General features: G+C 48.4%; 4 protein-coding genes and 2 long non-coding RNA genes across 8 annotated transcripts; 3 read left to right on the top strand and 3 right to left on the bottom strand.

Moving 5' to 3' along the window:
• Nucleotides 1–37700: 37700 nt before the first annotated feature.
• TMEM72 (transmembrane protein 72) lies at nucleotides 37701–63446 on the top strand. Its single transcript, XM_033209490.1, has 5 exons — nucleotides 37701–38049; nucleotides 54346–54412; nucleotides 58428–58499; nucleotides 60068–60207; nucleotides 61080–63446. The coding sequence occupies exons 1-5, from the start codon at nucleotides 37746–37748 to the stop codon at nucleotides 61559–61561; spliced, it is 1065 nt and encodes a 354-aa protein (XP_033065381.1). The 5' UTR covers nucleotides 37701–37745; the 3' UTR covers nucleotides 61562–63446.
• On the bottom strand, nucleotides 49646–81286 carry LOC117082634. Of its 2 annotated transcripts, XR_004436715.1 has the most exons (4): nucleotides 81009–81286; nucleotides 76102–76153; nucleotides 71552–71712; nucleotides 49646–49777 (listed from the first exon to the last, which is right to left on the bottom strand). It is a non-coding gene; the product is annotated as an uncharacterized LOC117082634 (long non-coding RNA). The 2 variants fall into 2 exon arrangements; XR_004436714.1 differs by lacking the exon at nucleotides 49646–49777 and having other exon boundaries at nucleotides 68873–71712.
• A 2710-nt stretch (nucleotides 81287–83996) lies between these two features.
• RASSF4 (Ras association domain family member 4) lies at nucleotides 83997–119404 on the top strand. Of its 2 annotated transcripts, none has more exons than XM_033209491.1 (11): nucleotides 83997–84119; nucleotides 94693–94788; nucleotides 96296–96371; nucleotides 107200–107342; nucleotides 108705–108796; nucleotides 109488–109645; nucleotides 113952–114053; nucleotides 114341–114392; nucleotides 115616–115737; nucleotides 116579–116676; nucleotides 117946–119404. In XM_033209491.1, exons 2-11 carry the CDS (start codon nucleotides 94727–94729, stop codon nucleotides 118004–118006), a joined length of 966 nt encoding a protein of 321 aa, XP_033065382.1. In that variant the 5' UTR covers nucleotides 83997–84119; nucleotides 94693–94726; the 3' UTR covers nucleotides 118007–119404. The 2 variants fall into 2 exon arrangements, with proteins under 2 accessions (XP_033065382.1, XP_033065383.1); XM_033209492.1 differs by lacking the exon at nucleotides 83997–84119 and adding an exon at nucleotides 84142–84346.
• DEPP1 (DEPP1 autophagy regulator) lies at nucleotides 102105–103645 on the bottom strand. The gene is made up of 2 exons (XM_033209493.1): nucleotides 103356–103645; nucleotides 102105–102799 (listed from the first exon to the last, which is right to left on the bottom strand). Exon 2 carries the CDS (start codon nucleotides 102772–102774, stop codon nucleotides 102136–102138), a length of 639 nt encoding a protein of 212 aa, XP_033065384.1. The 5' UTR covers nucleotides 102775–102799; nucleotides 103356–103645; the 3' UTR covers nucleotides 102105–102135.
• Nucleotides 119405–124280: 4876 nt separating the features above from the next.
• LOC117082630 lies at nucleotides 124281–126033 on the bottom strand. The gene is made up of 2 exons (XR_004436713.1): nucleotides 125579–126033; nucleotides 124281–125465 (listed from the first exon to the last, which is right to left on the bottom strand). It is a non-coding gene; the product is annotated as an uncharacterized LOC117082630 (long non-coding RNA).
• ZNF22 (zinc finger protein 22) lies at nucleotides 125528–130343 on the top strand. The gene is made up of 2 exons (XM_033209489.1): nucleotides 125528–126038; nucleotides 128318–130343. The coding sequence occupies exon 2, from the start codon at nucleotides 128407–128409 to the stop codon at nucleotides 129079–129081; it is 675 nt and encodes a 224-aa protein (XP_033065380.1). The 5' UTR covers nucleotides 125528–126038; nucleotides 128318–128406; the 3' UTR covers nucleotides 129082–130343.
• The last annotated feature ends 11753 nt before the right edge of the window (nucleotides 130344–142096 follow it).

Below are 142096 nucleotides of genomic sequence, written 5' to 3'. Positions count from 1 at the left end.
TAAGATTATAATAAAAAGTTGTCTCAGAAGATTATAATAAAAAGTTGTCATCACATATCTTCAATCAATATTCCAAAGTAACAGAGACGTGTCACTCACAGAATTAGGAGCTGGGCCACCCAGGTTGGACAAGGTCACAGTTCTCAGTTTGTACAGCTGATCAGAGCCAGATCTCCTGATTTCTGATGCATCTCTCCCTCAGGCCTCGGTTTTCATGTCCATAAAATGGGATAGTTTGCTTGTGCTCCCTCCAGACCTGAGAATTCTTCTACCCATGGTTTACATATCTTGACTTAGTTTGATGCAAAACATTCAGACAGGTAGTACTGTCAGAGAGGAAATGGTCTTCCTGTAAGGCAGGACTGTGGGTGGGGGAATCTGTGCTGGAGGGCACTGGGTGGAAATTTCATAGGGATGATTCAGATTGCAGATTGGACACTTCATTTCTCTCACACTGTGAACTTCTACAAGACCCTGAATTACAGACCCCATTCCTGGGACAAAGCTTAAAGGAAAGAAACAAACTTTAAAGAAATATAGGAAGCTGCCTTTGTTACTGTAATGATTATGGATATCTGTTGTAAAAATAATACTCATTGAGCCCATACATCTTACTTGCAGAAATCCAAAGCTATGTTATTAAAGCTGTTTCAGGGTTTCAGAAGATAAATAAATCGAAGGTCTCTAAACCTTCAGCAAAACTGAAGGTTCCAACTTGGATTAATCTGGAACTGAATGTCACATTGAATCCTGCCAAGGCTTGGCAGGGCCCCAGGCAAGAATGGTTTACATTCCATCCAGAAAAGCGGCTTTGGGTCCTGGAGGAGCCAGTGGTTTGTTTCAATGCAGCCCTGACCGGGATAGCTGGATGGGAGGGTTCCCCTGGGTGGGCTTAGGTGGCACAAGTGAGATGAGGGTCACCTGGTTGGAGTCCCAAAGCACTGCTCAGCTCTCAGTCACTGTGACTGGTAGAAATGCCACCAGTTTGTGCAACGAAACAAATCTACATCTATTCCCCGTGAAGCTGTGATTCCTGGTGTAGTGTAGCACACACAACCCAAAGTCAGAGTTGAGACTCAGTTCCTGCTCTTGGAGTTAGTGGACACGGTCTTCAACTTGAAGCCAGAAGAACTGAGTTTAACACCAGGCTCTGCCCCCTCAAGAGCTCTGTGATTTGGGCAAGTCAAATAGCCCCTCGGACTCTTCAGTTCCTCATCAGTAAGTGAGGCTAAATTCCCATCCCTGTGGGGACTCCACAGGCGACCCCTCACCAAAATGTATTAAGGTGCAGCTTCCCTCACTGTTAATACCTACAGTTCATGCAGATCAAAGAAGACTTTAGACCCAACTTGAGTGGCTTTTACAGAGTATGTCACAAAGGCAACAATATGGCATAAAGTACTCAGCACCTTTCCCCACCTCACCGTCAGTGGAAGCCTGGTCCTTAATTGTTTGTGGTGTTCAAGGACACCAAGGAGGCTCACCCTGTGCTAAGGCGTCACTTCAGGGGACTAGGAGAGCTATAAGAAGAGGTAGGTGGGAAGTGGCCATGAAAGACGGCCTGTCAGAGCTTTGAGGGGAGGCCAGAAGAAGGACCGTGGCCCATGAAAGGGTGAGGAGAAGGCCATGCTGACAAGGACAGCGGTACACATGTGTAAGGATTTTTGGAAATCTCTTGCTGTGTGTTGCGCCCTCGATATTCCAGACCTCCAAAGACTTAATTAAAGTCTTATGTTATCTTAAAACACTTTTGGAGTAGAAATTATATTTCTCTTGATGCATCACAATGCTAAGACTAAAGCTTAAGGCTGAGGCTGACAGGCCTAGATAACTTCGGGTTGCATATACTTAGATTAAGAGTCAGTACATTTTAGGATGAAGCTTCAGGCATACATACATGCACAGTAATGATCATGAAAACAATCCCCAGCATCTCTACAGACTCCAGCATTTTTTAAATGCTTTCTCATGTTAATGCAAGTCCATTCTATGTGTTCAGCAAAGCATAGGCTTTGCTCCCCTGCAAAGCTGGACACTGAATGCAGAGGCTACTTTTCCTAAGCAGAGTAACCAAAAGAATTCCATGTCCAATTACAGCAGGATAAGGAAAGCTGTGAGGTATTTTATTAATTAGAAAATGCTGGATCCTCCTGTCTAGCTGAGGTAAGGATGACCTTTGACCTCAGAGCCTGCATATGGCAGTATTTATGCAGAGGCATAGTCCCATATACACAAATAAATATGGTTGTCTTTATACATATATGTGTACACACACACACAAACACACACACACACATCTCACTTAGCTAGACACAGCCCCACCTTGAGGGCAGAGAGTGGTCCTGTCTTTCCAGTTCAGCTCTTCCAGTGTCCAGGGGTGACCAGTAAGTGTTGGTGGTGGAGAGAATGGTGCTAAGGAGAATGGGCCCATCTGTGTTCCTAGACTGTTAGTGGGAAACAGAAGCCATCTGATGATGGGTCACCTATCTTTGTGACTGGGTGAATGAGTTGGAGTGGGGGGGGGCAGCTTTCAAGCTTTCATACAGCTCTAAAGACAAGGCTGGTCCACCTCTAGTCTGAGCTCCGTACCAGTCTCTTGCCAGCACCTTCCTCCCCACTCGCCAATGAATGAGGTTCTTCTCGTTACCTGAAGGCATTACTCTCCCTTCTCATACGCGTGTATTTCTGACGTGTCTATACATCAGTTTTGGGCCTCAATCCACCCATGTCAGCCCTTGTCTACGGGTCGCCCTTGTGTTTCTCACTGTGCCTGACAAGGGCACCCCAGCAGGGCTCATGGGTGTGAAGGCAACATGGTTACATGGGCAGGGGTGCGTGAGGGTCCAGGAAGGCGGATATGGAAGCCACAGGTAGTGGGCCAAGGCCTGACCTGCATAGGGGAACCAGAGCAAAAAGCGACCTTGTCCTCCTGGCCAGGACAGTGCCTAGAAGATGCCCACTGTGTGGCCAGTTCTGGTCACTCCCCTTACAGTAAGAGTACCATGAAACAAAAGGAAGAGAATCAACGGGCAGAACTAACCTCACACACTGGGCAGACCATGCATGAAATGTGATAAGTATAAAAACACAATGGCGTCTCAGGTCTACCAAGCCACGCCACTGCTACAGTACGGACCAGGAGAGCAACAACCTACCGGGTCTGGGGCCCCCTCGGCTTTCCAGGCCTGCTGAGGAGACTGATTCCTTTCTCTGCCCCTGTGTCCCCTACCCTGCTCCAGCAGCACAGTGTCCCAAAGCTCGGTACCTATCAGCTCAGTCCACAACAGTGCAGAGTCCCCTTCTCAGTGGAAAGACTTCTGCCCTAATCGCCCACTCCAGCAGGGCTGGCAGGTGTACGACTGTCAGCGGTTCTACCCCTGCCTTCGGTCTCCAGGGCTCCAGCACCCTGCACCGAGGAGGGACTGCAGGAGAAATGCTCCTCACCAGCTTCCTTGTATCCAGTCCAGATTCCTTTCTCCTTCAAGGACAGGTGGGAAGTTTGCATTTCCCAGGCTCCTTCCAAAAGTAAGGAAAAGCTAGCAATTCTCATTAATCAAAACGACAGTAAATCTGAGCAGACAGGACTTCACTTCTCTCACTGTGAGGTTCTACAAGTCCCTGAATTACAGCCCAAATTCTTGGGACGGAGTTTAAAAGGAAAAAGCAAACTTTAAAGAAATATAGAAAGACAGTTTTGTTACTATAACTATTATGGATATCTATTGTAAAAATAATACACACTGTGCTCATATATCTTACTTGCAGAAATCCAAAACTATGATCACCTAAGCCACATTGAGAGCTGAATTATCATTTGTAAGAGACCAAATTATTTTATCAAAGTAACAGGATAATTTTCAAATGTGTATTTACTTGTGGGGCTGGGTCAACAGCCAGAAAATATCTAAATGAGAACTCAGATTCATCTGAACTTGACATTTTCAGTTGATCTAATGGCTAATTTGTATTCAGTCCACTGACTCTTCAATGGCTTCTAATTAGGAGACAAGCAGAGAATTCTGAGTCCTGTGGTTTGTGATCCGGGTCTAGATGGTTATAGGCTATCCAGATGGAGTATTGGAAAGTGGGACAAATGAAGGCAGGCCTGGAAAGGAGATGAAAGGAAAGACAGTGGCGTAGAGTGAATATAGTTAATGACAATATATTGTATATTTCTTTCTTTCTTTTTTTTTTTTTCTTGAGATGGAGTCTCACTCTTTCTCCCAGGCTGGAGTGCAGTGGTGCAATCTCGGCTCACTGCAACCTCCGCCTCCCAGGCCAAAGCAATTCTCCTGCCTCAGCCTCCCCAGTAGCTGGGACCACAGGTGTGCGCCACAATGCACGGCTCATTTTTATTATTATTATCATTTTTTAGTAGAGATAGGGTTTCACCATGTTAGCCAGGCTGGTCTCGAACTCCTGACCTCAGGCAATCCGCCCGCCTTGGCCTCCCAAAGTGCTGGGATTATGGGCATGAATCAGTGCACCCGGCCTGTGTATTTCAAAATAGCTAAGAGAGGACTTTTAATGTTCGTATCACAGAGAAATGATAAATGCTCCAGGTGATGGACACCCCAATATTCTGACCTGAACATTACATGTTACATGCATGCAACAAAATTTCACGTGTACCTCATAGATACGTACAAATATGTATCAATTTTTTTATTTTAATTTTTTTTTAAAGAAGTGTGCTAGAAAGCAAAAATTAGGTACTGCACAGCAAGGTTTGAGTTAAGGGCAGTGCTGGAACACAGAACAAACCCTTGTGGCCATGTCTCTCAGCCAGGTCAAGGACCCATTCCTGCAGTCAACAGCTGGGAAGGCGTGGAACCTGGAAGGGGTAGCCTGGGGAGAGAAAAAGGCTGCTTAGAGGTAGAGGGGAGGCCTCCGTGCTCACCATCCAATGGCAGAGATAAGGCGTTGGAGCAGCCAGAGAGGAAAAGTCCCCGTGATGCAGCGGCGCTCTGTCAGTGCGCATGCGCACATGTCTGTGAAGCCCCGCGCTGGGGTTGAATCTGTCTCCCTCAGCCTGGCTGAGCTGCAGGAAGATCGGTATTCAGGCAGACAGCATATGCAGTTTGAAAGAAAGCAAAGTGCTTTGAAAGTGAAGGGGAGCGGAACATGCCACCCCAAAATCTGCCACTTTGGCATAAGGATTGAGTGGAACTATCGGCAATTGAGAAGAAGCAGATACAGGAGAAGCTCTCCGCCCTCCCCTATTTACCAAAAAGCAGGACACAAATTTGTCAAGGTGTGCCCCCGCCCCTCTCAACCGGGAAGGATGGAGTTAATCACCAGACACAACCCGAGCTCCTCCTCAACCTGGAGAGGGCACCATAGGAACCTGTACAGCACGTCCTGGTCCTGCTGAAGCCCTTCCCTTCCCTTAGCTCCCCATAGGGTGGCCTTCCCACTCTGCGCCTCCCCAGAAACTCAAGCCCTTCTCCTCTGTCTTGTCACTTCTCTAAACAAGCATTCTCTTGTGAGGTACTACGAAAACTCGAGCTCTGGCCGCCCCTTGGAGTTACTCACTGCGGACTTTCCCACGGGTGTGCGTGATGCACGTGGTAATAAACTCGTGTCTGTTTTTCTCTTGTTGATCTGCCTCTGTCAGTCTCTTTTAGAGCCCCAGCCAGAGAACCTAGAGGGGTAGAGGAAAAAGATTTTCTTCTCCCTACAGAATCAGACAGGCCTGCTCTCGAATCCCAGGCATGCTGGGCGCTCGCTGAGTGCTGCTGGTGGAGCCTCTTTCTACCTGTGTCCGACTGTCCTCATTGGCAAGGCGAAGGCATCAAACACCGCCTGGAACAAGCCGGCTCTCCACAGGCTCAGCTGTTTGCATCCTCTCTCATCCCTGTCACTCCCTCATCTCTGAGGGTGTCCCGGGGATGCTGCTGCCCTGTGGGCACCTGGGACGGTTCTGCCTCATTCCCCCCACTCCTCATGCCCAGGGTAACTCCAGGGGGAGTCCTTAGATAATCTTTTCCCCGTCCACACCCGAGCCCTCAAATTCCCCACACGAAGCTTCCAGGGCTGCTCTGTCCAGTTCAAGGGACTTCCTTAGGACCACCTCCCACCCAGAACCACCTCCCACCCTCCACTTCAGACCTTCTCATGCCTGCTGGGTTTCCTGAGGTCTAGTCACGACCTCAAATCTAAAGTCTCCCCTTTTCTCCATTCTATTCCCTTCTTTCTTTCCTCCCTCCCTCTCTTTTCCTTCCTTCCTTTTTTATCTTACCTCCCCCACCCCCACCTTCCCCCTCCCAGTTAAACACTTGCTCTGGAGATGACCTTCCTAGCTCTGATTGCATTTTACTCGCAAAGACCCTACCCATAGCCTGGTTCTCCTCTCAAATCCTTCACCCTGGATTCTGGGAGGTCATGCCCTGGGGCAGGCTCTGCCTCTTTACCTCTGGACACTGTCGTGCAGTTGGCAACTCTAGTGGACACCTGGTGTGACACAGCAAAGTTGGGCAGATGGGTTCGTCTTTTCCAGGGAGCCCCTTACTGCCTGTCAGCTCCAGGCCTGGCTCGCCAGCCCTCTGCAAATCCACCGGCAAACTCATACACTCTGGTGTACTCCTGTCGCTCACATTATCAGAATAGGTTCCTAAGACTGTGAGTGAGAGAAGGCAAGGCACCCAGGGCCACATGGAGCAGGGACACCACAGCAGGGGACCCGTCCAAGATAGTTTCAATGGTCATGGTAAGAAACGATCAGTGCCTGAGGAGTGGCAAGAGTGAAGAGAAGGGAGGGATGAGAGCTGGGAGGAAGGAGAAGCCACTGGAAGACAGGTGTGTGGATAAGCTCAGCAGCAGGCTCTGATCAGGGTGTTGTGTTAGAGGTGGGAGTCCAGCAAAGGGAAGAGCTGTTGATGGGGGAGATGGTGGGGTCGCTTTCAGGCAAGGAAGGACAGACATACCCGTGGGACACCTGGGTGAGGACATCAGGAGGTGGGGGACGGTGTCGTTCTGGAAATAAGCCCAACTGCACCCCAAGAACAGAAGATTTCCCAAGGGTGCTAAGGAGACCTTCCTGCTTTGTCTCCTGGTAGAGAGCAGGTGTCTAATGGGGAAATCAGGGATGAGGCTGGATAAGGAGTCACAGTGAGGTGGGCAGAAAGCCCAGAGCCACGATCTAAAGACCTGACTCCAGCCAGGCTCCCCACCTCCCCTGTGTCCTCAAAGCCAAGCGACAGATGCTCAAGCCTCATTCTGCCTGTCTGCAGAAGGTGGGAAGAGCCCCTCCCTCACACCTCCATCTGGGGGAATGAGGAGCTGGGAGGCTGAACAGACCACGGGTTCTGAAGGCAAGGCAGGCCTTAGGATAGAAGGGATAGCTTCAGAACAGGGTGGAGGCTCCAGGATGAAGAGGAGGAAGCTGAAGTTTCAAGACATGGATCATTGTCATATCATTGTACTCAGCATAGTTGCCTTGAGCAGCCAGACCAATCCATCCCGGAACCTGGGACAGGATTCTGTCTCTTCTTAATCACATGTGACAGCTTCACTGGACACTTGCTATAGCCTCTGAGTCCCTGTGGACCTGCTCCTTTCCTCTTCAGAAATTCAGACTTAAATCCCAGCTGAGGAAAGTCTTGTGAGAGACAGGTGTGCTCTGGGTCCTGGGATCCAGAAGGTCACAGGATGCGGCAAGGACCCACCAATGGGCTGGGGATGTTTCCTTCCAAGGCTGGCAGGCTAAGACATGCCCTATCTGGGTGACCACACAACTCCCAGGCCCAAGTGTGACCAGGAGAATCTGCAGAAGGCACAGAACATGCAACAAAACAGAGTATCACCTGCTCCTTCAGTCACTGGAAAATAGTGCCATCGGTGAAACCAAGACGAGCTGCCCACACTCCAGGTGCACAGAAGGTCAGATTGAACGCCATCATCCCAAAACAGCAGTGTTTGGTGTTTACCCCTTTTTAGAGCCCCAGCGAAGTCCAGAGGAAGTGGAAGTGCATGATTCAGGGCCACCCTTCACACCCCCCACAAGGGCAAAGGGGAAGTGGTCTTTGGTGACAAGGGACGAACATAAACCAGAGCTGCTGATAAACACTAGAACACTGGCACTGGAAAGGACCCCCGAATCCAGTGGTCGTCTGGACAGTAAGAGTATGCCCAGCCACCTGGATCCGATGGTGGACAGCACTTGCAGTCAGAGCCCCAGTTCACACTGCACATGCCCCTTCGCTTCACTTCTGACCTTAGAGAGCTCACTTCACAGACCCAGGCTCCACGCCCTTGACCCTCAGGGCTGTGACTGCCATCAAGCACTGAATGCTGCCGGCCCGTGGCCAATGCAGTTTTTTCTTTTCCTAAGGCATCACTGCTCTCTTCCTCTCCTCTCTTTCTAGAGGCAAGGTTTCTCCACAGCCTTCACCCAGCACAGTAACAAAGGCCCAAGGGAGTGGGTTCCCCCTCTCCTGCCTGTGGCCAGCCAACAACTTTACCTCTCCAGGCTCAGCTTTCCACCTGCCAGTGAGTGGTCAAACAGACAATGTGTGCAGCAGCTTCTTTCAAAAATCTGACTGACTGTCCCACACTGCACAGTTCTCTAGCAATAGATGCTCCCGTTTCCATGTGGTCTCAATGCCCAGGAATTCCCCAGCTGCTTTCCTGGGCAGGTGATCCTGAGCAGGTCAGTGTTCTGGCTGAGACACCTGGTGACAAAGTTAGCTTCAGACTCTAACCTGCAGCAGACTCCAAGCTCAACAACTCAGAATGAAAGAGGAAGTCCTAGACATTCTGGGAAAACATCATTTCTGGAAAAATTCAGACTAGCAAGTGGTCTAAATAACGATAATGGATATGCTTATTATGTACAAATAATGAGAGACCAGAATTGTGATAGGGTCCCTCTCTTCCTGTTAGCAGTATTTTCAAATGCACAAAACATCGTAAAACGCATAAAATGCCTCTAAGCAACACTCCGCTGCCATTTAGTCTCCCTCACTGATGCCATTTACATGTCCATTAAAGAGTTCTTACACAACTTCTCCACGCCACCTCTGCTCACACGGGCAGTTTATGCTTTCTGCCTGCCCTCCTGGGCTCTGTGACATAGTCAGGAATGCAGTCGTTGTAAGAGTCTGTGCTGAGAAGATTGGTAAATTGCGTCTGGCAAATCCATGGAGATGCCTGCTCACACCTTGATTCTGTTGTTTTCACTGGAGCATCGCACACGCCCCAGGCCTCAGAGAAGGTCTTTCTTGCCATTCTTCTGTCCCAATGCCAGCAGGTCCCGTTGTTCAAAGAGCAGCTCAGAAAACAACTCGTACAGAAAACAATGAGCAGTGGAAGGGGTGCTAAGAGTGAGCCCATATGGTTTTCCTAACACCATTACATCTTTCCAACACCAATTCTCTGACACCAGCTGCGTGTCCAACAATTCAATTCCATTCTAACACTGAACACCTAGAGTTACTCAGCCCCCACAGGGTGAGGCTCCATCCCACAAGACTGTCCTCATTCAGACCCAACTGCAAATGCAATCCCCAGGACACCCACACTTCTGCCTGGCTGACTACAAATTTGGGGGTACCCATGACTCCCCCTTAGGTTTAACAATGCACTTGAATGACTCACAGAACTCAGGAGGACACTCCTTATATAATTACAGTCGTATTCTAAAGACATAAATGAATGGAAGAGGGGCACCAGGCAGGCTGGATTGGGAGTCACTGCACGGAGCTCCCACACTCTCTCTGGGTGCACCTATGTGTCCCCCAGCCCTGAAGCTCCATTAGCCTCCTGCTTCCTAGATTTTACTGAAGGTTTGTTATGTAGGCATCATGATTAAATCATCAGCCTCGGGTGACTGCACTCCATCTCCAGATCCTCCTCTTTCCCGGAAGGTCAGCAGACAGGCTACAAGTTTCCACCCTCTAATCCTGTGACCAGTCCCTCTGGCAAACAGCTCCATCCTGAGGCTGTCTCGGGGCCTGCCAGGCGTTGCCTCCTTGGAATAAACTTGGAAATAGTCAAAGGGGCTCATTATGAAAACCAAAAAACACTCCTGTCTGGAAATTCCAAGAGTTTTAGGAGCTCTCTGCCAGAACTAGGGACAAAGACCAAATATATATTTTCTGTTTTGCCACACAGGCAGAGCTGGGTTCGCCTGGCTGACTCTGAAGGCATTGGCTCTCAGTGAGCATCAGGGTCCTGGTCTCTGTAAAATAAACATCCTGAGACATCCCAAATGCACCCAGCAGGAAGGCTGTGCACACCCAGGATGGCATGAAAGGCCATAGGGTGCCAAATAAGTGTGCACCCAAACAAGTGGTCAGACAGCCCACTGTCCAGGATGAGACACCCGCTCCTGCCCACCAGTGCTGCTGGGATCAGAGCCCGAGGGGGCTCCCCTGCCCTGCCGGTAGGAGTGCAGAATAGCGCCCCCACATCAGAGCACAGTTCCTAGTTTCTGTCAAGCTAAACATCCATCAGCCCTGTAACTCAGCAATCCCACTTGTGCATATTCACCCCTGAAGAAATACAAGCCTGTGTCTACAAAACAGAATTGTACCTGAATGTTTGTAGCAATTTTCTTCATAACAGTCAAAAAAAATCCTAGAAACAATGGGTGAATGGCTAAATGAATTATGGTCTAATAAAAGGGAATGAACTACTAATATGAAAACCTGAATGTGTGAATCTGATCCAGGAATCCCACTCCTGGGTTTATAGCAGCACAATTCACAAAAGCAAAATCGTGGAATCAACCCAAATGCCCATCAATCAACAAGTGGATAAAGAAACACAGCCATAAAAAGGAATGAATTAACAGCATTTGCAATTACTTGGATGAGATTAGATATTATTATTCTAAGTGAAGTAACTCAGGAATGAAAAACCAAACATCATACATTCTCACTGATATGTGGAAGCTAAGCTATGAGGATGCAAAGGCATAAGAATGATACAATGGACTTTGGGGACTTGGGGGGAAGAGTGGGAGGGGCTGAGGGATAAAAGACAACAGATATGGTGCAGTGTATACTGCTCAGGTGGTGGGTGCGCCAGGTTCTCATAAATCTCCACTAAAGAACTTACTCATGTAACCAAATACCATCTATACCCCAATAACTTATGGAAAAATAAAATTTAAAAAAAGAACTCAAATATTTGAAGATGAAAAAAATTAAGAAGCCAGACACAAAAAGGTACTTTTTTTTTTTTTTTTTTTTGAGACGGAGTCTCTCTCTGTCGCCCAGGCTGGAGTGCAGTAGCGCGATCTCTGCTCACTGCAAGCTCCACCACCTCCCAGGTTCACACCATTCTCCTGCCTCAGCCTCCCTAGAAGCTGGGACTACAGGCGCCCGCCACCACGCCCAGCTAATTTTTTTGTATTTTTGGTAGAGACGGGGTTTCACCGTGTTCGCCAGGATGGTCACGATCTCCTGACCTTGTGATCCGCCTGCCTCGGCCTCCCAAAGTGCTAGGATTACAGGCGTGAGCCACCGCGCCCGGCCAAAGGTGCATATTTTATGGTTGCATTTATACTAAATCTAGAATCATCAAAACTAATCCACAGAGACAGAAATAAAGCATGCTTGTTGGTGGCTGATTGGAAAGGGGTAGAAAGGAGCTTCTTGGAAGCTGACAATGTTTCATATTTTGTTTTGAGTATAAACAGTTGTAAATGATTATCAAAATTCTGCAAACTGAAGGCTTAAATCATGTGTGTTACTGTGTCAAAAGACAAAATTACAACAGATATAAAGATCTCAATTGGCTTTACTTATGATTCTAGAATCAGGCAATGCTTCATTCTATAAAATAGAATTAAAAGTGTTCCCATAATCTGGGCAGAGGAGGTTGGTTTTATAGACAGAGAAAGAGCTGAAAAAAACAGAAACAAAGAACAAAAAGCACATTGCTCATTTCAAGGTTACTTTCTTATAAGGTGGGACGTGGACAGAATAACAGAAAAATAACAGATTAATTAACACCAGGTTGCTTCAGGTTACTCTGTTTTATAAGGATTGAAGGCATGAACTTCATCATCATACCAACTGAACACTGAAAGCGAACCTGTGTGGGAAATGTGGATGTTATCTCATCTGATTTCTCAGCCCAGATAATGACTCAGTTTCAGTTTTCTGAGCATGGCTGACTCCATTTTGATTTTTAGTCTGGCCTGTTGGGGCATAATGCAGTTTAGTCCAAAACAATGGCCTCCTATAATTTTTGTTTGACAATTGTGTGCTATATGTACTTCGATTTTTTCAAAGCCCTCTCAGTGGGGATCATGGGTCTAGGAACCATATGGAGGTCTGTGACTCAGTGGGAAGGGGTGGCCCCGGCCTGTGAAGACCGAAGGGGGTCCATATTCCAATCCTACAGGCCCTGAACTCCAGAATTGAGTCAGATGTGGTGACTTGCTGAGGAAGAGTTTCGAAGCCCACACAGACACTGCTCTATCCTTGCCTCCCCCTGAATCCCCTGAAGGCATTCTTGGATCACTATCCAGTGCCTGCCTCCCTCTAGTCCTGAGCTCCTAAATCAGAAACTTCTGAGGCACAGGGAGTCAAGCCATTCATTTCACCTCTGTGTCCCTCAAGCCTGACAGGGGCAGGCTGATCAAAGGCGTTCTGTGAATGCAGAATTGTTCTAAATTGCTAAATACCAACATCAGCTATGGATGACTCAGAAAACCCAACCTTATATACCAAAGTATCCAGGTAGTCAACACACATTGACTATATTAGCCACATAATTATACCATTTCTACACCCCAGCGGTGCTGGAGAGGGAATGATTTCCTACACCACACAACAGAGAGAGACAGCAGATGCAGGCCACTCACTCAGGAGTTTTGTTGTGAGGGCAGCAGAGAAATACGGCAGGGACTACAGGGTGATATTTCTCAATCTCTCTCTCTCTCTCTCTCTCTCTCTCTCTCTCTCTCTCCGCCCTCCCCCTTCTCTCCTGCAGGAAATTCTAATCATGTATGCATTTTATGAAGCAATTGATTAGGGGGAAAAAATGCCACCTGAAATCCTCTCTAATCCACTAACTTCTACTTTCTCCAACTTTCTTTTGCAATGAAGTACAGGGAGACGAGGGTTAACAACTCCTGCTTCAGACCTGTTGGCCCCAAAATAGACCTGCATTCAGCTGGCCCTGACAAGTCCCTTAGGTAGGTCAGAGCTGAGGGTCTGCACGATTTCCAGCATCACTGTGGAAATGTCTTGCAATGGTTTGAGTATGTCCCCTCCAAAATTCATGTGTTGGAAACCTAATCCCCAGGGCAGCAGTGTTTGGAAGGTGGGACCTTTTGGGAGGTGTTTAGGTCGTGAGCACTGCACCGCTATGAAAGGGCTTGCGGCAGTCCGTTCTCTGTCCTGTTCTTCTGCCATGTGAGGATGAAGCATTCAAGGTGTCACCATTCAAGGTGTCACCTTGGAAGCAAAGAGACCAGACCCTCACCTGCCACTGCCTTGAGCTTCGCCTTCCCAGTCTCGAAGAGCTGTGAGAAATAAGTTTCTGTTCTTTATAAATTATGCAGTATAAGGTATTTTGTTATAACAGTAGGAACAAAGACATCCCCCTATCATGGGGTACATATATTGAACTTTGATTTTCCGAGTATACCACCCTAGGCATGTGAGTGAGACCCCAGCTGGGCAGCAGAAGCACCCACACCCCATGGCACGCCCCGTGGCAGCAGGAGCAAGATCAGCACTGGGGCCGCTCCACAGGAAACAGCTTCTGGCCCCAGCCATGGAGTCCTCCAGTCTCAGCCCATCAGGAAGGGAGAAGAAACTGCTCTGAGCTTGCAGGCCTAAGTAAGCGTCCTGTGAGTGCACTACATTTATTGCAGGAACACGGCCCTCAAGAGGAGAGAAGGGCCTTCCTGCAAAAGACAAAGGACTAAAGCCGTCATTCAAGTAGTAAATAGAAATGAGATTGATTTTATAAAACACATGGTTACAAACCAATTGATGCAAGTTCCTTTAACAAATATATATAGGGGCACCTACTGTAACTCAAGCATTGTGGTAGCCACCAGATAAAGGGGACTGAGTTGTATTAAACATGGCCTCCCAGGAATTCACAGAAGCAGGGGCGGAGGGAGTCAGGCAAACAAACAGCTGAAACTGCTCAGCCCTGTGCCTAGCATCTTGTGAGTATTCAGAAATATTAGCGGCACATGTAATCCCATCACTTTGGGAGGCTGAGGCAGGCAGATTACCCGAGGTCAGGAGTTTGAGACCATCCTGGCCAACATAGTGAAACCCCGTCTCTACAAAAATACAAAAAAAAAAAAAAAAAAAAAAATTAGCCAGGCGTGGTGGTGGGCACTTGTAGTCCCAGCTACTTGGGAGGCTGAGGCAGGAGAATGGCGTGAACCCGGGAGGCAGAGCTTGCAGTGAGCCAAGATCACACCACTGCACGCCAGCCTGGGCAACAGAGCAAGACTCCGTCTCAAAAGGAAAATACAAAAATTAGCCGGATTTGGTGGTGAGTGCCCGTAATCTCAGCTACTCAGAAGGCTGAGGCAGGAGAATTGCTTGAACCCAGGAGGCAGAGGTTGCAGTGAGCTGAGATCGTGCCACTGCACTGCACTCCAGCCTGGGGGACTGTCTCAAAAAAAAAAGAAAAGAAAAAGAAATATTAGTGGTTACAATGAGATAATGATGATGATTCCAATGAGATAAGGGCAACCATAGCAAATGGATGAGATTTTCTGGCAACATAGAAGATAAATGGCCACATCTATTGGGGTGGTCAGGGAAGGGCTCATAGGTGCTGGGATGCTCACGCTGGTAGGCAGACAAAGAGATAAGATACAGAGGGCCAGGAGAATGTCTGGGCAGATTGCAAAGGGCCTACCAGTTCTCCTGGGTAGTCAGAAGCCCTTCTGGAGGACTGAGGAATACAACAAGGACCCAGAATCCTGGCCCAAGGACCAAGTCAGTTCACATTAAAGCTTGTGCTGGCACCATTGCTATAAGCAATCTTCAAGAAAAGCTATGTTGTTGCTTTTGCCCAAGCAAGGGTCCCTTCCCATTTTATCATCACATATTTGAAGTGAATATCAGAGATGAAGATTAATTGCAAAGAAAAATTATTATGTAATGATCTATACAGTGTCCACCATAAGTCTTACCAATTCCTTGAACTTCTCCTAATGGAAAACCATGTAACAATTTCAAATGGCGTTTTACCCGAGTCCAGGGGCTTTTCCAATTCATCTGCACTGTTGTTCCTCAAATGAAAAGGGTGCACGAATTAGAGATGAAGTGTTGGGTGCGTGATGCTTTGTATTTCGATTCCATGGATAGCTGACTCCATGCTGGTGCCCAGGATGGCCTGTCCTCCAGGTTCTCAGGCTCTGGAGTGTGACTCTAGTACTCACTTCAGTGTGGATCCAAATCTGAGGATGGCTTTCCCAAGCGTGCACAAGCCCCTCCTTGGGAGAAAAAGAAGTGATCTCGATTCAGAGGGTGGATCCTTCTTGAGCTCCTTAGGCAGGTGTGAAGGTCGCTGGGACCTGTTCTGACTCCATAAACAAAAGCAGCAGTTCTCTGACAGCCTGACCTCATAAAAGGGTGGGCATGGTGGGAGACAGGCCTCTCCTTCCCTCTTCCTTCTCTTCCACTCATTAATCTTCCTGGCCTTTCCCAACTTCCTGCATTTCCAGAAGACAATACACCTGATGTGCAAGCTCAGAGCTTCTTTTGTTTGATTGGGCTTTGGTTTTGTTTCTAATACACTTTCCTCTGCAGGCAGAAGTCTAACTCCACTAATTCCTTCTAGGGAGCCATCAAGTGACATCCAACAGTGTTCATTCAGCATAGCAAGAGGGCTGCAGACACAGAGCCCAGGCCACAGGCGGTCTAGCCCGCCCCACCACACTGGTTACAGGACAGAGCTTCTGCCTTCCAGCTCTGTGAGAATGATGGTGCCAAGGAGATGGGTGGTCAGGCAAAGCACAGCCACATGGAGGGCATGGCCTGTGCACCCTGCAGAGGTCATGGCAGGGCCTAGCTCCAGCTGCTGCCACTATATCACAAACACACACAGGAGTAGACAGACTCTTGAAGTTGAAAGAACCTGAGAACTGCAAGACAGGACCACTTTACGGAGGACCTGAGATTCCGCTCAAGAAACTAGAGTAAGACAAGACCTACCATGCTGGACTTGATCACTGGAAACCAGAGAAGAGTCCACGTGCAAGTTAACTCGACTGGACTCCCAAACCCATGGCCCTTCGCTATACCCTCAGTCAAAACGGAGACAAGCTTGGTCACAGGCAGTTATGCACTGCAGCTGACTTGTGCTAGCTTGTGAGAGCTAATGGTTAAATTTTCAGCTATTTTTAGAGCTGGATGTTAAACAAAGCCATCATTAAGTTATTTTCAATTAAATACATTAGATAAAGTGTAATAAGTACCCCAAACTCATTACATCCTACTTATTTGACTACATTTTCTTTCCTCTTATCTCTGCTCTTGGTCATTTAGCGTCCATTGTACTGCACAGGGGAGATGATGTCTAACATTGTGATTCTAGGCATCTCTTCCCAGCCCTTCACTCAGTGATACCATGTGGATGACTTGAAATCAGCCACAGTGGGGGTATTTATACCACAGAAATTGGCAAATGCTACATATATGTAAGGGCTTTTTCCCCGGACAGTTTTTGTTAAATGTATACCAGCCAACACACTATTGTCCCAGAGCCTGGTGAGGGCTGCCTACATGACCCGCAGGAACTAGAAAGCTGTTGAAATCTTACACTGGGGAATAATATGGTTGTTCTGTGTTTTTTGAGCCACCCCCTGGCTGTCGTGTGGCAGAGAGTCAGTCAGCGGTCAATGGCACCGCATCAGAGGATAAATAGGCAGAACCTGGGGCCCCAGCAGCCACTAGGGTGGTAGCAAGGGAGGTGGAAAGGGCAGGGCTTCGGTTGAACTGGGAAGCACTAAAGGAAAACTAGCACCAAATGCTGGCCCGGAGATTTTAAGCCTGAGGTATTAGCAGATGCCAATGTTATCAGCCAAGTTAGAAGCCTCAGAAGGCTTAAACCAAGGACCAGGACTGAGAAGAGATGAGCTACTTTAGGCTCTTTTGAAGCAGAAGAAACTGATGGTGCCATGACCTTGAACACAGGGTGCAGGCTAAGAAGAGACTGGAGGACAGATGCTCACATGCTTAGCTAGCAAATCATGTCTGTGCCCAGTAGTTTTTACAATTTTACAAGCCTGTCACTCCCTGTCACTCTCAGAGCCTGACTTCATAAAAGGATGGGCGTGGTGGGAGACAGGCCTTTCCTTCCCTCTTCCTTCTCTTCCACTCTTTACCCTTCCTGGACTTTTCCACACCACACCCAAAAAGCAGGGGTGTAACTGGGTTCACTAGGGCAGCAATTGCAGGCTCAGCCAGGAGCCTCTGGATCTGTGGCCAGTACAGACCAGACAGGCAAACTGTGCCAGGGTGGGGAGAAGTGGAGTTGCAATGGTAACTCCAGGCACAGGCCCCCCTGGGAGGAGGATGTGGGAGGAGAAGGTTGCACAGGTGAGGGGTGAGCCTGGGGTCAGGCTCCACCTGCTCATAAAGTGTGCCTGGCCAGCCACTGGCTCTTGGCCACCCTGGGAGGGATGAGGTCAGCTTCCCACTCTGGCCCAAGACTGCGGAAGCACAATATGCCTGGGTCCAGAGGTCGGGAGACAGGAGAAGAGGCCACACCTTTGTGGGCACACCTGCCAGCACTGGGACAGGGTCTAAGTAGGATAGAGTGGGAGGCTGGGAGGAGTTCCAGCTGAGAAAATGGGGTGACCCCAAAGCAGAGGCCTGTTGTCCAAGTGCAGCTATTCAGAGATCATTTGCCCTGGTTTGGGGTAGGAAGGTGCTTCATGTGTATGGTGTTCCCGCTCACCCTCTAGGCAGCCTGAGGCATTGGAGAATACAGGGCCAGAGCAGGAGGACAGGGCAGTGTTCTGGGCCTGCTCCTTACTAGCTCCGGGGCCAGCCTCACATGAAGTGTGCCATTCACTTCTTCATTCAGTGCAAATATCTTCTATGTGCCAGGCCCTGAGAACACTGGGGTGAGCGGCCCCACAAGGTCCCTGCCCTGAGAGAATGCATACTCCCGTGTAGGGAGGCAGACAATGAACAGGAGTGTGAATGAGAACACACAGGTGTGTCCCTGTGACTTGTTTAGTCATCTATAAAATGGGACCAGCAATGCCACCAGCCCTACGCACGCAACAGGACTGTGGGACATCACAGATGGGACCTGCTGGAACTCAGGAGAAACGCCATGAACTCACCCACAGCTGCCTTTGCTCTCCTTTTTTTCTTATAATAAAATATACATAACATAAAATTTATAATTCTAACCATTTTTAAGTGGCACTGGGGACATCTACAATGTTGTGCAATCACACCGTCGTCTACCCCGGGAACTGTCTTATCTTCCCCAGCAGAAACTCTGTCCCCATTAAATGATAACTCCACATCCTCCCCTGCCACAGGTCCCAGCAGCCTCTATCTGACTTTCTGTCCCTAAGAATCTGCTTATTCTAGGTAGCTTCATATCAGTGTAAACACATCATACTACATTTGTCCTTTTGTGTATGACTTATTTCAGTGAGCTTCACTTAGAAGTGGGATTGCTGGATCCCATGGTGATTCCGTTTATTGTTTAACTTATTATTTTTAACTTTTATGGATACATCAGGGTTGTACATATTTATGTGGTACATGTACTATTTTGATATATGCATACAATGTGTAATGTTCAAATCTGGGTAACTGGGATATCCATTACCCTAAACATTTGTGTTGGGAATGTTACACATCTTCTCTGCTCGCTATTTTGAAATACAAAATAAATTATGGTTCACTAAAGTCACCCTACTGTGCTATGAAACTCTAGAACTTATTCCTTCCACCTATCTGTACTTTTTTAACCATTGACCGATCCCTCTTCATCTCTCCTCCCCGCTACCTTCCACAGTCTCTGGTGTCTATCATTCTTTACCTCCACGAGATCAATGTTTTTAGCTCCGACATATGAGCAAGAATGTACAATATTTGTGTTTCTGTGTCAGGATTATCTCGCTTATGTGTTTGCCTTCTGAATAACTGCTGCACTGTTTTCCACAATGGATATGCCATTTTCCATTTCCACCAGCAAAGTTCAGGGCTCCAGTTTCTCCCTGTCCTCACCCACTCTTGCCTTTCCCATTCTTCTGATAGCAGCCATCCTAATGCATGTGGACTGGCCTTTTTCTGTCTTCTATGTGTATTGTCAGATGGCATCCCACATGCATCCATCTCACACCTACATTGCTCTACAGTGTTCATTTATGGTATGCTATTTCTGGACTATGCACTGCTTCTGTACTGTACACCAGCCTGTGTACCGTATACTTTAAGGGCAATGTAAGGCATTGTCAAAGGTAATCTCAACGAATTTGTAACTGTCTCTATGTTTCTTTCCTTAGAAATAGAGGTGACAGGAGCTACCAGCCTGTCTGGAAAGCTTGACAATATGTCACTCTCAGACTAGGGATTCTGAGGGTCAGTCCCAGCACTGTCATACTGCCAATCTCCCCAGGCCCCAATCTGCCTCTCCTGTGCACCCCAGAAGAGGGGGCACAAACCAGTACCAGGGAGGACAGCAAGGCTCAGGGCAATGCACCCAGGCTTTGCTCTCATATTTATGGACCATTGTTCATTTTCAAAATAATTGGCACCAACGTGGATGGGTAAAGAACAAGAGAAAATAACCCAGGGCCCTGTAATCTGTCCCCGGCCAGACTCACCTGGTCCACATCCAATCCTCCACATGTATTAACCTCAAATAAAAAGTAACCTAAGCCCTAGAGCAGGACACAATCACAAATATAATTCATATCTCAAAATCCAAGCAAGTGCCAAACAGCGGCCAACATTATGAATATAAATTCCAGCTTGTTCATATGCTGACATTCTAAAGTCTGACAAGAGTGAGCAAGAAGGTGTTTTTCCTGGCTAACAAGTTGCAGGCCTTCAGATCTAGAACTTTTATAGAGGTACACTCTTGGGAGCCTCGACAAGAGCTAAGAGTTTGGGAGAGGATGTCCATGTCCTTGCTGATGGATCATTTCCCTTGCCCAGCAAGTTTTCACCTCATTTTACAATCTCAGGGTGTCCGAGCTGGAAGAATGTTTGTGATGCTCATTGTACAGATGTGATCACCAAGGCCCAGAGGGTTGATCCGAGGTGAGCAGGCCCCACACCTGTCACTCCCAGGCCTGCAAGATGTATTAAGGGCAGCACCTGCCATTTCTCAAATGGGAGAGTTTAATTTGAGGTCATTGACAAATCTGTTCAAAGAAACTGACGTTTGAGTCCAAGCTTACTTGGCAAAAATATATATATATGTGTGTGTGTGTGTGTGTGTGTGTGCACGCATGTGTGCGTGTGTGCTAGTGTGGGGGCTGAGACATGACACCCCTTCCATAGAAATATGAAATATATCATTGTGCTGTGGAGGACCCAGAAGGAGGGGAGTCAGGAGGGACTAGAAACTGGGAGGCATGAGAAACGGCCCTAGAAGATGGCACCACGGCCAGCTCCCAGGAGCACACAGCCTCACGCCTCAAGCACAGGCACCCCAAGCTCCTAGGACAAGAGAGAGGGAATGACTCCCAGGGAGGGCACACAGTCACCCTGAGTGGCTGTTCCACCTCCACTCCATGAGTCATGTGTTCCTGTCACTCCAGGTCCCGCTCAGTGTCCTGGGCACCTAGACCAAAAGAGGCCCTGAGAGGACGAAGAGCTGAGTCCCATGGGCTCAGGTAGCGCCAGGGCTGCCACTTTATGCAAGCTGTGCCTCATGAGGAGCAGGGTCAGAGGGGCAAAAGTCCCCCACATCTGATGGGCTTGGACTGGGATGCAGCAAGACTCCCCCAGGCCCCCACTCTCCCTTTGACAGGACAAGTGGGAGAGCAGCTGGCATGGGGGCAATAAATATTTTGAGCACAGGTGCCAGTTGCTTAGGCAAGGACAGAACTTAGGACACCCTCCTGAAGGAGGTGGGGTAGGACACAGCCCCTCAAGCTGGTGGTGAGGAGTCCCTGGCCTGAGTGCATTCCTTGCCCTGGAGAGAGATTATCCTGCCTGTTCTGAACAGCAAGAGAGGGCAGGCCCCAGGCAACAGGAAGGCCAGAGCAAACCTAGTGTGGACAGGATAGCAGTGGGGTAGAAACAGCCCCGCCCCACCACTTCACAGTGACAGCAGGCCTAGCACCCGCATGTTCCATCTTCATTTAGCAATGACCACAGGCCCAGCACTGTGCCCAGCACCCACATATTCCATCTTCATTTAGCAGTGACAACGGGCCTAGCGCCGTGCCTAGCACACACATTCCATCTTCATTTAGCAATGACCACAGGCCCACCGCTGTGCCCGGCACCCACATAGTCCGTCTTCATTTAGCATTGACTGCGGACCCAGCACCCGCACATTCCAACTTCCTTTAGAAGATACTGGCAGGCGCTGCTCCTGCTTTGCCTGCAGAGATGATCCTTTGCTTTCCGGGCTCTAGGGACTACAGAGAGAACAAGAATGAATGGGATGATGCTGTCTCATCTAGAGAGAGGACCCACTGTGTGTTCTGACATAGGAGTCCCCTCCCAGGGGAGCTGCAACTGGCATTCGTGTTTCAGGAACAACACCTCAAGTCACGAGGTGCCCAGGAGAAGGATGCACCTGCTGCCACAGGCTTTAGTTTGCTGAAAGCAGCCAAGGCTGAGAGGGAATTAGCAACACTAGGAAGGAGAGAGGCTGGGGATGGTTGGGGTTCCTTTCTATAAGTAGCAGCAGCTTGGTCTCCCTCCTTGCAGAGAACCCAGAGAGGATAAAGACTGCTCTGTAGGAGTAATAAATCTTCTAAAGCTAATGACTTAAAATGCAGCTACTTATTATCTCCCAATACTGCAGATTGGCAATTTGAGGCAGACTCAGCTACATGGTTCTTTTTGTGCCTCTGCTGCTGGGTGGGCAGGGGCTGACTGGTCTCGGGTGTGCCTTGCAGTTGGGCCACCTCCCACAGTCTCCTCCCCGCTCCTCCAGCCAGCTAGCCAGACTTGCTCCAGAGGCAACTGGGTGGGGTTCAGGGAGAGAGAGAATGCAGGGCATGGAGGCCTTGCAGCCAGATGCAGGTCCAGAGCCAGCCCCTCATCACTCCCACAGCATGCTATTGGCCAGAGCCAGACACAGTCCAGCCCAGATTCAGAGGGGAGAGAAGCTGCTGCAAAGTCACGTTATAAAGGGTGTGGACGTGGGAAGGAGAGGACTGTGGCCACTTGTGCACTCAGCTGCCATAGGCCTATAAAGTGACCCAGTCACCTGTCTTCAAGAAACCTCTGTATTTGCAAAGAGGATTTCAGAATTTCAGTGAGGAATGAATGCCAGAGAGCCTCTTCTGAATGTTTGGGCCTTTTTTTCTTTCTTTCTTTCTTTCTTTCTTTTTTTCTTTTTTTTTTTTTTTTCTGAGACATCGTCTTTCTCTGTTGCCCAGGCTGGAGTGCAGTGGTGCGATCATAGCTTTCTGCAGTCTCAAGCTCTTGGGCTCAAGTGATCTTCCTGCCTCAGCCTCCAAAGTAGCTAAGACCACAGGCACATGCCTCCATGCCCAGCTAATGTTTTAAAGCTTTTTGTAGAGATGGCGTCTCACTATGTTGCCCAGGCTGGTCTTGAACTCCTGAACTCAAGCAATCCTCCTGCCTCAGCCTCCCAAAGTACCGGGATTATACAGGTGTGAGCTACTATGCCCAGCCATGCTTGAACCATTTAAAACTCTTGATACTTGCTCAGCTGGACAGAGTACATTGTCTTCCACCAGATCAGTGATTGGAAACTAGAGCAGTTATCTGATTTGGAGAATGGGACAATTTTTATACTCCAGTGTTTATAAACTAAAATGCATACCTACTAAAAACAGATAACCTGACCTAGGCTAAGAGAAGCTGAGTGACTTGACCAAGGTCATGCAGCTGGTAAATAGCTGAAACTGACCAGCCCACCCACCCTGCCTTTTTTTTTTTTTGAGACGGAGTCTTGCTCTGTTGCCTAGGCTGGAGTGCAGTGGCGCGGTCTCGGCTCACTGCGACTTCTGCCTCCTGGGTTCACTCCATTCTCCTGCCTCAGCCTCCCGAGTAGCTGGGACTACAGGAGCCTGCCACCACACTTGGCTAATTTTTTGTATTTTTAGTAGAGACGGGGTTTCACCATGTTAGCCAGGATGGTCTCGATCTCCTGACCTTGTGATCCGCCCACCTCGGCCTCCCAAAGTGCTGGGAGTACAGGCAAGAGCCACCGCGCCCGACCCCACCCTGCTTTTAACAACCACATGACATGATACTATGGGTACCTGGATCTCAGGAAGAGTGGCCCACTGACATTGGAAGCCACAAAGAGAACCTCAGGGGCTGAGACCTGCAGAGGGGGTATCTTGTGAGAAGTACTGGCTGCCCATCAGGAAGAGCGGCGTTCAGGAGCAGAGCCTTCAGTTTCTGCACTGGGGAGCTGCTGCTGCTACCTCACCTTCCTTCCCCACCAGGGACCTGGAAGGCACATGTGGCCACTGTGTTGTCATACCTGTGTTAAAAACAAAAATTAATCGGGAGGCTATTGGGCTGAGGCCGCTGCAGTGCCCCCCGATTCCTACGTTAGGAATCCACAAGCCGACTCAACATAAACAGTCATATTCTAGGCCTATCAGAAACTGCTGACTAACCCCTAACTGGTGACTTTCTACTAGTTAAGCTTAACCAATCAGAAACCACCAACTACTCTCTAACTAGGGACTTTCCATTGGAATGATCTGAATGAAATTACTGCTTCACTGTAAACAATCATGTATTTCCTTTGCTTACTCCCACCTCTGCCTTGTAAAAGCCTTCCTCTTGCATGCCTTCCTTGGGGTCCCTAACTGCTTTCTATCTGGAACTGCCCAATTCATGAGTTGCTCATTAAAATCTCTTTGATATTTTAATATGTGCCTCAGTTTATCTTTGAACAACAGCAAGTGCTGAGGCGTGGTCCCTTCTTTATTCCTTTGTCTGGTTTTTCTCTGTGGGTTATACAGAACTGTAAGAGCAAAAAGACAAACTAGGAAAATCACTCTGTAAGCTATCAAAATATGTGTCTAGATCTTTGTTTTTAAAAATAATCTCTAAAGCCAACCCAGACCTACACAGGCCACCTCTGAGGTGACTCTCGGGTCTCATGTGTGGGGCTCAAGCCTTCCTTCTGCCACAGGTTTCCTTGAGGCTCACAAATAAGAGCCAGTTTGCAAACAACAAAGGATGCAAAGGAAGGCTTACTGAGCACTGTCATGCCTTGGAGTTTAAAAATGGCAATCCTACCCTAGAGATGGTGGGGCTGAGCCCAGGGACCATACACAGCCAGCGAGCGATAGCACCACAGCCCATGGTGCCACGGTTTCAACCCTGCTGTGCTTTAGTACAATCATCTGGGGACTTTTACCACCTGCAATGCTCAGGCCCCCTCCCCAGAGACTCTGGTTTATGGCATGGGGGCAGCCTGCTTTATTATTTTTTTAATGTTTCCCAGTTGATTTTAATGTGCAGCCAGGACTAAGGGCCACTTTTAGACAAGTAGTTTTCAACTCAACATGCCTGCATATTGTGTACACATGGAAATTACCTGGGGAGCCTTAAAAAAGGTACTAAGCCTGGGTCCCACCTCACTCATTCTGATGGAATTGGTTTGAGGTGTGACCTGGGCATCAGGACTTTTGAAAGCTCCCAGGTGATTCCTATGGGCAGTCAAGTGTGAGGCCCAATGTCTTAGGTGACACTTAGGTGAAGAATGAATCTGGGATTCTCAGAAAAGTTTTTGTTTGGTTTTTTGTTTGTTTGTTTTGAGACAGAGTCTCGCTCTGTTGCCCAGGCTGAAGTAGAGTGGCATAATCTCAGCTCACTATAACTTCCACCTCCTGGGTTCAAGCTCCTGCCTCAGCCTCCCCAGTAGCTGGGACTACAGGCACACACCACCACGCCCAGCTAATTTTTGTATTTTTAGTAGAGGCAGGGTTTCACCATGTTGGCCAGGCTGGTCTTGAACTCCTTACCTCAAGTGATCTGCCTGCCTTGGCCTTGCAAAGTGCTGGGACTACAGCGGTGAGCCACTGCACAAGTTGAAAGCCCCCTGCTCCGCCGTTCCCCTCGCCCGCCTGGGTGCTTGCTAACCCCAAGGAGTTCCATGCACATCATCCTCCAAGGTTAAGATCTCTGGCCATGGAGACAGCCCCACATGCAGAGAAGCCCTGCAGCTGGCACCACAAAGCTCAGGTCACCCAGGTCCTGCATGCAGCTGTCTTGAGGCTCCTCCCCTGCAGTCCTGCCTTCCTGCATCCCTGTCTGAGCCAGGAGCCAGGCAGGCTTCCCTGGAGACCCTGCCAAAGACTTTTCAGTTCCTGCTGGTCGATTTTCTGGGTCATGTTACCTTTTTAGGGCATTAGCAGCCTGGCTTCTGAGGAAATTGAGCTCCCAGTCCTCCGGGGGTGGCACAAAGTGGCTGGGAGGCACCAACGGTCTAAAAAGAACTACTTGGGCCAAGCACGATGCAGAGGGCCCTACCTGCAGTTTCCCTGATGGGCCCACCAGAACCAAAGCAAGAGAAGCAGGGTGGTTGTTCCGGAGCAAAGGATCTCATCAGAATCTCCTAGAGGGCTTGTGAAACCAAGACTGCTGGGCCCCACCCTAGAGTTTGTGATTCAGTGGGTCTGGGTGAGGCCATAATTTGTCTTTCTAACAGGTTCCTGGGAGTCTCCTCGGAGAACCGCAGGCCTGGGCTGCTGCTTTCTGCTTTCCCACAGTGTAGCTTTTTCTCTGGCATGAGCATTCTCTGCAAGGCTAACTAAAGCACTCTGACTTCTTGTGCTGAAGTTCCCCACCCCAGTCTTCAGCAGAGGCAGAGTGTGTGGAGGAAGGATGGAGAGTGGATGGGGCAGAATAGTGTCAAGGTCCTAATCCCTGGCACCTGTGAGTGTTGTGTTGCTGGAGAAAGGGAATTCAGGCTGCGGACAGAATTAAGGCTGCTAACCAGCTGACCTGAAGATATGGCAACTGACTAGCCTGGGTCATCCAGGTGGGCCCATTGTAATTACAACGGCGCTCCCTTCCCAGCTGGAAGAAAGAGAGGCGCAAAGAGGCAGAGACTCACAGGTGAGAGGGACTGGGTCACATTTGCTGGTTTGAAGACAGAGAAAGGAGGCCACTAACAAAGGAATGTGGGTCCCTCTAGAAGCTGGGAACAGCCCTACCCTGACAGACAGCAAGGAAACAGGGACCTCGGTCCTATAGGTACAAGGAACTGACTCTACCCACAGCCTGAATCAGCAAGGAAACATGAAAAGCAAAAAGGCAGAGGAAAAGTGAGAGCCTGGCTTTTAAAGTTGGGAACATACAGACAGGAGCTGACTCGGTAGGGTCAGAGCTGGGGGCATCAGCCCACATGGAAGGTCATGGGGGCATGCCCTCCACCCCAAACTCAGAATCACTCGCCAGCAGCTCAGAGAGGCAGCCTGGCCTCTCCCAAAACCTCCAGCAGCAGGGACCTCACCATGCTCCAGGTCGTTCAGGTCATCAGTTCCTGGCTCACACTGATGGAACTGCTGGAAACTTCTCAGCAGAGAAAGCTTTGAGTCTGCTACTGCAAGGCACATAATCACTAACGTGGGCCCATGTTTCCAGCAAGACTCAGACAAGTGCTTCAGTGGCTGTGGGCAGCAAGGGCTGGAATGATCCTGCGCTGATTTCATCCTCTTGGGTGCTGAGGCCTCCCATTTGTGACTTGGGGTGATTCCCAAAAACACCTCCTCTGAGAAGCCTCCCTGGGTCAGCTCAGCCTGCTTATTTCTCCCTCGTAGCACTCAATTCACGTAGCCTTTATTGCTGTGAACTGTACAGGGCCTCATTCTTTTCTGCAGTATCTGTAGTGAGACTTCCATGTATAAGCACTCTGAATATTTCTATTAGCACACAGATGATTTCAGTATTTAGGTTAAATAAATCATTTAGCAACATGCATGTTAACTTTTTATGGTAAGAAAATGTTTTTCTGTATATACATAAAAATATATCTAGAAGGATGTATTTTAGTATATTAAAATCTGGATGTGGAGGCAGTATTTTCTTAATGTTTATGCCTGTTCCTTTTCTTAAATACTTTTTTTATTTTTTTAAAGTAATACTGAGTTTAAAAAGTCAAGAAATAGTAAGTCTTAAAAAGACAAACAACAGTAATACAGAGCAGTCCCATTTCACCCTTTCCACCCCCAGTTCTCCCCAAAGACAAACATTGTCATTAACACTTCTAGGAAATTCTTCTCACCTTCACCTTCATATTTTTGGTACTATATTCATGTTGCAATTTTTAATTGATTAGCTGTAGGCATTAACTTTTGAATTTCCCTTCACTAACCCTCTTCCCATCTTCCTAAGACATAATCACTTTGAAGACCCCTTTTCTTCAGTTTTGGGAAATTTTCTTGCATTACATCTTTGAAGCTTTCCTCCCCCCATTCTGTTTCTGGAACTCTTATAGGTCAGCAGACTGGCCTTGAGAATAAATCCTATAATTTGTTTTATGGTTTCTCTTCTATTTCCCTTTGCCTTTTTGTTCTACTTGATTTTAGCTTCTAACCATTCTGTTGTTTTCTGGTTTTATTTTATTTGGTTTTTTTTTTTAATTTTTTGCCTGCCTTTAATTTTGAGATTCTTGTGGTCTGGTTACTTTCCATGGTATTCTGTCCTTGTTTTATAGATGTAACATCTTCTCATATATCACTGAGTATAGTAACTGTAGGGTATATGATTTTTTAAAGTTTTCTGTATGTGTCCTACATTGGCTGCACTGCCCTCTCTGGGTCCCCTTTTTCTGTTTGTCCTGGTTTCTGTGCTTCATGTTGAATCCTTTCCTCAAATGCCAGCTGACTTTGGGCTGTCCTCATACCTAGGACAATGCTCTGAAAAACTGATTGAAAGTATTACATGTGAGTGTTGAAGATTTCAAAGACTTGTTGGCTTCACCAGGGGGCCATAGAATTTTTGGTCCCCCAAATGTTAGTATCCCTGTATTCGTCCATTTTCACACTGCTGATAAAGACATACCCAAGACTGGGCAATTTACAAAAGAAAGAAGTTTACTGGACTTATAGTTCCACATGGCTGAGGAGGCCTCACAATCATGGCAGAAGGCAAGAGGGGCAAGTCACATCTTATGTGGATGGCAGCACAAGCAAAGAGAGAGCTTGTGCAGGGAAACTCCCATTTTGAAAACCACCAATTCTCATGAGACTCATTCACTATCATAAGAACAGCACAGGAAAGACCCACCCCCATAATTCCATCACCTCCCACCGGGTTCCTCTCACGATGTGTGGGAATTGTGGGAGTTACAATTCAAGATGCGATTTGGGTGGGGACACAGCCAAACCATATCCCTGCCTTTTCTGGGGTTACTGACACTCTTCAAGAAGAGTTCCCTAACTGCCTGGGATAGAGGTGCCCTGCTGCTGTTCTGGGGATGTGGACTGAAGAGCCACTGATTGGCACAAGTCTGGCTTCAATCCCTGTCTCCATTCTCTGTGTCACCCAGCCTGCCAAGGCCTGGCCCATCACCACTCAGTTCATCTGGAGAATAAACCTCTGGTCTGCATTGGATGAGGAAGCAGAAGGGCAAGGAGGAGGCAGGGAGGAAAGGAGGGATGGGGGTCCCCAGATTGGGTGGAGCGGGAGAAGGAGATTGGGGTCCGACTGCTCTAGAGGTAGACTTTCAGCTATCCCCTCATTTTCAGCCCCAAGCCCAATCTCTCCTTAATTCCTGGTGTCTCTGGGTGCAAAGCCCGTCAAGTGGGATCAGGTGAAGCACTCATTGCTCACAGGAACAGCCTACTGCAGGCAGAACCCTCCCGTGTTCTGCAAAATCAGTTACCCCCCCATCCTTAACCAGAATTCCTATCTGCTCTTATCTGTGTCCTCAGAATGAATGTTTTTAAAATTCTCACATTCTTTTTCAGTGGGGAAGAGCCAAATGCCGATCACTGAGCAACTATATGTGTCTGGAAGTCCCTGAGTTTTCAAAAATAAGCCTGTTTTTGGTTTTGTTTTTCAGTTATGCCAGGAAGTATATATATTTTTACTATGTGGATTGGCAATTGGTTGATGGCAGGTGAATGAACAGAGCCAAATAAATAAAACACAATTTTAACACTTAGGGAAGTTACAAATGACTTTTACTGACTAAATTCTCATTTTTCCTGATAGAACTTTAGCCATCTTTTGAGAATTATTTTAAACTGAAAAAATCAAATGTTCAGAGACATTATCGTAAAAAGCACTGACACAGATGGGAGGTTGTAACTTCCCTGCAAAGTCTACTCAGTCCTACACCCCTTGAAGAGCACAGCCCAGCCCTCACAGAGCCCTCAAAGAGCCCTCACAGAGGATCCTTTGTGCTTTCTCCTGGGCCAGGCCCTTGCCCCTAGAGGCTGTGATTAATGAGGAAACCCCTTCCTCACAGCAACAGCAGAGGGGGACCCTGTCCACAGACCCTCGGTGCCTTGGCCTGAAATATTGCTTCCTCTGCATGTTAGAATCTGTTCCTGGAGGCACTGGGGACTTAACCTCTTGAATGCTGTGTACTTAATCTCCTGGGTCTCTGGGGAGGACTGACGTCAGACACCAATTTACAGAAATCTGACTTCATCTAGAAAGCCAGGCCCGGGAAAGTTCAGACTCTTCCGTGGCCAGACATTGTAAATCTGCCTCGCGACATCTCATTCCAGGAGACAGAGCTACCCGGCAGGGCCAGGAGACATTGAAGGATGTCCAATGAGCTTGCGCAGCAAAGAGGCAATCCCTGGCCTGACCCCGGCTGGCACAGCAATCCCTCACTCTGTCAGTGCCCTCTTTCAAGGAGGCTTAGTTGAAATGGAGCTCATGGTGATAAAGACCTCAGCTTCAGTGACTCACGAGGATCTGAAGGGTTCAACTACCTCTTTGTGAACAGAAAAACCAGTGCTCAAATAGTGTGGCTGCACAAGCTCACACTGACCTTTAGCTCCAATCAGGATACACCTCCAGGTAATCTGGCTGGAAAACCACTGCACCATCCCCCTACCAGAAACCAGGTGGGAAATGACAGCTGCTAAGTCCCCCATATGAGCTGCAGGGGGAGCAGAGCCAGCTGTTCCACAGCCCCATTGTGGAGCAGGTATCTCACCCCACCCCACACAGACCAATGCCCAGTGGACTAGGCAGTTCTAATGCCCTGGAAGCTAAAGACTGACTTGCTGGGCAATGGTCAGGAGAATCATGCACAATCACAGGGCCTTTCTGCTTTGCTGGGGACACAGGCTCTGCACGTACTCTAGATACTGCCCACAGTGTGAGGCAGGAAACGGGGACTGCATCTAATTCAGAGAAGGAGGGAGAGGTGAGGGACAAAGGTGACCCTGAAAATGTATCCACAGCACCTTGTTCCACGGTTGGCTGTGTGGCTTTACCTGCTTCATGGATGTTGGCCAACTGATTCTACAGAAATGAATCTAAATAAAAGGGCCCCCTTGGATAAGTCTCCTTCATTCATTCCATCATCTACCAGCTCTGATTTTATGAATCTTCCCATCTGGTGGGAGATCCCAGCATTAATTTAGGAAATTCAGATACAAAGGGGCTAGGCACGGTGGCTCATGCCCGTAATCCCAGCACTTTGTGAGGTCAAGGAGGGAGGATCGTTTGAGCCCAGGAGTTCAAGACCAGTCTGGGCAACATGGCAAAACCCCATCTCTACTAAAAATTTTAAAAATGTCAGGTGTGGCAGCACACACCTGTAGTCCCAGCTACTTGGGAGGCTGAGGTGGGAGAATCGCTTGAACCCAGGAGGCAGGGGCTGAAGTTAGCCACTGCACTCCAGCCTGGGTGACAGAGAGAGACTCCATCTCAAAAACAGAAACAAAACAAAACAAAACAAACAAAGGGATGAGTGCTGGGGACTGGAGGGCAGGTAACTTACTCTGACTGTGGGGATCAACAACTGTCGCGGGGCAACTGATCTGGACTTCGAATAATGTGTGTGATGATGATAAGAAGAAGAGAATGTTGAGGGGGGAAAAGGAGAAAGAAGTAACAAAAGAATAAGGAGAACATGACAAAAGTAACAGGAAAGCATTTGTCTGTGTGGCCTGGGAGTCAGTCTGGAAGAGAAGGAGAAGGAGAAGGATGGATGCTGGAAGATAGAGAGGTGGTATGGGGGAAGCTTGCAGAAAGCCTGGGATATGAATGAAGGAATTCAGACTTTAGGCAATGGAAAATGTCTGGGAGTCTTAAGCAGGGATGTAATGTGTGAAGATCTGCTTTTCCAAAGTGAATTCCCGCAGTTGGAGGACAGATTGGAGAGGGATGATGCTGGAGGCTAGGAGGCTCATTAGGAGATTGGGGCAGCATCTGTACAAGAAATAAGAGGGATGGAAGCCTCAGATGAAAGATGGCAGATGTGGAGCAATGAGGATGAGGATTGGCAGAACGGAAGAGGAAGAGATTTTGTCAGAACTTATTTTGTTTCCAGATTTGGTGGCAAGGGTAATAATGAAACCAGTAGCCAAGATGTAAAGTCCAGGAAGTGGAAAGGAATTGAGGTGGAAAGACGGTTTGATTTGGAATACATTGAGTGTGACACAGAGGTGACCAATAGGTAGGTTGAAATGGAGCTCATGGCTGAGGAGAAATGCTGGTATTAAATCCCTACTAGGAACAGTCCTTGTGTTTATGGTGCTCAGGCCACAGAGCTTCTTAGCAATAACCAGGAAGAGAGCAGAGAATGGATGAGAGAGAGAGGGCTGCAAATGATGCCTTGGTGTATTGCTGAGTAACAGATTACTCTGACACCTGGCAACTTGAAATAACAAGCATCTATTATCTCACAGTTTCTGAGGGTACCTGGGAGCAGCTTAGCTGGGTGACTCTGGCTCAAGGCCTCTCATGAGGTTGTAGCCACGTGGTCAGCTGGGGCTGCTAACATCTGAAGGCTCAACTGGGGCTGAGGCATCAGCCTTTAAGCTCCCTAACATAGCAGCTGCTGGCAAGAGCCCTCAGTTCCTCATTGCATGGGCCTCTCTGCAGGGCTCCTCATGGAGGCAACTGGCTTCCCCCTAAGAGAGCAACCTATGAGTGAGAGAGTGACCAAGGTCATATCTTTTATAACTCAATATTGGGACTATGGCTACCACTTCTGCTGTGCTCAGTCCTATAGGCAAACCCAGGTATAATGTGGGAGGGGACCACATAAGGATGTGAATAACAGGAGGGTGGTTCATTGGAGGCTGCTAACCATAGATCACCAACCCAGGAAACAGCACAGAAAGAGGACTCTGTAAAGGATGCACAGAAAAAAGAAAGAATGCAAACCCCAGTGCATGTAGGATGACTACCAGAGAATAATATATAAGGGAGATTGTCCAGAAGGACAGGGTGGTTTCAAATGCTAAAAAGTCCAGGCAGTGGGAACTGAATGAGCATGGAAATTAGGCCACTGGACCTGGTGACCAGCTTCCAGGCTGGCATGGCCAGCCACAATGCTACAAAAGCAGGTAAAAGTCACCTCTTAGCAGATGGAGAAGTGGGTGGAAAATGAAGACATAATGGCAGGTCGTGGTAAAAGTAAACCACTTTCCAGAGTATTGGTGGTGATGTGAGGAGAGGCTGACAGTGATTTGCAGGGGAAAGCTGTTCTGTACACAAAAGCTTTGGCTGGTGGGAAGAGGAGGAGGGGAAAATTGGAAGACATGGGACAGAGACTTAATTGATGATCTAGAGTCCCAGAGGACATATGAGGACAGTGACTGGAAGCACAAGCTGAGAGAATTAACTCCCCTTCCTCTAGTGGAAGGAAAGGACAGGTGAGGGATGGTTGCAAGGGATGCGAGAGGTATGCAGGGTGTTCGTCTGAGGGTCTCTATTTTCTTCTGCTGACATTGAGTTGAGGGATGAGGTGGTGGAGGGGGTTCAGAAGAGATCAAAGGCTTAGGTTAGCTCTGGTGACTTGTCTCTAGGGACAGGCACTGGCGTTGAGTAATGCCCATGACCTTCCTGCTGTGTTGTGGAAAATTCCTCACCCCACAGCTGAAGAGTAGCACACACCCCTGTTTCATCCTCCCCCGGCTTCTCATGCTCCCCAGAGCCACCCAGGCATCTAGAATTTGTGTGCTGCTATCAATGGTGCATAATTTATGTCCATCCCCTATGGCTTGGAATGTCTACAAGGCATGTATTTATAGTAACAGAAGCTCCGGGCAAGGCTGGGGGACCTGTGGTCTTGACTGCTGGGGGAGTTTATTCACCTGGACCACCTGGAAGGAAGATGATGCGAGCCTTCCCCAAATCCACCATCAGCTCTGCAGATCTAGGAGCAGTGAGATCAGCACCTCTGCCTCTAGTCCTCCCACATCTTCTGCCCTGAGGCTGTGGAGACTCTCTTCTCACTAGGCAGCTCTATGCCTGAGGCACCTATGAAACTGAGTGTCAGCAGAGGGTCAAGCCTTGGACAAGTCCACTTAACCTCCCATGACTCTGCTCCCTCATCTGTAAAATGTAAAGAATAGGGTTATTCATATATCATTTAGCACAGTACCTGGAATGCATTTAATGTTAAGCAAACACAAGCTATTTTTCACAAGCCCTGGAGGCCAGACATTGACTGCCAAGGGACTCGATTATAGTTTTATTGAGTCAGTCTGTCCTTCTATTGCTCCCGCACACAGACACTCTGCTTAGTGTCCAGTGAAATGAAACAATATGGTGAATATGGGCTTTGGATGAGCCCATCCTTCCAAAGAAAAGCTACTCCCTTTAGCCCAATTTTCCATGGCCAGGGGTCCAGGCTGTGTCCCCAGTTTAGAGTGTTGGTTCAGTAGGTGGAATCCTATAACAAAACCTATGCAGGATTGGTCAGGGTGGCCAGTTTTCTTTGTTCTCTTATATTAGCTCCCATTTCCTGGCACCCTCTCTAGACACAGTACATCTGACCCAGTAAGACAACTTCTAGACCCATTTTATAGATGAGGAAAGACTGAGAGAGTAAGGAATGACTCAGGCCACACAGCTGCTAACTGCGAAGCTGGGCTTTGCTCCCCTCCTCTCCTCCCTCTTTCGGCCTCCTTCCCTTCATACATAGTTGCTCTGCCTGACCAAATACCCAAGGACCATGGACAAGAAAGAACTGGCAGCGAGGAAGCCCCAGCTGTGGTCTTTTGCATGCTGGGGTCCAGCAGAGATTGCCTTCCAGAAGTCCTTTTCAACTTCTCAGAGCTCTTCTCAGAGTTCTCAGGGTTCTTTCAGGAATTGCAGATGCCCAGAATCACAGACTCCTGGGTCTGAATGGTTGAGTCAGTGTGTAAGAACTGTCCAGGGCATCCTCCCCCACCCAGCACCAAAACAGGTTACAGGGCGTCACTACCTGCCACAGCAGCTCAGCCTAACACCAAGTGGCAGGTTGCGGAGCGTCTTCCCCTACGTTAAGCTAAAACTCCCCTACCCCAGCCTCCCCTCACTAGCCCAGATTTGGACTCCTTAGGATGCAATGGCAATTGTGCTTTCTTTGTATAATATCCACATCGCACCATTTTCCCCTGGCAGCCGGGCCCCCGTCCACTCTGCTTCATGAATGCTGTAACTTGAGACTCCCTTCTCATAGTACTTTTCCACACTTGGCAGGTTTCCACCCCTCTCACTGCCTTGGGGCTCTCTGTTCTTCCCTCTGTCCTTCCCCCTCCTCTGCCTCTCACAAGCCTGTTAGAAGCAGAGCTTCCCGGGCGTGTGCTGATTTCTCCAGGAAATGCCCCTTCTCTTTTTCCTCTGGGTCCATTAGCAACTGCTAGGTCAGACATGGATGTCTGGGGCTTCACCACCATCTCTTCCAAGTTCTATTTTAGGCTGTGGCCTTTTGTTCCCGGCAACCTCTTCTCTAACTCCGGAGAGGTCTAAGGAGCACACCCGCCCAGCCAGACCTCCCCCTTCTCCGGGGGCTCCACAGATGGGCTTAGATGGTAGTAAAGGAGTCAGAAGTTCCACAAGAGCCCTCTTTGTGGGTTCTTCAAGAGGGGCCTTCTCTGAGGTTCCTCCATATTTTGCTTTTTGCCACAGGCCCTACTTTCTTTCCACCATCACCCAACACCCGCCTCTTCCCTCCCTCTTATGGGGGCAGTCCCAGGATAACCCTCAACCTTGTTAGTTTCCAGTTCCCCTAACCTGAGCCCAGTGCACAGGAAAAAAGCCTCCTGCGGGAAAGGCTGTGGGGAGAGCACAGCTCAGACACAGTCCACCGTCAGCAAAATGCTCTTAGCTCTAACTGGAAGCCTACATCACCCATTTGACAATTAGGAACAGGTAAGCTTAGCAGCTCCAAAACATCCTCCGCTGCCCAGTGCTGCTGCTGTCTCATGGGCCAGGCCCTGAGCTGGTGATGGCCTTGGCTGAGCCCCGCCACAATAGGAGACAGCTGGCCACCCTGAGCAGGTGCATCCAAAGGGAGGGCGTGCAGCTAGTCCTCTCCCTCTTGTTAAAAGTGAGGGAGGCTTTCCCAGAAGCTCCTCAGCACACACCCTGTCTGGGCTATTTGACCAGAACTGGGTCACACCCTCTCATTCCTAAAGCAGTCTCTGGGAAGGGGAGACAGTGGACTAACCTGTGGACTGAACCAGGCCTGGAAGGAATTCATATCTTCTGAGTAGGTGGCCGTCAGATACAAAACAAAAATAAGTGACTGTTAGCCAGCAAGAAGCAAGTGAGCACTGTGGGATGGCCAGAGCTTCCCGACCCATGCAGATCAAGGGTTCCTAAAGGACAGGGAGCTGCCAGCACTGCTGAAGCCTGGCCCCCGCAGCTCCATCTGTGCAATTCAGTGCGTGCCACAGAGACCGGAACACCTGCATTTGGGGGAGTGGGTGTGCGTGGGTGTTTAAAAAGACTGAAGTTGATAGAGTCTGCTAATAGACAACAACAAACCCAGGAAATAAATATGTAAATCATACACTTATAAACTTGATCTTGAAGATCACATGAGCACAGAGATTCCTAAACTCATTCAAGGCGGAAAAATTTTTAAAAAAGGTAATCTTTATGGAATGCCAAGATTCTTGATCAAATTAATCAATCAAATTAAAATAATTTTAATAGCAAAAATATCTGTTCATTATATATGTTGAGGATGTATCATCCTCAACAAAGAAAAATGCAAGCCAGGTATGGTGTGCACCTGTAATCCCAGCTACTTGGGAGGCTGAGGTGGAAGGATTGCCTGAGCCTGGGAGGTTGAGGCCACAGTGATTGTGCGACTGCACTCCATCCTGGGCGACAGACAAGACCTTATCTCAAAAAAAAAAAAAAAAAAAAGAAAGAAAAGAGGAAAGGAAGGGGCAGGGACAGGGGCAGGGGGAGGGGCAGGGCAGGGTAGGGAAGGGAAAGGAAAGACCCAAACTAACTGTCCTTGAGTTTTCCATTATTATTGGCAGTCCCCAGCTTTCCATGGTTCGACTTAGGATGGTGTGAAAATGATGTACATTCAGTAGAAATTATACTTTAAATTTTGAATTTTGATGTTTTCCTGGGCTAGCGACATGCAGTACAATATATTCTTACATGAGATATTCCACACTTTATTACAACATAAACCTTGTGTTAGATGATTTTGCCCAACCATAAACTGAGTGTTCTGAGCACGCTGAAGTAGGCCAGGCTAAGCTCTGATGTTCAGTAGGTGGGGTGGATTAAGTGCATTTTTAACTTAAAACATTTTCAATGTCTGATGGGTTTTTTGGGACATAACCCCATCGTAAGTTGAGGAGTATGTGTATTGGGTTTGCTTGGAGTTGTTTTTCCTTATTTGGTTGTTTTGTTTTCTATCTTATATGAGCAAAGGGGTAAAAGATTTCAGAAAAACACCTGAGAGGTAAATCTTAATACCATTCAATCCAGCATATCCATTAGTAAATTAAGAATGAGCGAAAGCCCCCCACTGGCCAAGTGTAAAGGCTGGGCTCCCTGAAACAGCTATAGGGACACTCCAAGTACTTTGAAAAACACCAATTCAGCCAAAACCTCACATTTATTTTCTCCAAAAGTTACCAAGGCTCACAGATGCCTTTGGGTTTCCCCAAGGTCACCCAGTTAATTATTGACATAGCAACTCCCCTCGCAAAGCAAAGAACCAAAATGATTTCCCACATCCCATGTTGGGATGCATGTTAATGAGGAAGGGAGGCCTCTGCATGGGGGGGCCTGAGCTAAGTATGTCTAGTCAGAGTCCAAATCTGGGACACACTTGAAAAGCTTCCTAATCCACCTATATGCAGAAGAATGAAGCTTGGAACTCATTTCAAAAGTTGTTTCTACTGGTGATTTAAAGACACACTCCTCTCTCCCTCATGCACACAAGCACAGACCTGCAAGAGCACTGTCCCCTCCAGAGCCTGACACTCCAGACCCCCAGCAAGTGTGAAATCCAGGTGTGACTTTCTAGGCATGGCCTGGTAAGAAAGGGCCTGGCACTCCTTGGCTCCCTCCTCCCAGGCAGAAATGGTTAATTGCCAGCTCCAAGCTGCCTCCAGCCCAGCCCTAATCACCGATCTCAGAGGGCTGGGCTGCGCTGGGGCTGAGCGGCTCCAGCCCAGGCTGGGGTTGTGTGAGCAGCGGGAGCATTCTTCCAAGGTAATGATTAAGCTGAGTCCCCGGCAAGGGCACGAGCTGAGCCGGGAAGGTGAGCCCCATTCACACCTTGGCCAGGCTGCGGTGGCCAGGACTGGTTTGGGAAGGCAGGGCCTCGGTGTGCAGGGGCCCCAAGCCAGCAGCCACAGCCTCCTACCTGCACAAGGGTGTTCGGGAGCATCTCAGGCCCAGAGACTTTGCTGCCTGCCCTGCTGGGACTTTGTCCTCACCCCCGGCACCATGAAGCTCCAGGTGTTCTGGACTGGGCTGGAATACACCTGCCGGCTCCTGGGCATTACCACTGCTGCAGGTAAGACCCTGCCTCCTGGCTGCTGCTCCTTGCACACTGGCACGGCAGATAGGGCTGCCTGAGGGATGGGAGGTGCCGGGAGACAGCAGGCACATCTGGCCACTTCTGTGCTTCCATTTTTTTCCTAAGACCCCCAGAAACACTGCTCTGTAGAGCAGTAGCAGGTGCAGTGGGGTGAGCCTCAGGCCAGGGGCCAGAGGGCTGGGTGCTGGATCTTTGCTTGGCAACTCACCCTCCCTGTGACCTTGGGAAGCCTCAAGATCCTCATCTGCAAAATGATTCCAGGGGTCTACCCCACCTACTCAGAGAGTTGTCATGAGATGGAGGTGGAGACAGAAGGTGAAGGTAGAAAGGACTGGGCCTCGCTGTGCAGCTACAAAAGGTCAGCTGAGCTCCTCCTGCTTTACTCAAACCTACCTCATGGAGAGAGATGTCCCAGTCATGAGCAGCTCTGCCCAGTGGGGACAGCCTGAGCTAGGCTGGACATGGAGATCACAGGCTTCCCTTGGGCCCATGCTGGACCCTGTTAACAGAATACCCTGTAGGAACCCAGACCCCCGTCTGAGGTCTGGCTGCAGGAGTGAACTGTGGTCTTAGCAGCAGAGATGCTTCCCAGAGATGCTGAGCTCCCCTCCCTCACCCAGCAGAATCACAGGGCTGCTCAACTGGCCAGGAGGGCAGACTGTTAGAGCAGAGCCCACAGCCACCATCCTGAGCCCTGCCTGCTCACTTCCCCAGGGCAGGCCCGACCCTTAGCCCCATGCCCCCTACAGGGCCAGGATCTGTATTGGGGAAGTGAATGGGCAGCACTCTGAGCCCTTAACTCTGAGCCACATTGTCCCTTGGGGACAGAGAGGAGACACATCCCCTATCAAAGCTCTTCCCCACCACTGAGCCAAAGCTTACCCACGGATCTTGCCAAATGGGGAAGTTCTCCTAGGTCAGAATCACGCAGTGCTGGTTCCTGCCCCAGCCCAGTCACTTGCCTGACCTTGGGGAGCCCCTGCCCCCTCTGCAGCTGCACTTTCTGATCTGTATGACAGAGATGCTGGACCTGCTGGCCAGGTGTTCGGACAGATTAAGGATGCAGGAACTGAGCATGGCTAAGTGGAACTGAAGATGAAAACCTCTCAGCAGAAGCCCCCATGACACACTCCAGAGCTCAATGGGAAGCTGGGTCATTTCAGGAGCACTGGGCTGGGTTCAGCCATGAGCTGGTCAGTAGGCTCTTCCAGCATCTAGGCCATAAGTTAGATCACGAAGGGCTGCTGGATGGTTTAACCCCACCCCTCCTGCTACAGGATGGAGCACCTGAGCTCAAATGCGAGTGGTGACCTTGCCCAAGGTCATGCTGCATGTCAGAGAGACAGCCAGCCCGGAACCCTGGTCCTTCAACTTTCACAAAGGCCAGAGCTCTGGCCAAAACCTTCCCTGCCTTGCAGAGTAGGAAGCCCTGCCCAGCAGGCAGCAGGAGGAGGTTCAGAATTGCTCTGCTGAGGCTCTGAGTGGAGGCGCTGATGGAGGAGCCAGATCCAGCCACTTTCAGAATCACGTTGTCATCTACACAGAAGGGAATGATGGCCAAGATCCCCAACAAGCAAACAAGCCATCCTGGGGAAAGGAAGGCCACTCTAAATAGATTTCAATGTCTGTTGATCTGAGTCCATCCTGCTCCCTCTAGACTTTGGTTTCGAACTCTGTAAAATGCCAAGAATCCCACAGTTTTCCTAGCCACACTTCACCCAGAGCAGAGGCCCACCTCCTGTCGAGAGGCTGTTCTAAGATGTATGTACCTATCCTTCTAATGGATTAGCTAGAGACAGTTTAACAGTCTGATTTATCTCAGTCAATGGAAGAGTCTGCGGCCCTTGACACTCCCATGTGCACACGCGTGCACACACACACACCCACACAGACACACACATACACACACACACGTGCACGCGCACATAGTGCTCGTCTTAACCACAGCCTTTATCTCCCTACAAGGGACTGCCGTTATGCTGAGAATGGGCCTCCCTCTTGGTTTTGATAGGAGATTCAGACTAAAAATAGGCCATGAGTTCCCTTCTAATGGCCAGGCTTTCAAATGATCTTGCTTGGGCTTTCTAGAGTGCTGGGAGTGAATGGGAAACTAGAGAGAGGGGTTTGGTGTTCTTGGGCAAATCTCGAGTTTCTTCCAGCATCACTGAACTCCTGGTCTATTTCCAGTGCACAAGATTTACAAATTCCTTATTCTCCTAAGCCTCTTTTTTGTTGAAATCCTCTGTTGAGAAATCCAGGCTTCATTTACAAGGCCACTGCTGCTAGAGAGGAAATAAGACTGGAAATAGAGGGCCTCACTTTGCAGAAACCCTAGGGAGGTAGGGAGTGTAGATTTCTTAAAAGCTAGGAAGACATGTGACTCAAGGGTACTCAGAGTGTCACCTGCAGGGACCAGGCAGCTGCTAAGAGGCTACAACCTCTCATTAGCAGCCTCCTCCCTGGACCCCCTGCAGACAGGATCAGGGCTGTCAAAAGCACTGAGGGTACCTGGTGGGTGCTTCTGCCAGCATGTCAAGGCCCTATGACTGTGGATGAAGCCACAGCCTTCGGATGATGCCTCCTTAGGATTCCTTGAAGTCCCGCAGGCCATTCTTGCCCCACCTCAGTGTCCAGCCCCACATCATGAGGGGTCCTAGAGCACAGACGGATCATTGCCGCCACCAAATGGGGATAAACAGGCCTCGGGTAGTAGCACCTGGGTGGAAGTGTTTCTAAAATTAGAAAATTCCTTCCCTCTGAAAATTCCTTCCATGTGGTTTCCAGGACATCACAGACCACTCTCGCATTGTTTACACCGGGCTCATTTGCATCACCTCCCTGGCTCGGGATGCGGGGGTCGGGGCAGGCACACGTGGGTCCATGTGCATGCATGCACCAGTGTGATGTCTAAGTGCCTCAGTTGCTGAGACACAGCATCCACTGCTGCCCATGGAAGCAGACCCAGCTAGGAAATGGCACACAGGCTGTGAGCACTCCACATCCCCCTGTGCGGATGCCGGGGCCCCTGCCTGTCCATCCCTCAAAGCAAATTCTCCCTGTGTCCTCTGCAGACAGGGTAAAGGTGTCCTGAGTGCGAGACTCAGGCCCCAAAGTAGGCTTAGCCCTGTGACAAGTTCTCAGCACAGACCAAATGGCAGGAAAGGGGGCCTGGGAAATGGGTTTAACTGAGGCTGGAGCACAGTGGTCCAGGGCGCTCCTCCTCTGTGAGATGAGAAAGGACCAGTCCCACAGCATCGGTCCCGATTGCAGGCTAGGAAAGCAGGGTTGGCTTCCCTTAGAACTTCCACCATCCTCTTACCCTTTAACCTCAGGGGAATCGCAAATAACTCCCTCACCACTCCCCAGCCCCTGCCAAGGTGGCCAGGACGAGAATGGGAAGAGCCCCGTTTGGGCAGAGGGTGCACCTCTCAGGCTGTCCAGGCTGGGCATGGAGGGAAGGGGAGGCATGACCCTGGGCCCCGCCTCGTAGAGAAAGCCCTCCCCTCCAGGCTGTGTCCTCACACACAGATGCGCGTGGGCTTCCCCAAAACAGGCTTGCTCAGAAAATGTCTCTGCGCGCTTGAGCAAGGTCTCCCAGTTTCCCTCAGAGCAAAGAGGCTCCAGCTTGAGGCCCCACGGCTCCATCTCCAGGGCTGAATTTCACTCTTCCAGCCTCTGCCCAGAGCAGGGATTGCTGAGAATGAACATGATTATTTGAATATGTATTCACATAATACTCAAAGCCCAAGCTTTGCACTACATATTTTAAATGCAGTATCTCATTGCATCCTCCTGTCCTTAGAAACATCATCATGTTCATCCTCATACCCACTGTACAGGAAGGGAAACCGAGGCCTGATGGGGTGAAGAATCTTGCTCAGGGTCTCACACCAGGAAGTAAGAAGACAAAGTTCCACTTGATGATGGTCTACTCCTGAGACCCCACTCCTAATTGCTATTTCCTCCACCTAAATCAGGATTTAAAAGCATGTCTCATAGTATTTTGATGATCCCAAGATGCAGGATGAAAAACACACAGAGCAGAGCAAGAGAGGCCTGATCAGAACTGCCCGTCCTCTACCCTCATGCTCCTGCCCTTGGCCAGTTCTGATCAGGCAGGTGGGGTCACGGTGAGGACACACGTACACTGAAGCACATAGTCAAGGGTCACCAAACACTTCCTAAATCTCAAGACACGGATATTCATTGCACCTGTCCATTCTCTGTCTCAAGATGCTTTAACCAGCACCACCATGACCTTCTCTAGCCAAACCTGCTTCTGGACCCCATCTGGGGACAGAGAGATCTGCACACATTTCCAGAGGGAACTATCACAGTAGGGCTTGCCTTGATGGGTCCAGAGGTACAGGGTGACTGCATGCATTATGGTCATTGTCTCACTCCAGCCCCACAAATGCCTGTGAGGCTGGAGTGCTGGGCTCAGTCCCATTTTACAAATGAGGAAACTGAAGCTCAGAACACTGAGGTAGCCTGGCAGAGCTCACACGGCCAGGAGACAGAGATCCGGTGTTGGAACTCCACTCTGCCCAAACACAGGACTGTGCTATGGCAGCTCCAAAGCAAAGGGCATAGCAGAGCCAGCAGGGACATGAGGGGGATGGAGCCAGAGCCATCCTGAGCAAACTCTGCTTGTCAGGCTGACATGCTGTTTCTCACAAATTGAGTGCTTGGGAACACCCTGGGATCACTGAGGGGTTTTATTTTGTTCCAGGTTTTGACCCATTAACCTGTTTCTCTATATAATGGATGTGGCCCCATTTTCAACTGCTCCCATACTTTCCACACAGTTAGAGCATTGGCTTATTAAAATACATTAAGAGAAAAGAAGTGTTTAAAACCCAGCTGTTCTCATTATATTTTAAAGGATACAGCAAATGCATAGTTGACCTTAGCCCTGTTCAAAGCCTTCAGGAAAACAAATGCTTCTGAAGCGACCATCTTGGGCCCTCCATGCTAATTTCACCCCTCTTACATGTATATCCCCATGACCACCTCCTGCCGTTGAAGAAAGCGTCACGCACTCCAATGCCTTGCAGGTGATTTATCACCCAAGCAAGCCCATATTGCGTTTTCAGACCTTCCAAGTGAATATTGACTGTTTTCCTCTTCTGTTACAATTGGCTCCACGAGTAAATGGAATCTGCCTCCCTCTGTTTCCCCCACCTACCACCGACACGCAATAGGATTTGGTTCAAACATTTCTTTCTTCACAACTTTGTGCCTGTGCCTTGCTTCTAGCTTTATAACAAGAAATCTGAAACTTCAGTTAGGTTTCATTTACTCGGCAAACTGTTGCTGAGTCCTCAGTCATGCAGTGTAGACACATGGATTAGGATGGAAAGACCTCGCCCTGTGAGAGCACATAGGCCAGACAGAAAAACAAACTAGTAAATGCACATCCAAGCACAAAGCACCGCAGCATAGTGTTTGGGAGGTGGGTCTGTGTCTTGGGACAACCACTGTATCTCCCCTCTGGAGTTGTGAGGACTCAATGAAACAATGGCTAAAGTAGCAAGCTGCCTGGCACATAGATTCTCACTCAGCATAGGCTAATTTTAGAGGAACGTGCAGGGCATGGAACTGTGTAGCATGAGTTATCGGCTCCTTTTGTAGGATGCAAGAAGTAGGAAGGTCTGAGGAAAGGAGCAAAGCAGTATGTGACCCATGAGGCTGGAAAGAGGAAGGGGTTACACTGTAAAGGGCATTATACTGTGAAACATTTCTCATCACATTCTGAGCTTGGGTTGTGAAGATCAGCCCACAGGAACTTGGCTATTTCTACACTACATATAGTAAGCCAACCAGAGGAAAGATGGCAGCCCTGTTTTATTTTTCATGGGATGACAACTCTTTCAAGATTGTCCCGGGTTCTATTCCACCTTCTGAAGAGGGCTGTGAACAAAAAGAAATGTTGTCTGACATAAGTGGCTGACACTGTGGGGAAGGGGCTCAGGAAGCCCCCCAGGAGGCCAGGTAATGGTCAGATGAAGAAGCCTGGTGTGTGTGGAATGGACAGAGAACAAGGGGGACATAGGCAATGCTTTCTGGAAACCTGTCATGTGGATGAGTGAGCAGATGCATTCTCCCTAAACACTGAGAAGGAATAGGAAGTGAATACCTCGGTTCTCCCTGACATTGAGACCTAGAAGAAATTTATCCTGTGGGCCTGTATAAGTTTGTTTTCATGCTGCTGATAAAGACACACCCAAGACTGAGGAATTTTCAAAAGAAAAAGATTTAATTGGACTTAGAGTTCCGTGTGACTGGGGAAGCCTCACAATCATGGTGGAAGGCCAGGAGGAGCAAGTCACATCTTACATGGATGGCAGCAGGCAAAGAGAGAGAGCTTGTGCAGGGGAATTCCTCTTTTTAAAACCATCAACTCTCTTGAGACTTATTCACTATCATGAGAATAGCATGTGAAAAATTTGCCCCCATGATTTGATTACCTCCCACTGGTCCCTCCCACAACAGATGGGAATTCAAAATGAGATTTGGGTGGGAACACAGCCAAACCATATCAGAGTCCTTACAAGGCAGATGCTATTCTACTTGAGAGACTCTATCCTCAATACTGACAATGAACCACGTGGGTCTGCAGAGTCCTTCCTCATCACCAAAGAGTGGGGTATCAACCCAGATGGCCTCACAGGTGGATTCTACCAACACTTAAGGAATAAATAATATCTATTCCATACAAACTCTTCCAGAAATTTGAAAGGAGGGAATATTTCTCAGTTCATTCTATAAAATCAGTATTTATGTGAATACCAAAACTAGACAAAGATATTACAAGAAAATTATAGATTAATATTCTTCATCAACATAGATGCAAACATTCTAAGCAAAGTTTTAACAAATACAAATATATTGAAAGAATAATATATCATAACCAAGTGAAGTTCATCTCTGAAATGCAAGGTTGTTTTAATATTTGAAAAATCAATCAATGCAACTTACCATGTGATATGGACTAAATGTTTGTGTCCCCCCACCCCCAGCCAAATTCATATGTGGAAATCTTAACACTCAAGATGATTGTATTGGGAGGTGGGGCCTTCTCTGAATGGAAATAATGCCCTTGTAAAAGAGACCCAAGGGAGTTCCCTAGGCCCTTCTACCATACAATGTGCGGTAATAGTGAGAAGACAGTTTTCTACAAGAAAGGGGTCCCTCAGACACCAAATCTGCCAGCACCTTGATCTTGCACGTCCCAGCCTCCAAAACTGTAGGAAATAAATTTCTGTTATCTATAAGTCACCCAGTATATAGGATTTGGTTATAGCAGCCGAAATGGACTAAGACATCATATTTAAAAACTAAAAAAGAAAAGCCATATTATCATCTACATAAACACAAAGTTTTAAATAAAATACTTTTTTTATGATTAAAATAAAACTATCACCAGCAAACTAGTAGCAGAAGGAAACTCCTTCAATCTTAAAAGGTCATTACAGAAAACATACATCTACTTAAATGTAAAAGGCCAGGTGCTTCCTCCTAAGATTAGGAACAAGGCAAGTGTGTCCACTCTACCACATCCAACCAGCATTGTACTGGAGATTCTAGCCAGTGCCAGAAACAGAAACAAAATGCATACAGGTTGTCGAGGAAAAAGAAAAATTGTATTCACAGATGACATTATCATCTATAGAAAATCTAATAGAAGCTACCCCAAAAGCTACTTGAGCTAATGGAGGGAATAGCACATTGCAGCAGATAAGCTTAATATATAATAATCAACTGTATTTCCATACATTAGCAACAAACAATTAGAAAATGAGATCTTTAAAAATACAATTTATAATAGCATCAAAAATCTGAAATATTTAGGGATAAATGTGACAAAAGACATAAAACTAACTACACCAGAAACTAGAAAACATTGCTGAGAGATAATAAAGAAAATCTAAATGAATGGAGATTTATCTTGTTGATGGGTCAGAAGGCTCAATATCGTTAAGACATCAGTCCTCCCCCAAATTGCTGTACAGTTTCAATACGAGCTCAATCTGAGGTCTCTTCCAACTGAATGTCCAGAAATATCTACCATGAAATCCTTCTCTTTTCCCACACTGTCTCCGAACCCTGGCTCATGTATGTCAGCTGAACTGATCTCCACACGTAGGTAAACCTCCCCACCATGCTTACCGTTTACCACAACTTCTGAGCTAAGAAGCCTGTGGCTACTACTTACTGTCCCAGTGAATTCACAGCAACCGGCTCCAGCAACTCCATCTTGGAAATGGTACAAATCTAGCTTTTCATCTCTACCCTGGCGGTGACCACCTCTCCTGCCCATTGTCATCAGCCTGGTGCATCTTTCCCTGAGATGTCCTTGGAGATCCTGAGTCCAGCAGGAGATGAGAATGAAGGGAAGCAATAAGTATACATAGTGGGCTCTGAGGCTGCCCTCAGCAACGGTGAGTACAAAATTCTCACCCAATGCCCAGGGCAACCAGTGCCAAGGTCACTGCCTGATACAAAAACCCAGTTAGTGTGGCCTCTGATGACTGTGAAGCATCCCATGTTGCCACCAAGGGCATCACAATGAATGCAAGACATATGTCACAATTCAACCCATGGAGTCAGAACGGATAAGCAACAGTGGACCATGAGGTCTGCCCTATGACAAGAGCAGCAGCAGCCTGAGGCCAGGAGAATATCCCCTCAGTAGGCAGCTCCACAGATGGCCCCAGCCTCAGGAACATGCTGGCCTGAGCCCCGTGGGAACCCTAGCAGGGTTATGGAGGGCTAACACAAGAGATATGGAGATAGATGGGAGTTTGGGTCACTTATATCCCAACTGGGCTTTGAGAAGGGACCTCAAAGTAAATTAGTGAACAACAAACAACATTGGTGCACAGGGAAGAGCTTTTTGGATACACACAAAAAAACTACAAGTGTGTTAATGGAAGCAAAGGATGAGAATAAACCCTCTCTTTTCCCCGGAGAATACTGATGGGAACCGCCTGCCTCTTATAATAGCTTTCCTAGCCATCGTCTGCATTTGTGCAGCACTCTCATTTACTTAGACTGAGCAGTGGTGGACACCGTTTTGCATGTTTTTATTTTCCCCATTTTCCAGAAGAAGATGCAGACCAGAGAGTTAATCACTTTCCTGAGGATGCACGACTCGGCTTTTCTGATGCAGGCCCGGTATTCTTTCTGCTCCGGTGCAACCCCCTCCTAGCTTTCATCCACCCATGCTGAGACCAGAGCTCCAGGATGACAAGGATATTCACACAGTGGCTGCCCTGCCCAGGGTTGCACCACAGGTTCTTGGCCCAGGATCTCTGATCTCTGCCAAGCCTGAACTACAATAAACAGCTCAGGAAAGCAACACAGAAGCAAGCCCTGGCCCCTGAGAGAAGAAAATTCTTGTACCAAGGTTAGATCTGGCCCAGACAGGAGGGACAGAGACTGGAGGGAAGGAGCTAACCAAATGAGAGAGGCCAGGCTTGTCCATGAATGGCTCCATTAAGGTGCAATGCAAGGCACCTCCTGGGATCATGCAGGGAGTGAGACAGAGGTGTGGGGTGAGTTGCGCTGGAGTGGGCGTAAGGTACCTCTGTTGGGCTAGGGTGAGAGTATCTGGGGAGCCTGAGGTGGGATAACAGGGAGGGATGGAAGGAGTCAAATGTCACTAATGGCCCTGTCAAGCAGTGCTGTTCAGTGTTCCCGTGCCCCTCCATCTGGGCAGGAAAAACAGCACAGCCAGATTGAAGCAAGTCTCAGGGTGATTCTTTCTTGCAGAGAATTTGGTGTCATGAAGCTCTGATTCTGGGGGTAGCAGGGCCTTTGTGCCATTGTTTGTCTCCATTGATTAACTCCTGATCATTGATCTGCTAATCCAAAGATCAGATTTTCAGTCCCTGGTCCCAGATCCGGGCAATGCCCCAGGGGTATCTTTTCCAGTGAATTGCTAATTCAGGCCAACCACTTCCACATTGGACTAGCATCCTGTGAAGGCAGAGTTTCCAAGACACAAGCCTCACTGCCCTGTGAGAAGGATGGAAGGCCAGAGCGAGCACAGGCTAAATTCCACAAGGAGCTAGAAGCCCTCAGACCCTGGGCCACCCAAATCTTTGGATGCCAGGGCCAGGGAAGGATACCACTGTCAGGGCCAGGGAAGGATACCACTGTCAGGGCCAGGGAAGGATACCACTGTCAGGGCCAGGGAAGGATACCACTGTCAGGGCCAGGGAAGGATACCACTGTCAGGGCCAGGGAAGGATACCACTGCCAGGGCCAGGGAAGGATACCACTGTCAGGGCCAGGGAAGGGCCTACACTGCTCCTGAGGGAGGGAGTGCCGCCTTGGGCTTAGAGTGAGGGCCACATTGAATTACAATGAGGGCCTCCTTAATTTTACAGTAAGTACCCCCTTTATTTCAGAGGAGCACCTCCTTCATTTTAGAATACCTCCTTAATTTAATGACAAATACCGTCTTAGTTTTAGGGAGAACACCTCCTTAATGAACGAGCACCTCTGTAATTTTAGGAGGCGTGACTCCTTAATTTTAAGGCCTGGTGTCTTTCTGGGCCCACCCTGGTCCTAGTTCTCTGGGTGCCACAATTTCTTTGTGCTTCACAGAAAGCCCCACCTAAATCTGGAAACCTGGCAGAAACCTAAGGTGCAATTCCACAAAACAAGGAGTGGGCCACCCTCATCCATGGGTTGAAGTGAGGTCTTTGAGAGGGCGGGGGCCCACCTATGCAGCCTCTGGGAACAGACGCTCAGAAGACTGGAGAGGAGTTCCTTCTTACTTGTGCCAATCCCATCCTTCATTCAAGCCCACACTAAATTTCAGGCCACATTTCATGTTCACCTCCTGCCAATTCTGGAGACTAGTCCCCTGGAAAAAAAAAACTTTTGGGAAACTCCAGGCCCCGAGTGAAAACACTTTGGAGTCCTATATTTGTGCCATGTGGAACTGTGATACCTTCCAAAATATTTTGTTCCGAGTACAGTCCAGTCAGCACACCAGGCTAGGGGCTTCCACAGCCAGGCCCAATGTGGCTGTCTGGGGTGAGTGTTGGATACAGTTCACAAAATTCCTACAGCAAGGAATCTCACTTCTTGCTTTCTTCACTTTTTCTACTGGGAATGTTTGCAAAATGCAACTGTGGAAGGGACCTGCTTTGGATGATACAGTGTTCTCCTCCACAGATCCTCTATGAAGTCTTAAAATATAAAACCACCAATAGGATTCCATGACCCAGTGGAAGTCCCCAGACACCACCCCTATTCCTCGGAGTCTGAATCTCCAAGGCTATGGGGCAGGTGCTGCAGGACCCGGAAATGCTTACTCCTGAGGAGTCAGAATATAATGTTTACTCCTAAGAAGTCAGACCAGACACAGAGACTTCCATGCCAGAAGCCTCAGGTGACTAGATGACAGAATAAACTGCTTTTCCAGTTACCTGTGTGTGGCTGCGTAACAACCCACTCTAAAACGTAGTGACATAAGACTACAATCATTTGATTATGCTCAAAACATTGTGGTTTGGGAATTCTGGTAGAACGCGGTGGAGGCAGCTCACCTCTGCTCCATGATGACTGGGGCCACAGGTGGAGTCACAGATAGGGTGGCTGGCATGGCTCACGTGGCTGAGGCGGCTCATCTGGTGCTTTGGTTCTGATTGTTGTCTGGGTCCATCACTTCCAGTCTGTGTCACATCTGCTGGTGCCAGAATGTCAAAGATAACTTCTTCCATCATTTGTTCCACATCCCACAACCAGCTGGGGCTGTTGTGCCTCTCTCTCTCTCTCTTTCTGTCTCTCTCTTTCTCTCTCTTGCTTCCTTTCTCTATTTCTCTCTCTCGCTGTCATTTCTCCCTCTCTCTTTTTAGAAGTCTCTCTACAAGGCTGGCTTAGGCTTCCTCACAATGTCAGTCTCACTCCTCAGGGATTAGCAGGCGCGTCTTCACAGCAAAAAAAAGTTCTTAGCCAACTTTCCTGAGAGATGGCAGCCAGCACATCACTGAGAAAAGGGGGAGACTTTAGGGTTGGCAGTTCCCACTTGGGAGATGTGCAGATGAAACAAGACGTACGGAGAGGGCCTACTGTCTACCTGGCGTGTGGTGGCACCTGGGGGAGAGGCAACAGGGCTGACATGCCCAGGAAGCTTCCAATCCCAGACACCTCCTGGCCAGCCCACACCTCTGCCCCCCACTGCCCAGATAGAGCCCAAACATTGACATGCAAGGGCAGGGCATGCCTTCTGCTTTATGCCTGGGAAACCTCCTTCTCTGAGTCCCCAGACAGAACAGACCCTCCACTCTCCTGAGCCGCTATGCCAAGCACCCTGCTGTGCCACTGGACAAGAAAGCCACCTGCACCACACCATCAGGAGCCACAGCCAGAACAGTGCTTCAAGCCCAAGTCAACAAAGAAACTAGCAGATACCCTGTGCTGGGAGAGGAGGTGACCAGGAGCACCTGGAGCTTGTCTCTGTCCCTCAGCCACCACCAAATATCACTGAAGCCTCTCACCATCTGCACGGGGTCAGGGAGCTTTCTGAAATACCAGTCTAAACATGAGTCCCTTCTGCTCACGCTGTACAGCCCAATATTTAAGAACCCTGCCGTCGCCTTGATCCACATACACTGCCCATTGTCCCCGACTGTGTCCCTGCTTCTGCTGTTAGGGGCTCCCACCCCCTGCAATGCCTGGCCCCTCCATCTGCACAGGTCCATTCCTGCTGCTTTTCTAGTCCACTCTGCCTTCATCTTTATTCATCTTCCCTGATAGTCCCATGAGCGGCCCCTCCTGTCTGGCCCCAGAGCTCCTGGGTGAGTCCCTCGTCCAGCCTGGGTCACTGCCCTCGCTGAATGCACTTTTCTCAGTCCACATCACATCTCTCCTGCTGGACTAAGCCTACGCCAGACATGAGCCTGGTGCCTGGCCCAACCAGTAACCACAGAAGACCAAGTAGGCCTAGGAGAAGTGGCCAGGAGCCGCCCCCCAAGGAGGGTGGGCCTGTCGCTCCCAGCAGAGCCGCCTGAACATCAAGACCAGAGGCAAACAGAGTGGAGGACAGAGGAAGGACCCATGTTGTCTCAACCTGGCATGCTCTGGCATCCAGGAACATGAACCCCAAAAGTGGGAGGATTGAGCAGAAAGCAGTGACTAGGTATCAAAGGTCTTTACAGCCTCCCATGAGCGCCCCACTGATCCCCTTCCACCTTGCGTAAATTGAGGAGCCATACCCCTGGCTCCCCACACTCTCCTCCTCCCACCAACTGGCATCCCTCAGTCTTGACACGCAGAATCCAGCCGACTATGGTTGGGAGGGAGCTTGTGGGAGTGACCCCATGCTCCTTAGTACAAAGTAACTGACTGGACACTGGGAAAGCTGCCAGGGCCAAGTTGGGGGGAAGGAGTCGCCTCTTTGCATTGATCACCTGACATCTATCAAGCACTAAGCCGTGCATTTCAGACTCCAATCCAAGCAATTTTCTCCAATCCAAGCAATCACTCTGAGTTATAACTCATTCTGCTCCTTCCACAGATGAGAAAACACAGCTTGGATGAATTAAGTACTTATCATTTGTGTATATAATAACACACAGAACTGGAATTTCCATCCAGCTCTCATTTCTCTGTTGCCATTTTTTGATATTTTTTTAATGCAAACCAGCAGTGTTTCTACAGCGTTCCTCAAATGCCCCTCTGACCGCTGACCCTTTGTTTGTCTAAAGAGTACAAAACAAAAGCATCAAAATAGCTCTCCACATGCCAAATGGGTGCAGTTCAGGGAAGAAGCTGAGTTCCCAAGACCCTTTCCTGCCATCTGCTGGTCGTCTGCCACTAGCCCCTGCAAATTAGCCAACATGACATGCCACGTAAGTGGAGCACACGCCTGCCCTACCGAGTGCTCAACGCAGACGTCAGCCCTGAGTCGAACACCCTTTCCCAGGCCCAGGGCAGCAAGCACTTCTTCCCCAGCCAGTGATTCACTGAGTACCCGTGACATGCTTGGTATCAGTTAGCTCACTGCAGTCCTCATGACCACTGTGTGCAGGAGGTATGATGAGGAAACAGACTCAGAGAGTTTGGGTGACTGTGCTATGAACTGGAAAATGAGAGACCGAAACTCAGGATCTGACCTGGGCCTCCATCCGTAGTTGGTTGGTTGGTTTGACTTACATTCTGTGTGCCTCAGTTTCCTCTATGTAAAGTGGGGATAACAAGAGTATCTTCTCATAGGACTGCTGCAATGATTAAAAAAGCAAATGAATGCTGGGTGCTGAGAACAGGACATGGTGAAAACCATATAAGTGGCCATTTGCCTGCACGACACACGTATACTCTCATATTCACACATGCACATTCACATGCATACACTCACATACACTCACACACATTCACACACACACACACACATGCACATATATACTCACATACACTCACATTCACACATACATTCACACACATGCACTCACACACACATACACACACACACTCACACAGTCACATAAATACTCACATATACACATACACTTACACACTCACACACTCACACATACGTGCACTCAAAAGCCTACCCACACACATACACATGTGTCCACACACGCACAAGCACATGCTGGCAGGCAGTGGATAGCAGGAAACTGTGCACCACCTACAGCTGGCTGCCTCCATCTGGTCTCTAGGCCCTCACTTTCCAGCATGTATCCTTGAGTGAACTATAGAGGCCACTGAGCCTCACTGTCCTCCTCTGTAAAACGAAGAGAGTGAGACTCCTGTACCACGGGCCTGCTGGAAGGGCCGGGATGTGTATACCATGGTGTGGAAGCTCTGAAGTGCTCTGTAAGTTTGGACCCTTCAGTTAGGCTGACACTGCAGGGGTATGTGGCCCGCTAGCATCATCCATCCTTGCCCCAGGTGAGCCAACAGGGTAGCTGGAACCTGGAGAGGGTGGGAGACTCAGTGTCCGCCTCCTGTGAACCAAGGGGCTGGTGGCACGTTAGTGTGGGCAGTCGCCCATGAAGCACAGCGGAGCCCCAGAGCCCTCCATCCATCACTCAGAAAATATAACCGCCTCTTCTCGCCTGCCTAGATCTAAGTGTTCTGTCCCCTTTCCCCCACCCCATATCTCCACGATCACCCCTCCCACCCCCCACACCCGGAATCGAAGAGTGGAGTGCTGGTCGCTTCAGTGCAAGGCTCTTCCCTGCTCTCTGGGAGGGGCGTTTCAGCATTGGATGAAGTCCCCTTCAGCTTGAGACACCAGGGGATGGAAGCCCACACAATGTCTCTGCCAGGGAAGAGAGGAAGCATCAGAAGCCAGGAAGCAGCCCCATGAGCAGCAGGGAGGAGGGGCCACCCCCAGGTTGTCAGGGACGACAACCCAGCCCACCATCTTTGACTGGGAGGAAGAGAGGATGAAGCCACACTCCAGCACACAGCAGGGCCATCATCAGAGCCCAGAGAGAAACAGGGTGCCCAACAGTGTAATCAATTAGGGACAGAAAGATGTCTGCTTAGCAGGTCGATGCACTGCCCCTGGAATGTTTCTATCAGGGACTCCAAGGGTCAGTGCTGTGCTGGTTGTGGGAAGCCATGGGAGCCAGCAAATCCCTGTGAGGAGAGCACCCAGAGATAGCAAGTCTGGAAAGGCAGGTCCGAGATGAAATTCACCCAGGACAAATGGAAGGTCATCACCAACTGCCACGAAAGGGGAGGAGGAGAGCTGAGGCTGAGCAACATTTCCTTGTCAGGGCGAAAGCCCAGGGGTTTAGTCAGCACGGGGTCCAAAGAAATGAGCAATGAGTGTAACCTTCAGCCACCCCTCAGCAAGCAAGACCAAGGCCACACAACAGCAACCAGCGACCCAAGCAAGAGAACAGGGCTGGGGCAGGGCCCATCCACGGCCAAGCACTGAAGCCAGACACACAGCACACACTGGGGTGGGCCCCAGCACGTGGCAGAGAAGAGCTGTGAACCAAGGGGCTGGTGGCACATTAGTGTGGGCAGTCGCTGGGGGCACTAAGGGTGGCTGCTCTGGGGAAGCTTAATCAGAAGACCTCTGGGCCACTGCCTGGAGTTCCAGGGACCAATCCAAGAGGCTTCCTGCTCTCTTGCACCTTGCTAGTCACAGCTGCCTGTGTCATGAAGAGAAGAACCTACCTTGGCTCTCAGTCCCCAGGAAGAAGACTCACTCCACAGCCAAGGTATCCCCAACAGGGTAGTGCTGTAGTGTAGAGCCCTAGGCCCACTCTTCCTTCTTCTCTTGCCCCTTAGTGTTGATCGGCGTGGGCACTGAGACCTTCCTCCAGGGCCAGTTCAAAAGTCTGGCTTTCTATCTACTGTGAGTATGTGTGCACGTGCCACTTTTGACCTGTAAGTTCTGCTCAACTCACCGTACATCTGTCTACTCAGAATAACTCAGAGCAGTCCCCTTCCCATGCTAATTCCATCCTATCTCAGGGGTGAAGGGAGTCGAGGGGGGCTTTAGAATAGCTCCTGGTTTGTGCAGACCATCCCATAAATCAATGAATTATCCTTTCTACCCACCCATCCATTCACCAATTCGTCCAGCCAGCCACCCATCTATCCATCTATCTGCCCATCCATTCATCAACCCACCCATCCATCCATTCACCCACCAATCTAGTCATCCATCCACCCATCCATTCATCCATCTATCCAGCCATCTACCCATCTATCCAGCTACCTATCCATCTATGCTCCCACCTCTTCATCCACTTGCCCATCCATCCATCCATTCCTCCATCCATCCACCCACCCATCTATCCATCTATCTACCCATCCACTCACCTATCCATCTATTCACCCACCCATCTATTTATCCATCCACCCATCCATCCATCTACCCATACATGCATACATACATATACACACCCATTTACCCATCCACCCACCCATTTATCCATCCATCTTCCAATTCATCCAGCCAGCCACCCACCTATCCATCCACCTGCCTATCCATCCATTTATGCACCTACACATTTATCAAGCCATCCAACTACCCATACACCCAACCATCCATCGATCCACCCACCTATCCATTTATTCACCCATCCATCTATTCATCCATTCATGCACCCATCCATCCATGCACCCACCCATTATCTGTCTACCCATCTATCCATTTACCCATCCATACATCTATCCATCCATCCATCCACCCACGTATCTATCCATCTGTCCACCTACTCATCCATACACCCACCCACCCACCCATGCATCTCATCAATCATGTATTTATTCAGCAAATATTAATTGAACTCTTGTTTTAGATAAAGGGGGATCGGGTCAAAGGAATATATATTTGAGCTTCTCTACATGTCAAACACAGTTAAATGTCTTAGTTGCATTATGTTCTTTAGCTTTCACAGCACTGTAGGAGAAGTGCATATTGGCCTAGTTTTACAGATGAGAAAATTCAGGAGTAAGCAGGTTAGCCCACATCACCAAGCTCATGAGCAGCAGGATTCAGATTCGAACCCAAGACCCTTTTGTTTCCCAGGCAATGTCCTTTCTTCTCCACCACCAGTTACCTCTGTAAATGTACCCTGACAGGAAGGTGACCCCTGTGCAGTGGTGTCCCAGGGGGTTAGAAGAACCTGGGTCTCTGCCACAGCATCTCTGCAGCCCCATTCTGAGGGGCTTCCAGCAGTTTCTTCCTAATGAGATAGGAAGGCTGTGTGTTCTAGCCCCACAAATCCTGAAGAACTTACTGAGCTGAGAAGCAATAGATAACAATTTGCCAGGCTGCCCCACAAATGTCCAGTTCTGCCTACAGGGTCCACCAGGCTGTGACCTCCACTTCCCTCCCTTCTCAGGATCTGCCTCCACCTTCAGGTGGCAGCTGACCTGTGTACTTAGCAGTCTCCACCCTCCTGCCTGAGAGCAGGCCCCTTGCTGTGTTTGGGGGCTCACACCTGCCATCTCCTAGATGCAGGCCACCCTCCAAGCCCATTTCCACACTGTCTTCTAGACACACAAATCTCTCTGACAGCCTTCAAGGGCTCCCACCACCTCTGGTCCACACCCTGTGCCATCTTTTGGCCTCTGCCTCACTTCTTGCCACTCATGTACAGCCCGGAGCTTCTGACTCTTTTTCAAACTCACCAGCATGGCCTCGCCTCTAAGCTTCGCTCATTCCATTGGGTGCCCAAGTACCTTCCACCCATTTCCACCTGCCCAATACCTGACACTCCTTCCTGGCATTCCGCCCTGGCCATTGTGCCCTGAGCCTGGAGCCCCTGCTGGCTGACAGTGACTTCTCCTTGTTCTGAACACCCTCCATGTCTACCTGACCCTGTCCCTGGCCGCTGTGCACCATTGCCCTGGGATCCAGAAGCAGGCGGTCCCTCATCCTCTCCAGTGGGCACCTAATTCTCGGGTCAGGCCATGGCACGTGAATGTAGGCTGCCTTTTGCCCAGAAACCTGTTCTCTCTCTGTTTTGAAGGGACCCTATACCCATGTGGTCTCTGGGTGGTCCAGTCTAGCCTGGGGTCCCCTGCCCCTCGCTGTGTCCTGCTCTCTAACACCTGCAGGATCAGCACACACTGCCTGCCCTCTCTGTCCCTCCCTGCCACTCAGTGGCACCAGACAGGAAGTCTGAATGGGTCCCTTTATTCCCCAAGCCTTGATATATCCCTTTGTCCCAGGGTGTAGGAAAAGTCAGTGGAAATTATTTTACGAAGCACATGTATTGATGGGCCCGCTAGGCACACAAGCTCTGGAGCCTGAGTGCTGGGTTCTGATCTTTCCCCTGCTACTGATAAGGGGCCGTCGGTGATGAGGCAAACTTCTCTGTGCCTTACTTTCCTAATTTGTAAACTGACAGTAATTGTAGTGTTTATTATAAAATTGTTGCAAGGACTAAATGAGTTGATATTTGTAAGGCCTTTAGAACTATGCCTGACCCATAGCAATCATCACATAAATGTTAGTGATTATCATTTTAAAACCAAGGGGTAACTTGGGAGGCATAGAGAGTGAGAGGAGTAGAGATCACTAAATGATGTAAATAATCACATGGAGAGAGAAATGATAATGAGAATTGATATAATTACTGTGTGCCAAGCATGGTCCTAAGTGCTTTACAAATATCATTTAATTCTTAGAACAGTTTTACTGTTGATGCACTATAATAACCCCAGTTTACAGCTGAGGAAACTGAGACACAGAAACGTCACACCTCTCACCTGTGATCATACAATCTAGAATCACAGAGTGTTTCTAGATTGGTAGAAACACCCACGGCTCTGAGGAAACCCTGGCCCCAAGCCACCTTCTGCACAACACTATCTACTTTCATTCCTTCATTCATTGTGATGCCCATTAATGGAGCCCAGTAAACCCAACCCACTGTGAGCCTGGGCTGCACAGAAGAATTAGACAGGGAACACCCTGTGGGAGTTCACAGACTGGTGGCTCTGGTCATATGGTATCACATGGAGAAGTAAGAGGAGGTCACCAGACAGACTGGAGAGGGAAGGGGAAGGCCTTCCAGGAAGTGCTCACTTGTGCAAAAGCCCTGTGGCACCTGATAGCTTCTTGAGTTGTCAAGAGAACATGGAGGATAGGCAGTGAGACCCTCTGCAAGTACATATTCCAATTCCAATGATGCTAATGTGAGTCCAGGAGCAGCCTGGGAGCCATGAATTCTACACATTCTTCAGGAGATGCTGATTGCAGGATCCCTGGACCACACTGGGAGCACGAGTAGCCTTTGAGGCATTCTGTATCAGGAGGAACATGATCAGATTCAGTTGCCACGCAGCCCAGAGTGACATAGTGGAGGAGCAGGAGACAGGGCTGGCGTAAGTGAGGAAGTGGAGCTGGTGCAGGGGTCCAGGGGGCAGGGCCTAAACCCAGGCAATGCCCATGAGGTCAGAGAATAGAAGCGATTTGGAAGGTATTGAAGGAATGTAATCAACAGCTCCTGGTTACTGTTTGGGCAATATGGAAAGGAAGAAGGAAAGGGTTAGGAACAGGTCCAGCTTTAAGGTTGGAACACAGGCAGTGGGTGTCCATCCTGGTGACCAGCAGGTAGAAGGACGTGCCTGCCAGTGTCACACAGGGTACCAGGTGAAGGCCACGTCACCTGCTGGCCACGGTGCCCTCCCCACCCATCTCTGAACCCCAGACCCCACCTCTCCCCAACATGGCCCAGTACGGAACAGGTCATGGCCTGGAGACAGCCCCTGGTGAATGTTGTCTGGGGGAATCCAGGTCAGTCCACTGGCTGTAGATGTGCTGTCAGGAGGCCACGTGTGAGAAGACAGCCCTCAGGAAAGCGAAGGAGGACAGAGGCGCCAGCCTGCCTCTCACCTGTCTTCACCCGCAGGTTTACAGGAGCCGCTGTCTCCATATGCGAAGGGGCCTACTTTGTGGCTCAGCTGTTGGCCATCTGCTTCCAGTAAGTAGTCTCCAGAAAGACCCCTCCACTGTTCACCCCAGCCCCAGACACCACAGATGTCTCCACCCAAGAACCCACAACCAGGGAATGTTCTGCTCCTGAAGCCACCGTGGACAGGATCCCCCCACCGAAGTACAGCCAGCCTGACCTGGAGGTGGGCGCAGGCCCATGGGCTCCATTGCCTTCTTTGCCATGGTCCCAACCAAGAAAACCAACCAACACATTCATTTAGGGCCTGTCCTTGCTCAGAATCCCCAGAAAAGTCCAGCTCCCCCTCACCAGGAGCAGCCAGTCACTGGGCCCCAGTGTCTGAGCCATCTGCCACGGGATGAGGACTCTTCAGAAGGCCCAGCTGGGAGCGAGCAAACCTGGGTTTGGGAACTGGCTCTGTCTCTTCCTAGGGCCTGGGGGCAAGTCAGGGGCAGTACGTCTGTACACCCCTCTGTGGGGCAGGAGTGCAGACCCTGCAGGATCTCGTGAGGCCCTTGCTGCTTCCCAGCCTACACTCAGTATGTGGAAGCTGTCATCGGTGAGACCAAGGACTGCGGCTCTCAGAACCTAGACACTGGTCTCTGGGTGGTCAGTGAGAGAGCCAGTCTTCAGATCCAGCTGTCCCAGCACCTTACAAGGCCACTGGCTGCCTCTCAGGCTCACCAGCCCTAAGGCAGAAAGCTTTCCCCCTTTCTGCTGAATTCCATTGCCAAGGTGTACTTGAAACTTCAGCTGGGGGGAAGGCTGGGGAGGAATGGACCCTGGATGGACTCCACCGCACCCCCCCACCATACACACACAGGAATGGGCACCAGGGGGCACCAGTGAGCCATGGCAGTCCAGCCTGCTGAGTATAAGAAAGCAGTGCTTTGGGCCACCTGGACAGCCTGAGCACTCCCTCAAAGCTAGAGAGGCAGGATGCGCCTGTGTAGAGCCTCAGCTCTAGGCCAATTCAGAGGATGAAGGCTCTGGGTCTAAAGGCAGGCACTTGCCGCCTGTGAAACCTGAAGGCAGCGTCCCTGAAGGAAGCTGCTCAACATCAGACTTCTGCCAGGGCTATGTGTGGTCCCTGTGTATACAGTCAGGAAAGAAGCCCTTTTGGGCTGACACTGTCCTGTGCCTAGGCAAGGCTGGGTGAATAAGGCACAGCTGGATTCCAGCCTGCTCACTCACCTGGCCAGGCCTCTTGTGCAGTGCACTACAGGCATAACTGTCCCAGCCAGGTGGCTCCTGAACTGCATACTTTCTCTGCATTGGTGCAGACTTCCCAGTGAGCCCTGAGCCTCCAGCTCTCTTCCTCACTAACTCATGCAGCATCCTGAGAGCATTTAACTTGCTTCCCCCTCGACCAGAAAGACAGGGCTGGGCAGCCTTTCAAAAACTTGTGGACCCTCTAGATGGACTCAGGCAAGTCCACTCATTGTGGAACCCACACCAAGGACTGCTAGGGCCTCCTGTTCAACCAGGGCCCACTACAGAGCATGCCCACAGCAGGGCCCGGCCCAGACTCCATGGCATCCAGTCTTGCTGAAGTTCTCCTGGGACACATTCTGCTAACCTGGGCTCCCTCTCACCAGGTGTCAACCAGGGTCCCCGGCAGACAGAGTAAGGGAGAAGGCTCACTGGCTAGGCTGCTTCCAGAAGTTCCTGGCCTACCTGCTGCTGTCGGTGGCCTGCTTCCTCCACCCCGTCCTGGTCTGGCACGTGACCATCCCAGGTAAGAACATGGGGGTAGAGATATGCAGCCCCAGAATAGGTGGGCTCTGAGCAGGAGGGGCTGAACCCCTCAAAGTCTAGCTCCAGTGGTGGCTCCAGGGCCCTTACCTGCCCCACTGTCCTCTCTAACCTAGAGAGTGGGCATGAGGAATCACAGGAGTGCCAGACATCCTCCATGCCAACCAAATGATAGGAATGTCCTGAGAAGTGCATCCTTCCTTCACAGAGCCGTCCAGAAGTGGAACCGCAAAGGGGACCTCGCCTTTCCTCCCACTGACCTTGTGTGGTCTGAGTTTCCCAAGGGTGTGACATGGCCACTTCCCTGCCCAAACCCTTCCAAATCTCCTCAGTGCCTACCCATTCAGGTCCAAACTTCTCGGCCTGGGTTGAAAGGCACTTCAGGGTGGGATCCCAGAAAATCTTCACAGCCTCATCTACTTCCACTTCACCAGGTGCACACCACTGGCCAGCCTGCTTTCTGATCGCAGAACCCAGAATTTCTTGCTCCCACCTCTTCAGTTTCATCCACGACTTTTTCTGCTAGTGTCCTTCTCTCTGCTCCCTATCTGTGAAAACTGTGCCCCCTCCTCATGAACCCATCTACAATACAGGGAAGTCAGCCCTCCAGGGAGACCATGTTGAAAAGCAGAATCCCTATCCTTCCTGCCATTTAGCATCCCTGTCCCAGCCTCCAGGTGGACCTCCAAATCTGATGTGGGGTGTGAGGACAAGCCAGGCAAGAGAGCCAGGGCCACAGGGGCCTGTGTATGGCCACACAGCGCAGGGTCACAGGAGCCCTGCTGCACATGCTCGCAAGGGCTGTGGATTTTCTCCGCGACTCATCTAATGTGCTGATCTCTGGCTCTTTTCCAGGCTCCATGCTCATCATCACCGGCCTGGCCTACTTCCTTCTGAGCAAGCGGAAGAAGAGGAAAGCTGTCCCCGAGGTGCTGGCCTCCCCAGAGCAGTACACAGACCCCTCCAGCAGCGCCGTGAGCACTACCGGCTCTGGGGACACAGAGCAAACCTACACCTTCCATGGGGCCCTCAAGGAGGGGCCCAGCTCCCTCTTCATCCACATGAAGAGTATCCTAAAGGGGACCAAGAAGCCCAGTGCTCTCCAGCCCCCCAACACGCTGATGGAGCTGAGCCTGAAGCCAGCCGACTCCCTGGCCAAAAAGAAGCAGGTGCATTTTGAAGACAACGTGGTCCGCATCGTCCCCTCCCTTGCCAAAGGTCTGGATGATGGGGACAGTGAGCCAGAAGAGGAGACCACCTCTGACACGACACCTATCATTCCCCCTCCCCAGGCCCCAGTCTTCCTGTCATCTCTTACAGCCACTGGCCTGTTCTGAGCGCCTGTTCTTGCTCCAGCCTGGAGGACACTCAGTGAGGGGTCTACCTAGCTCAATGGCCCTCCCTGGAGTTTCAGGGTCTTCTCAGGTCAGCTTTTCAAGGGGTAAACAGACACCCCCACGCTGGCTGGGCCCCTGAGGCCATCAGGAGGTGTGACTGGCCAGCATTTCTGCAGAGGCCTCGAGGGAGGCACAAACAAGGCTCATGCCACCTCAAGCCAGCACAAGCTCCCTCCTCCTGGCCACAGGTGGGGAAACCCTTATGCTTCCCCAACGAGACCATCACTCCCACTGCACACGAGGCTGCAGGTGCCATTGCCTCAGCCCAGAAAGGACAGAGGATGTCTGCCCAGCAAAAACCTCTGGCCTTTACTTACTCCTGATCCAGGGCCCAGCACTCAGTGAGGAACCTATGATCCACCCATCTCTGAAGGCCCAGGGAAGTGTCAGCAACTTAAGCACCTCTAAGGCAGGAGAAGGTGGCCGTGGGTCTTGACCAACCGAGACTGCTCAGGGTCGGGAGGGGAGACTGCAGGACTCTGGTGGGAGCAGTCAGGCCGTGGGCTGCATTCTCTGCATGCTCCAGGGCTGGGGCTGAGCTGCTCAGGGAAACAATGCCACGCTGTGCTCACTGTGGGAAAGCCAGGCCAGATGAGCAAAGCTCATTCCAGAAACATGGCTAGGGGTTTCCAGCCTCCTTACCACATGGCCTTTCCAAGATTCCAAGTTGATGATGCAAACTGAAAGCAGTGAATGCCAGGGCCCAGAAGGCAGTGCCTGCTGTGTGCAGGACCACAGAGGCTGCCCAGGGGTGGCACAGCACAGAGAAGTGGCAGTGCCATGTTTAGGCGACTGGTAGCAGATTAGGTGATAAATATAAATTTCTTCAAAATGGAAGGAAGTGAGGGGGGAGGAAAAGAAGGGAAAATGGGAGGACAGGAGGAAGGTGGACAGGCAGGCAAGTTCTCTGCCATGGGACCAAGGAAGTGACAGTTAACCCAGAAGGAACAAAGTCATCTGAATCAGATATTCCTTTGTAAATCTGTAAAGGATTGGCAATAGAGGCTTTACTTCTAAAAATTGCTGTCGGGTCCATGAGGCTGTTGCCAGGAAGAGCAGACACACCATTCTTCGTGGCAACTGCAGTGAGGGAGCAGTCAGGAGGAAGAGTCCCGTGGCTTCCCAGTCCCTGTGGGGACTAACGCCAAGCTCTGTAGAATGAACCTTAGAGCACATGCTCTATGGTCTAACGAGAAACTTGTGTTTGTGCTTTCACACATTTCAATGTTCCCTATGGGTTATTTTACAAAGGCATGAAAATAATGGCCAACAAGAAGCTAGTATCAGTTTGGGGCCTAAATGCAGCAGGTGTTCCTGATAAGCAGATAAGCAGAACTCTTCCTGCAGTAGCCCAGGTCTTGCCAGTCAAATGACAAATGGCTAATCAAGACATTCCTGCAAGCCCTTGATGGTGAGAGCTGCAGAGCTGCTTCTTCAGCTGCCATCAAGGCAGAACCTCAGGACCTGACTGTCCACAGTCAGGGAAGAGTGAACAATATGGGATATGGGTATAGGTAGGTGGTAGGCAAGGATGGTACCCCATGGTTGATGGGCCGGGTGTCTCAGGCAGGCCCCTGTGCATGGAAAGAGCCTAAATGCAGAGGTGCCAGGTGTCTTTCCCATCATCCATGGAAGGGGAATGCGATGGCCACAGACACCCTCATGGCACAGACATGGCCAGCCTCTGACGTTCTTGTGCATCGGAATAGCTCTGTCCTCAGAGCCCCAGTCAGCAGAGCTGGATGGCCAGGTCGCAAGAAGCAAACCACAAAATGTGATGTCAGAGCTGTCAGATCTCGTTTGATAAACACTTCAGTAAACCCAAGTGCAGAGTGTTGTTTTGGGTGTGTCTTAGAGATGTGTGTTGGGAGCACCCTTTTGGAGGTATCCTAGAGTGTGCGCCGGGATTTCCAGTGATGATGCAATGGAATTCTGAGGCACCTAGTCTTCCTGGAGATTGCCATCAGTTAAGAGAGTGTCTGCTGGTGTGCAGCATTACAGGACAATTATGACCTTACCTAGGTTAGTAAAGTTCTCAAACACTCCTATGGCTACAAAACAAAAAACAAAAAGCTGGAGTGAGATCATTAAATAGGCCAGAACTTTCAACCATCAGTGGACCAAGCAAAAAAGTGACATCTTTCTCATAAGTAGATGAGCACCACGTGTCTCCATTGATTCTCAGCCTGTGACCTCTAGGACCACATCCTTGTCCAGTAGGATCCCTGCAAAGCAGATGTTGTAATGATCTGCATCCGTGCGAAGAAGCAAAGACTAGAAGGGCTGGCCCTGTTGTGATGCCCTCCCTGTCTCAGCAGAGAGGGGAGCATTTTGTAGATGAAGAACAGAGTGACAGGTAGAAGAAACAGCACCAGGCTGAGCACCATTCGACCTCCACTAATACATGTCTAACCTTTCTCAAGCCCCTTTGCATCTCTGGCTCAGGTTCCCCTAGTATGTGGGAATCACAGCAGTAACTCAACAAGACAGGGGCCAGTGCTTTTCAGAACTACAAACAAGTCACTGTGACTGCACCACATCCCTATCCCCTATGGGAGACTCGCTGTGAGGGGGCACTGAGGAAGCACCACCCTGACTTGGTAGGCAAGGACAGTTCAGGTCCAAGAGCTCCTGTCTCCACTCCAGTTTCCAGGGCTAGAGCCTGGGGAGGGTACAGCCCCCAATGCCTACCTCAGAGGAATGCCATAGGGGACCCCACATTTGTTAGCAGCTTCACCCTGGGGGTCACACATGGGTCCTCTGTCTCCCTCTCCCATCAGCCCTAAGGTGGTTTTTTGTTTTTAGTTTTCCGAAATATCTTTATTGAGATATGATTCATATAACATAAAATTCATCAATTTAAAGTGTACAGCCAGGCCAGGTGCAGTGGCTCATGCCTGTAATCCAAGCACTTCAAGAGTCCAAGGCGGGTGGATCACTTGAACCCAGGAATTTGAGACCAGCCTGGGCAACATAGCAAAACCCCGTTCCTACCAAAAGTACAAACAATTAGCCAGGCATGGTGGCACACACCTGTAGTTCCAGCTACTCAAGAGGCAAAGATGAAAGAATGGTTTGAGCCCAGGAGGTCAAGGCTGCAGTGAGCTGAGATCATTCCGCTGAGATCATTCCACTGCACTCCAGCCTGGGCAACTGAGTGAGACCCTGTCTCAAAATAGTCTTTAAAAATTTTTTAAATTTAAAAAATGGTGTACCGCTAAATAGTTTCCAGTAGATTTTCTTTTCCTTTTTTCTTTCTTTTTTTTTTTTTTTTTTGTAGATGGAGTCTCACTCTGTCAACAGGCAGGAGTGCAGTGGTATGATCTCAGCTCATTGCATCCTCTGCCTCCAGGGTTCAAGCAATTCTCCTGCCTCAGCCTCCTGACTAACTGGGACTACAGGCATGCACCACCATGCCCAGACAATTTTTTTATTTTTAGTAGAGATGGGGTTTCACTATCTTGGCCAAGATGGCCTTGATCTCTTGACTTCATGATTCACCCGCCTCAGCCTCCCAAAGTGCTGGGATTACAGGCGTGACCCACCACACCAGGCCTCTAGTAGATTCTTAAACTATGTTCATCACAATGTAAATTTGCAACGTTTTCATCATCCCCCAAAGCAATCACAACCTAGCACCCATTCGTACTCACTCCCTACCTCCCATCACCTGTGCCAAGCAACCATTAATCTACTTTCTGTCGTATAAATTGAACCGTATAATAGTGGTTTTTTTTTGTGATTTTGTTCACTTAGCGTGACATTTCTGAGGTTCATCCATGTTGTAACATGTGTCTTTATTTTATATTGTTTCATGGCTGAATAACACTCCATTGTGTGGATATACTGCCTTCTGCTTTTCCATTCATCTGTTAATGGACACTGGGGTTGTTCCCACTTTGTCCCTATAAAGAATAACACTGCTATGAACACTCATGTACATGTTTTTGCGTGAACATCTGGTTTCATTTCTCTTGGGTATAAATCTGGGAGTGGAATTGCTGGGTCATATAGTAACTCTGTGTTTAACTTCTTGAGGAAATGCCAAACTGTTTTCTAGAGGGGGTGCACCATTTTACTTTCCCGCCAGCAGTATGAGGGTTCTGATTTCTCCACCTCCTTGCCAACACTTGTCATCATCTTTTTATTATAGTCATGTATGTACTGTGGCTTTGTATTTCCTTAATGACGAATAATGTTGAATATCTTTCATGTGATTATTGGCCTTTGAATATCATCTTTAAGAAAGTGTCTATTCAAATGCTTTGCCTTTTTTTTAATTGGGTTATTTGTCTTTTTATTTTTAGTTGTAAGAGTTTTTAATGTACTCTGAATACTATACCCTTTTCAGATACATGATTGGCAAATGTTTTCATCTATTCTGTAGGTTGTCATTCTACTGTTTTCTTTTTTTTTTTTTGGTCTGTCACCCAGACTGGAGTGCAGTGGCACAATCTCAGCTCACTGCAACCTCCACCCCCCAGGCTCAAGCGATTCTCCAGCCCCAGCCTCTTGATTAGCTGGGATTACAGGCGCATGCCACTACTGCCTGGTTATTTTTGTGTTTTTAGTAGAGATGAAATTTCGCCATGTTGGCCAGGCTGGTCTTGAACTCCTGACTTCAAATGATCCACCCTCCTCAGCCTCCCAAAGTGCTGGGATTACAGGTGTGACCCACTGTGCCAGCCCTTTTTACTTTCTTGATAGTGTACTTTGAGGAAGAAACAATTGAATTTCAGTGAAATTCAATTTATCTTTTTTTCTTTGTTATTTATTCTTTTGTGGTCAAATCTGAGAACCATTGCCTAACCAAAGGTTATGAAGATTTATTTCTATATTTTCTTCTAAGACTTTTATAGTTTTAGTTCTTACATTTAGATCTATGATTAATTTTGAGGTAATTGTTATACATAGTATGAGGTGGAATCTAACTTAATTATTTTACATGTGAATATACAATTGTTACAGCACCATTTGTTGACTTGAACTGTCTTGGCCTCTTTGTTAATCATTAATAGACTGTAAATGAAAGGGTTTATTTCTGAACTTGCAACTCTAGCCCACTGATCTATATGTCTATCCTGATGCCATTCCCACACCGTTTATTACTATAGCTTTTTGGTAAGTTTTGAAACCAGGAAGTCTGAGCCCCCTCCAAGTTTGTTCTTATTTTTCAAAATAGTTTTGGCTATTCAGGGTCCCTGGCACTTCTATATGAATTTTAGGATCAGCTTGCCAACTTTTGCAAAGAAAAAAGCTGGGATTTCAATAGGGATTTCTTTGACTCTGTAGATAAATTTGGGGAGTATTCCATTCCATCTGAACAATATTAAATATTCTGATCCAGGAATGTGGGGTGTCTTTCCATGTATTTAGATCTTTAATTTTTTCAACAGTGTTTTGTAGTTTCCAATTGCAAGTCTCACACTTCTTTTCTTAAAATTATTCCTAAGTGTTTTCTTCTTTTCCATGCTTTTGTGATTGGGATTGTTTTCTTAATTTCATTTTCAGATGCCATAATGTAGAAATATGATTGGTTTTGTGTATGGATTTTGCATTTTGCAAACTTGCTGAACAAATTTAGTAGTTACAGTCTTTTAGTCTTGTATTTTGTTTTTGAGACAGGGTCTTTCTCTGTTGCCCAGGCTGAGTGCAGTGGCACAATCACGGCTCACTACAGCCCAGACTTCCCAGGCTCAAACAATCCTCCTACCTCAGCCTCAGAAGTAGCTGGGACTACAGGCGCACACCACCATGCCTAATATTTTACTTTTGATAGAAACAGGTTCTCACTATGTTACCTAGGTTGGTCTCAAACTCCTGAACTCAAGCAATCCTCCTGCCTCAGCCTGCCAAAGTGCCAGGATTATAGGAGTGAGCCACCATGCAGAATTATACAATCTTTTTTTAATGGATACATTGTTATTATCTACATACAATATCACATCATCTGCATATATAGAAAGTTTTACTTCTTCCAATTTGGAAGCCTTTTCTTTCTTTTTCTTGCCTAATTTCTCTAGCTAGAACATCTAGTACAATGTTGAATAGAAGCAACAAGAGCCAACATCCTTGTCTTTATCCTGATGGTTGGAAAGCATTTCGTCTTTCACCACTGAGTATCATGTTAGTGGTGGATTTTTCACAGATGCCCTGTATAATCTGTGATAGATTGAGGATATTTCCTTCTACTTCCAGTTTGTTGGTGTTTTTATCATGAAATGGTACTGGATTTGTCAAATGGTCTTTCTGCACCTATTGAATTGATTATGTGTTTTTTTTCCTTTATTGATTAGGTTCATTACATTAATTAACTTTCAGATATTTAATCAACTTTGTATTCATGTAATGCATCCCACTTGTTCATGGTATGTAATTCTTTTACATGGTGCTGGGTTATATTTTATATATTGATATATTTTGTTGAGGATTTTTGTGTTTCTCGATATAAGGGATACTGGTCTGTTTCTGTTCTTGTGATGTCTTTGTCTTATTCTGGAATCAGGGTAACACTGCTCTCATAAAATCAAGAAGTGTCCTCTTCTATTTTTTGAGAGTTTGTGAGAGACTGATATCCATTTTTTGTTGTATTTTGGTAGAATTCACCAGTGAGGCCATTTGGGCCTTGGCCTAATTCAAACTCTTTACTTGATATAGAGCTTCAGATTTTTTGAAAAATTCACCTTTGAATAAGTTTCTACAGTTTGTGTCTTCCTAGAGTTTTGTCCATTTTATCTAAGTTATCTAATTTGTTGGCATAGTATTCCTTTATAATGGCTCTTATTTCCATATTTAGTTAACTCTTATTTTTCTAGTTTCTTAAGGTGGAAAGTAGGGTTATTGGTATGAGATATGTTTGGGTTTTGTTTTGTTTTGTTTTTTGTTTTTATTTAGTTTGTTTGTTTTTTGAGATGGAGTTTCACTCTTGTTGCCCAGACTGGAGTGCAATGGCGTGACCTCAGCTCATTGCAACCACTGCCTCCCAGGTTCAAGCAATTCTCCTGCCTCAGCCTCCTGAATAGCTGGGATTATAGGTGTGGACCACCATGCCCAGCTAATTTTTGTATTATTAGTAGAGACGGGTTTCACCATGTTGGCCAGGCTGGTCTCAAACTCCTGACCACAGGTGATCCACCTGCTTTGGCCTCCCAAAGTGCTAGAATTACAGGCGTGAGCCACCACACCTGGCCATGCATTTGTTAATATAGACATTTACAGCTATAAATTTCTCTCTGAGCACTGCTGTAACTGCATTTCATGTTTTAGTATATACTGTGTTTTTGTTTTCATTTATCTCAAAGTATTTTCTATTTTACCTTGTGATTTCTTCTTTTGATATGTTGGTTATTTAGGAGTGTGCTATTTATTAGTTTATACCTATTCTAACTCAATTCCATTGTGGTTGGCAAACACACTTGATATGATTTCAATTCTTTTAAATGTATTGGATTTGTAGTATGGCCTACCATACTGTCTACCTTGAAGGGTGTTCTACATGCTCTTAAGTAGAATGTGTGTTCTCCTGTTGTTAGATGGTGTGCTTTCTAGAGGTCTGTTAAGTCTAAGTGGTTTGTAGTGTTGTTCAAGTCTTCTATATCCTTGTTGATCATCTGATTCATTCCACTCATTATTCAAAGTGGGGTATTGAAGTCTTTATTATTATTAATGTGCCTGTTTCTCCCTTCAGTTCTGTTACATTTTGCTTAATGTGTTCAAGGCTCTAATGTTAGATGCAAGCAAGCTAGTAATTTTATATCTTCTTATGCATTGACTTTTTATTATTATGGAATGTCTCTCTTTATCTTTAGTAACTTTTTGTTTTAAAGTCAATTTTGTCTGATATTGCTGTAGCTACTCCAGTTCTCTTATGATTGCTATTTGTCCAGGAAATAGTTTTCATCTTTTACTTTCAACCTGTTAGTGTCTTTGAAACTAAAGTGTGTATCAGGTTTTCATCTTTTACTTTTGACCGTTTGTGTCTTTGAAACTGAAGTGTGTGTCCTGTAGACAACATATAGTTAAATCTTGTTTTTTTATCCAATACAGTAACCACCACCTTTTGATTTGATCATTGAATTCATTTACATTTTATGTTATTGATATGATAGGATTTATACATCCCATTTTGCTTTTTTATATTGATACACAAAATATTATATATTTATGGGATACATGAGAGTATTTGTTACATGCATAGAATGTATAATGATCAAGTCAGGGTAATTGGGCTACCCATCACCTTAGGTATTTATCATTTCTATATGTTGGGAACATTTCAATTCCTCTCTGCTAGCAGCATTGAAATATACAATACATTGCTGCTAATTATAGTCGCCCTACTCTGCTGTCAAACATTAGAACTTATATATATGTAAGTTGCCCCACATTCTGCTCTGATTGCTTCTGAGTGGGTACAGCCTAGTATTTGCCCAGCCTTCCCAATTCCCAGAATTGACTGTGATGCCAAGAGGGCTCTTGGGATCTTGGCTGTCTCTTTTCCCAGTTATTTGTTAAATTTCTGGTTGTCCTGCCCTTTTGTTTTTTGCTACCAGTTTCATGGAGTTATGAGCACTCTTTTAATTGCTTTCCCCAAGATATTCATTGTTTTCAATAACAGTATGATGCACAGAATTATCCACATCCTGTTCTGAACAAAATCCTTCCTCTCAGGCAGAGCTATAAGCTCTTCATTCTTACTGTCTGCTTTCTCCCCGGGTAGAATGTCTGCAGCACTGCACAGGAGCTGGGAGTGGAAACAGCTACCTGCTTCCCTGGAGTGACACCTCTACTCTACAGGTAGGTACTAGAGGAAGTGACACTTCTGCTCTACAAGTAGGTAATAGGGAAGTGGCCCCTGGTATTCTCAGCTTGACCCTTTCATTATGGAATCTCTGCCCTAGGAGTGAGTTGGGGTGGAGTAATCGAGGCTCCAGTATTCTCAACCTGTTGCTCTTGCAATAGAGCTTCTGCTAAATGACTCGGTGCTCAGAAGAGAAAGTAAACCTTAGTCATCTAGGCCGTGCCTCCCTAGAATAAAGCTTCTGCAACACAGGGCCAAGTGGGATGAGAAACACCAGCCTCTTTCCCCTCCCAGAGTGAAATTATAGCCTAGACTGAGAGCTATAGGGAGAGGAAGCCCCTGTGTTCTTGACCACACCTGCCCAGAGTAGAGCCCTTAGAGCAGAGTTTCCATAAGGCAGAGCTGAGATAGGGTAGGAGAGTGGGTTATGGTTCAAATGCTATGGACTCTCCCTCACTGTTTTTACCAAAATTTAGCAGATTTTCTTAAATTAATGTTTTTCCATTTGCTGTGTGCCCTTAGGACATATTCCAGAGATTTAAATGAATTAATATTTATCATTTTCTCCAGTAAAATAGTTGTTTTGCTAGAAAATGGGGCATCTGAGCTACTGAGTCCTAAAGTACCACTCCTAATTTTTACTTTTTTACCATGACCATGAGGAAACGGAATGCACTGATGAGAACTTTGACCATCAAGTACACAAGACCTAGGCTTGAGCCCTATATCCACCCTTCACCAGCTGTGTGGCCAGCTGGTGGAACTCCTCTGAGCCTTTGTTTCTCCATTTATAAAGAAGCAATAATAATAGTACTGACCTCCACAAATGGCTGAGAATTAAATATGATGACATAAGTGAAGTATTGGCAGGATCCTCCCAGCCCTGGAATGCTTCTTTCCTGAGACATTGGTGCCTACAGCTGCTCTGGGGCCATTCGCTCCCTTCTTGCTGGGATGCAGCTCTCTCTGCAGGCTGGAAGTCATGCTCATCAAGCCCTATTTGCTGCTGTCAGCTCAGCCTAAAGCTCATACCTTGCTGATGGCATGTTTGCCTGAGAAACAAATTTCATCTCCTTTTCCTGGAATTCAACCCCATCTCACTCCTCGCCAATTTCTCAAAGAGAACTTACTCTTTGGTATGTCCAAATGGGAAAATTTCTTGCTCCATTCCGTGTGTGCCCAAGATTTCAAGCTTTCTCTGCAAGCTGGTGAGCCATCCAGCTGTCATCTGTCCCTCAAAGCCCCGGGCTCAGCTGCTAGCCTGCTGGTGAACAGTCAGCTGTTTGACTACCTGAAAAGGGGAGCAAAAGGGTAGTATTCTCGGGAGATAAAGAGGAACTGTCTCTGTTGGCCAAAATGGGGATTTCCCATGGGACTTGCTTGACTGGTTGAATGTCTTGTCATTGTCCAGAGAAGAAGGAAGAACTGAGTCACGATCTTTGCACGGAAGAGAAGAGGTATTTTGAGAAGCCAAGTTGCAGTTAAGTGGAATGTTATTCCCTGAGTTTCCCATTATGACAAGGGTGAGACAGCTGCATAGAAAGAATGGTAGCATCCAGGAAGTCAAGAGTCCAGGAGTATGGTCCCACTTGACTCTACTGGGATTTGGAGCCTTGGGTCATTCCTCACACGCAACCCAAGGGATGAGGCCATCCCAAAAGGTCCTGCCAGCTCCAAGCCTCAGGGATGCCCAGCTGTGTACATTACCAGGGAGCATTTGCCCAAACTTAAGAGTAAGTCCAAGGAAAATTCAGCACTAAGTCTAAACAAATGCCGTGCAATTCTTTTTACAGTATGAGCTTCTGGAAAGCTTGCATAGTCTCAGGACAGGGATCTGGAGGAAGTGGGGAGCATCAGAACCAGAGAAGGTTGTACTGGGAATAACTGGGGCAGCAGCAAGAGCCCATCTAAGGAGATGTTTACCACCTCACTGATATGCAAGCCTCTGTGAGTTTCAAATCAAATTTCCCTTTAAAGAGCAGATAAAGACTAAAGCAAGTGGGCCATGCCTTTGATTATTCATTTGTCCCTAAATAGGTGCTTCTACCTGAGGCTGCACATGCTCCACCAGGGGTGAGGGTGCCACCAGCCCACTATAGCTTCAGTTTCCAACTTCCAGGAAACTGGGTGAGGTATTTCAGGCCCTAAGTCTTGAGTTCCTCTTTCCACATTGAAACATGTTCCTTTCTTTTAAACCAGCAGCACCAGCATAAACTTAGGAACAGGTTGCTAAGGGCAAAAGTCAGTTTAACTCAGCAAACATTTATTAAGCACCTACTGTGTGGACCAGGCATCACACAAGGTGCTAGGCTGAAGGGGTGAGTCTGGCATGCTGTGTGCTCTCTAGACAAGCCAAATGTGTGACTGACATGAGGCAGATATGACACTACAGTAAAATCACAAACAGTGTGCTATGTGAGAGGAAGTCAGGCAGAGGGAAGTCTGGGAAGGTAGATTTGAGTTGAGTTTCAGAAGCAGAGCTAGAATCTTATCATGCACATCATTGTCTATCTCGGGACAAACGAAGCATGGCCAAGTCCATCAGAGTCTGAAGCAGGTGGATTTATTTTCCATATATAACAAAGAAGGTGTTTGTGCAGTACAAAGAATATAAGACAAGCAGGTGTATCAACAATGATGATAACCAGAGAGCACTGAGACCTCAGTGGATTCAGCGCTTTGCTTGCTCCATCTCCTCCAATCCCCAGAGCCTGTGAGGCCAGGTCTCTTAAGCTCCATTCCATAGATGGGAAACCATAGTGCATGGTAATTTGCACACAGCTAAAAACAGTTAGAGCCTGTATTCATTCCAGGCTCAGAGCAGAGATTCTTAATGCCGTCAGGAAACCAAAGTCTGAGGCTGGCCACAGACCTAACCTGCCCTATGACCTGGGCCTCTCTCCTCTCATCATCTGAACAAAGGGGGTTTTGACCAGGTGACCCCAAATGTTCTGTTTCACTCAGTTCGGGCTGCCATAACAAATACCATACATGGCCGGGCGCGGTGGCTCAAGCCTGTAATCCCAGCACTTTGGGAGGCCGAGACGGGCGGATCACGAGGTCAGGAGATCGAGACCATCCTGGCTAATATGGTGAAACCCCGTCTCTACTAAAAAATACAAAAAACTAGCCGGGCGACGAGGCGGGCGCCTGTAGTCCCAGCTACTCGGGAGGCTGAGACAGGAGAATGGCGTGAACCCGGGAGGCGGAGCTTGCAGTGAGCTGAGAGCCGGCCACTGCATTCCAGCCTGGGCGGCAGAGCAAGACTCCGTCTCAAAAAAAAAAAAAAAAAAAAAAAAAAAAAAAAAAAAAACAAATACCATACACTAGGTAGCTCAAACAACAAACATTTCTTCCTCACAGTTCTGGAGGGGAGGCTAGAAGTCCAAGATCAGGGTGACAGCGTGGTCAGGTTCTAGGGAGTGCTGGCTTCCTGGGTCATGGACAGCTGCCTGTTTGCTATAGTCTCACTTGGGGGAAAGAAGACATCTCTTGTGTCTCTGCTTACAGAAGCACTAATCCTATGCAGGAGAGTTCCATGCAAATGATCCAATCACCCTGCAAAGGCCCTACCTCCTAACACCAACACACTGGGGATTAGAGCTTCTACATATGAATTTGGGGAACACAATTCAGTCCATAGCAGGTTCCCTCCAGCTAAGTCACCTGGGATGCTAAGTGTTCAGGGTGGGCTGTGGCAGTGCAGAGGAAGAGGAGGAAAAAGTGGCTGATTGATGCAGGGGATAAAGGAAGCACAAGAAAGGGGAGCACTAGCTCAGGTGGAGAAGGCAAACAGAGCCACTCCCCACTTTGGTTGTAACTGCTGCTGACTTCATTCTCGCCTTTGTGCAACCTTTACTCAGAGGCCATTTCCAATATGAGCACTAAGCAACCTGCACCCAGACATACAGTGCCAGGTGGAGTGGGCTCTACCTGCCCTTGGCATGGCCCACACTGTGCTGCTCACACTGCTGGAGGCCTAGTGCCCTTTGGGTTTTCCCTGAGTGGCTGATAGTTCCTGAGTGGAGCTGGGCCCCAGCAGAGCCTGGGAGCTGTGCCAAGCTCTCCCACCAGGCCCCATTCCTGCCACCTCCAAGACCAGAACAAGAATCCTAGCCTCAGCGGGGTCTCCCAACACCATGCAAGTAAGAAGTGGCCAAGAAAATGTCACCTTAATATTCAGGAACACAGCATGGACATCCAGGCTGCTCCTCAGTTTTCTTCTAAGGGCCCAGGTCTCCTGTTATTCTTGCTTGCTGTGCTCCAATGCCTGGGACTTACAAAGAAGGCTGGCAAACAGAGTCCACCAGCACTCAGCCTCCAAAAGCCTCTTGTGCCCTGAGCCCACTGCTCACTGCCACCTCCCCAAACCTCCAGCAGCCCGTGGGGGCTTTTCTGGCCTCAGGCCCAGCTGCTGCTCTCCCTTTCACAAGAGCATTTTCAGTTCCCATTTCTCTAGCCTGAGTGGCCCCCTGTGCTCCTGGCCATACTCCCTCTATCTCTCCCCATCTCTGGGTCCTCTCCCAGCTGCCTCAAACCTCACTCCTCATGCACGGTGGTCTCCAGAGGAGCTACTCTCCCAGACTTTCATCTCTCCAGCCTGTTCCCTCTCTCCCTCTTGAGACCTAGCTCACACATTGCAGGCCGTGATCTTGCCCCTGGAATAGACCCCCTCAGCTGCTGGGACTCTGCAGAGTTGTGGCAGGCATTGTAGGGCTTCTTCCAGGGGACACTATTGACCCCCTGCTTTCTGATGGAGCTTGAATTGTCCTGGCTCATGTACCTTCCTCCTCTTGGCCAGCTACGTCCTGCACTGGGTCAGTCACAGTGGTCTACGCTCCCCAAGGTGCCTGCACCCTAGCCCTGGCCAATGGGAAGAAAGGGAAGGTGACTGGGAAGCTTCTGGGAAAGGTTTCCTTCCCTCAGTACTAAAAGGATCCCCAGGTGGGGCACCGTGGCTCACACCTGTAAACCCAGCACTTTGGGAGGTCAAGTCAGGAGGATTGCTTGAGCCCAGGAGTTTGAAACCAGCCTGGACAACAAAGTGAGACCCCATTTCTACAAAAAATTAGCCAGATGTGGTGGTGTGTACCTGTGATCCCAGCTACTTAGGAAGCTGAGGTGGGAGGATCACCTGATCCTGGGAGGTCAAGGCTGCAGTGAGTTGTGATCGTACCACTCACTCCAGCCTGGGCAACAGAGCGAGACCATGTCTCAAAAAATAAAAAAATAAAAGGAGCCTCACTGGAACACACTCTTCCTCTTCTTCCCCTGAATGTGTGCGTGTTTGAAGGAAAGCACAGAAATCATTTGCAAATATCAAGGAGAATTAAACCAATATGCTGAAGATGGCAATGAGCAAAGATGGAAAGAACTTGGGTCCTTCGAGATGACTTTGAGACATTGAATAAACTAAGTCTGGAGCTACCCATTGCTGGGGATTTTTATTATGTGAGGGCATAAAATCCCCATTGTTTGGGTTTTTTATTCCTCACAACTAAAAGTATCCCAGTCCATGGTGTCACTTATCCATCCCCTTCACCATGTTTGGCAGGGAGAAAAGATCCCTGCCAAAGGGAGATGTCATACAAACTCTTCTTCACCTGTGGCCCAAATGGGACCCTCTGCTTATTTTTGTAAATAAGGTTTTATTAGAACACAGCCACACTCATTCACTTACATATTTCCTACGGTTGCTTTTGCTTGAGCAGTTGCAAGAGAGATAGTGCGACCTGCAAATAAGAAAATATTCATTATCTGGCCCTTTACCGAAGATGCTTGCCAATCCCTAAGTTTGATTCATTAGACCAATGGAGTAGCAAAAATTTCTCAAAAATTGCCACAGGTTGCACAGGTAGATGAAATCCCAGGAAAAAGAGGCACCATTACATGCTAAGGAGCCTCGGAATGCCCTGGCATCAGGCCATGTTCTGCCACAGTCTCTCCTGATAAAACATCAGTATGAGCTGTGGGTCAAACTCTCCACGCTTACTGGTTGTGATGGTTAATTCTAGGTGTCCACTTGGTTAGCCTATTGTGTGTTTGATCAAACACCAGTCTCGATGTCACTGTGAAAGTATTTTTTTCAGATGACACATACATATAAATCAGCAGACTTTGAGTAATGAAGACTTCCCTTCGTAATGTGGGTGGGCTTCATCCAATCAACTAAAGGCTTTAAGAGCCAAGATTGAAGTGCCTGAAAAAGAAGTGATTGTGCCTCAAGATTGCAATATGGAAACCCTGATTCAGTTTCCACCTTGCTGGCCTGCAGATTTCAGACTCAACACTGCAATATCAACTAACCTAAATCTCTAGCCTGCTGGGATCAGCCCAGCAGATTCTGAACTTGGCATCCCCACAATTACACCAGCCAAATATTCCTTATAATCTATCTATCTAGCTATATAGTGAGCTACCTAGCTAGCTACACCCATCTCTTTCTTGAACTCAATGGGAGATATATATATAAACACATATACTGTTTCTCTGGAATAACCCTGATTAATCCACTAATCATTCTAATTCTGTCTCAGCTGTAAGGTCGACAGCTTATTCATTATTTTGAGAGCATTAGTTTTCAAGGTGAAAAGCCAGAGATGATCTCCAAAGGAGACAAAACTTAAGACAATTTGCAATTACATGGCTCTATCCTTTCTTAAACACTAGTCCTTAGTTCACAGTTAGGAAGACTGGGAAGGCAGCTTGGGCATGGGCAGCCCCCATCAAATGGGAGGCTTAACAGAGGTGGCTTTGATGGCAGGCTGGGAGGTGAGGTCAACTCAACTGAACACAGGGTTAACAGGTCAAGTCTGCTAGCTGTGGGCCAGCTTGGCCCTTCCCCCTTGGGGAATGTTTTACATTCCTTGGAAGCTGCATACTTGAAAGAGATAGAGAGGACAGAGCTTCCCTCCAGGACATGGGAGCAGCCACACTGTCTGGCTGGTGGATTTTCCCAGAATGCCCTGAGGATGGTGTGTTTTAAAACGTGCAGTCCCGGAGCTGGACAGATCGCCCTTGTTTGTGCATCTGTGCTGTGCCCTCTCAAGGTTCCTTTCCTTTTCCATCTGGGAGGTCTCCACTTCCTTTGGCTGTTTCACATCCTGGCTTGAGGGAAGGTCCTGATCACTTACTAGTTCACAGCCTTGCATCTCAGTCATATCTCACTATTCATAGGAATTCTGGAGCCCAAGCTGCAACATCGGGCTCTTTGTGGAGGAAAATTCATTTTTAAGACATTCTCCTTTGAGAAGCGCTGTCCGTCTGTAAACCTCCTACACTGAACTGTTTTGTGCCTACTTTCCTTTCACAATGCTGCTGTTTGTTAAATGATCAAAATATTGAACAACATAAAGTCGCTTTCTGATGTTGTTAAAATTAGAGTTATATTGAAAATGCAGTTTGTTCAGGAGTCTTGCATCACCGTAATTATTTTTGTCTTTTTTTAAGATGTTATCAACTCACAGCAGTTACAACGTCCATTAATAACAATCAACTTACCAGCAGCCCCACACTGTCTGGGCCCCACAGGAGAACAGCCCAAGGCAATGTTGGAGGGTGGTGAAGTGTGGATGGGTGGGGAGGTGACACAGTCCTGGGGAGGCAGGGGCAGCCTAGGAAGGTGGAGAGATGTCCTTCTCCAGCCTTCCAGCTTGTTCTGTTGGATAAATCTATATCTATATCTAGATAGATAGATAGATAGATAATAGATAGATAGATATTTCCAGTAGCCGGAAGATAGGGAGGTGAGGAAAAAGGGAAAAAGCTATTGGCTCATCAAAAAACCAGGCCTAGTTATGTTCTCTGCATGTGGGCTTTCAGACCATCCTTGTCCTCATAGATGTATTTGGAGTAGACATGGGTCAGATAGCTCACCCTTTTCTCAGAGACCAAGTAGAGAAAGTGATTGAGCCAAGCACTTATTTTTTCCCCAAAAGGAAGTTTCAGCAGCAATTTTTAAGGATATTATCTTTTAAAATAAGCTCCCTCCCTCCTAAGAAACCCTGTGCTCACACACTTATTAGTTCTGCAGGGTAGGATGCAAAGGGTTTTCTAAAGCATAATCATAATGGAAAAATAATACATAAAATCTTGCATTTGTGTGTGTGTGTGTTTAACAAGGACGCACTTATGCAGCATATATCATTAAATTTTATGTGCACTTGGAGAATAAATTATTTCTAGTCTGCCTCTGGTATGGGTTGAAGAGTAAAATATATTTATCTAAAGTTATTATTTATATGCTAACAAATGGAGTTAATCAAAACTATTTCATGTAGAAAGAAAAGATAAGTGGTATGCAGATTTTTTGAGAATTCACCTGAAAATTGATGGTAAATACAAAGTCTTCTGTATATTAAGATCATGCAATGGGATGGCCTCATTGCTCAAGGATTTCACCAAAGCAAACAGAGCAAGAAACGTTCTGTACATGGTCTCTTCCTGCCAAGCACACACAAACATCAACTGTTTTCTAAAGAATACACATTTGGAATCACACAGACTTTTTGAAAAATTGATTGAAAAGGTCATTTGTGGTGGGGCATCATGGCTCATGCCTGAATTCCCAGCACTTTGGGAGGCCGAGGCAGGAGGATCATTTGAGTCCAGGAGTTAGAGACCAGCTGGGCAACATGGAGAGACCCCATCTCTATAAAAAAAAACTTAAAAATTAGCTGGGTGTAGTGACAAAGCTCTCCAGCTACTCAGGAGGCTAAGATGGGAGGATAGCTGGAGCATAGGAGGTCAAGGTTGCAGTGAGCTATGATTGTCACTGCACTCCAGCCTAGGGGACAGAGCAAGCAAGATCTGCCAAAAAAGAAGAAGAGAGAGAGAGAGAGAGAGAAAGAAAGGAGAGGAAAGGAAAGGAAAGGAAAGGAAAATAGAAAGAAGGAGGAAGGAAGGAAGGAGAGAGAGAAAGAGAAAGAGAGGTAGAGAGAAAGAGAAAGAAAGAAAGAGAGAAGGAAAGAAAGAAGAAGGAAAGAAAGAGGAAGGAAGGAAAGAAGGAATGAAGGAGGGAGGGAAGGAAAGAAGGAAGGAAGGAAGGAAGGAAGGAAGGAAGGAAGGAGGAAGGAAGGAAGGAAGAAAAGAAAGGTAGAAGTCATTTGTTTTTAATGTAATGTTGGATACAATGAAGTGGAAAAAAATCACATAAAGTCATCCATAAAAGACCTTAAGGAATCAATCAGATCGATTAGAAATTAATTCAAAATCCCATTTACTGTCTTAAAGAGAATGGCTTGAAACTGGTTCTCATTATTAATATCATTTACATCAAGATATATAAACCTATTTTTCAGGCCTCAAAAACCTAAATTACATCTCAACAACACGTGATTGTACCCAGCCTTTTCACCCTGGGAGCACCAAAGGGAAGAAGGTAATTTTTCGGTCTTTTGGAAGCTGAGCCCTGGTGCCAAGATGCCTCAAGCCAAAACCACACAGAGCAGCCTTTCTGACAGACGGGCCCGGTAGGCTTTATCAGGCTTTTAGGTTCTTATGAGCTTCTCTACTTGCAAATCAAACCTAAATTTGCCCTTTGTGGCTCTTTCATAAAAACATTGGCTCGTGAGTGTTTCCATTTGTCTTTTTATGGATCTTACAACCCAGTCCGAACTGTTTGCAGAATAACAGCATTTCCTAAGTCTTTCTGAAGTAGGAAGGCCAAAAAGAATGCAATTGCCCACGATAAACAGGACGCCCTGCTCACTTAATGGACTCCCAAAGGCCTCCTTTACTGGGTGGCGCCCTGGAGCAAGAAGTCTTGCAGGAACTTCCGTGTGACCTTGGCTCCCCTGAGACCCAGTATGTTCCATTACAGGTAGATGTTGTTTTTCCCTCACTCCTGGGTGGTACAGACACCACCACATGGGGCCACCAGGCACAAACCTGGACTCTACCGCTATCTGTACGTGTCATTTGGAGGGGGATCTCGGCCTCCCTGAGTCTGTTTTCTTACCTGAATCTGGCAAAAAGAAAAAAAAAATCAATCATATATCAAATATTGATTAAACACTGTGACAATTCAGACAGAATCAGCGTTTAAGGAAGCATAGTGTCCCTTCCTCTAGGAGCTCATGATAAAGAGCTGGAATATACAGCACGCCAGAGTGGTATGTGTGGGTCAGGGAGGGGCATTTTACAGAGGGCCCAGGGAAGGCCTTAAAAAGGAGGTGATTTGTGATTAAAGACCTGAAGGAGGGGAAGGAGGGGAAGGAGGGAGCATGCGGACATCTGGGGAAAGAGTCCTCCATGGGAAGGCATGACCCTGACAGGAACAGGCTGGGTGTCTGGGAGAAACAGTGTGATCAGAGCAGGAAGAAGAAGAGGCAGTAGGAGGAGATGAGGTCAGAGAGACAATTAGGGAACAAGATCATCTAAGAAAGGGGTTGGCACACTATATATAGCCCTGCCATCCATTTTTTAGAATAGTTTTATGAGAACCACAACCATGTCCTTTGGTTTGCATATTGTCTATGGCTACTTTCAAACTACCCCAATAGTGGTGAGTAGTTGTGACATGGACCATTTAGCCCACAGAGTCTAAAATATTTACTATCCAGCACTGTACAGAAAAGGTTTACCAACCTCTGCCTTGAAGAAATAGGCGCTAATTTTTCTCCATGGTAGGGAGTCTGGAGTAGGCAGTGCAGGGATGTACAGAAGCTCCATGATGTTAAGAAGGATCCGGACACCTTTGATCTTTATGCTCTGCCAGCCTCAGCATGTGGACATGTTGCATTATGATCTCAACGTGGCTGCCAATGCTCCAGATATTACACATCATGTACTCATTTGAGATAGGCAGGCAGGAGAGACATCTGTTATTTCTACCAGGAAAGCAAAAGTTATCTTCATCATCCCTCAGATCTCTCCTCCCCCAGCACACTTTCCCCTGTCTCTGTGTCCAGAAGTAGGTCTCATGGTCACCTCTAGCTTCACTGAAAAAAACTATGAAAAGGATTGTCAAGACTTAGACAGCTGTTTTTTTTTTTTTTTTAACTGTAACCCACAGTAAGAAAGCAAACAAAAAGTTCCACAAAACACAACTTATATTTACTGTTTGTGCTGTACACTGATATTTTCCCTTGCATTTGTTTAAGTACTAGTCACATCATCAACTAAGTTAATTTCATGACCCACTGTTGGGTTGTAAGTAGAGTATGAAAAATACAAGTGGGCATGAGCCATAACTAGGGGCTGGCATGTTGCTGCTACAGACAAGTTGGTTTTTCTCTCTCCTTTCCCTCCCTCTTTCCCTCCCTCCCTCCTTCTGTCTTTCCTCTCTTCCCCTTTCCCTCTTTCCTCCCTCCCTCCTTCCTTCCTTTCTTCCTCCCTCCCTCCCTCCTCCCTCTTTCCCTCCCTCCATCCCTCCCTCCCTCCCTCCTTCCTTCCTTCCTTCCTTCCTTCCTTCCTTCCTTTCCTTTTCCTTCTTTCCTATCTCTCTTTCTTTTTTGCAAAGAAGGAAGTGGATATCGGCTGGCAACTGACAGGATCAGCAGCCTCCACCATAAGTGAGCTGGAGAACACACCCAGTTCTATTGAACCCTGAAAGAAAAGGTGAACCCTCCTTCTGAGGGAACTGAGGATGCTGACAATGGACACTTGTGTCTGATGTAAAATTCTAGCACTCGTAGCCATAAAAGAAAATAACAATGTGTCCTTTGCTGCAGCATGGATGCAGCTGGACACCATTATCCTAAGCGAACTAACACAGAAATAGAAAATCAAACACCACATGTTCTCACTTACAAGCAAGAGCTAAATATCGGGTTCACCGAGACATAAAGATAAAAACAATAGACACTGGGGACTCCAAAAGTAGAAGGGAGACAACGGGGCAAGGGGTGAAAAACTTCCTACTGGGTACTACACTCACTATTTGGGTGACAGGATCAATAGAAGCCCAAACCACAGTACCACACAATATACAATTGTAACAAACCTGCACATGTATCTCCTAAATCTAAAATAAAAATGGAACTTTAAAGAAATGCAAGGAGTAATACCAACTGCCCAGGAGTGCTGAGGGAATTGCATGGGATCCCCAGTGTAAAGCACTAGCATAGTGTCTGAGCCACAATAGGTGCACAGGACACATGGGCTTGCTGTCCCAAACCCAGTCCTCACTCAGAGCCAGTCATGGCCCTGTGAACAGCATTAACTAAGTCAGAGAGAATGATTCACACTCGAGCTCCGGAGAGCCCAAGGAAACTGTTATATCACCCTGTGCTATGTTTTATTTCTCCTATCAGGAGTGATTAAATTCTTAGGATCTCATGCTCAGAGGTTGACAGCTATATTGAATTTTACCCACTGTTTTAAAAAACCTTTGGAAGCACCCAATTATTTGTCTCAGCTTTGATGAGGGTTGTGGAACAGCAAATGTGTCATGACAAGTCATCAACCACAGGGACCCTCAGAGCTGTCAAAGGATGGGCCATTCTCCAAAAATTCAAGCAAACGCAGAAATGGGAGGGCCCCTGAACTGGGTATCTTCAGTCCTGTCACTTTTTGCAGGTGGGGGTTGCCACATAAGTCATACAGCAGCCATGCAAGCATTAGCAAAGCCCCTCTAAGTCGGGGTTCAGGGACCCATGAGACTCAAATTCCAGGCTGACTTTGGTGCATGTGGCCACCTGCGTTTTCTAGAAGATATATATCAGATTCTAAAATGGCCATGAAACCCTAAAGATATTAGGAAACGCATGTTGAATGAAACTGAAATGATTTATGTTAGGGGTGGGAGAGAACAGGTCCAGGGGTCAGAGCTGGGAATGGTGAGATAAAGCAGAAATTACAAATGTTTTCCATCAACCCCATGCCCCGCCTTGCCACCCCCACGCCCCAGAAACACTGAACTGTTTCCAGTTCCCCAAATGGCCTGTGGTTTTCTGTCCTCTCTGCTGGCAAACCTCCGTCCAGGAGGCAGTGACTGGGAGAGAAAAACTAACTTCTTCTTATTCACCAGATCGGATTTCTTAAACCATAAGAAGTTCTAAGAGGCCATGCCAAGCAAACAGCCAGGCTGTACAAAGGTGCCCCTAGAGCAATAAATAGCAAATGCTCCGGGCTTTACTAATAAGCCTCCCCAGACCCCAAGCCCCACCAGGCATGCAGACAAGTGACTGCAGTGATTGCAGCGCCTGCGCAGCGGCCTTTGTTGGAAGTCCAGGAGTCCGCGTTACCCCGCAAAGTCCCTGGCCGCCGCCCGCACACCGAACCCCTCGGGGCTGAGTCGGACTGCTTTCTCTTGCGCGTCCCGGGGCGCCCTCGGGAACTCAGGAACGCGCCGCGCGCTGAGCAATGGCCTGGGGACACCTGGCAGGTCACAAGCCCCTAACCTTCCCCGCAGACCCTCCGGCACCGCACGACTCCCAGACCCTACGGGTGTTCCCGGGGCGGTGCGAGGCGTGGCGTACGGGGCGGTGCCATTGGCCGGTGCGAAGCGAGGGGCGTGCCCGGGGCGGGACGGAGAAGCCGGGGCGGCACCATTGGCCGTGCAGGACAAGAGGCGGGGCGGCACCATTGGCAGTGCAGGGCAAGAGCGGGGCGGGGCGAGGGGCGTGGGGCGGGGTGCTGGGCGGGCCTGGTCCCGAGGAGCTGAAGCCGGGGGTCGGCAGGCGCTGCGGGGGCAGCTCCGGTGCAAGCGACGGCACGACACATGCAGTGGCTTCTGGACTGCGCGATGACTGAACGGTGAGTGACGAACGAGTAGGAGAGTGCTTGGGCCATCCCCTCCGACCCAGGACTGCCACCAGGCAGGGACGCTGAAGCCTGGGCACTTGTGCCCTTCGACCGCAGCGCACAGGGTCCCTCCCCCTGCCAGCCTGGCCCATTGCGGGCCTCGGGCTCATTGCTGAGAGTGGGCACTGCGCCTGGCACCTCTGTTAAGCACTTTAGGGGCTACAACCTGAGCACGACAGGTGAGTGCGGTCACTGGCTACACCTTTTTTGCTCACCTTGTCCTTAGCTAGTTTCCTAGAAGTACTGATCCTAGAGTTGGGGAGACAGCCTAGAGGCCTCTGGCACAACTCCGATTTCACTGATGGAAATCGAACGCCTAGATAATAGCAGCAGGGGTCTGTCTCACAATCGCTGTCTGTAGAGGGCTTGCCTTGCTCTGGGCCAAGTGCTTTAACACGATATGCCTCTTACTCCTCACAGCAAGTGAGAGTCCTACTTTCGTTATCCTATTTTCAGATGAGAAAACTGAGGCTTAAAGAGCTACAAAATTGTCCACCTTTACCGGGTGAGTTGGTGATGTAGCCAAGATTGGAACCCAGGGCTTGCTGTGCCGCTGGGTCTCTTATTCTTCACCCCTAGTCTCCCAAGCTCAGCCTGCCTGCTGCCCTGCTCTTCTGGGCTCCTGACTCCGGACCCGTCCTGCACTTCCCACTTCCAAAAGATGCCTCAGTGTTTTCATTAACCTGGCACAGCGGAGGGAGGGAGGCCTCATCTCACACCAGAGTCAGTGCCCAGGCCAGGGCCAGCACTTTCTTAAAACACAGTAAGGAGAGCTTTAGGAGCCCCATTTCACAGAGGAATTAAATAAGGTCGCACAGCAAATAAGGGCTGGGCTTCTGAAATTTGAACCCAAGCAGGTTAGACTACAAAGCTATGCTGTGCACTCACAGAAGAGCCCCTCGCTGGCTTTGCTGTAGTTTAACTGCCTACAGTACTAAGGTGTCAATCAGGATTTGTTGCCAAAAACCATTTTTTTAAAAAAAAGTTAGAAATGAATTGGTGAAGTAACAGGTAAATGTAGACCTTCCTGCCTTCTGTTCCTCTGTGTGGTTCCTTAGCTGCTGCTGCCAGGACAGCAGGTTAGGGGAGAAGACAGGGAGGGAGAGGGTCAGAGGAGAAAGAGGAAAGGAGAGAAGAGAAGAGATGAAACTCATTAAACTTAGGTTTAAAAAAATGCTCCCGGAAATTGTCATGCGCTGTTTCAGCACTTTGTCAGTGTATGTGAAGGCTGTTGTCGTTAGTTCTAGCCATAATTCTTTCTATGTGTAGTGCTGGTGATTTGACAATAAAAATGTTGATGCCACAGATTAAAGTGTCTTATCTGAAACTCAGGAGATGGGGCTGTATTTCCAACATGAAGCTCCAGTGGGTGGCCTGGAGGTCGAGAACAGAATCAATGTCCAGGGTCCCCCGGGTCAGGACCAAGTGGACTATGACAGATAACAAAGAACATGAACGAAACTTGGGTGTGTGTCAGAGTTCAGATTCTGGAAGTGCAAAGCCTCAAAGGGGAGACCCTAACTAGGAGGACTACCAGAAAGCCCTCTGCCCTGGGCCCCTGGGGTCTGGGGCCTGGTTTCAGTGGTCAACTCAGACTCTCTCCTCACTCATGGCCACTCCTGCAGGGAGGCCTCACATTCCCATGTCTGGGGCCCCACTGTCTCTCCAGAGTCCCTGACTCCCAGTGTCAGTAAGAACAGTAATGGGAGCCTCTTTTCATTATGGGAGAGCCCCACACAAGGCCCATCTTATAGGTCTCCTCATTCGTCTTCACAGAAGTCATCGATAGTTATAGTTATTTAATTGATGAGGTGCCCAAGGTTCAGAGAGGGAACTGGACTTGCCTAAGGTCACAAAGCCAGGCAGTCACAGAGCAGAGCTTTCAACCCAGAGCCTTGCAAAGGCCAGGTGGTTATTCTCTCTCAGAGGACCTTTGGGGAAACTGTTTTAAAATAAAGAAAATCAAATAGAAAGTGGCTGCACTTCCTAAAGCTTCTACAGTTTTTTTATTTTTGTTAAAGAGAAACTTGTTCCCAGGGTCTCCTTTTCTGGCTATCCCACCTTCTTCCCTAGGATATACTGTGGAGGAAGAGGCCCAGAACCCACTCCCTTTGCCCTGCCTGACCTTGGGAAGCAGGGGTGGGATGTCATGGAGCCCCATAACTGCAGAGCTGGGAAGAGCCCTGAAGACTCTATATCAGCTGCCACAACAGCTCTGGCTAAACTGAGGCCCAAGAGATGGCACAACACGCTAGGATCACAGGCCAAGTTAATGCCACAGCAAAATTCACATGCAAGGCTCTACGATGTTCCTTTGCCTCCTCTTTCTTGCTGTGACAGGTTTCAGCAGAGACTCTAAACCTGGGATCTGGGGATCTGGGAGCACGTGGACAAGAACTGTCTCATCCCCCTGCAGTAGTATGCAAATTGTATGTGTGTGTGTGCATGTGCATGCAGATTGCAGCAACATGCACATACATGCATTTTCTGGGGAGAGTGCACTAAGCTTTCAAGAGACTCCAAAGGACTCTATGACCCAAAAGATTCTGAGCCCCTTGTGTCTCACAGGGCCCTTGTGTCTCCAGCAGTGGCATGTGGCACATAGGCCTGGGGTAGTGGACAGCATAGATGAGGGCAGCCGTAGAGAACCTCCAGAGCAGCCCTGCAGCAGCAGGCACCCAGAGGGGTCTGCCCCTCTGCATTGCACTCCCAGCCCCAGGCAATCGGGATATTGGCCAGTGCCCATTTTGGGCACCTGTTTGGCCCGAAAACCATAGCTAAGAAGATCTTTGTTCCTGTGGATCCTCTCTCTCTCTCTTTTTTTCTTTTCTTTTTTCCACTCTTGTTGCCCAGGTTGGAGTGCAATGGCATGATCTCGGCTCACCACAACCTCTGCCTTCCAGATTCAAGCGATTATCCTGCCTCAGGCTCCATAGTAGCTGGGATTACAGGCATGTGCCACCACGCCCGGCTAATTTTTTGTATTTTTAGTAGAGACGGGGTTTCTCCATGTTGGTCAGGCTGGTCTCGAACTCCCAACCTCAGGTGATCCACCCGCCTCGGCCTCCCAAAGTGGTGGGATTACAGGCGTGAGCCACTGCACTCGGCCAGATCTTCTCTTCCATAGGCAGGAGGTGAGCCTGGTTGGTGGGGAAGTTGAGGAGTGGTTCAGGGGGTTCCAGGGCCAGGGATTGTATGTTTAAGGTGTAAGGGGGAGCAGGAGAACTGGAAATGGTTTTCTTGTCCCAAATTGCTTTGCCTTGAAACAAGGGCAGAAGCCAGAAGTCTTGCCCACTGGGAAGGCTGGTCTGTGATCTACATGGGTGCTCAGGGCCAGGTTCTCAGAGGAAGGGGAACTGTATCAGGGAGGCCTGGATGCTGGACTGGACTCAGAGAGACCTGTCAGTGAGAGTCCAGGACCACAGCGGGGAGTAAAGATGAACCAGGCCTGTGTGGTCAGCCCAGGGCAAGTCGGGAGCGGAGGTGGAGGGGAGCTCTGTGCCCGCCTCTTCTGGACTCTCCTGGTCTCCACCGTCTCTACCCGGACAGTGCAGAATCTTCCGGGGCAGGGAGGAGTGAATTGAGTCAGAGGGATGGTGGTGGGAGTGGAGAGGAGGGGTCTGGTAATTGGAACTAGGCAGCAGGAGGGGATAGCAGTGTGGAAGGAGGTGGGAGCGGCAGCTGCTGAGGCACTGCCTGCCATCTACAACCAGACAGCCGGCTCTCGCCACAAAAATGCTTGGCTGAGGGTACCCCCTCAGAGGCACCTGGTGCTGGCAGACACTGCAACTTCTTCCCCGGCCAGGCTCTTGTCATTTGCTGGCTAACAGGTGCTGGGAGGGGCCTTTTAAAGGTTCATTGTCCTCTGTGCCCTGTTGCCATTGTGGCTGGCATTTGAATGTGGTAGCCATGGACTGCAGCCAGGAACTTAGTCTCCCCGGAATGCCGGCAGCATGGCCTGCACCTGCTCTGTGGCCTGCACTTGCTGTCCTCCTCCAGCAGGAGCAGCTCAGGCCCCCAGCTGTGCCCCACACCCTTGTCCTCCTTTCTTTTGCTTTCCAAGTCACTTTCTATATAACCTATTTGATTTAAATCATGCTGAAATAAGCAAATAAAAATCACAATTTCAGGAAATGTTAAAACAGAGGTAACCAAGCTCTCAGCCTTCACAGACATGCTTAGAACATTTTAATTTGGATGCCCGTACATTTTCCCTTTTGCCAAGCAAGGACACCACATCTGTGTTGGCCATGTTTTATGTAAGAAGGGTCATTGTCAGACGGAAAAGCAGGCAGCACAGTCTTAAAATAAAAGGCTTTCAAGTGGACTCAATTTCGTGTCACGAAAGCCTCACTTCACTCGGCATCTTCTGTTCCTTTTGCCACTGGCCTGTAGGAATTGGGCCCCGGGAGTGACTGGAAGAATCACAGTCATCTTCTTCTGTAATAACTGTCCCCACAAACACAAAAAAGGAAAGACGGCCCATGCCTAGCAGCTGTAAAGTCCTCGGCGGCCTTTGTCCCTCAGTAGTGACAGCAGGCTGTCTGTCTGCACGGCTGGCAGAACAGCTGCTGAAGTGGAAAGGAAGAACAACTCACTGCTTGTTCACTGGGACAGGTAGCCATGGCTGGCATGCCGCCCAGGGGGCCTCCTCTGGGTTACAGAGATCCCTGGCTGCAGTTGATCACTCTGATTGGGGACGAGTGTCCTCCAGCCTGGGAAACAGGCGTGGAGGCCTGAGCTGTGTCCTGGGACCTGGGGAAGGGGAGCAGGCCCAGACAAAGAACGCTGAACTTTCCCAGCAGAATGGCACGGCTGGGGGGAGGGGAGGGCCCGCTGGCCGACCTGGCCTGTCCAACTGCATCTGTCACTCTGTGGTTTTGAGCCTGAGCCTGGGTGACAGGCCAGCCCCAGCCCATCCTCTCCTGACTCCTGCTGCATGCAGCCTCGCTTTAATCCATTTGTGCATTAGGCTTCTACCTAGGATCTAGTTTCAAGATAAGGTTGTGCTGTTTATAAGACTGGAAAATACGCTGGCAGAGATTCTCAAAGGCCCCACCTAGTGCACTTGGAGATTCAATGCAAAAGGCTGTTCTAGGAAAATGTTCCAAATAGAGACATGGCTCCCTTTCCTCTCCTGTTTTGTGTGTGTGTGTGTTCCCCCTTGCAGCTCGCTCCTGCCACAGCTGTCTTTTGGACACCCCTTATATACTCATGCAGCTTCCTGTAGGACTCGCCCAGTGATGTCAAAATGAATGAAATTCATCAAAATGAATGAAAGTCTGGTTAAGGGGATAGGGCGCAAGCTCAGTGTTGAGTTCTGCAGTGGAATTCTGTGAGTGATCCTGGAGCTCAGGGAAAACAGGTCTTCTTGCGGTGTTGGGTGTGAGAACCAGAGAGACCAAGTGACTTTTGTGGGAGCCATAGGCTCTTGGCCCCTGAAAGTTTCACTAAAAATCAGACATGAGGTGAATTGATTAATAGGAGAAAAGGCATACACATTTACTTACGGTGCATGCATGGGAGCCTTCAGAATGATGGTCCAGTTTCCCAGTGAGTTACAGAGACTTATATACCATTTTGAGGTTACAGGAAGAATAGGGGCTTAGATTCTGGTGAAACAGGCTATGGGAGGAGGAGAGGCTTGGCTAGTGAAAGTGACTTTGTTATATAGATGAAGCCTCCCTCAGAGAGACTTTTAAAGGTGTGGATTCTCAATCTCTCCTGGATGTCGGGAAAGACCTGGAAAGGGGAGGGGGCCTGGTTACATTAATGGAGATTCCCTGCAGATGCAAATTTTCCCACTGAAGACACTCTGCCAGCCACTTTTTTCAGGATGGGCAAGTGGCAGCCGTTTAAGAATATGTCAAAGAAATGTATGGTGGGGATAAAATATTTTCATCTCCTTCCCTTGCTTAGGACCATGGAGCTAATGAGTGCTGGAGGACACAGAAATGTGTGCCTCTCTCAAAGGAGAGACTGTCTTTGTGTGGAGCCGAGGTTCCTACCCTGTAAGGCTCAGGACCCAGCCCAGAAAGCTGGAAGAGCCTCCCTTTGCTGCAGTGGGCCCTGAGCCACCTCCCTCAGCCTTGTTTGCTGACCCCCCTGCCCTCCTCTGGGATGCCATGCCCCATTCTCTGCCCCAGCTGTTCACCCTACAAGCCCATCTTCCCCTTTACCCCTTCACTTTGCCATCTGCAGTCTAGGACTCTTCTTTACTTTCCTCCTGGTTTGTCTCCTCTGAGCAGCCGCCCCCAGCTGATGCTATTCAATCATGGCTGGAGACACTCAACCATGGTTGTGTCCTATAAATAAGTAGGCATGCAGGGGAAAAGCACTCATGAAGGCCAGTGAGGGAGAACCATGCTTTTCAAGTAGTATTACCCTGAGTCCTAGGAGATGAGGCTCTCTGCCACCGTCTCACTGTTAACCACAGCAATCCCCTTTAATCTGTTTTGCGTACATTTTCTATTTGAGCAAAGAGTTCCACAGTTAAGAAAATTTCCATCCCATTGGAGGTCAATATTCTTGTTATACAGATGGGAAAATTAAGGCCCAGAGAGGAGAAGGCATGCAACTAAGCACCCCAGAGCTCTTTAGGAAGCATCTTCTATGCTAAGTAACCACTGCCTGACTTACGGGAAATTACACTTCTAAGTATTCCTACTACGTATGGCAAAATGAACTTCTTCCCTACACGCTATAGGAGACTAGAAGTAAATGTAAATCATGCCGTGTCATGAATCAGAAGTCACAAACTGGAGCCTCACTGTCTAGTGGACTAGGAGGGGTCCCCAAACACTGGTGGGACTTTGACCCCAGCTAATGTCCAGGCTCTTGACTCCTTGAATTCCTTCTCATACAAGTCAGAAAATAGTGAAAGTACACACTCAAGAAGGGAGAGTGTGCAAGGGAGTTGGGAGCTGCTGCCTTGATGGGTTTCTTTAACCAAGGGGTGGAATATCCAAGAAGATTCCTGGGAAAATGTGGAGCTTTCTTGAAACTGTGGTGCCACCCTTTTACGTCACATATTGGTGTTCTGGAACTGTCATGGTGCCGTGGGTGTGTGACTTAGCATACCAGAGAGTTGCCTGGTTAATGAGTGTATAGTGCGGAGAAACCTAGGTCGAATCCAGCACTATGTTGGGTTCAGTTGGTCTTAGCCAGTTTGGCCACGCTCTGATTTTTTAGAGTCTTTTGACCCCTAGCTTCTTATAACTCCTATTTCAACAGTTTCCTTTTGATGGTCATGTGAAACGGCTGCCTGGAATTTTCTATTCTCCTGCAACCATCTGTATTATTCCTGTATCACCACTAGGTGTATCTGTCTTACAAAGGTGTTTGGTTTATTTATAAATATATTTAAATATAAAATATTACATTAAATATATGTTGTTTTAATTGGATTATGTATTTCATGAGACTTGGTCTGGGTTATGCTGCAGTAACAAATCCCTGATACACCAGTGGCTTGTCATGGCAGAGGTTTATTTCTGTTTCTCAGTCTATATCCAGTGTGGGTTGGCAGACGGTTCTGGTCCCCAGTTACTCAGGGACCCAGGCTGACCATCGAGTAGCTGCACAGTTGAAACATGTGGCTTTCTGGGCCATCATGGCGGAGACAGGAGAACTGCAGGGTTGTGCACTGGCATAAACCTGCTGGCCTGGAAGGGACCCACACATTGTTTGCAGCTCAGTGGTCAGAATGAGGCCCATGGCCCCAGCCAGCTGCAGAGGGCCAGGGTGGTGAGCGACCACGTGGGCATTCCAGGGACAATGCATGCCTCTGCCAGCCATCCACCTTTCAGTAGTGAAATGTAGCCCGGACAAATCCAGATTCCTGGCTTCTTATGAAACGCCAAAAGAGTTGCCACGTCGCAAAAGGAATGTGCCCCCCATTCCCCATGGACCCCGTGACGAGTGTCCCTCAGCAGAGTCACCTCCGTGGCCATTGGAGACTTTTATATTATTTATTCCTGCTGTATGTGCACAGCTCTGGAAGAGTAGACTTGGAGGGAGTCTAGAAGCTTCTTGTATTTATTCAGCAATTTAACAACCATGTATGGACTTCCTGCGATGTGCCAGGCTTATACTTGGGGCTGGAAACTAGTGGTAAAGCACCCCGCCCCTGTGCTCCTGTTCTCTTGGGAGGGAAGTCTAAACAAGAGCTGGGTTCTGCAGGGCCCAGTGGGGAAATGGGAAGAGGTGATGGGGCAGAGATGGGCTGCCCCGACATGGACTGGGGCTTTTCTGGCAAGGGTTTCCAGGAGGAGCTAACATCAGAAGAAGGAGTAGTTCTGGGTTCTGAACAGAGAACAGCACTATAAAAGCCCCAAGGGAAGAAAAAGCATAGAGCCCCTTAGGGGAGCCGTGAACTATTCAGTGAGCCCAGGGCTTAGAGCAGGTAGTTGGGGTGGAAGCTGGATACAGAGGAAAGCAAGAGAAAAAAACACCGCCTGCTATGTGGGGGTAAATCCAGCCCTTCCTGTAATGAGTTTGCTGAAAGCAAGATTTCGTTATGCTGAAGACCCACAGAAGCAGTGTGGGCTGAGAAACCCAGTCCCCTGGCTCACCCTGGGCTGCACTAGGCTTCTGCCTTGCAAATATATGAGGAACTACCCAGAGAAGGGGACAGATCACTTTTTCCACAGGCAAGCGGAGGTGCTGAGGAACTGAAACTTTATTTTGAAATCCCTGTTGCCTGGCCAAGAAAAATGCAGCAAGAAGTCCCCGGCTCCAGGCCTTGCTGCTGGGGGCCTGACATCCTTCCAGGCCCTGAGGTGCCTCACTCTGAAGCAAGGCAGAGGGGAGGAGGTATGGATAGGATGATCCTGAGGTGATCAGGAAGCCCACTCCCTCAAATCCTTCCCCTTCTCCAGGTCAACTGTGTTTCCCTGCCTCTGGCATCACAGGCTCATGCAGGGCTGATGCTAGCACAGAGGGCAGTCTCATCACATTTGTGGGTGTCAAGCAAGGAGGGAGAGAGCAAATTGGACCTGTCCGAATGAGTGCCCGAGGGGATGGGCATTCTGCAGGGACGGGCTCTGAGGACATTAATAAATACGACAGCAGGTGGAACTGAGCTTGAGCTCCCTGCTCCCCGTGGCATTAGAACACACTCAGGTCGGGAAGACATGATGGGTTTGTATGAACAGATGTGGGGGAGTTGTGAATGAGTGGAGCTCTGCTGTGGGAAGGATGTGGTGTGGCCCCAGGCTGTGCCCCCTCCCAATGTGTCCTAACACCCCCAGCCCTGTGCTGCAACTTGGGAGATGGAAGGTGGAGGCAAGGTCAGCACTGCAGTGTGTGTGTGTGTGTGAGTGTGTGTGTGGATGAGATTGTGTGTGTTTGCGTGTATGTGTGTGTGGTGTGTTTGTGTGTGTGAGCATGTGTGTATGTGTTGAGTGTATGTGTGTTTTTGTGTGTGAGTGTGTGTGTGCATGTGATTGTGTACGTGTGTGCATTTTTGTGTATGTGTGTGTATGAGTGTATGTCTGAGAGAGAGTGTGTGTGTGTGTGTGTGTGTGTGAAGCTTTACCTCCCTGCTTAGCATGTAGGAGGCTTTGGCCACACTGACATGGGGGAGTGAGAGGAACAGGAAGCTGTGCAGATGCCAACAGGATCGAGAAAGCTCTGGTGGATTTACCGCCCGTGAAAGAAACCTGGGGAGGGCAGGAGCGGCTCCTCAAACCAGTCAAGGCTGTGTGTGGAAAGAGGGAACAGTATGTGTGTGGAACAGTGTGTGTGAACAGTGTGTGTGTGGATCCACTAGTGATCCTGTGGGCTTGAAATTACCTTGTTGCACAGATGAGGAAAGGAAGGTTTAGGGGTTTAAGTCACTGCCCGTGATCAATATAGAGAAGGTGCTAAGAGACCAGAATCAGGGATCTGAATGCTGGAACAGTGGCTTTGCTGCTTACTTGCTGGTAATCTTAGGCAAAGTGCTTAAACTCCTGTCCCTGTCTTCTCATCTGTAAAATGGGAATATGGTGATACTCACCTCACAGTATTGTTGTAGGGACTGGATGAGATAACTCAGAGAAGATGCCAACCATCTACAGCACATAGGGAACACAGGCCGACTAACCCACTGCCAGGAGAGCCAGGGATGGGCCACTGCCTGGCTCAGTGGGAAGGCAGGAGAGAGGCCCAGGGTAGCTCTGGAGGATTGCAGGAGCAACCAAGGCAGAATCCATCAGTCAGGCTGTCCCAGCCAAGGGAAGGGAGCATATGGTCTAAAATGCTTAGGAGACGGATCTGGATTCCTGGGGACTATGGAGAGTCTTCCAAGGTGGGCGGCTGAAAGGACCAGTGTCACTGGCTCAGCATGACCTTGCCCAACCAAGGGCAGCTTGGCTGACATGTGGCCATGTGGGTCTGGGCCAGACCCTTTCAGCTGCAGCCACCTTGTGCCCAGGCAGTGTGATGCCAAGGCCGATGGTGTCTGTGTCAGGGCTACAGGTGTTGGGGCTGCACTGGCCAGCACTCCTCTGGCTCACCTGTTTGTCCTTGTCTTCCCAACAAGTAACTTCTAGGTCTGCAGACAAGAGGAAGAGAAGATGAAGGAAGACTGTCTGCCGAGTTCTCACGTGCCCATCAGCGACAGCAAGTCCATTCAGAAGTAAGCCTTGATGTGCAGGTTGGGTGGGGGAGTCTTCACATTTGCCATTCCCCTCATCCTGGGCAGCCTTCAGGTGGAGGGGTTCTGAGCGCTTGTTCAGATATCTGATGGGGTGCCCTGGGAGACAGTGATGGGGTCCTTCTTTTTGAGCCTGTCCAATAGGGGATCCCCAAGCCACACATGTCCATGGCTGGGAGGCATGGGCAATAGAAAAGAGACTCCAGATGGCAGGCACTTTATACTAAATAAGTGTGTATGAGGCCTCATTATAACTTTTACATTGATTGCATGTTGACAAATAGCAATTTAGATATATTGAGTTCAATAAAATGTGTTATTAATGCTAATTTCACCTGTTTCATTTTCCCTTCTGTATTAGGCCATTCTTGTGTTGCTATAAAAAAATACCTGAAGCTGGGTAATTTATAAAGAAAAGAGGTTTAGTTGGCTCACGGTTCTGGAGGCTTTACAGGAAGTGTGGTGCTGGCATCTGCTCGGCTTCCAGGGAGGCCTCAGGGAGCCTCCAGCCATGGTGGAAGGCGAATGGGGAGCAGGCACTTCACATGGCGAAAGCAGGAGCAAGAGAGAGGGAATGGAGGGTGGTGCCACACACTTTTAAATGACCAGATCTCGTGTGAACTCAGAGCGAGAGCTCACTCATCATCACAGGGATGGCCCAAGCCACTCATGAGGGATCTGCTCCCATGATCCAAACACCTCCCCCTGGCCCCGCCTCCAACCCTGGGAATTACAGTTCCACATGAGATTTGGGTGGGGATACAGATCCAAACCATATCACCTCCTAACATGTACTAGAAGATTGAAATTACCAGTGTGGCTCACATCCCACGTCTGTTGGCCCCACTGCCCCACAGAGCCCAGCTTGGGTTCAGGCAGCTGTCCAGGCCTCCCCTCCCTCCAACATTAGCCAGGGCTGTGGCTTTCCCATCAGGAAGGGAGACAGCATTGAGGGAAAGTGACTTACTGCAGACTTCAGGGCCTTACTCAAAGGACCATCACCTTCTGCTGCGCCTTCGGAAAGTCAGGGTGGGGAAGAGGCAGGCACCCCTCAGGGTGGCCCACAGCAGCAACAGCAGGCCTTGTAGGAAGTGATATGGGGAAAGCAATAGGCTGTACAATGCCACAAGCAAGTCCAGGGCATTTACTGTGAGGAAGTGACGCAGGTGGAGGACAGGGAGGCTGCCAGGGCCTTACCTGTGATAGTGAAAATGTTGGCACCCTGGACATCCTGGACCAGACGCAGGCCTGTCCTGTGAGTCTCGCCTCCTCCTCAGCCCCACCCCCATGCCTCCCACCAGGGCCAAGTGCAAAACCATCCAGGTGCATCGCGATGGCACAGTCTGGTCTCCCCTGGTTATGCCTGGCCTGTGAGAAGGGTGCTGTCACACTCCTGTTACAAATGAGGAAAAAGAGGCCAGGGAAGCCAAAGACCAGAAGCCAAGGCCCTGCCACACCCCAAAGTACATGTATGTCGTTCCCTTTCTAGGTCGGAGCTCTTAGGCCTGCTGAAAACCTACAACTGCTACCATGAGGGCAAGAGCTTCCAGCTGAGACACCGCGAGGTGAGCCTGTTGCTCTCGTTCATAGAGGTCACCATGTACCCTGGGAGGCCCTGCCTGACACATGTTGTTTCAGGGTAATGATGAAGACCGTTCCCTTCACGCTCAGCAGTGACCCAGTTTGGACAATAAATTATATGGTCACTCTCATCACTCACCTCTGACCCTAAGCCAGGGATCAGGTTATCAGCAGCCAGGTCATCTCCCTGCAGAGGAGCACATCCCTTCCAGAGTTCCTAGTGGCAGAAATCACCTTGGGGGTCTTCCCCCTTCCCCATTCCCCTGAGACCTTTGTCCAGGTGAACTGCTGCTGAGAGCAGGTCCTTCCTCCGCCCATCACACCACTCAGCAGACGAGAGGAGTTGGTCCCTCTCTGTTCCCTGCCGGCCCTGCCACGTATCTGCATGGTCTCACCTGTGGCCCCGGTCCCCAGTACTTTCATTTGTAAAGTGGGGTGTGGGGCTACACAGGGGCTTACAGGCTCAGGGGCTCACAGCAGGCAGCACAGGTGTGCGGAGTGGGTCCCCACTCAAGGAGTCAGCCGCCCATCAGATCAAACCATCCCTGCTGTGCAGGACCATAGGCCTAGTGCAGCCAGACCGTTTCTGATTTTTCAAAAGAGGATAGATTATCTGGAATTTCATGAGGAATTTCCCAAATCTTGAAACATCATGTGGGCTAAATACATGTCTGATGCCAAACACAGCCCTCAGGCACTGGCTGGACTCTGCAGGGCCTAGGCTTGGGGGACCACCCACTGGGCAGGGCAAGTGGAGCCCTAGTCTTGTGGTCATTCACATCCTTCGATGTTTCACGCGGGAATCTTGGTTGGGCTTTGTGGCCCTATCTTGATCTAATTGAACATATGTGTACTGCCTGGTGGCAAGTCTTGTTGTGGTAAGGCTGTTTTTGGGGAGGGGAGGTTCTGCAGTTGAGATTGGGTTGGCTCCTGGACTTTCCCCCATCCATCAGCATCTGACCAGGGCTGACGGATTCCAAGTGCCCCTCTGTTGTTGAACACAGGAATGGGCAGGGCAGCCCCAGGAAACCCAAGACCTCCTCACTAGTCCTGGCTCACTAATCCTAGTCCTCCCTCTTCAGTAATTTAGACACCCTTCTACAGCTCCCAGGCCAGAGCTAGCCCAGGCATCCAGGCAGCTCTGGACAGCCGGGGGTTGCCAGTCAGTGGCAGGTCAGAGGGCCAGCCAGAATCTGCTGCCAGACAACCTCAGCCAGCCCCTGAGGTGTCCCCCTTCGGGAGCTTCTGGCTCCTGGTCCAGGCTATGCTGGGCTGCCTGTGACCACCAAGCATGGTACAAATCTCACACTCCACCTCCTTGACCTGCCCAGGCCACAGGGCCCGAGAGCTTGCTCCCCTCCCTCTCCTGCCATCTCACCTCCTCACGCTTGCTTCTGTGACACCTGTCTCACCCTGCCTGCCACCATCCTGCCCTCCCCAGGCCAGGCACCCTGTGGGTCCCTGTGTAGAGTTGGTGGGTGACTTAAGCAGCAGGTGTAGGCCTGGAGAGAGCTGGGGTGAGTTCTCAGTCCTGAGCTCCAGTGTGCTGGGCAGAGGGAGGCACTGGGGAGAGGGTGATGGGGCCACAGGGATTTCCACCTGTGCTGTTAACACACGCCACTTCATATCTCCTGTTGGAGGCCTGGGGTGTGGTCGCTGCTGTTGAACTGGTGAGATATGCAAATTCCTACCATGCCCCTCCCCCGGCCTGCTGAACCAAAAACACTTAGTCCTCCTGTCCATGTTTTAACCAGCCCTCCAGGGCATTCTGGTGGAAGGTCAAGTTTGAAAACCACTAGTAAGAGCTTAGTTTTGGCACTCGGGATTCCCCAGGATAATCCCCTCTGTAGGAACGGTTGTCAGGGGCAGGAGCGGTGGGGCAGGAAGCCCCAAGAGCCTCCACCCTGCGTTTGTGGTTTGTGTATGCTGCGGGACAGCCCACATAGAGAAGTAGGGGACTCTAAGGCTGGGAAGAGGTGTTCTTGACAGCCCTTAAGGATAGAAAGTCAACCCACCAAGGGGATTTTCCTGTCCCTAACTCTGAAGAAAGTGTGAAGTTTGACCTGGTCTCCATGGAGCCAGAAAGTACCTTTCAGGAAACTTCTGTAGCCTTAACAGTCCAGCGGGTACCGGCCTGAAGAAGTGTGTATTTTTGCTGGGTCACAATCACCACATAAGACGAGGCTTCAGGCTGTGACGCTGATAGGCACAACTGGTCCTTGGGGCACCAAGCCCCTCCACATCTCACTGCGGCCCTGTGAGGCACCCGGCACCACGACCTCCTGGACCTCTGGGCACTTGCTACAGGGGCAGGGCCATCCCAGGCCAGTATCTCCTCAGGCACCACAGGCCCCAAGGGCTGGGCAGACAAGAGGAACGGACACTTCCCCAGGGAACCTCCAATGCACCAGGCACTTTGCCTCTCCTTTATTTAGTATAAGGTGATATAGGAATGATTATTTGCCAGGCAAAGAGATCGAGGCTCCCACAGTTTAAGTCTCTAGACAAGGTCACATTGCAGTAAATGAAAGGTGCTGGCCATGGCCCCAAGATCACAGCCACTCACAAAACGGCAATACCATTTCCAGCATTAGGCTTTGGAGGTCTCCACCCAGTGTCAGTGAACAGGTCTCAGGGACACAGGGAGCTGTTTGTTGCCCTTGAGCCCCAAGCCAAGGGGCTCTCAGGCTGGCGAGGGGCTCACCACCCGGGGTGCGCTCCCAGAGCCGCCTGAAAGAGACCCCCGTGTTCTCACTGCCCCTCCCCGCTGCACCACCGGCAGCCTGAGCAGTAGGGTTTGGGGTGCCTTCTCCTCTACTGTCTCATCCCACTTCTCCGAAGGTGGGCAGGGCCACGCCCTGGGGCCAGCGTCTCCTTGTGAGCTTTCTCCCCGCTTCCGAGGGGCCAGGGGAGGGACGCCCTGTCTAGAGGCTGAGGCGCCGACTTCCTCTATCATGAACCTCGCCTTTGGGATAATTTTGCTTGTATTACAACAAAAAGCCTGAACAACGGGGAACAGCCTGTGCCTTTTGAACATGGCAAAGGGCTTTAACCAGGCTGGCTGGTATCTCAAAAGAAAAAGGGACTGCCGGGAAATGTCCTTGTGTAAACCCACCGCTCTCGGCTCTCGGCAAGCAAGTGAGCCCCGGGAGACGGAACCCTCTCCGGGGACTGCGTGCCGGCCCCGCCCGCCTGGGGCGCAGTGCAGAGGCTCGGGGGCGCCCCCTGGTGCCCGCGGACGCGCTCCACACCCAGTCCCGCTCTTCGGCCCTGGGACCCCCTCAGCTATGCGAGAAACGGAAGGGGCTTCCCCTGGTCCGGGGGCTCTCTCTCTCCCAGGGGTGCGGAAAACCAACATCCCACCTTGAGAGAGTTGCCCCGTCCCCTCTCCGAAGACCTGGCAGACCACTGGCCCCCGGAGTGACTGACCAGCTCCAAGAACATCTGTTTTCTGGGAGCCGCAAAGCGCTTCCCAGCCTGCCCGCTCTGGGCAGGTCCTTGTGTCCCAATCACTCCCATCTTCACCTCCCACCAACACCTGCCACCAACCACCCCCACCCCCCTCTCCACCTCCCACCACCACCCCCACCCCCACTTCCCTCTCCATTCCCCTCTCCACCCCCAGCCCCACTCCCCTCTCCACTCCCACCCCCACCCCCACCTTCCACCCTCACTCCTTTCTCCACCTCCTACCCCTGCCCCCACTTCCCTCTCCATTCCCACTCCACCCCCAGCCCCACTTCCCTCTCCACTCCCACCCCCATCCCCACCTCCCACCCCCGCCCCCACTTCCCTCTCCATTCCCCTCTCCACCCCCAGCCCCACTCCCCTTGCACTCCCACCCCCACCCCCACCTTCCACCCTCACTCCTTTCTCCACCTCCCACCCCTGCCCCCACTTCCCTCTCCATTCCCACTCCACCCCCAGCCCCACTCCCCTCTCCACTCCCACCCCCACCTCCACTCCCCTCTCTACTCCCCTTTCCACTCTCCCCACCCCCACTCCAGTGGCAAGTAGGAAGGAGAATGCAACTGCTCTACAAGGGCCCACCAGGAGGCTTAGCTTGAAGGGAAAGGAATTCCCCTGGGGCTCTCTGCAGGAGCTTGGGACACTGCCAGAAGCCCCCACCACAAACCTGTATTCGACTGGGAGGGAGCGCCTTTCAAAGGTGCCATTGACCTCTTTCACAAAGCTGGGTATTAGTGGGGAAGCACGGAGATGGTGGGTCTCCTCAAACTGCCTGACCTCCCCAGATGCAGCGAGGCAGCTTCTGAGCGTGGAGGAGTCTACTGACCTCAGCCTAGTTGCTGGACTCTCCCCTCTGACCCAATTTCATGATGCTTTGCAGAAGGGGCTATAGTGAGGCTGGACCCAGCAAGCCTGGACCTTGGCCCCTCTGCTTTGGTCGGGGGCCCTCCGGATCTCTCCTGAGGGTGATGGTTGGCTAAAGGCTGCCCTGGCTAAAAGCTGCCCCACACGTTTGCCCAAAGTCGGGAACCTGCAGGTTTGAGACCACCACAGAGACACAATGGGCTGTGACAGATACAAACATTTGTCTACAGTGCTCATAATTGCAGCTCCAAGTTCATATGAGCAGGTTCCCAGCCCTTGCAGGGTGTGAAGGACACCGTTGATGTCCCCATTTTATAGATAAGGAAACTGGGTAATTGCTTGTCTGAACGTAACAGAAGGCAAACATTTAACAAATCCAAAGCAATTAAAAATAGCCACAAAAAAAGAGAATGACCTAGGTTGACAACTCGCAGAGCAAGGAGGTGGCAGAGACCCACCCAGGTGAGCTTGGCTGTCGCCCCCAGCTCAATCTTCCTCCTCTCCTCTCTCTGTCCCTTTGCCACTGACCAGAGGCAGCCTGATTCCCATTCCCTGATGCCTCACCTTCTTGCTGCCAGATGCCTCTAGGAATTGGGGTCCTTCAGACTCCAGATGCCCTGGCCTGAGCCTTAGAACATCTGGACTTCCCCGGCGAAGGACAGCTGGACAGTGCCCTGCTTCTCACCCACAGCTGGGCCCCTGACCATGCCATGAGGACCCTGGGTGGAGGTGATGTGGGGGTGGGGATGGTAGGACTGAGTGGTGCACATTCTGTCTTGGCCCTCGTCATGGGGGCACTCTTCCAGTGCCACGACAGGATGTATGAGTTGTAGCCAGCAGAGTGCCCCAGTGGTGCCAGGTGACAGTCCCTCTGGAATACATCAGTGCATTTGCTAAGACTCCATGTGTTCCCTTGGGCCTCACACAACATGGACTTTGAGAGTGGAGGCCAAGAGGCGGACTTGGGAGTGCCTGAGGCCTTGTTCTGAAACACCTGGGGGGCTGACACCCCACTACCCTCATACCCTTACCACCAGTTTCCCCACCAGCGATGACGAAAGCTACTCAGCGAATGGGATCCTACATGCCTTTACGCGTCAGAATGGCCTGGGAGGCAGGTGCCAGTAATTAGTCCCATATTACCCACGAGAAACTGAGAACACAGATGTTAAGTAACTTGCTCAAGGTGATCAGTCAGCAAGGATCAGAGCAAACGGGATCGGTAACGTCTCCTCAAGTGAGACAGGCTGTTATCATATTCAGAGGGGGTCGGTCTCACTGTGAACTGCCCCAGCAGGGGCCTCTGCAGAAAAGCATTTCCCTTCCAGAGACCTGTCAGGGACAGTGACCACCATGGGGGAAGACGGGAGATGTAGACCTACCGAGCTATTTACAGAAGCCTTTATTGGGCAGGGGTCAGAGTTCATGGATCACCGGGAGGTGCGAATAGAGAGTTCTGAGGACACTGCTGGGGCGGGGGCTGCCGGGGGAGGCCATGGCTTGGGCAGGCTGCCCAAAAGTCCAGCTTCTTAGGTCAGAGCTCTGCTGCCCATCCCTCGATGGTCTTGCTAGGGAGTGCCCAGGCATCCTGGCTTCACAGAGCCTCCCTCTGGGGGCCCCCCTGACCTTGCTGCTGTCCATCTGTCTGTGCGGACCCCAGAGGCCAGCAGAGGGGCCAGTCCTCCTCGGCAGGTCCCTCCGGCTTGGCTGCTTTTCCTGGGACTCCCCAAAAAGCCGGTCCAGGGGGTCCACAGCATCAGCCATGGGCAGTGTGGGCTGCTGGCCACTGAAACGTGCGGTAATGTCCCGCAGGGACACAGCAGGGCGGCCCTTCCGGCAGGCCTGGACTGGCCTGTGGGGTGGCGTGGGTTGGCCCTGGGCCGTGGCCTTGTTCAGCACAGAGGTGGGCTGTGCCAGTCGAGATATGGATCTCACGTAGTCATCCAGGCTAGGAGAGGGCGGGGGCTCCTGCCCAGGACCCCCAAGCAGCATCTCCTCCGTGGTCTCCCGAATTGTGGGCAGATGGGCCACGGAGAGCAGAAGCCGGGACCTCATCACTCTGGCGAGAGGAGGTGGCAACCTGTTGGGAAACAGAGGCCAGGTGGTAAGGGCCTGCCATGCGTCCCACCACCCCTCAGTGTCCCCACACTCCTCTGGGGCTGCCTGTAGTAATCTGGTACCCTGAGAGCAGTTCGAAGTCTACAGAGCCCAGACCAGAGCTCAGACTCCTGGGCTCTTTCTTCCTGTTTAAGTTTAAAACCCAAAGGCTTAAGATTTTATCCTTATTGTTTCAGAATGTGCACAGATAAGAGAAACCAACCTAACAAACACTGGTCAGAGGAAAGCTGGGTTTAAAACCAGGATCGGCCACATACCTTGGGACCTTTGGCAAGGCCACCTCTCCAGGCCTCCACTTACCCATCCATAAAACAGGGTTATAAATACCCCTGGCAGGGATGTGGTAGGAAACACATGAAATAACCCCTGAATCCCTTTGTAAATGCAAAGCCCTCTACAGACAGCCCTCGTCTCTAACCCATAGGGAGGCTGTGCAAGTTCAGGCTGGGAATTGCCCTCAAACATAAACAAAGCCCTTGTGTTTTGTCTCAAACCCAAGGGCAGCTGCTCCCTCTTACCTGGAGCCGAGAAGGTCTGGGGGTGGCAGCAGAATGGATGAGCAGACACAGTCCAGTCCAAAGGAAGCCCCTGGGAAGCTTGGAGGCCAAAGGGTGGAGGGTCCAGCAGGGGGTCCAGGGTGGGGTCGCGGGGAGGAGGACGGTGCACTGACTCTCACAGTAAACCGTTCCAGACTCTTCCTTGAGCTGTCTGAAGAGCTTCGGCAGGCAGCTGCTTTTATACCTTCCCACCAGCTATCAATCACTGTCACGAGGACCAAAAATAGCCTGCTCAGGAAGGCTCTCTTAGGAAAACAGCTTGGTGGGCAGGGCCTGGCCCAGCTGCCGGCTTGGAGGTGTTTTTCTGCCAGTAGGAGGCTGGGAAATGTTTACGCTGCAGGGCAGGAAAGGGGTGGGTGCACTGCAGGTCACCTAGGGGCACTGGGAGAGGGAGGGGTTCCACTGGGCCCTCACAGGTAGCCCCAGGGCCACCCCTGCCCCAAAGCTTGTTTCCCACTCTGTATTACACCAGCCCATCATGACTCCTGTGAAGCTGGGCCAGGTCCTCGGCAACTTTGATGAAAAATCAGCAGCACAGGACCCCAGCCTGGAGGCAGCTGAGGCTGGGTCCCTAGGCCTGCTCTTAGGAGAGACACACCCTGCTCCCAAGGGACCAAGGGCAGTCTGCGGGGTCTGACCCTGGTCTTCTTACACTCCAGATGGGGTGCTTTCTGAGGATTTGTTTGTTTACTTGTTCACCAGATGTGTGTGCTGTGACTGCACACAAAGGTGTGGCCCCCTGGAGCTCATATTCTAGTAATGGAGGAGATCAAGCCAGAGATGAATGGGTGCTGTGATTCAGGCAACAGCAAGAGCTGCCTGAAGGAAAAGCACAGCAGCACAGTGGGACGCTGTGGTAGGCTGCCGCCACAGGAACAGTGGTCAGGGGTGTCTTCCCTCAGAGCAGATACTGGAGCAGAAACTTGAAAAACAGGGGAAAATGCACATTCCAGGTGGCGGGGGCAGCACATGCAAAGTCCCTGTGGTGAGGGTGCGCCAGACGGACATGCTCAGGGCACAGCAAGGGGCCTGCAGACTGGCCCATGTAGGAGGGGGTCAGTGAACCTTGGCGTGGATGCTGTGTTTTCCTCCAAGAGGGAGGGAAGGACACTGCAGGGTTTGAACAAGGGCACTGCAGTCTGGCTTCTGCTTCAGAGGATCGCTCCAGTTGCTGGGCCTGGGCTGGGGCTGGAGGGCTGCCAAGGAGCACCTGGACAGCATTAGAAAGCCACTGCCTCTGTCCAGGAGTGACCATGCCAGCAAAGGAGGCTGCCAAGGACGAGGGAGGCAGTCCCTGGGAAGCTCCTGCACTTCCCCGACAGGCCACAGGTCCTCTGCCCCAGCCACAGTCCCACCTGGAACATGCCTGCCTGTGCTACAGGTTGGGGAGAAAGAGGAGTCCTCCAGAGGTAGCCCAAGCCTGAGCTCTGAGTACTGGGCAGACCCCAGACTCCCTAGGCAAGCAAGAGGAACTGGCAGTCCCAAGTTCTTGAATTCTAGGTGGGAACTCCATGTGCACAAAGGCATCGGGGCAGGGAGTGCCTGAGACAGTGAACAGGATTTCAGTGGCACATGGCACTTCTCACCTTGCCCAAACTCTTATATCTTTTGTAGACCCTTTGTCTAGTTCGCTGGCTCTTCTTTGAATTTATTGGCAATGAGCAGATTAGTCAAGAGACTAAAAGGAGGGAGACGGAGAATTTACTGCTGGCTGATAGGACTTTCCCTCCATTCAGATGCGGCCAAGCTGGGGGAGGGTGAATGGTGGTGGGCGGCAATGTTGGGGGCACACACGTCACCTGTGCAGGGGTGGCTGGCCTGAGTCATGGCTAGCCAGCTTGTCCCCAGTACAACCAAGCCCCCGACCTTGTCCAGGCAGGTCCTGCTCAGCTTTCCTCCCTGTCCTCCCTCACTGATCTTCCAGAGTGCACTGCATAAGCACCCTCTCCAGGAAGCTCCATTGCATCTCCTTCTGCATCCTGAGCCCCTCGTGGCCGGGCTGTGTCTCCTCCATTTCCTTCTGCCTGGGGTCCAGGGTGGGGCTGGAGTGCAGTGGGTCTCCATGAGTGAGCCATCCCCACAAGCTGTCTCCACTGAGAGGCACCCGAGACCAAGAGGCAAGAACAGAACCTGCCATAGACCTTTGAACTCCATAGATCCATGCTGGCCTCTCCTTCATAGGGAGCTCAGTGACACATCTGTGCTTGTAGAGCACCAGCGAGTATCAAAAACAGCTCTGGTTTCTGCTTGTTTTCCTTGTTAGCGGATAATGCAAGGTCCTATCTGGAAGCCTTGTGTATTTTTGATAACCTTTGGATACACTGTTTTCTCTGTGGATGGCAGGATGTTTGAACCCAGAAACCCCATTGCTAACTTACCATGAAATCCACATTGTGCAGGGTCTTCCTGAGTGCCGCCAGGGATACGAAGAAGTTTCCATGGCATCCCTTTTCTCACGGGGCTTTTAGTGCCAACGAAGAGAGAGAAATGGGATTTGTGAATCTAAAACATGGGTCAGAAGTACTGCATGATTCCTTTATATAAGGAATCTAAAATAGGCTCATAGAGGCAGACAGTAAAAATGGTGGTTGCAGGGACTGGGGCAGGGGAGGAGGAAGTGGGGAGTTGCTGTGCAGCTGATATAACGTTTCAGCTATGCAAGATGAGTAAGTCCTGGACATGGGCTGGGCAACATTGTGCCTACAGTGAACAATACAGTGTTGTGCACTTAACAGTTTGTTTAGAGGGTAGTTCTTATGTTATATGTCATTACCACAATAAAACATAAATAAATAAGAAAATGAAATGTTAATTGAGATGGCAATGGGAGAACGATATTCCACGTTAATTGTGGAAAGACTAGTGTCAGAGCACATTAGGAGTATGTAGCTTCAAGACCGCGGCTCTGGGTAGCGGGCAGCCGAGGTTGCTGGCAAGTATTCTGGCAAATGACTCAGCTTGGCCAGGCTTACGCACAGAGTGATTGGGATTGGCACAGAGGCCTGGCGTGGTCTCGCAGAGACAGAGGCCTGGAATAGGTCAGAGGCACTGAATCAAGGGCCCAAGGGGTGCCAACCAGCACCAACAAGGTGCCTGCAGAGGACTCTGTTGATTAGGGCCCCAGATTGGCAGCAGGAGAGGAGCCATGTCACCTGCAGACCTAGGGAAACTGAGGCAGGTTGGGGACATGGGATGAAGGCTGTTGTAGAAATTCTGGCATGGGATATAAGGTTAGTGATGTCTAAGCAGTGGTGAGAAAAGCAAGACCCTCTGTCAGCCCTGGCAAGTCGATGCTGCTGCTGTCGGGAGGCACCAGGAGAAGGGTGAGGCTGAGACACAGCTAGGACAGAGAGCCCACTTCTGCTCTGGTGGGCGTGGGACCCTGCAGGGCCTGCTGGCCCAGGAACTGGTGGCACAGGACCCCCCTCCCAGGTGCACTGTGGGCAGAGAGGTCCCCTGCTTGGCACGAGCAGACAGGCTGTGCGTTCCTGGAACTACTTCCTCACTGCAGTGTGGACGTGTCTGCCGGCCAGCAGCTGGGTTCCTGTGGGACACCTGACTCAGCCCACTGTGTTCCGGGCTGTGTCCCTGGCCAGGCATGAGCTGAGCACATCTCAGGCTTCCTCCCACAGGGCCTGGTCACACGCCTCAGGACACGTAGTGACTGATAGTCCTTCCCGAGGGGATGGGGCCACTCAGGAGGAGGGATGTGCAAGGCCTAACTGTCCAGAGCATCCCATCCCTAGGGGGCACAGGGAAGGTGGGCAGCTGCTTTGGGGGAAGGGCTGATGTGTGGACCCCACAGGAAGAAGGGACTCTGATCATCGAGGGGCTCCTCAACATTGCCTGGGGGCTGAGGCGGCCCATCCGGCTGCAGATGCAGGATGACCGGGAGCAGGTGCACCTCCCCTCCACCTCATGGATGCCTGGACGGCCCAACTGCCCTCCGTGAGTACCCGGTGGCTTCTGTGACACCTGCTCAGCTCGAGCTCCCTGTTTGGGGTGTGGGTTGGGGATGTCCTGAGCCTCAGGGTGGGAGCCCTGTTCCCTTATGGGACACTGGCACGGGAGGATGACCCAGCCTCATCCCCATGCCCCGTGACTGCCTCAGTCCACAGCCTCACCCATTGTGGCTCTCCCTCCCTCCTGGAGAATGTTCCAGGCTCTCATGACCTCCATTTCTATTTCTCAAACTTCCTCTAAGCCACCTTGCTGGCAAGAAGGGACGACTACAGCCAGCAGGGCTCCCAACACCTGTGTAAGCTGAACATGTCTTGCCATCTCTTGTTCTATCTTAAAAATGCACACAAATTTAGCCTCTTACTACTCTGTTTTCATTTAAATGTCAAAATTTTTAAATAAATTTACCAGAATTTCACATTAGATTTGTTTAATATCAGAAAAATGTTTCCATCAGGAGGAAATGGTCTCCTGCCTGTCTTACTGTTTAATGCACATTTATCTCCTCCTCAGCCCACTCCCAAAAGACGCAGTTAGTAGCTGGGCCTTGCCTGCTTCTCCAGTACTAACTCCTGTAGAGGGCACACATTCAGAGCTTTGCCCCCTTCAGATTTCACATAAAACCCATGCTGTGACAGCACTCACCACCCTGACAGCCCTGGCACGTCCCTAGGTGTCCCGTCACTCAGCGAATTCTGAGCCACACAGAATTAGATCATAAAGTCAGACTCCTTAGGAAGGCTGCAAGTGTGACTCACATGTGCCCCTCCTTGAGGTACAAGAAGTCACAGACAGCAGTCGTGGCTGTGCCCATGTGTTCTCCAGGATCTCGTCTGTCTTCTCCTCCCCGGGCTTCAGGTGCCCTGGGCTGCAGGGCTCTGTCTCATCATACTCACTCCTTCTCCAGCCCAGCACTGGCTGCCCTGGCCTGGGGTTCATCCTGCTAAGAGGCCTGGAGGTTGGGCCCTTCTAGGTGGCCCCTGCCTGACACCTCACCGGGCCTTTGGGAAGCCCAGTGAGCCCGTTTGGCACACAGCTGCCGGCCTGGCTAAGCCTGGTGCCTAGGAATGTGCAGGCCCTGACTGCGTTCATGCATCCATGTGTCTGTGTGATGCAGTCCAGCACAAGCCCTCAGGCCAGGCTCACTTCCATCCAGCAGATGCTGGGGGAGGCCTCTACTTTTCTTTTATTGTTTCAGACTGACTCTCTCGGTTTGAAATGCAGGCCTCACCTCAGCCTGCCTTGCTTCCTGCCTGTGTCCTGCCCCAGGGGCTGCTGGTCTCTTCTCCTTGGCCTGAGCTCCCTTTCTCTGCCAGCAGCCGTCTCAGCACCGCAGTTGTCTCTTTTCAGAAAGGAGCCATCGCCCCAGGATGGGAACATCACAGCCCAGGGGCCAAGCACTCAGCCAGTGCACAAGGCTGAGAGTTCCACAGACAGCTCGGGTAAGCGGAGCCCACGAGCTGCCCAGACCCCTGCCTCATCCAGGGTAGGAGCAGAGGGGCTTGGCTAACAACCATAATCTCCGAAGGACAGCTTTGTGCCCCAGCAAAAGAGGGGCTTCACCTGCTGGACCCCTACCCAGGTGCCTGCCTGTGAGGCGCTCTGCCCTCATTCTCGCTCCTCTTTATGGAAAAGTGAGCAGAGGTTTGGGAGGTGGCAGTGTAGGGGTGGCCTGAGTCCCCTGCCCTATGTGTGCTATGGGAAAGGAGCATCCACAGAGGGCACTGCGCCCTCCTGGCCCCTCGCCTCCTTCTGGGACCTCGTCCTCATCCTCTGTACCTGCTCATGCATCCTCTTTGTGCCCCTTCCCTTAACACTCAGTGAAGGGCCTGTTTCAGAGCAGGGGCTCAGAAGACAGGGCTGGGGCCACCAGAGACCTCCGTGGGCACCCTAAGATAGAGACCAAGAGGGGTATGGCCATGTGACATTGTCACCCAGGATACCCTGTCTGGGTCTCACCTTCCTATCTGCAAGCTGGAAGTATCCAGCCTCCAGTCCAGGAATGGCCCTTACGTCCCCATCTGCCCCAATGCACATGACCACAGAGCTCTAGGGAGCCAGACCTCCTGACAGCAGGCAGTTGCTCTGTCAGCCTCACCCACCCTGCCATGCTCTCATCCATTTCTCATGCAGGGCCCCTGGAGGAGGCAGAGGAGGCCCCCCAGCTGATGCGGACCAAGAGTGACGCCAGCTGCATAAGCCAGAGGAGGCCCAAATGCCGTGCCCCCGGTGAGGCCCAGCGCATCCGGCGACACCGGTTCTCTATCAACGGCCACTTCTACAATCATAAGGTGATGCCCCAGCCTGGCCTGTCCCCTGGGTACATGGGGAGCCAGCCCTGAGCACAGGCACAGCAAGCACCATGACCTGTGTGGGGGCTGCTGGCATTCCTGTGCCCTCAGAAGGAAAAACCTCCTGCCAGGTTGCATCCACATAACAGCCCCGTTTATGACCTATGCATTTTCCAGCACATTCTCACTGTCAGTCCATCCTCACAAGTCACACAGATTTCTGGCAAGTAAGCGAGGATGCCCTGGGCAGATAGTAACGCTGAACGTATCTTCAACAAGGGCGCTTTCTAGGAGGCTTCCCCCCGAACGCGATTGGTTGATCCCTGGGAACACTGTATATCGAGCCATCACTCACACTGAATAATTAAGCAGGGGTGTGCCCAGGGCACGTGTGTCTGTGCCCCAGAGAACCTGGACGACCCCAGATTCCCAGCATGCAGCCTTTTGTCTAAGGATGCATTGTACTGACCTCAGGAAAAGCTTTCCTTCCCCAAATTACATCATTCTATAAACACACTGAACTGTAACAGGATAAGTTGATTGTTACTATAAATAGAATGGTTGGCTGTCTGAGCAAGGCCCTGGATGGAGCGTCCTGTGACAAGCCACATACTACCTGCGTCACTGGGAAATGCAAACTGAGATTTCCAATTGAAGCAGCTGCCCTTCTTGATAGAGGATGACTTATGGCAGGGAGGGGGCCCGAGGGAGGGTCTCAGGGTCCGATCTGAAGGAGCAGGTGTCCCAGGTTAGGCCATCCAGGGGCCGTTCAAGCCACACTTGGGGTGCCCTGGACTTTGGAATGAAGCGGAATTCTGCTGGGCAAGCTGAAGGGACCCTGCTTTAATCTCAGGATCTCCCCTCCACCCCTGCTAGGCTTGTGGGGAGTGAATGAATGACAATAGAGTTGCCTTTGCTAAGTCCAGAAAAATCCAGGACTATTCCAAGGTAGAGCTTCCCGAGAGAGTAAAGGGGACCCAGGGTTGAAGGTAAGCAAAGATGAACATTAACAACGGTGTAGATTAGCCCAAGGACACATAACATGACTTGAGTATTCTTTAAATCTTGTTCCAAAAGGGGTTTAGTGTGTAATGTGTTGAGTACCCATTGTTAGCATTCAAATAAAGATTGATATGCTGGTTTAAGGAATTACTCAAAAATTTTCCAAAATATATACGTGAGTTTAGGTATTTTCCAGTTCTATGTTCCTTACCAAACAAAAACCCGGCAGGGGGGATTCTTTTGCTCCATGATTCAAAGTACTGAATGGTGGGGTTTAGCATTGGTACATTCGCTTCTCCTCGAAGGGTCTCATTCATCACTAAGAAGTGTGTCTGGCACAGTAAACCTTATTGTAGTGACTGCCAGTGTCATAGGAACACCATGTCCCAAGCACTCTGCAGCCTCTGAAATGAACAGTGAGGGTTTTCATCACAGCCTCCCATTTCTGTCTGAACCACACTATCAGGAAGAGCTACTCAGCCAGACGACACGGGGTCTCAGCCTGTCACCCAGTGAGGGCAGCTTTTCCTCCTGGTGACAGATTTGCTTATGGAATGTGAATCCATTCTTCCAGAAAAAAGTACTGCTTTCAAGGACAGGGAATAATGTCTTAAGCATTTGGAACAGCAGCTCCCCCATCTTCTGGGTGAGTAAGGGGAGTCCCAAAGAAAAGCACTATACAAAAAGCCCTTTGTCACCACGCTCAGCATCCATACAGAACTAATGTCCTTAGAAATTAGGACACAGACTCCTTGAGTCAGAGGCAACAATTGAAAAATAAATAATTCCCAGCATTGAATTTCTGAGCTAGTTCCAGGCTTTGTTTCTTAGAACTATGCACTATTACTTCACTCAGTCATTTTCCAAAACTGTTGTGATTCCCAGAAATGTTGGTTTTATTTCCAGACTGGGTAAAACTTTGTAGCTGTTTCTACTGCCTGACCTGTTGGATTCAAATGCATTCCGTTAGAGAGAAACCATTTGTGGTTAGAGATGAGAAAGTAGCCACGGGGCCTTTTATCCTACTTGGAGTTGGTTGGTATCACCTTGAGAAAAGGCTTCATGCAGAAGAAACAGTGTCTTATTAACAAGAATTTTTGTCTCTTTGAAATAGCCTAACTCCTGTCTTCCATATTTCTTTCTTTTCTTTCTTTCTTTTTTTTTTTTTTGAGATGGAGTGTCACTCTGTAGCCCAGGCTGGTGCAGTGGCATGATCTCGGCTCACTGCAACCTCCACCTCCCGGATTCAAGCGATTCTTCTGCCTCCTGAGTAGCTGAGACTACAGGTGTGCACCACCATGCCTGGCCAATTTTTGTATTTTTTGTAGAGATGGGGTTTCGCCATATTGGCCAGGCTGGTCTCGAACTCCTGACCTCGTGATCCTCCCGCCTTGGCCTCCCAAAGTGCCGGGATTATAGGCATGAACCACTGTAATCCCAGCCCTCTTTTCCATATTTCTTTGGACAAGAAAGCCTAATCCCAGTCCTGGCTTTCTGTGTAACTGAGTCACTCTGCACCTCAACTAGAATCAAGCCGGGGGAAGCAGATCAAGGTTGAGTCTCACTCTGGCACAGCATGCTTCATTTTATTGTGCTTCTTGTTACTGTACCTCGCAGATTGTTACAGATGGAAGGTGTAAACGTCTGCAATTTTTTTTTTTAACTGCACCCGCGTTTTCTTCAAATTGAAGGTATGTAGCAACCCTGTGTTGAACAAGTCTGTTGGTGCCATTTTCCAACAGTGTGTGTTCACTTTGTGTCTCTGTGTCAGATTTTTTAGCAATAAAGTAGTTTTAATTAAGGCATGCATATTTTTGAGATGTAATACTATCTCACCCTTAAGAAACTACAGTATAGTATAAACATATCTTGTATATGCCCTGGGAAACCAAAACATTTGTGTGACTCACTTTATTGAGATGTTCACTTCATTGTGATGGTCTGGACCTGAACTCACAATGGCTCCCAGATGTGCCTGTACTTATCAGAGCAGGGGCCAGTGGGGGATACTGAATAGGTCCTTGAGCTCTCTGAGCCTCAGCTACCTCCTTGGGAAAACAGAGCTAGGATCTCAGAGGAGGAATATGTGAATCTAAACTTGAGTTTGAAAAGCAAAGGGAGGTTCACCTGCAGAGAAGTCACATTTGCTGGGAGGCACCAGCACCAAGGGGGTAACATGTAGGGTTTCAGAAATCATGGAATCCTTTGAGTCAGGGCTCTGTCTTTTCTAGATGGGTGACTCTGAACAAGCTGGGTAGCCTCCTAAAGCCTGTGATTCCTTTCTAAGAAAAGGGGACTAGTTATAGGTGCCTCAAAGGGTTATTATGAATATTAAATCAATGATTGTATGTAAAATCTTAGCGGGTTCAGTACACAGCTAGTGTTTATTGAGGACCAACCTATTTCCTTATGTGTCAGGCAGAGTCCTGGTTGATTTCATATATGGTGTCTCTTAGGCAAAGGCAAGATACCTGCAAAAATATAATGTGCCCCCGCCACCCCCCAGCCAGATTGTGAAGAAGCTCTATGACTGGAGCACAGGGTGCTTGTTAGGCAACCATAGTGTCATACGTGCATGGCAATGAGTAGAACTACAGATGATATTGCACAGGCCCCAGGAAGCCTTCAGATACTTTTAGATCCATGCTTTCAAACAATGCTTCTCACATTGAACTGCACAGATTGCTTGGCCTTGTGTTCTACAAACGCGGACTCCAATTCAGGTGGTGTGGAGCAGGGTAGGGAAGGGAGCCGAGACTGTGTGGATGCAGCTGGGCTAGACCTCACTTGGAGGTGCATGGGTTTTAGAAGTCTGTGCCTGTAGGCAAGTGGTGCAGAGTACAGATTAGAGGGACTGAGACCAGAAGGGAACAAATTGGGAAGCTGATGGGGTGTGACCAGTGCCTCTACTAGGCACCGCTGGGAGAATGAAGAGGAGGGTACAGACTGGGGAACTTTCAACCTTAGAATCAACAGACATCTGGTGACTTGATCAATAGAAAGAGTGAAGGAGAGACTGGTTCCCCCACCCTTGTGAATGACTTCCATGGTCCTGGTTCCTTGGGTCCAGAGAGCTGGCCCTTCTGGATGTGTAGACATTTTCCTTAGGCCTCTGGAAAGCGTGCACTACTACAGCTTCCCGGAGTGTCCCCCAGGTCTGGGAACAGCTTGTGTGTGCATCAGTGTGAATGGACAGGCACAGGTGTTCCCAGCGTCACCTGCTGCCTGGGTCTCTTCACCATTGTGATGTCAGCCCCTTGTCCCCTTGGGGCCTGCCCTGAACTTCTCTCCCTTCCTGGTACAGACCTCCGTGTTTACTCCAGCCTATGGGTCCGTGACCAATGTGAGGGTCAACAGCACCATGACAACCCTGCAGGTGCTCACCCTGCTGCTGAACAAATTTAGGGTAAGCCTGGCCAGGAGCGGCCTTGCCCCAGGATGCCAGTGATTTGCTGTTCTGTTGGGGGTGGGGTTCTGGGGAAAGTTGCCCGTGGCTCCTGGGCAGAAGGTTTAGCAAGGGTTCTTCTGCTGAGCTTTTGTCTCTCGGATTTCAAGCAAGAGGGGGTTGGGAGAGGGCAGGTTCCTTGTGGCTTGTGTGTGTGTTACTGGGGGTGTAGTTACCGTCAGGGGACCCTCTCAGTTCTCTCCCATCTCAAAGCACTGTGATCTGACTTCCTGTGACTGCCTGTGCAGGTGGAAGACGGTCCCAGTGAGTTCGCACTCTACATCGTTCATGAGTCTGGGGGTAAGTACCTGCCCCACTTCTGGATCATAAAAGCAAAAGGTCTTTGCCTGTTCAGCAAGCCCCCTCCCCACCAACCACCGACTGTACTCCTCCCAGACGGGCTCTGGGCTGGCTTGCCTAGTGGGCTGGGGCACACTGTGCCTCCCAGCATGAATATTTCTCCCCCACCCAAAGCCGGGCACACTATGGAAGCCTTGAGAAAAAGAAAACATACTTTTGGCTTCCAATTTAAAGCACATTAAAATGTTCTTGGATTTTCTAGGTCGCTCAGTACATTAAGTTTAATTCTTTCAGGATTCTGAAAGAGAATCCCACCAAACTGTAGGAAGCCTCCCTGTCCGCCTCTTCCAGTAAGTGGGTGGGTCCCTAGCTTATTGGTGCTGAGTCAGGAAGGGTGGGGTGTGTGCCACAGTGCATCAGGCCCTGGCCCTCCCATCTCAGCTTTTCTTTCTCCCACCCCCTCAGATCTTGTTTCTCTTCAAGATACACCTTTGTGGAATGACACCATAGGGAAGGAAAAATATCTTTTCCTTCTACCCATTTAGGTTCATTGGCTGAGGCCCTGTATTTAGATTAACAAAAGACAGATTCAGGAGAAGAACAGACAGAAGTTTGTTAACACTTGCATCATGCATGCCCTTTGGAATATTCAGGGATGAGTGCTTAGAATTTGGGCTTAAATAGCATATTCACAAAAGAGCAGTAAGTTTTTAGGGAAGTGGCAGGACAGAGCAGAAGGGCCTGAGTTTCTGGGGAGGCGAAGGGCGGGAAGGCCACTGCATGGGGAGCTGTCGTCCGCATGGAAGGGCTTCACCAGGACATGCTGTGCAGGTTCCTCTGGTGCCCTCTCCAGACTGAGGAGGGGCTCAGGTTGTCTCTGGTGGTTAACTCCATCCTTCCCTGGAGAGGAGCAGGGGCACACCTTGACAAATTTATGTCCTGCTTTTCGGCAAATGGGGCGGGCAGAGAGCCTCACTTGCATCTTCTTCTTCTCAATTGCCAGCTGCTCCACTCAATCCTTATGCCAAAGTGGCAGATTTGGGGGCCCTGTTCTGCCTTCCTTCAGCATGAGCACGGATCTCTCAGGGCAGCACTATTAGCGAGGTCTGTGTTCTTAGGGTTCCCTTCGCCCCTAGACGCGCATTTTCTATCAGTTCCTAATCTGGACAAGAGAGAGATGATCCTAATCTGCCGTGATTTTTGTAAACCATCTTCTTTTTCAGAGCGGACAAAATTAAAAGACTGCGAGTACCCACTGATTTCCAGAATCCTGCATGGGCCATGTGAGAAGATCGCCAGGATGTTCCTGATGGAAGCTGACTTGGGCGTGGAAGTCCCCCATGACGTGAGTTGGGGCTGAGGTTGGGGAGGCCTGCTCTAGGGTGAGGGATTCTTGGGTGCCGGGGCCTACCGAGGACTCCTGGCCAGAGCCCTCTCAGGTGATGTCTCCAGGAGCTCCACACCCTCCCGAAGGGCTCCCAGCCCAGCACAGGGAGGCACCAGCCCTCCCTCTCCCATCAGTGACCGTCAGCACCAGCAGCTTAGGGGAAAGAAGAATTTGGGTCCTATAAAACCATGGCCCTGTCCTTTTCCTTTCAGGGAAGTAAAGCCTTTACCTTCATTGGAATGTATTTTGTTGTCATTATGTGAGAGACCTATGCAAAGGGTTTTTAACTAGGCCCTACCTCGCACCTGTGGAAGACAGGCAGCTATTTAAGTCTTACCAATAGCCTGAGTTCTGACCAGACAGTGAGTGCATTTCCAAACTCCTCTGCTTAGAAGACGCTTACAGTAGGGTTTGAACCTCAGGTAGGAGTCCTAGTGACCCCATATCCCTCAGGCTGCTGCAGTTGCATTCCATTGTTAGAAACAATGGTGCTCCCACCTCCCTACCCCCCAGCCCAGAGGGCACCCAATGTGACAAGGCTGCTGTACTGAATGCTCTTGCTAATATTCAGTTTAATATTTCCTCCCAGGGATAACAGTTGCCTTTGAGATAATAATAGGCTCCTGTCCTGGCATCTGTACACAACCCAGCAGTGTGGGGGTGGGGTGGGAAAAGTGGCAGCTCCTTCCGTGGATACAAGATGTTGGCTGGATGGGCCACTGTGGAAGCCTTGAGGAAAAAAAAAACATACTTTTGGCTTCGAATTTAAAGCACATTAAAATGTTCTTGGATTTTCTAGGTCGCTCAGTACATTAAGTTTGAAATGCCGGTGCTGGACAGTTTTGTTGAAAAATTAAAAGAAGAGGAAGAAAGAGAAATAATCAAACTGACCATGAAGTAAGCAGCACTGAAACAGCCAGTCATGAGTCCTGAACATCAGGGCAGGTCTGCAAGGCACAGCACCAGTGCCAGCTGGGAGGTCTCTCTCCTTCATGGGCACTGGTGCCCTGGCATGGGAAGGCCTGCTAACCCTGGCTCTCTGGCATCACCCTCTGGCCCCCTGCTTGGTATTGCCACCACGCTGGGGTGACAGCTTGCCAAAACGGTGGAACACAGCCCTGATCACCCATCCAGCCTTGGCATCCTCACCAGCATAGGCATGAGCTGCAGAACACCTGGCAGGAGACTCAGGCAGGAACCCAGGTGGGCGCTGGGTCAAGCTTCTGAGGTCTGCTAGTGATGCAGCTCCAAGGAGCAGGCATGCTGAGGCAGACTTGGCCTGGTCGGGGCCTTTCATCCTAGTGGGAATTCTGAGCCTTCTCCAAAGTGGCAGATGTTGGAACTCCCAGCCTCAGCTGATGTTTTCAGGTGCAGAGGGCTAGTTCAATGAAAAGGTGAGCAGGTGTCGCCTGCCAGCTCCTGGGGACGCCACGCCAGGGTCCGGCTGCATGAGGTTAGCCAGGCTGGAGTCCCAATGACGTCTCCCCCTCAGCAAAGTGAACTGTGGTGCAGGACTTGTGGAGGGCACCCCACCCAGGGCTGACAGGGAGGCAGCTAGGAAGCAAAGGGCAGGAGCTCACTGAGAGGGCCTGGGGTGGGTAGGAAAAGGACGGATATTAGCTTCTGGTTGAATGGCCCACGGAAAGCCACAACCTCCAAAGGCTCCTGTCTGTGCAGCCAGACCCCACACAGACAGAGGAGACCAAAGTCAGAGGGAATCTTCCACTCTGCAGTCGGTCTTGACCCTGTAGGGTTTGAGAGCTGAAAGGGATCTGGGGGTCAACTAGTGGGTCCACTTAACATACAGAGTGGACACTGAGGCCCAGCACAAGGAAGGTTGCTGCATAGCTTATGGCATAATCTGGGCTGAAACATGGGCTTCCTGATTTCTGCCCTACCGCCTTGTCCACTCCACTGTGCTGTTGTCTGTATTAGAGTCTTTGCAATAGAAATGGCAACACTCTGCTTTGATGCTCTGTGCAGTCCGCAGCCCGGTTTGACTGCTCCTCATGAGATGCAGGCCACAGCCTTCCCTCTCTTTGGCAGAGGAGAGATGAGGCTGCTGCAGGGATCTCCTGAGCTGGCCATCTGCAGGTCCCTGGCTCTGCTGCCCACCTCCCTGCCCTGTCCAGCCTCAGTGAGTCCCTTGGTGATGTCTCCCTCCAGGTTCCAAGCCCTGCGTCTGACGATGCTGCAGCGCCTGGAGCAGCTGGTGGAGGCCAAGTAACTGGCCAACACCTGCCTCTTCCAAAGTCCCCAGCAGTGGCAGGTGCACACTGAGCCCTGGTCGCTGGTCCCGGCTGGTCACATTGACTGATGGCCACCGCCTGAGGAATCTAGTGCCTGTGTGTCTACCTGTCTGAAGCCTGAGCCCCATGATTCCCACAGCCAGCTCTTGGCTCCGAGATGAGTACCCACAGGAAGCCGACTGAGGCCTGAGGGGCTAGGAACTTGCTGGGTCAGATCTGTGTGGCCAGCCCTGTCCACACCATGCCTCTCTTGCACTGGAGAGCAGTGCTGGCCCAACCCCTGCAGCTTTAGCTTCATCCGCTTGCTCAGTGCCTGTCCCGGAGACCCTGTGGATCTACAAGCTCCTGTCCTCTTCCTTCATGTGAGATTCTTGTCTGCCCTCATATCATGCTGCCCCGCAGGAACACTGCTGGGAAAGGCAGGGCCTGCCAGCAGGTATGAGATCTAGCCTGCTTTCAGCCATCACCTCACCACAGCGTCCCCGGCTTCTAAGCCTCCAATGTCACCCTGTGAGTCTGGCACAGCTCAGCCCCAGCACAGAGGTGAGACCAGGAATAAGGCCACAAGTATCTCACTTTCTCTGCAGAAATCAGTCTTTACTTCATCAGAGGGACCTAAAGGGATTCTTACAAGGAGCTTGCTGCAAGAAACACGGCCATTCAGTCACATTGATGAGGGTCCACACGGCATCGAGAGGGTGCTGCCCTGTGTGGATGAGAGCCCACGGCTGCCCAGCAGCAGCTCCGGAAGTCTGTGCTCAGCCCCATCACCACTGTCCAGTGGATGCCTGTGTACCTCTTGCCTTTTCTGGGCTTGTGTTTCTCTCTTCTAGTGGGTGGGGATGACTTTCAACACTTCCCTGGAAGGAAGAATGATAAGGAGAAATGTCTGTTTTGAGGAAAGGGCTTTGAATTCCCTAGGGCCAGATACTGAACAATTTGTGTTTGTGACTGATGGAGAATTTCAGGAATGAATGAGACAGCCTTTGCGAAACTATGCAACAGTTTACATCAGTCATGTGAAGTATTTGTCTAAAACAGAGCAAACTGAAGACCAAATTATTCTCCTGTTGAGGTCCATGGATGGCAGATTTAAAGGGAAGAACCATAAAGGCTTGCAAAGATAGGAGAAGCTCTATCTCTAAAGCATGTAGAAGCTCCTTACGGGTGCCCATCAAGAGCAGAGCTTGGAAGCCACCGTGCTGTGCGGAACTGCTCGTCAGGGCAAATGTCACAGCAGGATTTCCCCAACCCAGCTCCATCATCACAGACACAGCTGCAAGGGAGGCCTGTTCACTGTTTTGGCGACTCTGCCCTCCTTTGGCAGCATAGATCCTTAGGTGCTCAATAAAGGCGTGCTGTATTGAACTGAAGAAGTGAGAACCAAGCTTTCTTTTTTTTTTTCTTTCTCTGCATCCACCCTGACTCCCTGCTCTAACTTCTGAAACTCTTATCCTAAAGGATGTGTGGCAGAAGAGCCACAACTCGCTGCTCAAGGAGCCGACATGACTCCTTCATTTCTGTGCATGCCCTGAGGACTAGGGTGGTGCCTGTGGAGAAGCTTCCATGGAACATGCAGGCGTCACTGGTGGGAGCCTAGAGGTGACCTGGATGATGAGCAATAGAGTCACCCTGAGCCACAGAATCTTAGCATCAGGAGGGCCCCAAGAATCTTCCAGGCCAGGGGCTCAGGTGGATGGAAGCAGGGCCTAGGAGAGGGTACAAACAAATCAAACAAGAGCTCCCAGGTAACTGCACTCCCAAGCTATTATTTACAACCTCAGGTGTAGGACAGCTCCTGTCCCATTGTTCAGCTGTAACTGAGTGACGGCCTTGTGCCAGGCCTGTGCTCAGCCCTGGAGGCACAAAGATGGAGCCAGTCTGTCCTGTGTCTAGGGGTCTCCTCATCAGGAAAAGAAGGCCAGACACTGGGAGGGTCAGGAGATAGCTGAGCAGTGAGCCGGCAAAGCTTCTGGGAGCGAGGTGAGGCCGAGGCAGAATTGGCTGAGAAGTGCATGTGGTGTCACAGGTCAAGATGCACCTGCCAGCCAGGAGCAGGCCAGGTCCTGGCACACAGGAAACCAGTGGAGCAGGAGACCCTCTCTAAGCACCAGCCTGTTTGGTTGGTTGGTTTGCTTTTGCAAGTTATTACAATATTACTTAAGACCTTTTTGGGTAAGTGTCACTTTTAAGGTAGGTGTTATCAATCTAATTTCTGAACATTACGGGTCAGAAAAATCACTAGCAAGTGGCTCAGAAAAAGGGAAAAGGTACACTTCTGCAACCAGCTGAGGAGTTCACACCTTTTTTTTTTTTTAATCAACATGATATTTGGCATCTGAAAAGCTGCAAATTCAGCTCACCTCAACCCCATAATTTCAAAGGTTAGAGGCTGGTCTCTGTGGTTTCCTACTGGTTCCTGTGGGGAGCTCCCGCTTTCTTTCTCCGTAGAGCTTAGGGTATTTCTCATATGCCCCGTTGGCTACCTAGTGTCTCAGGTAATAAACATATTCGAAGATAAAGCAAAGATCCCTATGGGAGAGTGTTGTCTCCTAAAATAGGACTGTCTTGCCAGCACAGGCCTCAAGAACCAGAGAGAATAATAAACAGCACAGGATGAAATCAGCATGATTGCAAAAGGACTGGACTCAGGAAAAACAAGTTTGTTTGCCCAGAACAAATTACCAGAAGGGATCAAAAACATCTTGTTTTTCCTCAGTGATAACCATATGCTACCTGCTTGGAATGTTTACCAGAAAATGGAATAAGACCTTCCCACTGGCAAAATAGAGCCAGGGTTCACCCAGGATACATCTGGCCCCTTAGTCCCATGGAAACAAGGCCCAAAGCATATCCAGTCTGATCAGACGATTTGTGGAGGAACCAGCAGTGCAAAATGTGTCCCTGGTGTGTAGGACGCAGCTGCGGAGGGGCAGCGGGATATCCTTGCCAGGTGCAGTGGTGGGCAGCAGCCCCCTGCCCTCAGTTCCTCAGTGGAGATCAGACAGGAAGCTTGGTCGATCAGAGCCAAGCAACTGAGTATAAAAACAGCCAGATGCATGGGCTATATTTAGGCCCTGAGAGCTGCGATTGTTTGGGGTCAGGCTAGCTGCTCACATGCCCTGCCCGAGACTCATGTTGTGCAGGGTGGGGCCCTGTGCCCTCCTGGTCAACTTTTAACAGAGATGTTTTCTCAGATCTAGAAATGGGAATTCCCAGGATTTTCTTTCCCAGAGAGTCCAAAGGAAACAGAAAGCCAAGTCTCCAGCTTGGTGGAAAGAACCATTGTTCAGGATCCCTGGGTTGAGAGTTCTTGGTGGGAGACAGACCACTCTAATTACTGCACATGAGCCACACCTATAACTGCCTTTCTGCTGGCACTTGAGCTGGGGATCTATGTTGCCAAACACAGACCCAAGGAGCGTGTGTGTGTGTGTGTGTGTGTGTGTGTGCATGTGTAAGCCAGTGGGGTGCAGGGGACAAAGACGTAGGAAAATGAAACTGTCTTGCCAGGACTTTGCTCACCCCAGAAGACTCTTCTTCCTAAAATGAACCCTTCAAATACCACTGGGCTCAGGGGCACACTGGCCCCTGCTGGGTAGTTTCCCAGAGACGCCCCAGCCACTAAGGGATCTAGCCTCTCTTGGGCCAGAATCCCCAGAAATATGTGCAGAACAATTCCCAGACTGTGTCCACCCCCTGGCTCCCACGCCCTTGTTCCCTTTCTCCCCTGTGTTTTGTAAATATCATGTGTGACCATTTTCAATAATTTGCATAAAAATTGCCTAGAATTCCATTTGGGAGATACACTGTTATAGAAAGGTTAATAGGCTCTGGAGGCAGACTTTCTGATTTCAAAGTCTGTCTTTGCCACTTATAAATGTGCATGACCTTGGGCGAGTTTCTTGCCTCAGTTTTCTCATCTGTGAAATGGGGATTCTGTGTGGAAGAAAACAAACTCAAAGTGCTTTCTACTATTCTTTCACTCAGCAGCAATAATCACAAAAGACTTCTGTGATCAAATGGGGTGGGGGGTTCTCCCCACACACTAACCAAGCAATCATTTCTGCAGGGACACCAGCTGGGTGTCCTCTAATTCAATTTTGACACCATCTACTTGGAGATAGCATCACTTCTCATAGGTTGAGGGCTCAGTCCCATAAGGTGGTCTCCACCCTTCCCATTAGTTACAAGCCCTGGCCTCTGGAACTTGTGAACTACCCTCTTTAAGTTGGGATTCCCATGACCCCCTCCTTGGGTTCATTTGCAAGAGTGTTCACAGAACTCAGCGAAACACATTTCCTGGTTTATTACAAATGATATTCCAAAGGATACAGAAAAAGAAATGCATAGAGTAGGGTATGAAGAAAAGGGTGCAAAGGGTGCAGAGCTTCCATCCCCTTCCCCTTTGCATCCCCCAACCCCAGGTGCCACCCTCCAGTAACATCCATGTGTTCAAGTATCCAGAAGCTCTCTGAACCCAATCCTTTTGGGGCTTTTATGGAGACTTCGTAACATAGGCATGAATGATTAATTCATCAGCCATTGGCGATCCACTTCACCTTCAGTTGCCCTCCTCCCCAGATGTTGATAGGGTGGAGCTGAAATTGCCATCCTTTTATTCCTGCCGTGGTCTTTATAGTGACCAGCCCCATCCTGAAGCTACCCAGGGGCTGCCAGGCATCAGTCAACTCATTAGCATATAAAACGACATCACTTTGTAGAAGCTGTATGTCAGGAAATGGGTAGAAGACCAAGTATGTATTTCACAATATCACCGGATAATAACAATTCCTATCTCTTAAGGTTGGTGGAGGTACATTAGTCAACTTTAATGCAATAACAACACCAAGAATCTCAGTGTTACAAGAGCATTTGTTTCTCTAACGTTATGTGGGACTGTTGTAGCTACATGTGAGCTTCTTTTTTTTTTTTTTTTTTGAGACGGAGTCTTGCTCTGCTGCCCAGGCTGGAGTGCAGTGGCCGGCTCTCAGCTCACTGCAAGCTCCGCCTCCCGGGTTCACGCCATTCTCCTGTCTCAGCCTCCCGAGTAGCTGGGACTACAGGCGCCCGCCTCGTCGCCCGGCTAGTTTTTTGTATTTTTTAGTAGAGACGGGGTTTCGCCGTATTAGCCAGGATGGTCTCGATCTCCTGACCTCGTGATCCGCCCGTCTCGGCCTCCCAAAGTGCTGGGATTACAGGCTTGAGCCACCGCGTCCGGCCCATGTGAGCTTCTGCGGCTCTGCTCCATGTGTCTTATCATCCTGGGTCCTAGACTAAAGGAACAGCCCCTACTTGGGACATGCTATTCTCAAGGCGGAGGGAAAAAGCAGAGTCCTGGCAGAAACACAATGACTCGAAGCTTATTCTGGGATGTGGTGTACCCCTTGCATCCAGTCACATGCAGTCGGCCAATTGAAATCAGTGGTCAAGTCAACATCAGCGGGACGGGCATGTGGTTCACAAGGAGGCACCGGAGTCACACCACAAAGTGCAGGGACCAAAACCAGAGAAGGTGGAGCAAACTCTCAGGAACAATCATGCCTCAGGAATCTCACGTGAGATCCTCAAATGCTGCAAACAGTGTGCGGCACACAATAAGCACTCAGTAAGTGTTAACTATTATTATATTAATAGCTAAGCTGAAGGCATAAAACCCTACCTGCTTTCTCTCCTTGTCTTTTTCCCATTCTCCTTTACCCTCCTCTCTCTCTCGTATCTTTCTCCGGCTCTCCCTCCTCTCCATCCTTACTGCCTAGGACTCTGTCTACACTTAGAGACACACACCCCCTTATTTCCTGACCTTCATCTCTCTCTTTTTAAAAAATCCATCCTTGTTTACCCGATGCTTTAGTTGACATACCTCTGGGCCTTCTATGGCTGGCCCAGTTGTTTTCAGGTATAGGAAAAAGGGATAATCCACCTTTATGTAGACATGAAAAGAGTTAGTTTTAATTAGTAACTACCTTACTAACAAAAAGGTTTTTTAAAATTATATTTTTATTTTAGTGTACATAGGTCACGTTTCTAGGCAATTTTTATGCAAATTATTGAAAATGGTCACATATGATATTTACAAAACACAAGGGAGAAAGGGAACAAGGGTGTGGGAGCCAGGGGGTGGACACAGTCTGGGAATTGTTCTGCACATCTCCCAACAGGTCACGTTTGCTCCTGACACTTTTCCTAAACCATTTCTACATATCTGGCCATTGCTCTTTACCCCCAAACCCTCCAACCACCAGCATCAACCAACTTATAATAATTTAATAATAAAAGTAACAGCAATGACTGTCATTTCTTCTGTGTTATACATTGTGCTAAGTGCCTTACATTATCTCATTTAATTACTGCAATAGTCCAGATACTCTCTAGATTGTGAGTGGAGCTTCTTTGTCCAGACCTCATTCAGCTTTGTGCTTTGCCATATGCAGAGACAGCTCCCTACAGAGCAGAAAGCCTCAGCTTAACAGAATGAACCTGTGACTTAGTTTAGCCTCCACCAACAACCCACTGTATTACTTCAGGCAGGTCAGCCTCTCTTGCCTCAGTTTACTGATTTGCAAGACAGATATAATAATCTGTGCTTCATGACACTGTGGTGAAGATGAATAACCAGAAGACAAGATGTAAAAGCACTTTGTAAACAAAAAGGCATCTTATAAATTCATTCATTCAACAAATATTTACTGAGTGCCTGTTCCCTGCTGAGCACTGTTATTACCATTGCAGACACAATAAAGAACTAAAGAGACAGATCATGACAGGCATCGTGTGCCACTGCAAGGCCCTTGAGTTTGCTCTAATAAGTTGGGAAGTCTTTGAAGGTTTTGAACAAATGAATGACATGAGCTGACTTAGGTTTAAGAGGATTACTCTGGGGTTGTGAAGAGACTGTAGGGCAACCAGTCAGGAAGCCAGTATAATAATCCAGAAGGTGGATGAAGGTGGCTTGGTGGTTATAGCAGTGGAAGTGTTGAAAGTGGCTCGATAATGAATATATTTTAAAGATGAAGCCAACAGAATTTGCGGATAAATCACAGGTGAGTTTTGGATGAAAAAAAGAGGCGACAACAATGACATCAGGGTTTTTGGCCTGAGCAACTGGAAAGATGATGGGATCTTCATCCATCCCTGGGAAGAAGACTGTTGCAAGAACAGGTTAGGTAGATATCAGGAATTCATTTTGGGGTATGTTAAGTTTGGGATGTCCATTACACATGCAAATGCAGCTTTTGAGTAATCAGTTCGATATACAAGTCTAAAGTTCAATAACATTCACGTCCCACGGTCAGACTGGAGTTACCAATGCGGGAGTCTTCAGCATGCAGCAATAGCATTGGAAGCCAAGAGGTGGAGGAGTTCCCCACGGAGTGGGGGAACTCGGAGGTCAGCTGGTCAGATGATTGAGCACGGCCGGGATGGCTGAGGAGGAGCCTGGAAGGAAGAAGAACCAAGAGAGACCATTACTAATGAGCAACAAAAGGGGTGTGTTGAAATCAGACTTTGGAACCAAAAAGAACCACTCCAATTCTGGGTCGTCCGCTTACACACGGTGAACGGAGCAAATTTCTTCTCTGAGCCTTGGTTCCTTTCCTGTAAATGGAATATAACCGCTCCCATCGTACAGGTGCTTTTCGGTGATAATTAAATAAGGTGACTTCGTGAAAAGTACCAGGCTCTCAAAAAGCTCAGTATTTGTAGAAAGTATGCAGTTTCTAGGTTGGAGAAGCCAGAGTTTGTTTTCAAAAGCCTCGACCACACACAAAGGCGGTTACAGCTCTTGAGGTCCTGGGGGGGTCACAAGACGCCTTCCGAGTGGGGGCGGGGCGAGAAGAAAACAAAACCGCAAGAAAAAAGGAACAACGCTTTCGGGTGGGCCCGGGACCATAGAGGGTCGCTCCGCCTCATTCCTAGAGCGACCGCGGCGGCGCCAGAGCGCGGCGAGGCCCTCACTTCCGGCGGCGCGGGAGGCGCCCAGCGAGCCAGGGTGGTGGCTGGTCCCGCGCGGTGAGTGGGCCTGTGGCGAGTGCGGCGCTTGGGGCCCGCGTCGGATACTCGGGTCCGCTCGGGAGCGCGCTGGCCGTAACGAGGGCGGCGCGGGCCGGGGCGATGGCGTGGCTGGCGTCTCCGGCCTCCGGGCTGTGCCTGGCCGCCGGGCGGGGGCGGGAGGGCCACGCGGGCTCAGGGTGGGGCCGCGGCCTGCGCGGCGGGCGGGCCGGGTCAATGAGGAGCGGCCGGCGGAGTGCTGGGGACAGGGGAGGCTTGGACTGGGGCCCCCCCGGGCAAGTCGCGGCCCGCGAACCGGTCGGGTGAGCAGCAGCCCCGGCCCCTTCCGTCGCTCGGAGCGTTCGAGGACTAGATAACGTGGAACAAATGCTTAGGCGGCACAGGGCTGCTCTGAGCAGTTTTCAGATTCAGACTCATTGCAACTTCTAACATTCTGATGGTGTTGCCACCTTATCATTACCCTCCCCATTTTACGAGGAAACTGAGGCACATTCCAGGTAGCTGGGTGTGCAGGAACAGCAGCTTATGTCACTCAGGTTTAACTTGGTGCTTGCCCCTGCTGCGGAGCTATGCAAAGCACGGGTCGCCGGGCTGCCACTAAGAATACAGGCTCTGGAGTCAAACTGCTAGGATCTGGGAACCCGGCCAGTGCCTTCTAGCATTGTGCCCTCGTTTCCTTAACTTCAAACGGAAATAACTGTATAAAGTGCCGGGAGAATTAAAGAGCTAGTACAGAATCAAGTTACACAGTGTCTGGCACATACTACCTATTAGAGTATGATTGCCTCATCCGTAGGTGGATTTGACAGTCCGAGTTTCTGACTACATCTGACTTCCATTGTATTAAATGCATGTACTTTTAAAAATATGTATAATGACTATTATAGTTATTAAAAAAAAAAAACCCAACAACACCAACACCATGTACCAAACTAACACAGTGTCTCCTGTGTGGTAGATGTTCTGTAAATATTTGCTTAAGTTAAGGACTGGGTAGTGCTAACTGTAATCTTGTGTTATATGCAGCTTGCTCTTATGCTAACCATAATTACAGCTGATGTAATTATTAAATATCCAGATAAAGTCCTGGGCCTAAAGTTTCAATTATACAATAAGATGAAAGGAAGGCAAGAAAAATGATGTTTTTGTTTTCATTTATTTGCTTTATATCCTTGTATGCAAAGAAACCCAGAGTAATTGTTTCTGTTTTAAATTCCACATTCTGACAAGAGATAATGAAAAATAGTTCCAATAATTGTATTGCTTTTGAAGTTCTAGATTTTCCCACATTGCCAGCTATGTGGGGTTTGTAGGGATTTTTGTTGGTTTGTTTTGGCTGTTATTGTAAATAGCCACAAGTCAGCCTTATAAATAAATAAAATTATTTCAGATTTTGAATTTTGCAGCATTTGGGTATTCTAAAAATTCCATCCTACTTTTAACATGTAAACTCATTTTCTCCCCGCTCTCCTTTTCTTGTGTCCTACCTACCATGCTCTTTTCTACTCAGTTTCATTCCACTATCTGGTAAAAGTTCTTTTGCAGTTTTCCTCTCTCCGAAAACAATACTTTTGTTTTGGATTTTCAACAGATTGCTTTCTTGCATCATTAGGATCTATAAAAACCAATAATAAAGCGTGTCTTCATAGACTAAGTAAACCTACCACTCCTTCTAGAGAAGTTTCAATTTTCAAAACACTTTATGCTACAGAATTAGAGCTAAGCTGTCACCTAGAGCTATGGAAATCGAATGCTAAATACAGATAAACAAGAATATATCATAAAGTAGTATAATGTGTCATTTCTTATTCATTTGGATACTTTAGGCAGTTACTAGTGAGTAGTTTAACACGGAACTAAATATTAAAACATAGTAATATTCTATTACACAAATTTTGATTGTCTTTTGGAGTCATTCCATTCCCATTAAGATTTACCGTATCTCCATTTTTTAGTCCTTCAAAATTATGTACTCATTTGGTAATGCCTAGAAAATTTATCTTTCACCTCATCACTTTTTTTTTGTCCTGTCCCAATAGACAAACTCCAGTGGTAAACTCAGTCAAAATTTGGTGATATTTGTTAAGCTTAAACTCTGGAATTGTTAGAATTACTTTGCAAGTATTTCCCCCCATATTATCTTTGTTTGCATTTATACTTCTTAAATTTAAACATGAATGCAATTTTGGTGGGTTGAAGAGATATTAAAATTGAATAATTAACAGGTAGATTTTTTTTTTCTGATTATCTATACTTTTTTTTTCCCCTTCTACACACAGAAAATTCTGAGCTGTGCACCGCTAGGAAATGAAACACTAGTTCAGAAGAAGCCTCTAAACTCTCTTACAAATACATTTGGTTATTCACCATGAGGTTAGCAAAGCCTAAAGCGGGTATTTCTCGGAGCTCAAGCCAAGGAAAGGCCTATGAGAACAAGCGCAAAACAGGCCGGCCGCGGCAGAAGTGGGGCATGACTATTCGATTTGACTCAAGCTTGAGTAGACTCAGAAGAAGCTTGGATGACAAACCCTATAAATGTACTGAATGTGAAAAGAGTTTCAGTCAGAGTTCAACTCTTTTTCAACACCAGAAGATCCATACTGGAAAGAAATCCCATAAATGTGCTGATTGTGGGAAAAGTTTCTTTCAGAGTTCTAATCTCATTCAGCATCGACGGATCCATACTGGGGAAAAGCCCTACAAATGTGATGAGTGTGGAGAAAGTTTTAAACAGAGCTCAAATCTCATTCAGCACCAGAGAATTCATACTGGAGAAAAACCCTATCAGTGTGATGAGTGTGGCCGGTGTTTCAGCCAGAGCTCCCACCTTATTCAACATCAGAGAACCCACACCGGGGAGAAACCCTACCAGTGCAGTGAATGTGGCAAATGTTTCAGTCAGAGCTCTCATCTGAGGCAGCACATGAAGGTGCATAAAGAAGAGAAGCCTCGTAAAACCCGGGGCAAAAATATCAGGGTGAAGACTCACTTACCCTCTTGGAAAGCTGGTACAGGAAGGAAGTCTGTGGCTGGTCTCCGTTAAGTATGGGGCTTTTTGACAGCTTTTTGAGCCCTCTTGAGAAAAAATAAAAAATGAAAGGAATCTTTTTTAGAAATAGAGATGCTTTATAGTAGATCACTTAAATACTGGATCTTTTGCTAGTGTGAAAACATTGGGAATTTAATGACATTGAGCTGAAGAAATTACATGAGTCCAGCTACCCTCATTTCTGTTTTATGTGACATGGAGCACAAAGAACTGAAAATACGTTTTGAGGGAGCATGACATTGTTGACCTCATTTGAAATTACTTCCATTTTCAAAAACCATCATGATTTGCAGATACATTTTGAGAAAAAACATCATGTTTTGAGGATACATTTGTGAAAGTGCAGGCGTGCCAATGATTACTCAGTTTTAGGACTTTCTGTGGAAGAAAAAATTAAAAGGGAGAAGAAATTAATTCCACTACTTTTGAAGTTCTGCAACAGATGAGATTTTGTTTATAAAGTTTTGTAGTATATTAACCATTGGTTTATGACTCTAGATTCAACATATTAAAATGTATTCAAGCTCACAGATTTTTAATCAGTAAGGCCCATCTATATTATTGCTTTATTTCTTCTCCTTGTGGACAGCTGTTAATTAAAGGAGTAAGGATTTGCCTGTTTGTTTTTGTTTGTTTTTTAACCAAATTCTTAGAGATGCTATAGAATCTAAATGAGAACTGAATTGAACCTTAAGTCTCGTATTCCTACTAATAGAGTTCTTTGTGATGGTAACTGCTGTGTCGTTTGTTTTCCACACGTTGGGATGGATTCATGTCAATCCAACCCCATGTCCTTGACCTCTTCTGGCATTCTCTTGTGCTCTGACAAACTGAGCCAGCCTTTTAGATCTACATGAATAAACGTACTGTTTTACCAAGAAAAATCTCAGCTTGCTTTCTGCTAATTAAAAACCTACAATTTACACACCTCCCTGCCTTCAAGACTATGAGCTTTAGATAGCCCTGCTTAAATGTTTGTCAACAACAAGAGTCATGTAATGTGTCAGTGCATTGTAGCTCCTTTGAAATTTAACTCTTTCTATGTTACATGAATTGTTTTAAGGAGTCCGGCAAACATGTTTATTCACTTCCATGAGAATGGTGCCAAGTGTCAGACTCTGATGAGCCCTCAGCTCAGGTTTTAATTTCTATTGAATGCTAACATTCTTCTGATTTTTTGGTATCTTTTATATCGGTTTCTGCTGTATTAATGACAATTATTCATGAAAATAAAAAATGAAATATTTTGTATACTACTACCTTCTGTTTATTTTTCTCCTGGGGAATTGCTTTAATTATTTAGACACTAGATCTAAAATCACAGCTTTTGGATGGATCACTTGTTTTGCCTGTTTTTGATTTCCTCACACTTGAACTATGCCTTCCTCCTGGCCTTGCATTTGAGCATAGGGCCATAGAAGTTGGCCTTGTGATGGCCTTGTTGACAAGTGTCATTCAGCAGAATATTCACAAGGTGTTTTGTAAGCATGAGGTGATCACAGTTTTTTATGAAAGAAGTGATCTTTGGCCGCCCTATTACATCCAAGTCACCCCTTGGCAGGACTGTGACTATGGGGCCCTTTTGAGGATTTATCAATGCTCTTCACATTAGTTTTGTGTCTGGAATAGCTTCAGGCCAGGGCCAACACTTCTTTTGTAAATTTCAGGAATTTGCCCATTCTGACAGCAAACAGGGCTGTGCACAGTAGTGATATTAAAAATAATTTAACAAGCAGTATGCCCTTCAGGACAGCAGAAGAACTGTCACAGACTAAGGTCTCTTGTGTGCTTTGAGCATGGGTATGCATTACTCTCTTCCTCCACTGTGTTGGGGAACATGTGGAGAGGAGCACAGATAAGGGATATTTTTGGTTAATAGAGCTCTGGACCAGTGGGAGATAGATGGAGCCAGGCTTGATCTAGAGATGTCCCAGGGTTTTCAGAGTGTAGTGACTATGTGGGATTTGGGATTATCTTCCTTGGGTAGAAGGTATATTGTGTGTGGAAGGAGGAAAGAGGGATATTTGGTGAGCAAATATCCAAATGTTCGCCCCATGTTTCCTGGCACCCTTACAGTGCTGTGAGAAACACTAGGTCAGGCCATTTGAGTTAGTGATGTTTTTAAAAGCTGTTGTGTGATTCTCTGTGCTCATATTTCCCAAGCCAAAGTGGAGCTGACATTTAGGTAGTTCCTGAGCCTCTTGCCAGCCTGCTTTGGGTATCACATGAGTGAGAAATAAACTGTTGAGATAGGCCAGAGATTTCAGTGTAGATTTGGTACCTGTCGTGATTGATGCACCCATCCTGCTGTTTTTGTGCATCTCTGGACCCAATCATCCGTCTTAAAAGTTCTATCCTTTCAGTGGCCTGATGAGAAAAAACAGCTTTTTGAGATTCATAGTTGAGAAACAGTGCCTTGCCTCCCCCACATTCTCTTTCTGTTTCTAGCCGATATCCTGTAATACTTCCTTTTTTTTTTTTTTTTTTTTTTGCCTGGGGACCCTTTTCTTTGTTCCTTACTGAGACTTAAAGGCAGCATTAAAGCTTGTTTGTGTGTTTTATTTGTATTCCGTGACTGTGGCCTGGGGTGAAAGTCCCCACACATAGAGTTGCCGGGATGTCCTGTGATATCAGCCCTGGAAGTTGAAAATTTGTCCTGAGACTAATATGCTGTCCTCAAACATGGGAGAAAGGGGTGCGTGTCCCTCCACCATGCACAGTCTGAGTGCAGCAAGACCCATGAGAGGATGCTGAGTGGGTGCCAGGAGGACTCACCTCCAAGAGCAAGAGCCTCCGGTCCCTGTTCCACATTGATTTCAAACAGACCAACCAGCTTGGACAATTGAAATTCTCAATTGCAATCATGATGAACTGAAGACCAGAGGACCTTCCTCCAATTTCCACATGAAGCGCTAGATTGTAATGTAACCCTAGATATGTTGAGGGAACTCCAAAGTAGGATTTCTCACCACATAGGTAAAATAGGGGGACTGCCTATTTTAATCTCATTTAGCGATAAGTATGATGGCTGTTTCCTAAATTCAGAGTTCTGTAGTAAACTGATAACAGATTCTTTTCTGTCATTTTTCAAATAAAGCATTGTGACATCTGGTAAAATAATTACTTTTGTTTTTCTTGTTTTATTGTTCAGAAGAAGTGCAAAAGAATCCAGACCAGTTTAAAATTGATAAATTTTACTGCTGAGTGATGGAAAGAGACAAAAATGACAGAAACATTATTCATAGCTGCATTCCTTACAGTAAAGCCAAGCACAAATAGCTGTATTGCTTAGAATCATTGCATTTAAATATAGCAATATCAAATCTTTCATAGTCTTTATGGATGATTTTTTTTCCTTTGATCCACATGGTTGGTAATATGTCAGAATAGATTCAGCAATTTAGTCCTACTAAGTAATGGCATTTTATAATTCTAGTGTTGTAATATCTGACAGTATTTTACTTAGAACTTTTACATCAATATACATCAACTGACTTAGTTGTAAGTTTCTTTTTATATGTTATCTTTGTCATAAATGTCAATTACATCGTAGAGCATTTCAAGAACTGTGTCAAGTTCATAATACTAGGTTACGAATGTGTTACGCTACATCCCAATTTGTCAAGAGACCTCTCAGGCACAGATTTTTGAATTCAGGAATTCAGGATGGGTATGCCAATATAAATGAAGCTTCTGAGATGAATAACCTTAAATCCCAGAGAGACCCTGGTTATATCTTTATGTTCAGGGCAATCTAAATGGGTCCCCTAGGATACAAGAAGCCTCTCTATTCAGTGGGATTAAAAGGCTAAATATCGGAATTTAGGCAGGTGAGTCAAAGAGGGGACACTATAATGATTCGGGGGCAAACAGTCATGAAGAGAAGCTCAGGTTCAGTGAGAAAACTGAAGCCATTCAGTTTTTCACATAGTTTAATATAGCTAGACTTCTGTTATGTCCATGTTTCTTCTTTGCCTGATAAGTTCACCAATTCGGTTTAACCCAGCACCTGCATTCCATTTTCTCTATTAGAATAATTGGTCTGGTTTCTCTTTTTCTGGCTAGACTTTGGCTGAAAGGACAATAATAAGAGAAATAAAACTACAAGGAGCTACTATTTCTTATGTATCAAAATGACCAATAGTGTAAAACCTATTCTGTTGGTGAGGCTGTGGAGAGCTAGCCAAACTCAGACACTGATGGTGGGATACAAAATGTTACAACCCATACTGAGGAGGGATTTGGCAATATCTAGCAGAAGTGTATATGCATTTACTCTCTGATCCAGAAATTATGTTTCCAGAGATTGTTTCCAAAGATACAGTACCAACAATACAAAACAATGTATACACTTGGCTGCACATTTTTATAGAAAAGACTCATTTCTCAGGCATCTGGCTCCAATGGAGTGTCATATATTTGTTCGATAATGGGCTTTTTATGATGTTCTCATGACCTTTCTTGTGTTGTAGTTGTACCATACGTCATTTTCAGAGGTCAGCTTGCCTCGTTTTGTACAGGACCCAGAGTGTAGTTTAATAAGTGCTCTCAAGGAGATTAAGTGTCACTGCTGATGCAAACCAGCAAATTAAATTCCCAGGCTCAGCTGGAAATACTTCAGCCCAGTGAGGGCGCTGCATAAGAGGAAATAGCCACATCAAGACTTCATTGTTAGAAAACAGACTTTTTCTATTTCACGTTACATAAAACTGTCACTAGATGGCAGCAAAGGAGAGATCATGGAAAACAGCCTGTCCTGTAGTTTCTCCACATTCAACTTGTGCAGATTGAGTGTCCCTTATCCGAAATGCTGGCGACCGGAAATGTATCAGAATTCAGATTTTTTTTTTTAATCATTATTTGGGAATATTTGTATATACATGATGAGATATTTTGGGAATGGGACTCAAGTCTAAACACGAAGTTCATGTGTTTATTATACCCCTTGTATACATAGCCTGAAGGTAATATTTTTAATAATTCTGCGCATGAAACAAAGTTTTCACTGTGACCTATCACATGAGGTCAGGTGAGGAATTTTCCACTTGTGGCGTCACATTGACATTCAAAAAGTTTCAAATACTAGATTTTCGTATTAGGGATGCTCAATCTGTGTTTTCCTTTGAAAATACCATGCTCAAAATGTAGAGACTACTCTTTACAATCAACTAGGGTTCAGTTAAATGTCTGAAAATACAAGCATAATTTTAAAAGTTGAGCACATTTTAGTCAAATTACCTGAATGTCATTTCTATTTCCACTGTAACTTAGATGTTTAATAACTTACAAGACACAGGAGGATAGGCAAGCCCTTTTCTTATCCTGGTAGAAAAAGAAATTATCCAAAGTGTTTACTAAACAAATAATAGCTATTTTCTCAGTTTCTCTCTTTTGCTCTTTTCTACAGTCAGCTCCATGAAAGATTTGTCTACATTTATCTTCCCTGTTTCCTTACCTGGCAGTCTCCCCTTAGTCTATTTCCATCAAGCTTTCATCCATCACTCTGCTCAAAAGCACTCTCTTCAAGGAGTCTCCATGAAAATCTGTGTAGAACAGTGGCCCAGACTTTGAGACGATGGCTAGAATGCAAAGCCAGACACTTTGGGAATGAAATGCAGCTGTAGAGACTGATGCAGGAGCTGCAGAGTTGGGAGAACAGTGTACTTTTCATAGATAAGAAGCTGTTTGAACTTCTTATCATGTGCAGACATTCTATTTACAGTTGAAATGTAAATTAAAAGTAAATTACATTCCAGTAGCAAAACAGAGATTGGGAACAGCCTAGGGAAACAGGAAATTGGGTCCCAGAACAACACTTAGGTCCTTTCTCGCCTTTGCCTGGTAGATGAGAAGTCACCACTGAGAAGCCAGTTGTGAGCACTGAATTCATAAAATGACCATCTCATCTAGTACGTATTCTAATCCTTCTCCTGGTGCTTTTCTTCTCCCTTCTTCCGAAAGGCTGAGCCGTACCACAGAGCCTACACATGTGAACTTCTTCGTGGTTGGCAGTTGAGTGCATCTGGGGTGGGATGTAGAATCTGAAAGGCAGTGTGATGTAAGAGAAAAATCTCTGAATTGGAGTCATTAGTCCTGAGTTCTAGATCCAGTTCTCCTATGGAAAATCTATGTGCCTTTAGGCAAGTCATTTTTTCTCTCTGGTCTTAAGACCAGATGAAGCCAAAGTTGGCAGGTAAACTTGTTTCAGTTATGATCCTATGGCTTCAAGGTGCTAAAACCAACATTCATTAACCAAAGCAAAACAAAGAGAAGTAAAGAAAAATGACTGAAGAAAGAGTTGAACCACCGGGACTTAGGAAGGGTTGCCAGGGCAGCCTCAGGTATCTCGAGGTTATGAATGGGTCTTCAGAGGACTACCATTAGAGTTCTGAGCTCTAGCTACAACCTGCCCATAGCTGTAATGACAGGGCTCCTTCCTGTCTTTAATGTGTGTGTTTTGTAGGGGAGGAGTAATGTTATTTCTAATGATAAGAAAGAAAGTAGAAAAGAAAGGAAAGAAAGGAGGGAGGAAGAAGAGTAAAGAGAAAACAGAAAAGGGATGGAATTTATATTCTTGAAACTTATTAGCTCTGGAGGCAATTTCTAAATTTACAAATTAGTATTCTAACAATATTTTGAGCAATCACAGCATTGCAATGAACATATAACTTTCACATATGACTACTTTGAAAAAACAATAATTTGTCAAATATGTAAGTCTTGGTAGTATGTTTTCTTATGTAAGTCTTGGTAGAGTATTTTATATCCATTCTTGCAAAAACTAATAACTTTTTATATTATTGAGTCAGGTCTTCTAAGGACTTCAGTAAGTGAATCCTATCTACTTAGAAACAATAAAACACAAATTTATAGGCATACCTCAGAGATAGTGCAAATTTGGTTCCGGACTACAGCAAAAAAGTGAATATCACAATAAAGTGAGTCAGACGAATTGTTTTATTTCCCAGTGAATACAAAAGTTATGTTTACACTATACTGTAGTCAAGTGTGCAAGGGCAAGATGTCTAAAAAACAACGTGTGTAATTTAATTAAAAATACTTTATGGCTAAAAAAAAATGCTGAAGATGATCTGAGCCTTCACAGACTCAATCTTTTTGCTAAAGGAGGGCCTTGCCTTGATGTTGATGGCTACTGACTGATCAGGATAGTGGTTGCTTAAGGTTGTGGTGGCTGTGGCAAATGCTTAGTGAAGTTTGCCACATGAATTGACTCTTTCATGAAAGATTTCTCTGTAGCATATGGTGCTGTTTGATAGTGTTTTACCCGCAGTGTAACTGTTTTCAAAATTGGAGTCAGTCTTCTCAAACCTTGATGCTGCTTTACCAACTAAGTTTATGGCATATTCTAAATCCTTTGTGGTCATTTCCACTATGTTCACAGCATCTTCACCAGGAGTAGATTTCATCTCAAGAACCCACTTTCTTTGCTCATGTATAAAACACAACCCCTCACACATTCAAGTCTTATCATGTGATTGTAGCAATTTAGTCACATATTCAGGCTCCACTTCTCATTCTAGTTCTCTCGCTATTTTCACCACATCTGCAGTGCCATTCTCCACTGAAATCTTGAACTTCTCAAAGTCACCCATGAGGGTAGGAATCAACTTCTTCCAAAGTTGATATTTTGATCTTCTCTCATGAATAATAAATGTTTTTAATGCCACCTAGAATGACGAATACTTTCCAGAAGGTTTTCAATTTATATTGCCCTGATCTGTCAGAGGAATCAATATGGAAGCTACAGACAAAATGTATTTCTTACATAATAAGACTAGCAAATAAAAATTAGTCCTTGATCCATGAGCTATATAGTGGATGTTGTGTTAGCAGCTGTGAAAACAACATTAATCTCCTTGTACGTCTCCATTAGAGCTTTTGGGTGACCAGGTGCATTGCCAATGAATGGTAATATTTTAAAAGTAATCTTTTTTCTGAGCATTAGGTTTCAACAGTTGGCTTAAAATATTGAGTAAACCATACTTTAAACAGATGAACTGTCATCCAGATTTTGTTCAATTTACAGAACAGAGTCAGTAAGATTAGTATAATTCATAACGGCCTTGGAATTTTCAGAGTGGTAAATGGGCACTGGCTTTAACTTCAAGTCACCAGCTACATTAGCTCCTAATAAGAGAGTCAGCCTGTCCTTTGATGCTTTGAAGCCAGGCATTGACTTCCCCTGTCTAGGTATGAAAGTCCTAGCTAGATAGTGTGGCCACCTTCATGAGCGATCTTAGCTAGATCTTCTGGATAACTTGCTGCATCTTCTTCATCAGCACTTGCTGCTTCACCTTGCACTTTTATGTTATAGAGATGGCCTATTCCTTTAAACTTCATGAACCAACCTCTGCTGGCTTCCAACTTTTCTTCTGCAGCGTCTTCACCTCTCTCAGCCTTCATGGAATTGAAGAGAGTTAGGCCCTTGCTCTGGATTAGGCTTTGGCTTAAGGAATGTTGTGGCTGTTTTGACCTTCTATTCAGACCACTAAAACTTTCTTCATATCAACCATAAGGTTGTTTCAGTTTCCTGTCATTTATATGTTCACTGAATCCATGAATGGTGATTTTTCTAAAAAACATTAATTTCTGGCCGGATGCAGTGGCTCGCGCCTGTAATCCCAGCACTTTGGGAGGCTGAGGCAGGTGGATCACCCAAAGTCAGGATTCGAGACCAGCCTGACCAATATGGTGAAACCCTGTCTCTACTGAAAACACAAAAATTATCCAGGTGTGGTGGCAGGCACCTGCAGGAGGCTAAGACAGGAGAATTGCTTGAACCCAGGAGGTGGAGGTTGCAGTGAGCCGAGATCACGCCACTGCACTCCAGCCTGGGCAACAAAGTGAGACTCTGTCTCAGAAAAAAAAAAAGAAAAAAGAAAAAAATTAATTTCCTCAAGAACATTTTCTTTGCATTTACAACTTGGCTCACTGCGTAGCTTTTGACATGCCTTCCTCACTAAGCTTAAACATTTCTAGCTTTTGATTTAAGATGAAAGACATGCAACTCTTCCTTTCACTTGAACACTTAGAGGCCATTATAGGATTATTGACTGGCCTAATTTCAGTATTGTTGTGTTTGAGATATTGTGAGAATTACCAAAACACAAATGAAGTGAGCACCTGCTGTTAGAAAAATAGTGCCAATAGACTTGCTGCATACAGGATTGCCACAAACCTTCCATTTGTAAGCAATGCAGTATCTGCAAAGTGCAATAAAGAGAAGCAGTAAAATGAGGTCTGCCTGCATTTAAATTGCTTTTTCCTTCACACTTACTTGAGAAAAGTTCCTCACAGGCAATTTTCCCTTTAAAAAAATCTTAATTTAACTCAAGTACTGGTTTTAAACTTTATACTTCGTTGCAGAATTTTTAAGCCATATTTTCTAACTTAGCTTTTCAGACTGCATATATCTACTATGACCACATTATTTTGTTCTCTATCTTGTGCTCCAATAAAAAGTGTATATTCTTACATAGATGTGTATCAACTTTTAATTAACATGTAATTAGGAGAAAAAGTTCTCACATTAATATTCTGATATTTATTGAAATATATATAATTTCTTTTAATCCTACTATACACATATTTTTAAATATTACAACTACTGTTTTATTACATAATATTAACTCTCCTCTTTTAAGTACCTTATGAACTCATGACCTTTCACTGGCTTAAGCTCTTCTAATTAAACATAATTATAATTCTGGTCTTTGAGTCTCACTAGTGGGAGCCCATCGCCCTGACATCTTGAGAGCATCCCATTTTCTGTTACTAGTAAGTCCAGGCCCATGGTGATTTTTCCTGAGCCGTGGAATCAGTTGTCTTCCAAGAGGTACTGGTTCCTTTTCCTGGAAAATAATCTTGGAGGTGCAAATCTGGTTACTGTGCATGGGCACGAGAATCACAAAGTGGGAACAGTCATGTTTTTTAAGGTTGTGTGTTTGCACTGGCTTATCTTTTCTTTTTCATTCAAAAAGTTATGTAGCCACGTCCCACTCGACTCCAGGTTTTGTCTATCTCCACAGCTTCATACTACACAGACACCAGGCTGCTCAACTCAGCTCTGATGTGACTCTGGATGGGGGGCCAGCACTCTACTTTGTGTCTTTAATCAGCAAACACTGATAGGCTCCATGCCAATAGTGCCAGTGGGGGACTCATTGGGCCACAGCTACAGCAAAAAGTGAGTCACGAAACCAAATCATGCCTAAGATGGGGATACATGCAGAATGGAGACGTGCACTGGGCCCAGCACAGCACCAAGGATGAGAGACCCTCCTCTGGTTGGGTGGGCCAGGAAGGATTTGCCAGTTCAGCCTGAGATGGTTGGAGGAAGAGAAGCCATGCCAGTGTAGGAACGCATACTCAAACGCACAATGCATAAAGGAGCATGGAATAGTCAGGGGACTGTGCACAGCCCCCTGTGGCTGTTACTTAAAGTGTGTGTTGGGAGTGGAGGAGATGAGGGTGAGGAGGTAGAGAGGTCACCAATCGTGGAGGGTGTGAATGACTAAGAAGTGTGACTGATGTTCCTGAAGTCATTCTGGTATTACCAGAGGGCTTTAAGTAGGGGCAATATAGAGTCAGATTTTTATTTTTATTTTATTTTATTTTAAATTCAAGATGGAGTCTCACTCTGTCACCCCGACTGGAGTACAGGGGTGCCATCTCGGCTCAGTGCAACCTCTGCCTCCCTGGTTCAAGCAATTCTCCTGTCTCTACCTCCCAAGTAACTAGGATTACAGGTGCCTGCCACCATGCCTAGCTAATTTTGTATTTTTAGTAGAGATGGGGTTTCACGTGGGCCAGGCTGGTCTCAAACTCCAGACCTCAATGATCCACCCATCTTGGGCCTCCCAAAGTGCTGGGATTACAGACCTGAGCCATTGCGCCTGGCCAGATTTGCATTTTTAATGGATCTTTCTGGCAGCCATGTAGAAGAATGCCTCAAGTATATATGCTATTGCACATTACACAGATTCTTTTCAGTTTCCTCTTCTCCATTTTCTGATGCTGAGGGTATGTTATTCCAAATAATACCACTTGACAATCATATATTATTTTATTTCCTTTCTGAAATTGAAGGGAAATTGACTGGCTTAGGCCTTTCTTTTCTGGACCTGGCCTTTTAAAACTCCAGAGCCCCAAAGCCGAGGCAAAGTTTATGTAGTGGATTGAAGGACTTACTTATCTTCTGTCAACATTTATTATTTTGATCATTAATTAATGCCTCACATGGTCCTAGAAAAAAATTATAGTAAATTTCCAAAATGTGCAACAACAACATTCAGAATGGTCATGCTACACAGTGGTTATGATGGTTAATTGTACTTGTTGATTTGACTGGGTTAAGTAATATGCATGTAGCTGGTAAATAATTATTTCTAGATGTGTATGTAGGGAAGGGATTGGCATTTGAATCTGTAGACAGAATAAAAAAGATACGCCCTCACCAATGTAGATGAGCATCATCCAATCCCTTGAGGGTTGGATTAAAACAAAAAAGAAGAGGAAAGGTGAATTCACTCTCTTCTGCAGCTGGGAAATCCATCTTCTCCTGCCCTTAGGCCCTGATACTACTCATTCCTGAGCCTTCATATTTGGAGGCTGACACCAGCAGCCCGCTAGGTTCTCAGACCTTTGGACTCAAATGGAATTACACCACCTGCTTTTCTGGTTCTTGAGCTTGCAGATGGCAGATCATGGGACTTCTTGGCCTCCATAATCATGTGAGCCAATTTCCATGATTAATCTCCTTTTATAGGCTGGGTGCGGTGGTTCATGCCTGTAATCCCAGCACTTTGGGAGGCCGAGGCAGATGGATCACCTGAGGTCAGGAGTTCGAGACCAGCCTGACCAACATGGTGAAACCCCCATCTCTACTAAAAATACAAAAATTAGCTAGGCATGGTGGCATGTGCCTGTAATCTCAGCTTCTAGGGTGGCTGAGGCAGGAGAATTGCCTGAACCCAGGAGGCGGAGGTTGCAGTGAGCTGAAATTGCACCACTGCATTCCAGCCTAGGTGACAGAGTGAGACTCTGTCTCAAAAAACAAAATAAAATAAATATCCTTTTATGTATCTATATATATCTGACTGATTCTGCTTCTCTGGAGAGCCCTGACTACTAGAGCAGTCTCTAAAAGAGCTTATTTCAAACACCCACAGATATCTTCCTGAACATACAGGTGAGAATACAAACCCATGCTGTCACTAAAACCTCAGAATGATAGACACCTATTAACAAATAAGCCTAGATTAAGGAATGCAGTCCATACTTTGTTACATGGAAGGCTCAGGCTTTGATTGATGAAACAAAGACCACATAAAAAGAGCAGAAAAACACTTAGGTCCTGTATTCGTTTTCTAGCCCTGCTATAGCAAAGTAACACAAACTGGGTGACTTTCAATAACAGAAATTTGTCTCCTTACAGTTCTGGGTTCTAGAAGTCTGAAATCAAAGTGTATACTGGGCCATGCACTCCCTGTGGGGTCTAGAGGAGACTAATCTGTTCCATGCCTTTCTTTTAGGTTTTGTTGCTGCTGGCTATCTTTAACATTCCTTGGCTTATAGACACATTGTTCCAATCTCTGCCTCAATCTTCACAAAGCCTTCTCTCTAGTGTGTCTCAGTGTCTGTACTTCTTTTCTTATAACAATATCCATTAGAATGGATTAAGGGCCTACTTATTCCAATAAGACCTCATGTTAACTGTAAGTACATTTTCAATGGCCCTATTTCCAAATAAGGTCATATTCTGAAATTCAGGAAGGACATGAATTTTGGAGAGACACTATCTAAACCAGTGCAGGTTCTATCTCTTGGCCTGCTCCTATGATGCAAGATCAGTGAGAAAACAAGATACCACCGACTAAGTAGCTTAAAACAACACAGGTCTAATGGTCAAAAGTCTGGATGGGCTCAACAGAGTTTTCTGCTTAGCGTCTCACAAGACCAAAATCAAGGTTTAGGCTGAGCTCTCATC

Source organism: Trachypithecus francoisi, unplaced genomic scaffold (genome assembly GCF_009764315.1).
Source record: "Trachypithecus francoisi isolate TF-2019V2 unplaced genomic scaffold, Tfra_2.0 Lachesis_group9, whole genome shotgun sequence".
NCBI lineage: Eukaryota > Metazoa > Chordata > Mammalia > Primates > Cercopithecidae > Trachypithecus > Trachypithecus francoisi.
Note: the sequence above shows the minus strand (reverse complement) of the source record. Positions and strands in the feature narration are given on the sequence as shown.

Bases quoted from the DNA above. Each gene is read 5' to 3' on its own strand.
- TMEM72 (XM_033209490.1), top strand. From the start codon at position 37,746: ATGATTAAGCTGAGTCCCCGGCAAGGGCACGAGCTGAGCCGGGAAGGT. The intron at 54,413-58,427 runs GTGAGTATGTGT...CTTCACCCGCAG, and splicing joins AGTCTGGCTTTCTATCTACT to GTTTACAGGAGCCGCTGTCT. The intron at 60,208-61,079 runs GTAAGAACATGG...GCTCTTTTCCAG, and splicing joins CTGGCACGTGACCATCCCAG to GCTCCATGCTCATCATCACC.
- DEPP1 (XM_033209493.1), bottom strand. From the start codon at position 102,774: ATGAGGTCCCGGCTTCTGCTCTCCGTGGCCCATCTGCCCACAATTCGG.
- RASSF4 (XM_033209491.1), top strand. From the start codon at position 94,727: ATGAAGGAAGACTGTCTGCCGAGTTCTCACGTGCCCATCAGCGACAGC. The intron at 114,054-114,340 runs GTAAGCCTGGCC...CTGCCTGTGCAG, and splicing joins TGCTGCTGAACAAATTTAGG to GTGGAAGACGGTCCCAGTGA. The intron at 114,393-115,615 runs GTAAGTACCTGC...CTTCTTTTTCAG, and splicing joins CATCGTTCATGAGTCTGGGG to AGCGGACAAAATTAAAAGAC.
- ZNF22 (XM_033209489.1), top strand. From the start codon at position 128,407: ATGAGGTTAGCAAAGCCTAAAGCGGGTATTTCTCGGAGCTCAAGCCAA.